The sequence below is a fragment of the Corapipo altera genome, unplaced genomic scaffold (assembly GCF_003945725.1).
Source record: "Corapipo altera isolate COAL_440 unplaced genomic scaffold, ASM394572v1 2, whole genome shotgun sequence".
In the NCBI taxonomy this organism is placed as follows: domain Eukaryota; kingdom Metazoa; phylum Chordata; class Aves; order Passeriformes; family Pipridae; genus Corapipo; species Corapipo altera.
Genome location: NW_020884890.1, coordinates 868,537 through 1,012,715, shown reverse-complemented (window position 1 = coordinate 1,012,715; position 144,179 = coordinate 868,537). Strand labels below are relative to the sequence as shown.

Here is a 144,179-nt window from a genome sequence, read left to right as displayed (position 1 = left end):
ACTCAGAATTTAGGAAATTCCAGAACAAAAGGCTTTTCTATCCTGTTAGTATTTATATGAAATATGTGATTTTATAAAATATAAATATAGAAAACACTATATAGTTTGCATTGATGCAAACCAAGATCAGATTTTTTTTCCAAAATCGTAATCTCAATGTGCATTATTTTGTTTCCTAACATGTAATCTTTTATTACTGTGCCTGCTTTACAAAATTTTCTTAAACCATTTTTTTAATTATTAACTCTCTATTATTTGCCTAATATAATTTTCCAATTGTTGAAAAAATCCTCAGTTTGATTGTTCCTTCTTTCTAGAATTGCCACTCATGGATAATGAACCTAATAACTTAAGCACTTTCTTACTTTATTTGGTATTTTCTTCATGTAAGTCTCATGAATTTTAATCAAATAAATTAAGATTTCCTACAAACATACTAGAAGAAAATTGTATAATACAAAGCAATACCAGACTAAAAAGCCAATCAATCATTTCTAATAATTTTTTAGTGTTGGGAAAGAAAAAAAACAAACCCCAAATCAGCACATGATGTTTTCAAGCAGAGCAGCTTTCAGTGAGTTTTTATCAACAGCAGCTGTCACAGATGGGTTATGTTAGTTAAGAAGATTCCAAAACAGGAAAAAAAGTGCCCATGCTTATATAAATGAGAAGAATATCAGCTTGATTATAAAACTTTTTCACCAAGAGAATATACAATGTTGGGCTCATCTGTGTTTGCTTATACACGAGTAAAGAAGTGTAGACCATAAAAGTATACTTCTGAGCACTTTTTCTCATCTAAAAAACTTCCATCGATTCACATGCTCAGTGATTAAATAGAACACCATATACCATTCTGCGTACCTTGAGGACTTTGTAGGAGTCTGGATGAGTGAAGTGCTAAGAAGACCTTGAAGCAAAGCACTGAATTCTTTAGTTAAAGGATAACACATTATTGCCAGATTCATTTCTGAACACTATAGATATTTTTACCTTAATGGATTACAAATTGATGTAGTTACTAATTTTTATAGGAATTTTTACAGAACTTCAATTTAACAAAACTCTTTTCCATAGAATTAGCATAGACAGTTACAAAACAAAAGGTAGTAATAATCTGAAAATTAATAGAACTTTGTATGACATCATCTCACATTTTCTGGTTTTAGTAATGTCAATAGAATTAAGTGGAGTGTACTCTGATTCTTGTAATCTGTGTTATAACACAACTCTTCGCGAAGTGAAAATGATGATGGTTATATTTGTCAAATTCACTGCATAGTCACATGGAAGAAAAAATTATCACCAGTACACTGATTTAAGAAATATTTCTCTAGCTAAATCTATAAGCATAATCTAATAATAAACTACCTGGTTTAGTCTTTGCTATCAAGATTATGTTCTTTATTCTGTCTATGTTGTGTAAAGCATATAGATGAAAAATGCAATCATGTTCTTGATCTTATGTACTGAGCACTCATACAATCATAGAATTGTTTGGGTTGGGAGGAACCTTAAAAATAATCTAGTAATAAACCCCATGGCAGATGGGCAGGGACACCTTCCACTAGACCAGGTTGCTCAAAGCCTCATCCAACCTGGCCATGAACACTTCCAGGGATGGGGCATCCACAGCTTCTCTGAGCAACGTTTCACTGTCTCACCACCGTTATTTTAAGAAACATAACTCCTTTAGGTTCCAAAATTTGTACTCTTGGCAGTCCAGCAGTGCACCTTCAGCAGGACAGTACCTAAATGGTTTCATCCTCTGGAAGAAGATAAGGATCCAAGTCACTCAAGGTTAAAGTGAGACCTTGGCTGCATACCCTAGGCAGTAGAATACTATGTGAATGGTGGTACTACTACTGTCATCCCTTATCTGAAGAACAGGCCAAACGTTTGCATCCAAAGGGCAAATGTAATGCTTTAGGCGATGACAGAAGCATCTGAATCCATCTTACAGAGCAGGTGAAGTATGTGTGAGGGTCAGAAGTCTGAACACTCTCTTTTAGATGTACCCCTCATAGTCATGTAGGCTGACGTTATCCACACCTTCCCAAGGAGGCTAACTTTCTCAATTGATTCTATAGAGAATGCAGAGTGTTGATTCTATAGAGAATGCAGAGTGTTATGAATTCCATTTTCTAAAACTGGCACCTGCAAGTCAGACGTAGTTAAGCCACATCAACAAACTCTTCTCAGAACGTGCCCAAACAAGAGAACATCATTACACTCTACTGGAGTTTGAATTGCACAGATGTAGAGGATCAACTGGAGAAAACCTCATCTCTGCATGCCCTTATACTGCTTTCCAAACTATTTTCTTCCCCGTACACCTGGCATTTTGATATCCTGAATATATTAGAAAGGTCTCTTTAACTACTTGCCTGACAGAAGCATTGGCTTGCTTTCAGCAAGGAGGTGTTGGAGGAATCTTAGGAGAGCAGTTGTTCACTGTAATATGTAGAATAGAATGTTCTCCATTATATTTCAACTACATTCAAAAAATCCCTGTAACTTTGAACTACACTCCTTAGGAGAACATATTTCCCTAAAACGTGTCTCTTGGTTCTTTCAGGACAACAAACTTGATAAGTTTTCCTGTTGCTGGCATCCTCCTTATTCAAATGGTCTAAGTAATTTAATTAATTCAGTTAAATTAATAAAGTTAAAATCATTCTGCAATTAGCTTGAAGTTTGCTGCCTGCATTTCAGATCAGCCAGTTCCTGTGTTCCTAAAAATGTATGTTATTCCTAACAGCATTGATCTAATAAACACCTACAGTCTGCCTAAAATCCTTCCCCCATGTTATTGAAAATCACAGACTAAGGAATCTGTTGGAGATCTATTCTAAGCTTGCCTGTAAGTGTTTTTGGATATCTGCTAAATATACAGTTTTCTAAATTTTTTTAAAGATAAGATGTGGGAAATTCTGTGTGGGAACTATCATATAACACATTGTAAAACTTTTAAAAGTTTAAAACGTTTCACTGTATCAAGATGCCAGAATGATAATAAAGGAATGTGTTAGTTTGTTTTTAATAAAGACAAAAGGAAAGGTCAACAATAAAGACAAAAGTAATGAAGAGTAAAGCTGCTTAAGGATTAAAAGGTGCAAAATTATCAATAATTATAAATAAATTATAAATAATTATAAATAAAATGATAATACTATTTAACTGTAATTGCATTCTCAGTCAGATTTTGTATATATTGTTCTTTATGTGCACAACAGCAACACATTTAATACTAAAAGTAATGTTATTTTGATAAAAACTATTTTGCAAATTTATAAGAATCATTTAACATTTAGAGATAATAAAAAGATAAATAACAACATAATCTGTCCTAAATGGCTCATAAAGCCAATATCTAAACAAAACAACTAAATTAATTTCAAACTGATTGTAAATTGAATTTGTTTGAATGTGAGGTCTTCACATAGCCAATGAACCAATAAAAGTGAAATGCTATTGAATGTACATCAAGCCATCATCAAAAGAACTTGCTACCACTCAAAGGGGAACACACTATCAATGAATTCTCATTAGGTGAGAATGATGTAAATGGCAACAAATCCAAATAGAAATGTTATTTATTGTTTTTAATCACTGTTAATCCAACACAGAGTAAAAATTCAAGATTGCTGCTTGTTAAAAACCTTCACAATGAAATAATAAGGAAGGCAACCCATCCTTCTGCCTAACAATTTCTTTCTTTTTTTCCTTCATTCTTATTTGTACTGCAGGAGGATCTTAGCCTAGCTTTTATTGAGCTACTTAGCCCTAACCACTATACTTTTTTCTTATTTTCCTTCAGCTGCAATTTAAAAAGGTATAGCAGCTACATTTCCAATCATATATTTGTAGAGGAAAAGCTAAGAAGAGCACATGAGAGAGGACCAGCCTTCTTGTTCTCACTTCCGTCAAGAAAATGCCATTGTTTAGTAGACCAGAGGAGGAAATTCAGGTTGTGTGTAATACTTTCACCCAATCACCTCTTCAAAAGCATTAACTTAGTCAGCAGAGTTGTAGTTATTCTGCCAAAACACTATGTATCTTTAGCATTCCCAGATAATCAGACATAGAATATATTCCTACAGGTATAATTGGATTCTGAAATAAGCACTTATCGTAGTATAAAATACACTTGGGCAGCACTTTCATTACAGCACTTAATCCAGCTGAAATCTGTATGAGTGCCTTAGAATTCCTCCAAAGAATATCATATTTGCAAAATAGATTTGACAGACGTACAATAGGCCACTAAGTATTTAACAGAGATAATACCTCCAAAACATAATTACTTCCCATATGAAATGTTTACAAAAAAAAGTGTAGACACTTCAATATAATAAGTCTGAAACCCTACACATTTTATTGAAGTGCCTAAGGGAGACCAATAATTTCACAAAAAATGCTGAATTTTCTTACAAGGTGGAGGTGGAATATCTGCACTCAGGACATGGCTTCCAAAATACCATTTTTTTTTAATGTGACTGTAAGACTTTTAAGAAACAGATTGGTAGGAGAAGTATTTTAGTGGGGTTTTAAAATGAAGTCCTAAGATTTATGAAAATTATTCTAATAATTTATTTTCAAAACCACTACACTTCATTACAAGACATAACAGAAACATTCTGAATAGGTTTACAATTGCCAAATTGGTATACAAATTAAGACAAATCTGGAGCTTTTGGAACTTTTGCTGTCTTTCTCTGATTTCAAAATTTTGCAAAGCTATACTTCAATAAACACTTATTTTCATTTAATTACTTCAGATGATGTTTCTGTCTTTGCTGAAGAGATTGCAAACTATAGAAAGCATATTTGGGTAAAAAAGGTGATAAAAAGACAGTCACCAGATAAGATCTTTCATTAAGTGTATATATTTAAATTCCCTTATGTTCAAAAAGAAACATTTAATAATATATGAAACAGATGTTTTCAGCATGGAAAACTGTGGACATTTTATGCAATTATCAAAATTACATGGGAGAGTGTCCTTTTTCTATTTATACAACATCAAAATGCTTCAGTGCTAGTGTCTGATCTGCATAACCACATATAGCTGTTCCTTAACTACGCAGTTTGTAAATCTGTTGGCTCCTGTTGCCTAATAACAGCTGCCAGATGATCAAAATGCAGTAATTTGCAATATTGTTACATATCTTTTCTTTAATAGCCATCAGCTGAATAGGCAGATCTCTATTCAGCTTGATGCCTCCCAGCCTGCAGTAAAGCTACAGTTTCTCTCCACCTCCTCTCTCTTCAATTCAGGCAACTACGCCCAACACAACCCAACCCAACCCAATGCAACCCAACCCAATCTCATCCAATCCAACCTAATCTAATCCAACCCAATCGAACCCATTCCATGGTAGAATTATTTACAAAAAAGAGAAAGAAAATCTCTTTCCCCGCAGACCTAATGGTGGCAAATGGAGTCAATGGGAGTTTTGCCAGTGACCTCAGTAGGAGCAACACTGTCTAAACTTCCTTTCTTCTAGCAGACCAATAAATTTCTTATTTGCACAGCCACAGACACATATTTGGACCACATATTTTTGCCTACAGTTAGACCAAGTTAACACTGGGAAAAGTTACATAGTCATAAATTTGAAAGCATTTTATAGGGATTTTAGGCATATAGTCTTCTGCAAATCAACAGAAATTATGCAGCTGAAACCTGACGTTTGCTCTGAAAGTGCTATTGAGGTACCATTTTCTTGTACATGGTGTGACTGTTAGTAGACACATGGAGTTTCATATCAGAATAGTGAATGAAAACTAGACATTGTTTATTTGTAATATATTCTACTGAACACCTGAAGTAATGAAATGGAATTTGTGGATGGATAGCATGTCCAAGGAAGTAAAAAAACATTACTGCTTATAATTCAACCTCTGACATCTATAATTAAGAGTGGCTGAGGCAGAAGTTTGACATGTTTCTGGTTTTATTGTCTCTTAACTGAGAAAATTTTGTTTAAGTAATAATTTCAGCTTTGGAGGAGGGAGAGCAAATATTCATGTTATGAGTATAATTAGAATATAGACCAATTTAGGCAAAGCTTGTTTCCAAACATCAGTCTACTCAGTATGGATGGAAAAGAGCATCACAGACTGAGATTCCAGATGGATGCAGTCTATTCTGACTGGAGAAATAGAAAAAGGCAACTGTGATGGACTTCTGGGATGATCATCTGCCCATTAGGGGTTGGACATCTATCTCTCTTTACACAGAGCTACCGAGCAGACATCATTCACGTTAAAACTCTCAGTCCATTACCAACAGTTGACCTTGTGACCTTACATTAAATGCTTCACATCCCATTACTTTCCTCCCAAGTCATCTATTTTCCCAATTTTTTACAATAATGCACTTCAGCTTTGTCACACATTTCTGACTCCAATTCTGGAAAATGTTTCCACTCAAGAAAACACTCCACTGTGTGCTTTACTTTGCTTATCTCCTGAAATCAAAATGAAGCATGCTGTTACCATTTGCTCTCCACAGACATAGACTGAAAACATGCTTATGGGCTTTTCTACCCTGGGCTCTGAATGATGGAAGTTATTTTTTCCAGTCTGTTTCAGACAGAAGAACTAATGTAATCATAAATGCATTGAAATTAAATCCTAATAAAGGGTCTTCAGAAGAATATTCTTGTTCCCACTTAAAAAAAAAAAGGTTTATTACACTTGTAAAAGATATTTGAAGCATTCCAGCTTTCTAAAGCATTGCAGTATATTTCTGCAATACTTTGCTACCCATTACTGAATTGATTTAATTATACTTTCTCTGTAGTAGAATTACAGTTACAGATGGTTTTTTGCTACTGATTGGAACGTCAGTAATAATTTAATTAGATATTATGACAGTTTCCATGGCTTATATGTTAACATAGTTAAAGTCTCTCTGTAAACTAATTTTGAGAACAAATGTTTCTGTTCAAAATCTTTTACAGTGGAAATGTTTCAAAGGTAGAAAAAGTTAATTACAAGGCTTTTTCCCCCCCTCCTAAATCCTCTGAAGGAGCAGGAACATTTTCCATGGAAATATGGTCAGTCACTGAAATGTCAGAGAGGTTCTAACTGAGTGGTATACAGAAAGTATATGAAATTTAAACTACCTAACAATCTAAGTTAAATGGTACTATTTATTTGTATAACTATAGTGACCCTCAGTGTGCAGAAGATATGCTTTTTACTGTGTGATTTTCATGTATGCAAGAACATTGAATGGCTGTATTATATTTAATTAAAAGCAATAGTGGGCCTACCCAGATGTTAAAAGGGCTTGATCTGAACAGTGTGTTGACATCAGATGAATAGGAGAGGCCACCTGCTAGCTCCACTTTTGGCTTTGTGGATGATTTGCATTCCTGTGGCCTGTTGCTCTGCATGATTGCTCTCAGCACTTCACAGCCCCATGAACTGTTTAATATCATGGATACCTTCCAGCCATGCAGGCTATCTCCTTTTGTAACATCAGTGCAAAAGAAAGAGTGACCACTTGCATGAATCTGATGGGTAGAGCATGATGTTTTCACTTAGCATATACCACATCAAAGAAGAGGAAATGCTTTTCTATAAACCAGATTAAGATAAAAATTAATCCATTCTTGCCTAAGAGTGTTAACAGACCTTTTTTTGTCTTTCTGAAAGATGCTCATCATTTTAATGTGAGTATAGTACAGTTCAGACTGTACTATACCTTGGTTTTTCACTTGAGCACAGAATGTTTCTAGTTTAAATATGTAAAAGTTAAACAATTTACAAAATATATGTACTGTTTGAACTCTGAGAAGGCCTTCAGTAGTATTATTGTATTAATGAACACAAAGGGAACTATTAGACTTCACGTGCTTCATCACTATTAGATAGTGCCAGTGCAGTCCTGATCGCTTTCACCTTTCTGAAAAACTACAAATATTTTAAAGTGAGAGGTAAGAAAAATGTAATTGAATTATACCATTTTCCAGCAGGTAATTCAGAAAGACAAAAAAAAATTCAGATCCATGTTTCCATATATTGTCCTCTCCTGAGATTACATTTGCCACATGGAACTCACTGAAAGTTCCCTGTAAGTTCCCAACTTGAAGGTTATTGAAGGAGTGGAAGAATGCTCTTATCTAAAACTAGCCACAGTTATTTTACAGATTCCCTTGTATTTGTGATCTGAATTTATTTTTGCAGTGATGAGTTGACTGCATCTCAGCAAACTCTCAGTGACATTTTCTTATAGTTTTATACTTCAGTACTAAATAATAAAATAATAACATGCTTGCTTTTCTGTTCAAAGTATCTTTTTTATCATGCAGTATGATTTAAAGTACAAGACAGAAAAATCAAATATTAATCCAAAACAGATTTATACACAGTATGTGTGATAATTCACTTCTAACATGTCATTACAAGATCTCTAAAATTTTGAAAATTTTAAATCAACTTTTTGCTATAATCGGACAATGAATGACCTTCCAGACAAATTATTTAGTTACTTAAGAACTGGGATAACTGAGGTTAAAGAGGAATTTTTATAGCTAAATGTATTTTTAGAAGGCTAAAGGATTTTTTGACTCCATACTCAACTAAATGCAGTATAGAAAATTCCTACAGATTTAATCTTATGATTTCAAAGGTGCTCACGTATCACAAATTTTACTTCTCAGCATATTCACAGATGACTCCATCCTAATGCTTAGAGAGAGCAGAGATTTAATTTTGAATTCCAGAGTATAAAGTGCACCTATCACTGATGAGAAATAGGGTTACAATTCCATCCTTTGGCTGAAAGAGTCTGAATCTAGCAGTGTTTCTACCTGCCAGGCTTCAGAGGTTTCATGGAACAGGAGCTGTCAGTTTCTTCTGATTAATTAATGTTTTTCACTGCCCAATTAAATATTTTCTATTCAGCTGCTGTGATTAAGAAAGTCAGTAACTCCCTGGCCTGCTGATTGGTATTACTCCTGGAAAAATTATAAGGATGGCTAGGGAACTTCTGCAGTCAAATAAAACTGCTCAACTATGACTCAGGCAGGATGTGGACCACTACCACTGGACTAAATAGAAGGTATTTGGTTGTTCCTGTTTTTTTGAAAGAAAAAAATTTTCCTTCAGTTTCCAAACTGTGAAACACCATGAGAGAGAAGTATCTCTTTAACCTGTAATTAGGCATCCAAAACTTTAAAAGCAATGAAGTTGAAGATAATCTCCCATTTATAGCATTTTAATTTGAGGTGCTCAGGGGTGTCCAAGACACCTGTGGCAGGTTTCACAGATGTCACAGGCCTGCAGGGGACTAATTCCCTAGGCTGGCAGCCAGGGGACAATGGCATCTTGAATGGCACCAGGCATGTTAAATTTAGGGAACCGAATCCCAATAAGGGTGTTCAAGGTTGAGTCATAGCAATTATCTAATCAGCACAGTCTAGAGAGTGATTTAATTATCTTTGTATTTGGAGCTGGGAATGGCTTTTCCAGCTCCATTGACTGCATTTGCTAAGTTTTTGCTGGCTGCCACTGGAGCTCATGCACCTAGCAAACATGGAGACAAGTGCATGTAGCCATATAAATTCAGGCGTCTTAATCATGCACTGAATCTTATAATTAATTGTGATATTTACCGCTACTTTCACTATAATCAGTAAAACTATTAGGATTTAGAGAACACATTGCTGCAAATGCAAATGTTGTAAATCACCTAACTCTAACCTGGTCATGGAGGCCAGGTATTGTACACCTGGACTTCCATAAAAACTGCAATTATTTACGCATGTCTTCTCCACAGCATGAGGGACGTGAAAAGAGAAGAGAACGTATTGATATTATTCCCCCAGTGAGCTAGGTAGCAGCACTGGGTTTAACCAACAGCTAATACAGTTCATGTCCACCATACTTCTGAAAGGGCCTTGCAGTCCTAAAAAAGCTGAAGGACTTGAGACTGGCAGCAAATTAAAGTTTAGTATGTACTGCAATTTGTATCTTTTAGAATCCTACATCACTTCCCCTTCATAACTGCGTGTTAACTGCCATTACATTCAAGTATATGAAGTAATAAATAGGTCCCAAGTGCCAAAGAAATGCTAAAAAATATCTGAGGCATTTCTTTTCCATGTGGGAACCATCTCTAGTGAACTATACTCCTGTAAAAGGAAAGTTATTACTGCTGTTCTGCAAGTGCTTTCCTTCATTACAAAGCTGCTATGGAAAATAACAAAGAGTTTACTCTTTTGCTGAGTGCTCTGTAAATGCTGTATGCCTTCTCCAGATACAGCTTTGCAGATGGAAATATTTGAGGTGAGGCTGAATGCTTTACTGAATTGTGATCTGCTATTCTACGAGTTTTCTTCTCAGCCTAATTCTTTCTGATTTGCACTACTCAGGTGCTGCAAAACAGCTGCCAGATTAGCTGATCTATGCAGATTTAAATTCTCCTACGTGCATGAATCCCCAAGTCACAGGGATGGAAAAGGTATGTCCTGACTGACTTCCAGCCATAAAAAAGAAGTGGGCTTTCCCTGAAGAGGTGATAGTCCAGAGCATTCCTGCACTCCACTGATTCCTGTATCTTTGGCTCTATGTACAGATTTGTGTAATTTTGAAGCAGAGCTAACTTCTACAACCATCAAAATAGTTTCTGCTGAACCTCAAGAACAGTTAAAGTGATGTACAGTCATCTTTGCCACCCATGCATGACAGAGGCTTATATTTAATCAGCACTTAGTAAGGAATTTAAGTAGAAAATAATAAGATTATATAAATTTCACTTTTAAAAGAAACTAGATTATCATCCCTTTGACCATATAATGGAGACAGCTTTATGATAATATCTCCAAATATGTTCAAACACAATAAGGAATTGATAGTGGATGTTTCTGTTGTTATAGCAAATGGAGTGGTAAGGCATGATGATAACTGCTGCAATGCATTGCTATTGTATATATAATGATGGAGTTGCTGGGCACCAGCTCTTCAGGGCTTATCTTTGTCTATTTTTAAGCAAACTGTTAACTGAGTGCAAATGTGTCTGATTCTGTGTTGTAGAGAACTTTTCTTTGTTGACAGTCCTTAGCCTCCTGATTGCTCTTTTGGTATTGGCCAGCTGTGGTCTTGACTGATGGAATACCTTAAAATATGAATTATGCTTTCTTCAAAGTATGTATTTTGCCTTCAATATAGTGAAGCAATCAAACTTAAACTTAGCTTACAGGAAGAGAACAACTTTGCTGTAATAAGTACTGGGAGGCCTCTGTTCAAGGAAAGAGAGGATGCTGAGGAATGTTAAAAGCAGACACTGTTATCACTCCCTTTGTGTACTGAGTTTACCTTCACCTATAGTTGCTTCAACTCCTCCCTCTCTAACCCTGAAAAAAGCCTTTCAGGAGTATAGTGACATAATTTAAGGAAGGTATAGCACTGAGGGAGGACAGGAAAGGGACTATCCCCATCTTCTCTTCACAGTATTTTTACAGAAGATGTATAGGCAACCCTCTGGATTCCATGAAGGTTTTAAAAGATTTGACTTCTACTAAAAAAACAAAAAAGATCTCTCCCTGCTACCTTAGTAGGGGATCAAACCCAGTTTCATTGATATTCTGACATGCGATGCATATCATGAATGGATTCATTTCGACAAAAGCCTCTTCATATCATTTTGCAATTCAAAATCTTAAAATTTCAGGACCTTCCTGCTTACAAAATAAAGAGCTGGCCCCAGCCTTGACAATACTCCCTCACTCCCTGAACCCACTCCTAGGCGGAAACTGAAACCCCGGTGAAGTCTGTCTTCTGTTCATCTGGAATGAGGCCACTGGGTCATTGAATTCAACAGAGCTACTTGAAAGTGCTCTATAGGTGCTTGTTCCATGCAAAGGGGACGACTACAACTTGTTACTTGTATTTTTTCTTTAGTGTGTTCTCTGAAGTATCTCACAACATTTCTTCTCTGTCCTTGAAAATAAACGCAATGATCATGTTTGTGCTTCATGTTCACTCCAGTCCTGTTCTTGCTTCTGAGCTCTTCTGAAATGCTAATCACCTATTTACCACTCTCTGACATGCTCTCTTATCTTCAATTCATGTCAATAGGAGAGAGTAAAACTTTCTGTGACTCTCTTGAGAAATAGTTGGTTTCCTTATTCTCTGACTTGTACTTCTTACCTGTTGAAGTCAGAATTCTAACTTAATCATTTTATCAGCTATTCCTTCTGCTGTCTTCCTTCAACAGAAAAAGTTGAAGGCCTCCTGCTCCCACACCCTCCTTACTAGTGCTTTGCAGACATACACTGGTGTTGGCAGAGTGCAACTCTCAACAGCAGGAAATTGATAGTTATAGGAAGAAGTTAGGTGCAGTTAACAACCTGAGCAGTGAAAGACAGGTGTTCTAAAAACAATTAGTAAATTACACTTTTGAATCAAAACATCACCAGATATTTGCCTTTTTATTTGCAGAGATCACATGGGTTGCTAAACTTCAAGTTGTATACGTCTCTCTTTACACAACACACATTTATGTGCATTTATGAGGCTCCATGTTGCACCTGGTAAGATGGTATCAACAGTAAAGCTAGGAAGGAGTAGCATTTTGTACTTTTTTCTGGTTTTCTGTAACTCTAGTTATGTCAGAAGTTCAAGACATAACTTAGGTAGCTCACTTGAAATAATGATAACAGGTTTGCTTCTGCTGTTGTTGGTGAGAATCAGTAGGAAATACAATAATGCCACAGAGGGTATAGCTTGAGTAGGACATACAAAAATTTCTTTTCCTGTCACCACAGGAAAAGGGCAAAGAAAGAAGGAAAAAAAGTGGTTAGAAATGCAGCATGCTATTCCTTTTCATTCCAGTATGAGCTCCAGAAAAATAAGACTCTGCTCTCAAAACTGTGCTCTCAATCTACAGAAAAGAATCTGAAGTACAAAAATGAGGATCATTGTCCCTTTTTCAGCCTCCTGTAATTTTTCAGCGAAACAAACATAGGAGAACACCCACCAAAAAAAGCAACTTGCACTGAGTCTAAAAAAAATGAATTTAAAATTCTATTGTCAGAAAGAAATGTTATTCCTAAACCTCTTTATTTTGCTTAATTACCCAGAAGAAATATGTTTCATTTTTTTCCCCCTCTGCTACTTATATGCACATTAGCAGGTATCCTGAATCTGGAGTATCTCTTCTTGAAGCATGACTGTAGTTATCTACAGTCCTGAAGCACTGCACTCTTCAGGGTTAATAAGTCAGAGCAAAGGTCAATGGAAGCTCAGCTCACGACTTTTTTTCTTTAGCACATAGTCTGGGGAAGTCCAAGCTGTGGTGTTTCAGTCTCATGAATGTCTTTTGGTTTTCATTTCAGCTTGTATTTAAAGCTGGATAACTGTTTTAAAGGGCACTTGAATTCAGTGTGCTTTGTAGCACACTGATCTGCATCTGTTTAAGAGGTGTTCCATGTGCTTTTGGCAGATGATGTTTCCAGCCATTCAGAAACGTTTAAAAAGGCCAGTTTTCTGAACTGCCTGCTGATGTATTATATGCTGTAATTCAAATTTGGGCTTTTGGAGTTATGGATAAATTCAATATTTTAGATGTACTTTGTTGTGAAAACAACAATAAAAAGAAAATACCCCTTCAAAATACAAATAAAGGAAAAATGTAAAAATATAGGTTTAATATTTTTATAGTTTATCTTTTAAAATTCTTGTGTCTTTTTGACACTACTGGGAGCCAACAAAACCAGTTCTCACTGTAGCAATATGGAAGTCATCAGGCCCAAAATCTATAATTCCAAAAGAACGAATCATTAATTCTGGGCAAATAAAAACACTGCGGATGATTCTCAGAATGAGAAGACCAGATCTTTATGATATTATATTATAGATTTCGACACTCCCCACTGCCTCATGGAAAATACAAAATAAAAAAGACTGACCAAACAGAAAAGTTGTTTCGCCTTGCTGCATTATGCAAAATCCATAGCTGAATAAGTAAGATGGTGTGATATATATGGATGCCCTTTCTTTCCTTTCTGGTTTGTTCATTAGAAAATCAAAACAGAAGCTGTTGTGACAGAACATGAGACAGAGCTTAAAATTCAGAGGGCCTGGAGCTGCTTATTTTTATATTAGCCTTAAACCACCTGTTAGACAACCAAAGTAGATGCACAGCCATTCTAGAAAGGCACAAGTCACAGTCTCACATGTCTGCCCATTCCATTCAATGCATGCATACTCTTTAATTTCATATTTATTAGCCTCACACAAATGTCTTATTAACTACAGTGCTTAAAGATACCAGGCATCCATGTCTGTGAACCTGAATCACCTCCCAACTAATTATGATGAAACCATCATCTTTGAATGCTTATAAAATCCAATGCTTCCTATGCATAAATTGCTACATTTATATAGATTTTTAAATTTACATTAAACAAGGTAGCTAATGCTTTTGTACTGTAACATAACCTTGTTATTTAGAATAAAATTGTAATAATCTGTTCAGACACTAGAGGTGTTGAGGGATCAATGGACTTGAGGCCTTTAAATTTCAATAGCTTCCATATAAGGTTGGCATATAGGATATATGCACTCAAGCACTGTTATTTTGGGTAATCAGATCTGATGACACAATAAAATGCCTTTCTTTTTGCCTTGCACAGCTCCTTTTTTAAAATATTATGTGTCTTAAGTTAAGAGTGCTCAGCACCTCACAAAACAGAGTCCTTAAGTCACACAGTCATAAAGTTGCATTTCATTATGCTAACATTACACATATACTTTTCAGACTTGCTTTCAACTTTATACTGTACACATGTTTTGGTGGCTTGCTATTTTCAGGTTTGTCGCTTTTGCTTTACAGTAAGAGGCCAGTTTACAACACTGCACAACTGCCTGCACCTTGGTAAAAAGAAATATATTGCAGACACGTGCTAAGCAAGCATCCCTGGTATCACTTTCCTGTTGTACTTTGTTTCTGATCTGCCACACCAGGGTTATCATAGCCTGAGCCTTTCTGGAGCTAAGCCTGCCAAATTTGCTGAGCTCTGTCAAACTTGTGTGGCAAGTCTCTGAAGGATTCATCCAAGACGAGGGAGGTTTCATCCATATGGAGGTTTTCTCCTATACAAAATAGGTCAAACTGAAAGCAGTTGTAATTTAGAGCATAACTCATACATCAAATAACAGAACCACAGTTTGCCTGTCATTTTTCATGAAGAAAATATGCATACCTGGTATTTTGCTGAGAAATACTTAAATAGACTTTAAATATAAAAAAGAATAGTTGCTTTAAAGGAAGACTGGTGCTTCATTTGAGAAAATATACTTTATCATTAAGATAAGTAGCCAAACTTGTATGGGTCTGCAAAATTCCAGAATGATTTAAAATAAATTTCAGTTGGAGAGCAAGGCCCATTTCAGACTGGTTTCCACACTCTGTAACTTGCAGATCAGGTTTTTAAAAGTTTATATCTTAGTGGGAAGTGCCCTTTATCTCCTTTCACAGCAGGTGAGTCTGTCAAAGGTGAGGAATGATGCTAAGAAGACTTCTTCCAGTCCACTTTATCTTTCAGTCTTGTTTTGCTTTATTAAATTTTTTTAACAGTTCATCAGGTTAGTCACCAAGCTTTATTCTTTATTGTTGGACTAATTTTAAAATGATACTATTTTGACTGTGGGAATAATGAGAAAAAGTCATTCGGAATCAGCTGCGGATACATTGCCCCTCCTTTACTCATACTCTCATGGGCCAGATTAGTCATGTGTTGGTTTAGAACATCCCTACAGGCAATGTCTTAGTGCTTAAGGTTCAGAAATATGAATAATAAAACTAGACCATAAGCTATTTAGCTTGCTAGAAATTAAATTTAACAGCTTCAGCTCATGAATCCAGCTGTAAAACTACATACAGGGCATTAAATTAACAGGAACACATGGAAATCTACAGGATCATATTCCAGAGGAAGCAAATTTTGTGTTTGTTTTACCAGATAATCTGGTAAAACTAGACAAAACATATTTCTTCTTTTTTTTTTTTCTAACATTAAACTTCTTATTCTATTAATTGGCTGAAGAAACTGGCTGCTGCAGAACAACATTAATTACTCTGACTTGTCCTCCTCTCATAAAAACACTGTATCTGTCAACTAGTCAACTTCCTTATCCCTGCAGCAAGAAACTGATGGACTAGGAAGGCTTAATGTGCCCAAGGGATTATCTATTTTTTTCTGAATATATTGATGAATGCTACTAAAAATATTGCATCTGATCAAAAACTTCTTGTGCATATCCATCACAGTCACAGAACTGCTTCTAGTGTTAGTTTTTGAGAATATACTCATATAAACAAAAATTAGTGACTAAAATCTTGCATCTCAAGAACAAACTCCACTCCAAAGGGAGTTTACACTTTCCAGAGACATTATTATTGTTATCAGTTCTATAGAGGAAGTAAACACTGCAGGAAGAGGCAGCAGCATAAAATCCCAGGGACAGAGTTTCACAGATAACATTGTAAGATATATTTGAGCCTTGTGTGGCAGAAGTTTCATGTAGGAAACTTCTGTGTTAAATGCTATAACTGCTCTTGAGACAGTGATAAGTAAGGAAGTAGGGGTGACAGTATAGTGGACTTCACAGAAAGGTGAGCTTTGCATCTATTATGAATATATCAGTAAAGACATATTAGAGTAGGGCAAGAGGAGAGCAAAAATGAACATCTTGCAACTTGTCTTCCTCCAGACCCTAGATGTAACACCTGTACAAAAGCCAATTACTTTGTCATTACACAGGATTTCAGGATTTCTTGCTGTATGAGGGAGGGGGAAAGTACTTTTTCTCCTTTGGGGCAAATCCTAATTCTGCTTCTGAGGCCAAGATGACTTCTTCTGCATTGCAATTGTATTTTGGCATCACAGGGCAGGACACTAGACTTCAAGGGTATGTCTCTGTACAGACCAGTGCACCAGTAATGGCTAGGAATGGGAACCAGGCCAATGACCGGCTGTTAGCCAGCTCTCTTCCTTCTGCAGAGTACTGAGTGACACCAGAAATAGGATGTTCTGTTTACTTAGCCTGCAGCCCCCCCCTAGAAAGATGAATCATTATCAAAGTCTTGGGTCATATCTTGTATGAAGTCAGTTGTCCCTTGTTGCCTGGATATCCTTTATATAATTACTGTTAGGCAGCCTTTTCCGGAGAAAGTTGATTTTCTCACAGCTACATATCCATCAACTTTATTGTCTTCTGACATCATCCCTCACTGCTGTTGCTAGGTGACATTACCTATTGTGAAATCAAAACTGAGCACGTGTTGTTCATGTTATTATGGCTGCTGTCTTTTCAGCTATTGTATATGGTCTTATCTTTTGTAGTGGTAGAGATGGAAGAGATTCATTATGGCATTATAAACGGGAGAAACTAAGCCTCTAAAATCATGACCTGATTCTTATCCATATTAAAAACATTGCTTTGTTTACATCAGATATATTAAGACACCTCTTTCTATTCATATTAAGATACTAAACACCAGCTGTAAGGTCTAGCTAGTAAGTAACCTGTCTCAGGATCTGGAATCCATAGGTTATTATAGAAAATCAGACAATGATGAATAATTTAAATCTGCTTGTAAGTAAAACTCTCTAATTCCATGCAATATCAACTAGGTAAATAATTATTATATTTTTAACCTTTCTTTTATAGCTATATTTTCATGCACATAGACAGTACTACTTTTTAGAATTCTGCTAAGCTCTTAGCATCCAAGATATTATATGCAAACAAAATAATCTCTACCTCGTTAAATTGCCTTAATATGCACTGTAACAAGAATATTTTTATGAGTCTGAAATGTTCTACCTGTCATGAGATGCATCCTTTGTTTTAAGTTATAAGGAAAAAATGTTACATACTCAATTTTAACCTTGGTTGAAAAGTCAGACTTTTCTGATTTGTCATGATGACATATGTTAGGAATCAAAGGAATCATTTGATTTCTTAATGGTACGGGAATATAATTTGAACTTTGTTTTTAAAAGCTGAATCACTGTTTGCAGATATTATTCCTAGGAAACACTTTTTCAATAATATCCACTTCACTTTTTCTCTCAGACTAGCTATACCATCTATTTAAGTAAGGTATATTATTTTTTTCATAGACATATCTTTCAAATACTTTTCTCTGTTTTTGTTTGAATTGCTTACATAATATCTAGAACAGGCCACTTATTTTAATTATGCCCAATTAATCCTGAATGTGCATCTCATTGATTATGGACTTCAATCACTCTTACTTTGATTTGTGCTTTGGAAAGCCCAAGTCATTGATGTTGTTTATAGACCTTTAACACCCACTGGCAGTAAAAATTTCATATTCCTTTAATTTCATATTCCTTTAATTCTTTAATTCATTCTTATATTCCATGTCTGTAGTGATTTGATATTCATTCCACATCTATAGTACCAGCTGCACAGTAATTCATGACAGTACATTCCAGATAAACGACATTTTGAATATAACACAATAATTACCACCCTTACAGACCATTCATATTTCTACAGAAGGATCCCAAATCTATCTTGGCAGACTACAGGATTAATGAGAATAAAGGTGGTGAATGATTCATCATGCAACACTTGTTAATTAGCTGATTGCTTCACATTTTCCAGCAGAAAAGACACTTCAACTGTTTTTTCCTTTTCCATACAACTGTTTTCTGGGTGGAGCCCTCATCAGTGTAAAATTTATCCCCTGTGATTAGAATTTTACTTCCAACTTCATAGATCCCTGCCTATTCCCCTGATCTGCTTTGTTCAGATATCTAACCATGTCAAACAAAGATTATTTCTTTATTTTCTTAACATGTTTTTAGCAATGCATTCACTTCTGCATAATTAATATGCTAATTCCTAAAATCATGTCAAAGATAAAGAAAGAACAGCAGGAGATTCTGCACCCTCCTACCATATTTTCCTAGTTGCTTCTGTCTTAAAGGAACAGGACTGGCTATATTGTCCATTTTTTGTGAATAAAAGGCTTTTTAAACTCAGGTTTTTTGTATGACTATCTTTCCTTTCCCCTATTTCTGTTCTCTTCTGTCAATTTGATAAACTGGGATAGGAACCATATTTTATTTTATGTCTTGATGCAGTCAAGCTCAAGGCAAACATGCAAGCATGGTTATATATGTTCATATGGTCATCATTAGCATCTTATATGCATTACCTGAATGATCTCTTGCTGGAAATCATTGTTTTAGTAGAAATAAAATAGTCCACAGGTACAACTGAATTCCTTTAGAACCTGCATTCTCTGAATTAGTATTCTATGAACTTTCTATCCATACTATAAAAACCATACGCATCAGATGTGTAATCTATGAAGCATAGCATCCTGTCCGTGATGGTAGCCAGCACCAGATGTTTTACATAAAGGTGCAAAATCCCCTTACAGTAGGCAGATGTTGGATTATTTCTCTATTAAGGAGGTCTCATCCTAAACCCTAATACTTAGAGATTGTCTGAAGCCCAGAAGCATGAAGTTTTATTTTTAGTCCAGAACTCCTCTTTAGTGTCTCACTAATCTTTACTCTTTGAAAGTGTTTGTTGTGGACCAGTGGCAGGAACAGAGTTATGTGGGCTCCAGATGTAGGTTCAGTATTGTTTCCTGTGCTGGATCAACATGTAAGAGCAAAATCTGCTCGGAGCAACTGGAATATTAAACTGCTTAGTTGTTAGCCCCTGGCAAGTATAAAAGAGCAAAACATAGCTAGAAAATCACATTTCTCAACATTTTAGAAATTAAACTGATATTCATTGGGACAACAGAGGGCATGTTCTTGACTCCTGGCTATACTGCTGCTAAACTCCAAATTCTTGCTACAAGACATGGAGATCCCTGTTCTTTTTGAAACAGTTGGACATATCTCTGTAACAGAAAAGTTTTGGTAAATTAAATATAGTGGTCACTGCTTCAGACACAAACGTACCACAAGTAAATATCACTGTGTTTACAATGGGAACATGAGTTCATTGTCTCACAAACATGTGTGATGACAACACTATGGCAAGCAACAGGAAATGGATGTTAATGAGGCTGAAGAGCCAAAGTCTCTCTGGGACCAATTGTGAAAGAAAGTTAAAGCTTCCCTTCCTGGCTGTCAAGCATTGGAGCAGTCTTACTGCCTCTGGCTACAATGCTGTCTTTCCTGTCTGTACTGGGCCTTCTGGTGTCCCATGGTGACCTGTTCCCCTTCCCTCATGTTCCTCAAATGGCCCACTGAAAAAGGAGTATAAAAACTCAAACTACCTCTTAGCTTTGTTAGCTCTCTCCTTGAGCTCAGAATAACAAATCTGATTTATAATAATTGAAGCATTGGGTCAAATTATGTTCCTTAACATGGTGCAAAACACCTCAAAAATTTTAACTGAAGTTCTCTATGTGCAGAAGAGAAATAAAAACTTTTTACAAATATAAATCCCAAACCCAATAGTCTTAAGTCCAAAAGTCTTCTTACCTGTTGACCTCAAGGAAAACTATAGATCTTTAAGAATCTTTCTGCACTAGGACCAGCAATATGCCAAGGTCAAAGGAAACTCAGAACTGTAACACTTGTGTATTACCATAGAACTTAATAAAATATTCTATACATTATTTTTGATTCCTTATTACTCAAATTCCTGGCTGTACAGTGATCCAGTGTCAACATTTGGTTTGGCATTTAGGATTGTCTCCTAGTAAATGGGAAGTGTGGGTTCAAAACTCTGAAGGCTTCTCAAACTCAGCCAGCAACTGTGGCTATTTGTCAGTGCTTGATGTTTCCTACTGGCCAAACTTCAGTGGCTACCTGTTCAACATGTGAACATGCTGCCCTGCCTAGAAGACACCTAAGTTTCCCTAATTGCAGTGGAAAAGCAAGTCTGTAGCTAAACTGCTCCAAACTACTCCCTGAAGGTGATGTGGACGCCTAATTCCTTACTCTTAAGGCACAAAAATGCAGCCTAAATCTCTCTAAAGGCTCATAAATGCTGCAATGCCTGATTTAAGTAGGAGGTTTGACTAATGTGGTCCATACTTATTTCAACCCTCTGCAATCTCATGCAGATAGACTCTTGTATCAGTTTGTTGTGGGTTAACCCTGGTATGCAGCTCATCCCCACACAGCCATTTGCTCACTCCCCCACAGTGGGATGGAGGAGAGAAACAAAAGGGTAAAAGTGAGAAAACTGTGTTTTTGACACTGATCAGCAATAGCTAAAGCATGGGTGTGTTATCAACTCCATTTACATTACAAATCCAAACCAGAGCATCACAAAAGCTACAATGAAAGCAGTTACTCCAACCCAGCTAAAACCAACACCCTGTTGTACTTGGACCACACTAATACATTTTAAAGCCATTATTTCCAAACAGAAATAGACAAAATTGTGAATTTTCTTAAGAAAATTGCTAATTTTTGTGTTGATACATAATTGTGGCACTTTGGGATATGTTCTAGTGATGGACTTAGCAGTGCTGGGTTAATGGCTGGACTCAATGATCCTAAAGGTCTTTTCCAACCTAAAAAATTCAATAATTCTATGAGCTGACACATAGACCTTAAAACCTCCAGACCTACCATGTGAAACAAATCCCTTCTCATTCTGGTATACAAACACCTGCTTTGGAGAAGAATTGTGTTTTAAACTGGGGAAAGAAATAACTAAGGCTAGCATGGAATGGTTGATAATGCAAATGGCATTCTTGTTATGAAAAAGAAGAACACTCTTCTCTTTCACAGAATATTGCTTAAGCAACACTGTGGGTCCCTAAATGTAACAACGTGATGTATTCGGCTTCACAATTTGACATTAGCCTTTTAATTTAAAGCTATTTCAGTTTTTTTCCCCCCTGATGAATTTTACAAATAAATTTTTGTTAAAGATGTTGTGGATTCAAGAATGTGCTAATTGTTCCAATTGCGACATGAAGTAGTGCACATTAATTTTTATGTGATTACATCTTGTAATAGTGATGAAGATGTTGAAAGAAGATGTAAAAAACCTGAGAGTTTTTCCAAGCATTTTATTTTATTGTGCTGTTACTACTATTATGCTGAAAGGGGAATCGCTGAATGTCAATACCATGCCAGTATTTCTTATGTCAGCCTTTCTTCTAGAGTTACAATATTCATTTGCTTGGTTCAGTCTTTACTGTTGAAGCCAAACCCCACAATTCTTTTCTTAACTTATGCATACTACCAAAGAGGATTTTACATCACAGGACTCAGCTGAAAACTGCAATCTGACTCTGAAGTTAAATACAAACAGAACTGGAGAAATAAATGATGCACACATTTACTCGGTGATCTCAGATTACTTTGTGTTATGGTGCATGTGATATTTGTTTTTATTCTACATTACACACTATTTCAATTTATTTTTCATTATTTAGTAGTATGCTGTCCAAAAGTTTTTGTTGTGTTGATAATTTAACAACTGCATTCAGTTACTATGGATATGCATTTTAATTACACATTATTTAGGCAAAATGACATGAATTAAATTGAAAAACATGAGACTGCCATATGAAACTACCTTGAGCAAACTACCTTGGCAAGCTCATCCTTTACGTGCAAACATAAACTTTGCTCTGTCTCTCAACAATAACTCTGCCTTTTTTACTGTTTATTTGCCAAATTAGGCAAGTTTATACTGCACCAGAAAACTTAATTGTTTTTTTTTTCCTAAGTTGAGTAATGTTGGTGACAGAAGAAATAGAAAAATTATAGTGTCAGACAGACCATTATATTAGAAATTAAGTTGTTACTATTGCTCTGCAACAATTTAATGCCAAGGCCATAGAAGTTGAGTACCCAAATAATTTTAAAAGGACAGTTACAAGGCAAACGCTTAAAAAAAAATTCCAACACTTATTCCCACAAAGTAAGTTTTGCACATTAACTTAGAAACTAGAAGAATAAAACAAAAAAGGAACAGATAAATTTAACTTTTGGATTCATATTGTCTACATGTATTTGTGCTTTATTCGATAATGCCTAACTGATTTTCACTTGCTGGAAAAGTTTGAAATAAAGAAATTGCATATGGTTCATAGAATATGGTTCATTTGATACTAAAATGGGTATTTAAAATAAATCAGAAGAACTGCTCCCTAGGAGAACAGAAAAGGTGCAGGTCTTCAACTCTTTTTTCCTGTTTGGAAAGCACTATTCCCAGAATGCAGTGCAGGTACACTTTCCAGGTGGTTATTTCGCCCTGTTTTGAATAAACTCTGATAAATGCTCTTTACTTGAAAAGAAATGGATATAGCATAAAAGCTGTTCCAGCATCTCTTTATTCAGTAAATATTTCCTAAGGGTAACTAATAGTTTCTCTTTATCCTACAGGATGTGAAGGGGTCACTTCTTGGAAAAGCAAGAAAACTGGCCTCACTGACAATCAATACTATTTTGTTCGCTCTTAACAACATAAAGGCAAGAAGGAAATCAGAGGTTACTGCATATTGCACCTTATAATCCATATAAGAAATCACATCAGTATTTATTGGCAGAGAAGACTGGGTGGAGATGGAGATAGTAACTGCATTTATGTGGAAAAAAGAGATGGAAATGAAGTCTGTGTAACAGTAGGCAAAATACTTGCTCTGAAAAGGAAATATTTTCTTAAATATTGTAATAGCACCTTGAAAATCCATTCAGGAATTGGCTCATAGTTTCTCCTGATACTGCTGAGTGGTAGGTCAGGTCACTGAGACAAAGAAATTACAGTCTAAATGATGGAGTCAGACAAAGGACACATTTGGTTCATCAGCATTTCTGTCAGTTACGGAAACACCTCAAATGGAAAATGTTATCCATAAATAAGGACTTTCTGCTGCAATTCTCTGTTGTCTTTGATATGCCTCATAACAGTTATATGGAGCTATGTAGTGCTGGTACTTTGGAGACCACCCAAAGACCCAAAGGGCTGCCGAGTACCATTCTTACCACTCTAAAAGTCATTGCCCTTTATGAATGTAAAATAGCATAGCAAATGATATGCCCCTTTCTTTTATGACTCTGTGTACGTATGTATAACTGTCGTGATTATGAAACCAGGTCTACACTCATAGGATTTCCTTCTTTTCCTATTGAATGCTGTCTAGTAGCATGAGAATAAAATGTTTCCATTTTTTTTGTTTATTTGTTTTACGTTGTGATGCAGTTGGCAAAAAAACCTGCCATCTGACTTAATAAGTGAAAGAACAGAAAAGAACATAGAATAGGATTCAACATCTGGCAAGATGTAACTTGGACTTTCTTCTTGATTGTGTCTGTTTCGAATGCCAGGTGTCCATCACCTGGGATATAGTCTTACTTTGGCAAAGTAAATCTATTACTAACTCTCTGAAGAATGCCGTCCCTGAATGATGCCACAGCTAATGGAACACTGATTTACTGCCACAACTGTAAAGGATATTTTTTAACATCGTGTTACACTTCCCATCAATTTAGATCAACCAGACCTACCATATGTGAGAAGTTATCTGCATTTTTCTCCAATAAAACTGAAATGATGAAAGCTTTGCTTTCCCTGAGGTATGATCCAGTATTGGTAGCCCCATTGTTTTTTCTTTAGCCCTCATCTTCTTTGTCAGGGCTGGAGCATATTATTCCTTCAGTCCTTGCCAGAATTCTATGGCTTATTTGTTGTTTGAGACTCACCATATGTGTCTTTGATCCCTGCCTAGTAGGCACCTTGGCTACTTGCCAGTTTGGCACTTATGATTATCAGCAGTATGAATAGCTCCCTTGCTTCTGATTCTGTCCTTCTTGCTGTCATCAAATCACTCTTTAAACAACTTTCTTATTTTCTTTTAGATGCTTATAAACGATCAACCTATTTTTACCATGCCTTTCTTGGCCAAGGTTTTGTGTCACACTGCAGGAAATCCAACAGCTTTATGTTTCTACTCCTAATGATCTGACTGCCAACTACCAGTGTAACTGTATGGGAACAATAAGGAGTACAGAAACATCTCTCGTGGTAGTATTTGAAGTTATTCTGTATATTACACAAATTTGCCTGTTCTTCCCATCTGGTTGGCTTGGTGGCATGACTTTTATGAGAGATTATTTATTTTAGCGAAAAGCATTCCTTTTAAGAAACGTTTTAAGACCTTTGACCAGAACACAGTGTGAGCCAATGACAATGATAAATTCAGAAGAATATCAGAATGATAAATAGTTTTAAGAGACAGATGGAAAGCCAAAAGCCAAAATGTGCAATTTCTACTCACTATCCTGATACACCACTAGACACATCTGAGTTCTTCCACGTGTTCTAGTAAACTGAAGTTGTTCCCAAATGCCATTGTTGAACTAAAGATATGTAGAATCAAAACAAGGAACAGCACAGGGCATGTCCAGACTACGAGAGGCCAGAAAGATCTGCCAGAAATGTCCATTATTCTTTACATGATTTTGCAAACCCTTCAATTAATAAATATACCGGTATTATCACCGAAAGTAGACAAGGTTAAACATCATATTGTACTGTATTTGCCTCCATGTCAACTCACAAAGTGGGGGGGAGTAATTTTGTAGCTCCTGCAAGCAAAAACAGTATCAGGATGACTGCGCATGCCTAACATACAATCTTGGAGGTACTTTCACACCCTACTAACCTATGTGACTTGTGTTTAACAATAACAATTCCTTTTAGCTCTAAAGTTTTTAACACATAGGGCTTTTTTCAAAAGATAAATTAACACAATTCTTCTTCTCCTGAGAAACATGCAAGTTTCAGATGATTGTGTTTTATTCATACATCTCTTGATTTTGAAACAACTCCTTGCATGGATTTAGGAGTAGTTGAAAAATTCAGTGCCAGATTGGCAAGGGTGAAGAACAAATGCTGATTGCAGGGAGAATGAGAGGTACAACACAAAAGAAACAGTGAGAAACTGTTGCATGAGAAAGTTTATTTGGAATTACTTTAGAATATATCTCTGTTATATTTTCCTTCTCCGCCCAACACCACCTGGATTTCAGATAAAGATGCTCATTTTCAGTATATTTGTTGGCACTCTGAGTCTTAAAGTGGATTTGTGTCAGAAAATATTCAGTGGGCATAGGGTGGAAGAGCCTACTGAAGCTTTAAGCCTTACAAAAATGGCATGCAATCTGGTAGTACGTTTTATTGTTATGTTCATAGCAACAGTGACAGACACAGAAGTGATACCATTAGAAGGGATTTAACAGGGAGAAGACAGCAGTTTGATGTCTAAGCTACCTGCAGAGAGCTACAATGCAGCTAATTTCAGAGATATTTGTAAGAAAGATGATTAAAGGCCATATGAAATCTCACTTTGGTACTTGAGTAACTTGTGAACAGGTAAGGTATGTAGGCAAGGAAGGTACACTTCATTCACATTCTCTAACTTCCGTGCAAATGCAGTTTTTATCCTTTTTCCAGCTCGTTATGAAATGTACAGAAAAGTGAAAAAGAAAAATAATTTTTTTAAATCTTAATAAAGTTGTTTTTCCTTTATATATACCACATCATTGGTAAACTGTCTCTCACTGGGAAACAAAAGAGAAAGGCTTGATTTTTTGGTCAGCTTTTCTACATTTTATCCCCAATTTTATGGGTAACAAGATCAAAGCAAGTACCCAGAGTCAGCATTTAATGGAAACTTAGTGGATTTTTGAACTGTGAAAATATAAGAATGTTGAATTCACAAGAAGAAGAAGAAGGAAGAAAAGATATTAACTGCATCATATTGCAGTCAGTAGAAAAACCCCCTGGCACAGACTTGAAATTGCAGAGATGACCACCAGCAATATTTAAAATTAAATTTTTAAATTGTATTTGAAATATTTTATTTCTGAGAAGCCATCATTACCCTTGAAAAACAAAAATTTCCCAGCCAATCAATCAGCATCCAGTTTTGGTTTACAGTGGCTACGGAAACATCATTTTTGGATGCACAGAACAGCACGCATGAAATGCAAAACAGCAAAAGAAAAATACGCAGCTTTGAGAGCATCACGCCTGTCTGTGAACGACTGAAACAGAGACTTGGCAGTAAACCTGATAATCTTTTGCAGAAAATTACTGAGAAAAAGGTTAGTCAATTTAAGAAAAAAATCCCTGATACCCCAGAAAAGAAATGATCCAGAAACAATTTTCAGTGCATTCGGTATTTCGCTTGAGGGGAGTTTGGAAAGTTGGCTGACACATTGAATGCTGAAGGAGTTGACAAAATATAACCTGCTGCTGCGGAGAGAGTTGTTGAAATCTGAACAGTATTCCATTTGCTATGCTCTTTAAGTTTCTGCTATCCAAGTGGAAAGCAGAAATGGAAGTGCACACATAGAGCCTCGCGTCACTCGGACGGCCGAGCGATCAGGGTCGTGTTCGGCCCCGGGATGGGGAACAGGGCACGCGGCTTGGTGTGGAAGCAGCCCCGTCCCTTCTCCTTGCTCCTCTCTTTCCCCTTTCTGCCTAAAGCCGTGCCAGCTCCGGCTGGGCTCCGTGTCCCGCGGGCGTGTCAGGGGACACGCGGGACAGGACGGCGGGCTGTCCTCGCGCTCGCGCCCGCCGCGTCCCGGGCCGCGTCTCTGCTCAGGGGTTTCTCCCGCGCGCCCTCCCCGCGATTGCAGGCTGCTGCGGCGCCGGCCAAGCCCGCCCTGAGCGCGGGCACCCAGTGCCGGGGGCTCGGGGAGGCGAGGACGGGCGGGCGGCGCTGTGAGGGGTTCAAGCGGCTGAGGCGGCGGCCGCCGCAGCCGCGCGGGAGGGGACGCGGCGGCGCCCGCGTTCCGCCAATCGCGGCGCCGCTCGCGCGCGGGCCGAGCGGCTGCGCCGGTCCTGCGGCGGGCGCGCTCGCCATGGGCACGGTGCCGTCGGCGCTGAAGCAGTGCCTGAGCCACCAGCACCTCCTCAGGGAGCCGCTCTGGATCGGGGAGCCGCCCGCGGCCGCGCACGCCGCGCAGGTACCGACGGGCGCGGGCAGGGGACGGGACAGTGGCAGCCTTGCGGGGAGCAGCCGCCGCCAGGGGGAGGACGGGGCTCGCCGGGCGCCGCCGCCCCGCCGCCGCCCTCTCGCCGCCCCTCAGGGCCGTCCCCCGCGCCTCTGCTGCCCGCTGCCAGCCGCCTGTTCCCCGCCCTCGCCCCGGTCCCGGCGTACCCGTAGGAGCTCCGGTATTGTCTCGTCGTCCCCTCTCCCCCAGGCCGGTGTTGCACCATCTTCCAGGCGGTGCTGACTCAAGTGGGCGTCGCTGGTGGCGCTGGGGCAGCAATGAGGCAGCGGTAAAGAAACCTACCCAGTAGCGTCCTCGCCACCTATGAGCATCCAGTGTGGGAAAACCATAAAATGGCAGGGTGACACACATTTTGGCGACGCCATGGCATTGCCTTTGCTCCCTGCAGCTTTTATTTTTCAAGCGATTGTGGCGGGCCCGTCTCCTGGCGGCTGAAGAGTTACTGCGGCCCTAGGGGTGCGGTGGCAGAGCCAAAAGCATCTCTGGAGCAGCTGCAACCTCTGCGGGGCCTGGGGTGCTCGGAATACCGGTGGGGTTGTGTTGGAGGGGCGAGTGAAGGGTTGCTCACCCTCCTGTCTGTCAGCCATGGGCAGGTGTGGAGAGGGGCTGGAGGTGGTGGGGAGTGGAAGAGGAAGGTCGGTGAAGAGGCACGTGGGCGAGCGGCCAGATGAACAGCATAGGCCGTGACTGTCCTAATCATGGCTTTGTAAGGAAAGAAATGAAGGAAGGGGAAGCTACCGGCATATCGTCTCTGAGCTGTCATTCATTATAGCTCTAACTCCAGTAATCAGTTGGTGCTTCAAATATTAAAAAGCATAAGCCAAACCTAGAACAAAATTGGTTTAAAAATCATGTCTTAAAAAAAAGAACTTTTTGTTGCACCTTTCTTCCGTTTTCAGGTATACTGGGGGTACATCCTCCATTTTTCATTGTCATCTGGAAGTGAAATTTAATTTTTAGATAGCAGTGTGTCTTCAGAGGTGGGGAGGTGATAAAAATGTTCTGAGTGCTATGAAAGCTAGCAACATACTAATTCTGCTTCAGATAATCTGAGCCTCATTGTTCAAAACTATATACATATATGGAATACCAAAAGCAATAGTGTTGTGAGTATAGAGCTTTGTATAGGTAAGCCCCATACAGCTTCCAGCTATCATATTTATCTGAGAATAGTATCCATCCAGCATTAAATTTTGGGGAAAAAAATCAAGATTTTTTTTTTTTTTTTGGTGAAGGTGGAAAAATGTTTTATTGTGGTAAAAAGAAACAGAATTAAAGGACTTTTATGTATTAAGGCATGAAGCAAAGCATTATAATTCGGTTCATTTGCCTTTGTTGCATTTTGGTGCATCATTTCCTTTAGAAAGATCTGAAAATTATAAAAAAATTCTTTGAAAATACCTTGATATGCCACTTGATTGTGTCAGTCTCTGCCCCCATCAGACAAAGCATTTGAATGGTTCAAGGGCTTTTGCAACAGAGAGGGTTTGCAGTCAAAGATAAGCAATAACATCTTCCCAGAAAATAGTAGAATAAAAAAAAAAAAGTTTTCTTCATTGGAATGGATGCCTGTAATTTTTGTTTCATTTTTTCAGTGCTTTTCTTTCATTTTCTTCCCCATCTTTCTTTCTCCAAGGATACAGAAAGATGTCTTCATCAGCAAACATCAGAATTTGATGTTTATCATCCCTGTGCACAATGATGTGAGTGTAAGCTGCACAGTGCACTGAGCCCATTGACGCTAATTAAATCCAGAGTGAGTCACTGTTAATGTTTTACATTTGCTTCTGCATTACCTTGCTGTGACTTTACATGAAGCTGTTCAAATTTCCATTTTTCTCACATGGATTCTTAAACAACCCACAAAGGTTTTCGTTTTGTGGGAGTGCATTGCATACCAATCCTGTTAAAAAAAAAAAAGTTCCTTGTTATGTGATCTAGAAACCATACTAACTCAAGTGGTGGTTGTAAAATAGGGAAGGGGTTTAGGTGCAAGAACAGTTTCCCAGAAATCATTTAATGCTTCCATGGGTGATGAAAATAAGGAGCTTATTTAAATGCTGAAATATTTTCAGGAGTTCCTCAGGATTTTTCTTTAAACACAGAGTAAAATGTAGGTGTTGCTACCAGGGCTCTTGTAAAAATAAAATCATTCAATTTTGTCTAAAAAAAATCCCAACTACATAAGAATTTGGTTATATACTGTGCTGATTAATTTGTAGAAGTCAAGGTTTAACCACTTGGAGCTGTACTGGAGGTGAAATAATAGGTCCTAGAGTGAGTAGTGAGATGTCTTAGTCTTTGTTTTCCCTTATTCTGTTTCGTTTAGCCAACCAAATGCTACAATTTTTGTAGCATTTTTAGAACCATACTTGACTTTAAAACATGAGGTTGCTTGAGTAGCAAAGTTATTGAAAAGGAGAGGTGAAAAGTAAAAGGTAATTGAGCTAATGGCTAGATAGACAGTAAATAAAATCTTCTACTACGTATTAGTAATATCTATTTCAGTCTTATTTAGACTAGCCTGTATTGCATAAAAAAAGTTATTGAACCCCTGACTAGTCCATGAGATACCACATTCCTGTGGCAGTGTGTTCATCATTCTCCAGTTTCCTAGTTTCTTAACTGTTTGCTTCAGAAATACTGTGGTATGCTTAATGCAGGGAATATAATTCAGCTTCATTTTGTCAGGATTGCTTCAGTTTTTATTAATAAATGTGATTAACTTAATATTAAAGGTCTAATTTATTTTTACTAAAGAAGAGCTATGATAATTGAGAATTTGTTAAAGAAATAGATTTATATTAGAACTGTAAAACGTGCTACAATCTACCTAGAAAGGAGGTGGGAGTAGATGTTGCACTATTCTGGAGATTTCTGCAGCAATCAAGGTTGTTACTGATGGTGACTCATAGGGTTTGACTGGAGTTTGTAATGTACTTTGTGTTCTGTTTTGTAAAATGCTCAGGCTGAGCAGCAGGGAAGGTGTTTATCTGCTGCTGGTGGTTGTCCTCTGGCTTAGCAGGAACCTTCTGACTGAAGAAAAGATGATCTGGGAACAATTGACATTGGTCTCATCCTGCAGACTTATTGTTGTATTTTCATGTTGGTTGAAATGGAATTTTGATGTATTAGGAATTTGCAAAGGACACAGCAGGGAAGAGCTGGATGGCTAAAGAAGTGATGTAAAAAACTGGGATGAAATTCAAGGGTATTGAATGATTAGGTGCTTTGAGACCAATAACCCAAACTAGAAACTTTGATTTTATGTGTTAGAAGAGATTGAAGAAGAACCTTGGAATATTCACAAATCATAGGATGACTGTGAGCTGCCAATACAGCTGTTAAAAAAAATCAAGTTAGGTCTGCAGATATGTTAGATCAAGTATTTCCAGTCAAACAGGGAACTGTTGGGTGCCATTGCACAAAACTGAATCTGTTCAGTTTTGGTTAGTCATGTTCAGGAAATTGAGTTCTAGCTGGGACAAGTGAGGTCTTGCACCGCTGAAATGGTCGTGAAAAGGGAGGTGAAGTGTAAAATGACTAGAGTTTGTTTAATAGCTAATATTAAGATCTTGAGGGTATGCAGGTAGGGTGGGAAGGAAAGGAATTAACTGCTTAAAATAAAAGAAGATGTTGCCACACACAAACAAATGCCTATATTTTACCTATGTATTAAAGCAGAAATTTGAAAGCTAATTGTCCATTGGTGACATTCTTTAGGAGCTTTCTATTCACAGTAATGAGGGTGAAAAACTTGTGTTATTTAGGTTTACTATAAGGATTATATGATGTGGTTTCCATAGTAGTAAAAATTATTTGATTCATAAGAGCTTTTAAAGATTATACAATAAGGAATAAAGGGCTAGATATGTCAGTGATGTAAAATACAGACAATTCCATGTCTAGTTTTTTAATTACATTGCATGACTTACAATACTTTGGAGAAAATAGATTAGTTAAGGTCAAAGAGTCAACTTTGGTGTGAATATTCATCTTCTACCACTTTAAATTGAGGAATCCTACTCTACAAGAAGGTAATGGCTAAATATAGCTAGTAATCAGCATCTTTCTCTTAGACCCTTGTGTTTTAAAGTGTACTAGGTAGGTGTACTAAGAGGTATAGTATATTAAGAGTATATTAGAAGTTATATGGTTTGGTTGGGGCTACCTACACCTACCACAAACAAAGCAAAATAAGTAAAAAATAAAGCTCTAGTCTCTTGCTCCTCTGGATGTGGCTGTGACTCTAGGAGGTGTAATCTGTCCAAATAATGCTAATGTGTGCTGTGTTATCTTGTAGGATTTCTGTCACAGATTTAGACTGTCATATAGGATGCGTTACCCAGAATCATTAACAATTCTTCAGGATATTACCATTGGAAAGCACTGTGTACATTATTGTCAGTTTTATAACTGGAGAGGAACACAAATGCTAGGTGCTAAATATATAAAATAATGAACATAAGCATGAGTCCTCTAATTTAGACAGCTAACTTCTGTTTCAGTGCCTAGATTGCCATGATTTATTTGCCACAGGCCTAAGTATCCAAATCGAAAACACACAGCCTGAGATTCCCTCATCTCCTCACTGCATGACACTCTTGGATCAAGAGATGCACACAAGTGTCTTATTTTTATGGTTTTAATTTGCTAGTTTAGATTTTTCAAGAGACTGTCATGTTTTAAACATATGCTAGAAACCTCTCAAATTTATTTTTAAGTAATCAAGAATAACAACAAACCCCACAGTCTATATGACAATTACATATATTTGTCTTAACCACTTGTATTTTGATGGTTGATTCTTGATTCAAATTACAGAATAAAAAATGTGTCCTGTAGTATTGTGCTACCTAAAAGGAGATGGTTGACCTGTTTTATTTGTGTCTTTTAGCTACACCTCAGAGCAACAGACTTGAGACATACTGTATTTCACGTTCTTTATATTTCCATGTAATGATATATTCCAGGAATAAATTAATGTTTGCAGACTGTCCTAAATAGCTGTTCAGGCTATTTTCTTTTTTTAATTTAATTTATATAGTTAAAAAGTACTATAAAAACTGCTTTCAACAATACTGTAAATTTATTCATTTATTACTGCAATTACAATATGCAAGAAACACATCATTATTTACATCTTTTTCTTTTAGATATTTTTGATTGCATATAAGTAGAAAGAATAAAGAAGCTAGGTGTCCTGGACATTATATTGCTAAAGTTTTGTTTCTTGACTTTTTAAAATGATGACATTATTTACAGATAATTAATGAAATCATTACAGAGAAATTATGTTAATTTCATGGGGCAAAGATCTTTTTTTTTTCTCTTTCCTTTACCTCCATACCTTATCTCATTTGGTGTTTTCATCCTGAACTTCCAAAGTGTTTAAATTTTGCATTGTCTTTTGTGTAAATGAAGACTAACTGATCACTAAGAGACTACGAAGTTCCTGATTTCCAGCCCTTCATATTCTTCTACATGTAGAGACCTTGCCAATACAGAACTCAGTAGATGGATCTTTATCTTAGTGAATACATCACAAGAATGTCCCAAGAAGGAGACTTTTGTTTTGTTCTGTTGCAGATTCCCAAGGAACATTTATTTTCGTAAGATGTAAAGCATACAAAATTATTATAAAAAATAAAATAAATAGAAGAATAAAGTAGAAAAGATTGTTATAATTTAGAATTAAACTATAAACTACTAAGTTTGTATCAGCATGCTGTATCTTTTCTTGTTGAATTTAGAGATGATGAATGTCATATGATACATGCTGATACGGAAGGTAATAAATAAAACACACTCCCACGGAATTTAACTGGAGTAGAGAGAGTTCAGTGCTGAGCTCTTTCCAGAATTTTCTTTGAAGTCAAGAGGAGTTTCCTCTTTAGAAGATTCAGTCAGTAGACTCATGCCAGTTTTTTTTAGTCAGGTATTTTATATGCTGCAGGATAAGAGCTCAAGAACATTGAAAAGTCCAAAGAGGCTGAGTACCTGGTTTGTTAGGGGTGCCAAACAGGATGTTAGAAGTTAAGAGACTGATAATAAAGTGTAAGTTTGACCTAAATGGAGTCACAGACTTTTACTTCTTTTGTGCCATTGGACTGTGAATAGTGGAAAGAGAACAGGAGCATTTTAGTTGATAGAGATTTATGCTATACTGGGATCATTAAGTGAGTTTAAAACTTTACAATAAAGCTGGAAATGTTGTAAAGGATTTTACAGATCTTGCTCTGCAAATTTGGGAATTAAAAAAATGCACAGGAAATTTCTACTAAGATCCAACATCTGTTTTTGGTAAGATCCCAATTTGACTTTTCCCACCTCCATCTCCTTCAAAGCCTACATATGGGCACAGTGATACTCATTTCCTTGAATGCCAGCTCATTTCGGACACACCATGTGTCAAATCATCATTTCAAAATTCTTACATCTTGAAATCATTCTTCTTCATTTTCTCATTGCTTTGGCTGAGAGTGAAGATAAGTGAATTTCCTAATATCAGCTAGATCCCAATTTAATGCCTACCGAAATAAATGGGAATATTATCTTCGTCTCAGGTTTTAATAAGGATTTTATTTACAATTTGTAGGTCTTCTGTTTTCTAGTTTCAGTAAGGAAATCTAATAAGTGCCTTATAGAACTACTGTAAGACTTACCAGTTGGTCAGACATAGAAGTTTTGGTAAAGAAAAATATTTACTGCTCCTAATTAATCAAATTTTGTACCTTTGAACTGTCTGATGTGGTGACAAATAGTAGTTACAATTGTCTCTATAGAGACTTGGATCACACTTTACTGGGTTTTTTTCACTTAGGTAGATTGCTGGGTACCTAGGATGAAATTACACTTACTTTCTCTACCTTTTAATCATAAGACTATTATTTGGTGCTTCTGAGGAAAAGGTAGCTCCAATTCTTGCAGCATCTGGGTTGAAAGAGTCACATGTTTATGGAAGTGTGTGTTTGAATTTCACTTTATATAAGAAACTGGTGCGGTGTAGGTACAGTGCAGAGCTAAAGCTGAGATGGGTTCTTGTCCCAAAGAACACCCCCTGTTCTTTCACAACATAAATATTTGAGGTGTTTAAACAAGGTGATTTCTCTGAAATGTTAGGAATTGAAGGTTATTGAGAACTTTTCATGTGTGAAGTGTGGAAGAAGTTATGTTTAAAGAAACAGAGGGGATCTTCAGAAAAGTAGTTATTTAGTATTTCAGGCTGTGTTGAATTCTCATGTATTGTTTATGTTTAGTTCTCTCATTCATTTAACAAAGGTGAAATACTTTATGTAGCATTCTTCTTTTCCCTCAGATGTATATTTAAAAAGATAGATGAAGTATGAAAGAGAAATGTGTATTAAAGATGGTGTGTGGTTTTGTGAACTTGCTGGGAAAAGTGTGCCACCTTATAAAGTATGCCAGTGCACGTGATAATGCAGACATGGACCTTGACATACAGTGAAATGAAGTACTTTGCAGTCAGTAAGACTCATCAATTAACTGAACCTCAGAAAATGCTAGAACAGAAAAATATTAAGAATGGGAATAAAAATCTGTCAGGCAAAAATTTGTAGGAAAGGTTCTCTCTGGCTATCTAATCCGTCCATCTTCTGTCACGTAGGAAAACTCATCAGGACGTTGAAACTCGGAGAAAAGTTGCTTTATTGGTTGATGTGAAATTCTTGAGATAAGAGCACGATCAAAATCAGACTTTCGTACTGTTCTAAATACCTGTAAAGCTTGTTCAGCATTTTTGTTTTTCAGCAAAAGGGAAGTATTTTATTATTGCTGTGTTAGTGTACACTTGTATAGCCCTTTTAGGGCAGAAATGTCAAAATGGTGTGCACACTTCAAAACTAAGCAGTGCAGTGGAGATGAAAGTTTTTCTCTATTTTGTAACATGTTGAAAGTGACATAAGTTGCAGTGAATAATAAAAATTGTATTAAATAAGAGATTACAAATCAGATACAGATTTTATTATTCAAAGGAACCAGAAAACTGATAAATGCATGACTTACATTTCAGAAAAGTACTTCCAGGGACAGTTTTAGGGTTGCCTTTCAAACTTAAAGTTGGAAGTAATCAGCTCATGGCTTTTCAGACTGTTACTGGGTTAGGCATAATAATCGATGGTGAGGATTTTGATCATCATTTGGGACAAGATTCAAATGTTGCAAAGAATGAAGGAGGTGCTGCAGGTCATAAGAAGGAAATTATACTTGCTGTCAGAATGTTGTTGTAGCTGATACTATTTTTAAATAATTCCCTTGTTAAATGGAGATTTATTTTATGGTTTGGTGTAAATGAATGAAAGTTCAATTGTTGTATTGCATTTGAATTTATTTGGATTAAATATTCTTACGAGAGTCACTCTCAGCAGTTCTTGTGACAAAAACCCAGATTTATTACATGCAAAAGCTGCTAAAAGGTGCAGTGGTAAAAAAAACTGTGCTGGGTAGACATTTCTTCTTTGTTTGAGTGTTTTTTTTGTCCACAGATGTTAGCTGTTTTGTATGGGAATAAAGGTGTTAGTTTATGAGTTTCTTGGAAAAAGAAGTTTAAAGGCTTTGAATGCATAGGATGTGTGTACTGAAGCGCCAGAGGACATTGGTGGAATGTTAGGTGAAACCCATAGGGAAATAATTCAACAGCAGCATCTGGAAAGGAACTGTATGTGGCTTTAGGGCTTACTTTTAATGCAAGTAGTTAAGATGAGATTAAATATAGGTGTTAGTATGTGAGAAATGGGGGAACAAGGTAAATGGTGAAGGTATATCATGTGGGACACTGGGATTAGGAAAAAGATTTAACAGAATCCACCGCTGATCACAGCTGAATTTTTAAAACCCTGGAAACATAGTTTGAATTGAACTATATGTTGGCTTCATATAAAGTAAAAGAGCTTACATGAAGATTTTATTGGGGAAATAGAAGACAGAAGATAGGCAAGTTCATTGGCCTTGCTGTGTCTCGCTTTTGTCTGAATGGGATGAGGAAGATGGAAAGTTAAGCTACTAAGCCAACTGGCTGTTGGCCATGCTGAGAGGAATCAAGTGATGATTGAGAATTTTCTCTTGTCTCCCTGCCATTTTTTGATATTTATGACTTGAATCCATTTCCCAAGCTCTGTTCTCTGGTACCATGTGAGTTGCCATTAAGGTAACTGAGATGGCTCATGGGGTTGGCAGATATCAAGTAGGATTTACGGGAGACTTGGGCCCTCTGGTGCAATAGCTGGAGGCCAAGTTGGATGCATCTGGGATGTACTGGGTGCCTGTAATTAGCCATCTGACTTGTGCCCTTAGCATTTGGCTGAGTTATTTGATATGCTGTTGGCTGTTGCTGACAGTGCTGAGAAGTGATTTGGTTCAGCTGGCCAAGCTTCATGCTGATGCCTTAAGATGCCCTGTAAAATCCTACTTTACCTCCAGCTCCAAAAAGGCACAGGTCCTGTGTCCTGCATGCTGTGTTTAGGGAACCTTAAGACATTTTTTTGTGAATATATAAATCAGCTGTACTGGGATACCTAGGACACCTGTAGACAGAAATATGTAGATACCTAAGTTCATGTGCTTTGAAGTCCAGTTGAGTCCTATCATTAAGAACATTTCAGGACATTTTGAGCTTATTGAGTGCTATGTCTGCATTGCCATTTATTCCATAAGTAGTAGTATGTATCGTCACAGTTTGGAACACTCCTTCAGTCAAGATTATGTGTCACAGTAAAACAAAAGTACAGCTAATGGTAGTATTATTACATATTTTTTACTTATTTTGTGCTTAGTTCACACTGGTCTTATTACCAATTTTAGAACAACACACATTTCTTTCTCCTCTGTTGTGCACTTTATCCAGAATATGGAGGCTTGAAAAAAATCTTCGTAAATGTGCAAAGGTTAGAAGTGAAAGCAATAAAAAATTATGAAATCTCATGATTCATTTTGCCATGACAACCCCTTAATTTTATCTTCTCAAATAGTCCAAGGTGATATGTTCTCAATTTGGTTTTGTCTTTGTCATAGTTCCTCCAGTACCAGTCCATTATCTTCTGCTTGTTCCACTCCACTATTTTCAGGTTTGCATGGTTAGAAATTGTTAAAATCTTATTACTGTTTAATGTAATAAATTGGAAATTTACCAGTTCAGCAGAAGCTGACATATCATTATTATATGAGTACTTTTTAATAAGCTCATAGAAAGTGCTAATTTATTCTAAATGCTTATTTTAAAAATAAGGTCTTATATCTATTTTTTAAAAATTTCATATAAGCAAAATTCTCAATGCCTTTAATTATTTTCAGTTAAATGGGCATAAAATTATAGTCTTTAAATATACTCATGTTTGACTAATTTCATTGTGAAAAGGGAACATTTTTATAACATCAAGAATGGTGTAGTATTCAAGATATAATTTCCTTACTATTATTGAGAAATTATTACGATAACACTTTTCAGGTGTTATTTTTCTGAAAGACTTCATAAATTTTAAATTCTCCTGAAGGATGAGTTGCCAACAGTGGTGAAATAAATAACCATTAAACTACTGTGATTTTTATCAGTGTCTTTTGGAAAGAGAGCTACGGAAAACATGATGGTGGGCCACCTGTACTTGAATTAATGATTTACTTGATCTTTTAGGCCCTGCTTTTGTACACAGGGGGTGATTTTGATTACAATAATAATTGAGAATTTTGATTTACTTCCAGCTTTTTACTTGAATTCTTAAAGATCTGTGCATAATTCACTTTTATTGACAATGAGACATATAAAGCAACTTACCTGATAGGGTGGATGGGCTGGATTGTCGGTATATATTCATTTTCCCCCCCATGGATATCCCAAAGTATTATAAAGGGCAAATTACTTTCACATGTTGGATTTGTAAGGATGATCATGCCTCTGCTTTTTCAATGTGTGTGAAAACACCACTGTTTCTCCCTTCTATAATTCTGTCGTTAGTCTTGCCTGTAAAACACCATACACGCTGTAATACTATTACCATAAATAATAGTAAAGGAAAATGTGGGAGGTTTTGGCTCCAGTGTCATCAGTATGCTGTTGATCTCCGTTCTCTGTATCTTTTTCATCCAGCCCAGGTGGCAGGGTATAATTGCTTTTCCAGGCTTTAACCAAGATAGGGATATGGATGAAAGTGAGTTGGCTGCAAACCAACTTGATTAATGGAGAAATGCTTCTTGTTAGCCAAGGGAAGCATTTAGGGAAATAGAAAAAGGTAATGTATACACCATGTCCTGAAAATACATTTTTAATTCTTGCTGAAGTGACTGGCTGTGTTGGCTTCTTGCTAAGAACAGAGGTCTCTAGTACCATTTATTATTAATGATTCCATTGTAACACAAGTCTAACTGTGGTTGTCTGTGCCTCTGCTACCACCTGACTCTAGTAATACATTCCTCATCATTTTGCAAGTTATCAAAAATTATCTGTGACTACAGTTCATGTGTCTGCTTTTAGATTGTGTGAACTGTTTGCTGTAACTGACCCATGTGATTCTGCCACGGCTCGCGGGTGAAAGGGAACAGGAAAGGGCACTGCAAAAAGGACTAGGACACAGCTGAGGGTGAGGAAGCAATGCCGAATTTATTATGAGAGACACAGACTTATATAGAGGTGGACTAGGGGTTGGGCTCAAGCGAGGGGAGGAGAAAAAGATTGGCAGGTCAGGGAAAGCAGGGATTGGATATCAGGGTCAGGAGAGGTGGCAACTTCGGGTATCTAGGGGAATGGACCAATAGCAACTACCTCTGCACTGCGGCAAACAATGACCAATCATAGGCAGAGGAATGGGAAAACAGGGGAGAGCAACAGGCTCTGGCGGGAAAATCATGAGGGGAGATGAAGACAATATGGAGAAGGAGATTTTTAAAACTATAACTAGGGGTACATATAACGTTGGAGCCACATAAACATAAACTGGGGACAACTGGTGATCAGAGGGGTGAACTGTCTATTCGGTATGAAGTCCTCTCCAAGATTCAGTGTCCATATTAACAATAGAAGTGAATCTCAGGGATTATATATTCTTCTCCATGCCTCATATCGTTCCCATTCGTCTCTATTTTCCGCAACATCTCCCCCTTCTTTGTTTTGTGTAGCAGCAACGATATTTGCGGTGACTGTGGATATGAGCGACTTACGGATGCAGACGATTATACATGGTAAGAAGGTACATAAGGAAACAAGAACAAAAAGGGTTAGAACACACATCATAAGAATTCTTTTCGTCCAACTGGGTAAAGAAGGAAACTTCAGCCAATCAAACAAACTATCAAACCCTTCACTTTTCTCTTGATGAATTTCTCTGACTAAACTCTTTAATTGGCTGATACTTTGGTGAATAGACTGAGAATGGTCAGAGAAATTCATGCAACACATTCCCTCAAACTCTTGGCACCCATGGCCGTGTGCCAAGAGGAGGAAATCGATCGCAGCACGGTTTTGAAGACTAACTTCTTTCAGTTTCTGGGTGTCTTCTAATAAACCCTCTATCGCCTGGGTAGTGGCATTAGCCTCCTTAGTCAGCCAACAACCAAGGTGAGTCAACAAGGACAGGGCATGGGCCGCTCCTATCCCAGGGATGAGAAAAGACGCCCAGAAATTCTTCATCCGTGACCAGATGTGGATGTCGGAGTCGCAATCCGCTGGGAAGGGTAGGGGAGGCGGCAGGGTTACAACTCCGGCACCCGCATGAGGTATAGCATAAATGACTGCAGGGTTGTTCTGAATTCGACTGGTCTGCGATCTGATAACTCTCAGTTCATTGGGATTCCGCTTTATCCGAAGGGACCTTTTAGTTTCGTTTTTTAAAAGAATAGATTGATCGCCCAAATGGAATTTCGCCGGGTTATACAGGGCCAGTTTTCCTACTGTGCAGGGACCCCCTTCGGGGTAGGCCCGAATTCCCGGCCAAGCCCGATCTCCGCACAGCAGGAAATATCCTTTTGGAAGACGCATGTTCCTAGGAACATGCTCCGTGGGAATGGTGGTAACGACTGACCCATTGCACCACGGCGAGGTGGTCCCTTGGTAAAGCGGTTTGTTAGCAGTGACATTGTGAGGGGTAAACAAAACAGGCTGGGTGTAACGGTGAAAAATAACACACGCAACAGTAGGGAGAGAACCTAAAAGATCAATTTCCTGATAGGGGACGTCTGCAAATGTAAGCGCGGATATGGTCTGGGCAAGGTTTGGGGAGTTCAGAGGAAGTGCGCCACGGTTTCGTGTCTGTGACACAAATGCATCCCACTCCCGGGGTGTTATAGGTACTCCCACCAGGCAGGTTTTAAATGGACTGCCCGCGCTGGACAAGGCCAAACACAAAGTATCTGTATTTGTGGCCTTGGCCAGCGTTACCCATAAGTTCTCGTCTGGTTGCTTCATCCACTCTCGCAGTGGGATCATGGCGATGAGAGGGATGATTCCGGTGGTGATAGTGCAGAAGATGAGATACGCTGGTCTCATGATCTTTTCAATTCTTCTTACGACTGATGGACTTTTATTCGCCGAGCCGGGACCCACTTTGGTCCTTCTGGACCTGAAATGCAAGCGTAGCCCTTCCCCCAGGTGATCAAGGGGAAAGGACCCGTCCATTTTTCTGTCAGAGGGTCTCGGTACATGATCTTTGCTTTTAATGATGTTACACTCGAGGAATCTGGATTTGATGCAAAGTGTCTCTGTGCTGGACTCCTGTTTATGCGAGTTTCTGCTTCCTCCATCATGTTCAAAAAATTTAAAACATACATTACTTTGTCCAGCCTTTCTTGGGGGGTTAGGCCAATACTCCCCCTTTTTTGTTTTATAAGCAGATTTTTAATGTTTTGGTGGGCACGTTCTACTATGCCCTGTCCCGTGGGATTGTGAGGGATCCCAGTGGTATGGTGCACTCCCCATTCTTCAAAGAACTTTTTCGTGTCTGCAGACACATAGGATGGTCCATTATCGGTCTTAATTTGCTTTGGTACTCCCATCCTAGCGAATGCAGCCAGAAAATGTCTTTTTACATCGCGGCTCTTTTCACCAGAATGCGCGGTGGCTACAACCATCTTTGAAAATGTGTCAATAGACACATGAACATATTTTAGTCTTCCAAATTCGGCCACGTGTGTGATATCTGATTGCCAGATTTCCAGCGCTGACAGACCTCTTGGGTTGGCCCCCTCTGGGGCAACCGGTGTGAAATTCTGGCAATCAGGGCACATTTTCAAAATCTCCTTGGCCTGAGAAATTTTTAGACCAAATTGTTTCTGCAGCGATCGTGCATTCTGATGAAAGAACTCGTGAGATAATTTCGCTTGTTGATATAAATTTGGGGTGACTACCATACCTGCCAAATGGTCGGCGAGTTGGTTTCCCTCCGCCACGGGACCTGGCAAAGCAGTGTGTGACCTGGTGTGGACAATGAAGAAGCTGAATTGTCTGGCCTGAATTAAAAACAATAATTTGGTTAGCAATTTAAACAAATCCTCATTGGACACTTCTTTTAAATACGAATTTTCAATTCTTCTGACCACACCAACTACATATGCCGAATCTGAAACGATGTTGATGGGCTCACCACTAAAAATTTGGAAGGCGCGTACAACTGCAGAAAGCTCCACTATTTGAGGAGAACCTTGCACTTTGTGAATATCATGTTTCCAATTATCGCCTTCTCGCCAAACTACGACTGCGTTTCCAGTTCTCCCCGAGCCATCGGTAAAGACAGTTCTTGCATTTTTGATTGGTAAATTTGATTGTACAACTTTTAATCTCAATGGAATTTGGATCAGCCTTTGAATAAATGGGCACGCCGGGAGATGCAGCCGAACTTCTCCTGGGTAACCTCCGATGGCAATCTGAAAATCAGTGGAGGTTTGCAGCAGTTGATCTAGATGTTCAGAAGTTAGTGGGAGGTAGATGGAATTTGGTTCTTCTCCACTAAGTTCTAAACACCTAGTGCGACCTTTAAAGATGACTTTGCCAATCATTTCTCCTATAGTGGTGATAGTTTTTCCGAATTGATGAGGGAGGAATATCCACTCCCATAAACAGAAGTCTTTATTATCTTGGGTAAATTGGCCTATCAAGGCCAATGGCTGTCTCTCTTCTCTTATTATGACAAGGGAGGATGGCAGTCCCTCCATCCTCCTATACGATTGTCTTTGTGAAATTTTTCTCTCGACAACGGACAAGGTTCTTTCTGCCTCTGGTGTTAAGGAACGGGGCGAGGACAAATCAGTGTCTCCCTTGAGCAGCTCGAATAAGGGGTGCAGATCACCGGTTGTGATCCCCAGCACAGGTCTTATCCAATTAATAGATCCCAGTAGCTTCTGGAGGTCGTTTAAAGTTTGGATTCGTTTATTGATTTCAATCAATTGTGGCTTAATAGTTCTCTCTGTGATTTTGAGTCCAAGATACCTCCAGGGTGCTTCCTTTTGGATCTTTTCAGGGGAGATTTCCAATCCTCTGTCTTTTAGGGCCCGAATTGTGGAATTTAAGGTTTTTTCTACTGCCAATTGTGTTTTTGCACAGATCAATACATCGTCCATATAAAGGAAAATGATTGACTGTGGAAATCTTTGTCTAATTGGTCTCAACACCTCTGCCACAAACATTTGGCAGAGGGTTGGGGAATTTTTCATCCCCTGTGGAAGCACTCGCCACTGGTACCTGCGGTGGGGCTCACAGGCGTTGATGGCTGGGACTGAAAAAGCGAATTTCACCGAATCAGCCGGATTCAAATAAATGTGGAAGAAGCAGTCCTTTATATCAATGACCACTAGGGGCCATTCAGCAGGGAGCATGGATGGAGATGGCATTCCCTGCTGGAGGGCTCCCATCGGTTCAAGGACTTCATTTACTTTTCGCAGGTCCTGGAGAAATCTCCAGGAGCCTGAGGATTTTTGTATGACAAACACCGGAGTGTTCCAGGGACTGGTGGAAGACTCCAGGTGTCCTCTTGCCAATTCTTGATCTACTAATTTGTTTAGAATTTGCAGCTTTTTGCTAGGTAGGGGCCACTGATCGACCCAGACTGGCGTCTCTGTTCTCCAGCTCAGTCTGGGGAGCTGCAGAACCTCAGTGACCCCTCCTAAAAATCCTGCTCATGGGCCAGGGAGCTCAAGGTAAGCTCCCACTGTTCCATGGCGTCCCTCCCCCAAAGAGTGATTGGTATATTTAAAATATATGGCTGGAGAGACGCTGGTCTGCCCTCCGGCCCATAGACTGTAAGTGTTCCTTGGCTCCTGACTGGATGTTGCGTTCCCCCCACCCCACTAACTTGCACATAAGCTGTCTGTGCAGGCCATCCGTGGGGCCAGTCTTTGGATGCTATGATGGTTACATCTGCTCCCGTGTCCAAGAGGCCTTCTACTTTTACCTGCTGTGGGTGTCTGGGCTGTGAATAATAGATCAAACATATTAGTAGAGGGCGAGAGGATTTAACAGTTGTGGTCCAAAGGACCTCTTTCTGCTCTTCTTTCCTCTGCTCCTCGTCAGGTGACAGCACACACAGCAGGTCTTCCATAGAGACCATCTTGGCTACTGGGAAGCGGTCCTCCAGCTGTACGGGGGGAAGATAAACCGTTAAACAGATGGCAATGTTAGTATTGGTAAGGCCAGTCAGGAGCGTGGGCACCACTACGATTCCCTTGTCCACTGCCGAGAGATGGGAAACCATTAAATATGTTCTGTCAGGGTTGACCGGGGCTGATGGGGTAACTTTGACCAACTGATCATATGAACTTAAATGAGTGGTGGGGTGGACAGCGAACAAAATTATCCACGGGAGTGGAATACATTGGTCTTTTGTTGGAACCTGATCGGGAAGCGGCCATTTAACTACGGGGTATTGTGGCGCGATGCCGTGCGCAGAGCAGAGCGCAAGTGAGGGGCCACTTTTGTCGTCGCGCCTCCCCAAGCGCTCTGCTCCCCGTTTCCCGACGGCTCTTCATCACACTGCCTCACATCTGGTAGGGATGAGAAGGTGACTTTTTTCCGTAACTTATGTGAACGATCTGGAGTGAGGGGTTCACCATGTATATTAGTGAGGGAACGGCAACTGGAAGTCCAGTGCCGTCCCTTCCCACACCTTCGGCATAGAGTTTTGGGAAGATGTGGTGTGGATGCTGAGAGGCGGGGGCAATGTTTTTTAAAGTGACCCTTTTCCCCACACTCAAAGCAATGATTTGGCCCGGTAAAGGCGGCAGCTAGTAGACGTGCTTTATGGGAGTTTGATCCTATATTCTTGCACGCCTCTATCATTTCAAGTAGAGTGGGATCTTTTAGAAGCTTAAGAGCTTTCTGGCAGTCCTCATTAGCTTTTTCAATGACCAATTTGTTAAATAAAATGTCTTGACATTCTTTTTGTGGGACTTGCCTGGCAATAGCCTCTTTGAGCCTGGTTATAAAATCTGTAAATTGTTCTTTTGGGCCTTGGTTAATCATAGTAAAGGAGGGGGTCGGTACATAAGCATCGGCCACCTTCTTTAAGGCTTCTAATGCCAATTCTTTGGAAGTTTCTAGCAATTTGGGGTCTAATCTTGCTTGATCCCCTCTACGGGCGTAATCTCCCTCACCATAAAGCATGTCTACCGCTTGCCGTGGGGGAATTCCCCTTCTCTCCATTTTATCGTTCACATACGTTACCACTCGTTTCCTCCACTCTGCCTCAAACACTGAGGCCTGTACCGTTGTTAACAAGCCTCCCATCACAGCCCTTATGTCAAACGGAATTAATGTGTAAGCTAAGAAAAAGGATTCAAGTAGCCCAAGGGTAAAGGGGGCGCCCAACCCGTACTCTACAATAGCTTTTTTAATATCCTTAAGCATTGGGTACGAGATTGGACGCCACTCTGGTGTTTTCCCCTCCTCATAATACACCGGAAAAGCTCTTAAAAACTCGGTGTCTTGAGCGTTTGCTGCCTCATCCCGGAAGGCTCTCCAGATATCGGGAGCAGTGGATGGTTCTTCCGGGGAGTACGGTGCCCAGTGACAATCAGAGTGGGGATATCGGCAGGCAGGGTAGGCCTCGGTGGCCTGGGCCTTATGGGCGCGGCCATCTTGGCGGATGTTGTCTGAGGCCTTTGCCCTTGCCCCGCCCACTGCACCCCGTAGCTTCCGGGAGGGGGATGATTCTGGGGAGGAGTCAGAAGTGGCGGGAGCAGGCGTAAAAGAGGGTGTTTCCGAGGAGAGGCCACGCGCGCGGGTGTATGGGGGCGGAGACGGTGCTGTGGGTGTGACTGCAGGGGCCCGCCTCCGTTTTTCGCGCTTTGAGTCTTCCCGCGCTACTCGGGGTCCCACCTCCTCGCCGCCATTTCCAAATCGCCGCGATTGTCTTCTTCGCGCCCTCCCGCCATCTTGGGATTCACTGTCTGACTCCCACCCACCATCTTGGTGAAACTTAACAATGTCTTTTTCTGGGGGAAAAGTGTCTTTATCCGGATTTTGTAAGTTCTGTTCTGCGCTCTGTCCATTTTCTTCTAGTATCTTGGAGGATTCAGCACCTTCGGTGTTATTGCTGACATTCTTGCTCATCATTTGGTGCTGGAGCACCATCAGAACAAGCCTCCAGGCTATTTGCGCCTCTTTAGCCAGCCGGTCACCCTTATCACTTTCTCGCCATAGCTGATATCCGATGGCTTGCCATTTGTCAAATGAAGTGTTATCATTAACTTGGTGGCCGTGGCAATCAAGCCACCTGGCGAGGGCTTTGGCCGATTTTTTGTCTAACGGGTGACCGTGCTCAATTATAAAATCTTTGAGGCGGCGATAGACAAATTTTTGGGAGGTGGAAAGTGTGAGTCCCATGATGGCGATCGGATCTCTCAGCACTCCCAGGTGTAATTCCTCCCTTTTCTGTTTTGTTGTGGGGGTGAGGTATTGGGTGAAGGAATTAGGGATGTCCCCTGCAGCTCACCTTTCCAGGCGCGCGGCCCGTGCGGCTTGCTAGAAGTCCACAGCCGTCTGCTATGCAGGGGAGAGCCGGCGGAGCGATCTTCCCTCCTGAAGCTCGCCTGAGCCCAAGTGCAGGCACAAGAGTTCTCTCAATATGAGAGCCCTCAACCGTGCCCCACGTTGGGCGCCACTTGCCACGGCTCGCGGGTGAAAGGGAACAGGAAAGGGCACTGCAAAAAGGACTAGGACACAGCTGAGGGTGAGGAAGCAATGCCGAATTTATTATGAGAGACACAGACTTATATAGAGGTGGACTAGGGGTTGGGCTCAAGCGAGGGGAGGAGAAAAAGATTGGCAGGTCAGGGAAAGCAGGGATTGGATATCAGGGTCAGGAGAGGTGGCAACTTCGGGTATCTAGGGGAATGGACCAATAGCAACTACCTCTGCACTGCGGCAAACAATGACCAATCATAGGCAGAGGAATGGGAAAACAGGGGAGAGCAACAGGCTCTGGCGGGAAAATCATGAGGGGAGATGAAGACAATATGGAGAAGGAGATTTTTAAAACTATAACTAGGGGTACATATAACGTTGGAGCCACATAAACATAAACTGGGGACAACTGGTGATCAGAGGGGTGAACTGTCTATTCGGTATGAAGTCCTCTCCAAGATTCAGTGTCCATATTAACAATAGAAGTGAATCTCAGGGATTATATATTCTTCTCCATGCCTCATATCGTTCCCATTCGTCTCTATTTTCCGCAACATCATTCCATGTACTCTGCATTTGTTGAAAATAGCAACAAATGTTTCTTAAAAGGTGTCAAGTTGTCAGTGATAATTCAGAAAATTCAGACTCATCCAGGAGACTATTATTTGACAGATTTGGTCTCTTGGTTTTGTTCTGTCAGGTTATGAATGATTTGATGTCAAATACAGACATGAATATTAAAGAAGGTGTTTGTTTTCAAAGATTGTGAACAGTCTTTAGACTTGATTTTACCTTTCTGAGTGTTGGTCCTGTAATGCTATTACTTTTTTTTTTGATAGCATCCAACATGATGTCAGAGAACTTAACATGGTTTGCAGTTACTCTTAGAATTAGCTGCTCCTTCTATTAGACACTCAGTCCCTAGTTCCTGAAATCTTCTTCTTTGAAGGGCTGGTAGAACAGCAGTTTTGGTAGCCTGCCATCTGCTTGTGGAATTTACTGATCCACTGGAGCTGGCATGTGGTAAATTTTAAGCCATGACCACCAGAAGTGTTCGTGTGACTCTCTGATGACATATAAGTTGTCCTTGGTAGCGTGGTTAGAATGTAGCATGGAATGTCATGATTTTGATGATCACAATTTAAAATGTGTAACTTATACAATTCAAGTGTTCACATTTCTTACCTTTGCTTTACTAAAGATAAAGGCTTCTGGGGATCTGTAACTGTCTTCACATTATAATCACTTTTATACGTATTTTCCAGTATACTTTCACTGGCTTTTTTTCAAATGAGTTATAAAAATAACAATAAAATATGTAAATTATTAATAAATCTTAAATGTTGATAACATATATGCTATTATTTGAAATAACACTAGTAATTGTATTTTATGTCAAAATTATATTATGTATGTTTCTTCATTAATGTTTATGTTTGAATAGGTGGTCTTAGTAGATTTTGCTCTTTATTGTTACGTTAAGTGGGAAATACTGCTTTTGTTGGTTTTCTATCCAGCATAGCCATTACTGTGTACCTGAGATAAAACCACCAGTTCAGTTCTGTGCTGTCATTTCACTGTATCTGTGCCTTGCACAGTTTTGGGGTTTGAAAGCTATAGATGAAAAGTTACAAATCAAGGATTTATTCAGGACTAAAGCTAAAGAATATGGGCTAAAAATTCATGGTTTTATATATTGCTACTGGGAAAAACACTTACCGATGGGTAGTAGTTCAGTGTAGCTCTTCAGTCTTGGAAGGAATACTGTTACATCCACTGTAAGCAAAAGGGTAAACTGCAAATAATAGAAAACAATATTAAGCAGGTGTTTCACCCAAATTACGTGCGAGTTGACCTCTTCCTCTAGTATAAAGGAAAAGATAGTGGGAAGTGAGGAATTCCTTCTCTTGTTCCCTCTGTTAGGCTTATTAACTCTGTAGGTCTTTTGGAAAATGGGTCATTTTGTGTTTGGTCTGAAGGGGATGTTCTTTCATACAGAAAGGAATTCCTTATTTGTTTTGCTATGTCTTGTTGTGTTTTGCTAAGACCAGGGAAGTGTTGTGAAATTGGTTGGCAGACTTAGTACCTCTGCAGTGATTGTCTGTGTAGTGGGTGATTAAGACAGAAGTGTCTACAGCATCTGAAGTTCCTGTGATATCACAGTTCCTGTGATAGCCACTGCAGACCTAGGACAGGACTGAGTTGCCTAAATGTAAGTGCCTAATGCCATTCGAAATACAAAGGATATATGACACATCCTTATGGGGTAGTCGTATCCTGGGCACTGTAAAGTGCACAGGAGACCTGTATCCTTCTGGAGTGGCATTCAGTCTGCCAGCAGTTAAACAAACCCAGCAGTCGAGATCCTCAGCCACTAGGTGTGAATCTTACAATGATGATCTGAATTACTCTTTGTCTCCATCAGCTGTATTAAATGAAGTTTCTTCAGCTGCAATGAGAATTTAGACATCTATCAAGCCTTCATACACCTGCATGGGGGGAACTGTTTAGGAGCTCAGTTCAGCTGACAAACAGATGTGTCTAGTGCCATTTAAGGTGCCCTGCAGCATGTAGACATCTTAGTAGATTTGAAATGAGACCTACAGTAAATGGGCGAAGTGGGACTTATGGCCTTTCTGAGCAGCACTTGGAGGCCAGAACTCTGAAGTCATCCAGAATGACTCCAGGTACATATGTTTAGACAGCAGGAATGAGCTGAGGTTTCTTAACCTTGAGCTGAAGTTCAACAAGGCCAAGTGCCGGGTCCTGCACTTTGGCCACAACAACCCCCTGCAGTGCTACAGGCCTGGGACAGAGTGGCTGGAGAGCAGCCAGGGGAGAGGGACCTGGGGGTGCTGATCGACAGGAGACTGAACATGAGCCAACAGTGTGCCCAGGTGGCCAAGAAGGCCAACGGCATCCTGGCCTGTATCAAGAACAGTGTGGCCAGCAGGAGCAGGGAAGTGATCCTTCCCCTGTACTCTGCATTGGTGAGGCCACACCTTGAGTATTGTGTTCAGCTCTGGGCCCCTCAGTTCAGGAGGGATATTGAGGTGCTGGAGCGGGTCCAGAGAAGAGCAACGAGGCTGGGGAAGGGACTGGAGCACAGGTCCTATGAGGAGAGGCTAAGGGAGCTGGGGTTGTTCAGTCTGGAGAAGAGAAGGCTTAGAGGCGACCTCATCACTCTCTCAACTACCTGAAGGGAGGTTATTGCCAGGTGGGGGTTGGTCTCTTCTCCCAGGCAACCAACAATAGGACAAGGGGACATGGGCTCAAGCTCTGCCAGGGGAGGTTTAGGTTAGATGTTAGGAAGAAATTCTTTACAGAGAGGGTTATCAGGCATTGGAACGGCCTACCCAGAGAGGTCTTGGATTCACCATCCCTGGAGGTTTTTAAAAAGAGATTGGATGTGGCCCTAAGTGCCATGATATAGTACTTGGAGTTGGATCAGGGGTTGGACTTGATGATCTTGGAGGTCTTTTCCAACCCAATCTATTCTATGATTCTATGATTCTATGAATACCACTCTTAAACCCTGTCTTCTGTAGCTTTGGAAGACCTAAGGGATTTTCAAAAGGAACAGTGATATATAGATGGTACTTTGCTTTTTATAATTTATAACTATGTCCATCAGTAATGTAGTTGAGTGTGACTTGAATGTTCTAGTTTTGTTTAAGAATATTATTCTTAACAACATTTTTTTTCCGCTTTTGGAGGATTCCTTATTAATGTCATTTGTTACCTTTTGAACTACAGGTTCATCAGAATGCTGCTCACTTGACAGAATTCTTTTTTTAAAAAATCTTAATTTCTATTTTCTAAATAAAAGAGGTTTCTCTTATTATTTATTATTACTATATTATATTATTATACTATTATATATTAGTACTTTATGACTTTTACCTTTACCATTAAAGTCCTCCTTGTAAACAGGACTAAATCAAACAACTGGCCACTCCAGCAGCATAAGCATTTATAGTTTAGTTGAATTCCCTTGTTTGTAAAATCATCTTTCTTTTGTTTTCATATGAATGACTTTCATTTTGAAGAGCCCTGCAACAATTTAAGAAGTGTGCTAGCAGATTAGAATTTAATAATTAATGAAAATTACAATGGAAATGTTAGGGCTGCTCCTTTAGTGTAGAAATCCCTACAGTGAATTCTCAGTCAGTTCAGATTATCTTCTGATATAGGTAAATCACTACTCTTTCATGAGCTTACACAAACTCTCTAATAAAAGTTGTAAGCACAAATTAAATTTTAAAAGGTAGACTGAAGTAATACCTACAGATTTAATCCCCAGTAAACGAGTCATAAATATACTTGATCAGATCCAGCAGAGGGCATCCCATGAAGATGATGAATGAGTTGGAGCATCTGCCATATGAAAAGACATTTGGGGAGCTGAGAGTGTTTAGACTGGAGAAAAGAAGGGTCAGGGCATCTTATCAATATGTACAAATACCTAGTAGGGTCAGTAAAGAAGACAAAGCCACTAACAGGACAAAGGCAATGGACACAGTCTGAAGTACAATAAATTCTGCTAAAAGATCAGAAAAGTCTTTTCTGTGAGGATGTCAACGCTGGAACAGGCTGCCCAGGAATCTCCATCCTTGGAGATGCTCACAGCTCAGCTGAACATGGTTCTGCACAACACCTGCTTCAGTTGACCCTGCTGTGAGCAGTGGTGCTTGAACTAGATGATCTTCAGAGGTCAACAGGTCTGACCTCAACAATTACTTGGTTTATTACGGATGAGTTAACTCTGCATTTAAACTAATTTTATTCTGTAATGATTTATTGCATTAATGATTAATTGCATTTAATAGTTGGCCCTTCCATGGACAATCTCCATTTGATTGAATTATTTTTTGAAGTAGGAAGTCCAAAACTAGACACAGTATTTATACTCTTTAAGTGCCAGGCTACTATTTTGTCTATGACCTCTCAGTTTATAGGTTAGGATCAGATTTGCCATTTCATTTTTTTTTTTTTCTTGAGAGCATGGTGTTATTTACTTATTTTCAGTTTGCTAATTTCTCAGTCCTTTTTTTGTAGAGCTGTTTAGCCAGGTACATTCTATCCTCAGTTTTACAAGAATCTTTTTGGGGGGGGAGCAAAAATTATTACAATGGAGAAATATGATAGGACTTGTAAAACACAACATGCAAAAATTCTTTTGATTAGTCAGTCAGCATCAGATATGGATAGTCATAAGCGTTTCTAATATATTGATTTTATTGAAATGCATCTAGTATGTCAATGGAATTTTGTATTTTGGAATTTGAAATTTGGTCCTGTTGTCTAAAGCACTCCAACTGCTTTGTTTGTGGTATGTCTGTGTTGCCATTCAACTCATGCATATACAGTGATATCCTAAGAAAAATCTACTTGATGAAAGATCCTCAAGTGTTGATGAGGGTTTTTCTAGTCATGGTCCCTTCCTGGCTACTGTTCTCCCAGTCATGTTAGCAGCATGCAACAGAAGTTCCAGGATGGATACTCAGCTTATCTTTACTGAGGAATATTCACCAGGTGTGCCCACTGTTTTCTGAATATCTGTATATAGTATTTATATCTCACAGGTGAATCTTCTCCATTTTCTCCCTAGTTAACTTAGGAATTAATAGATTTTATTTCTGCCTTCCAATAGTGTGAACTATATAAACAAGTCTCTGTAGTACCACTTCAATCATTATTTGGTTATGTACTAAGATTTTAATTTCTTCCTCTTTATTTCCTCTGTGTATTGTAAAGTTTAGAGACATCTATGTGTTCAGAAGATTGACCACTCTTTTCTTTGTTCTCCGTCCAGCAGTCATATTATTTATCTCATAACCTTCTCCTGGCTTTTGGGCATTTGTCTGTGTCATTGCAGATATACATATGGAGTTATGATGCCACCTCCCTGCTGATCCTTGTTTAAAACTGCTGCCCTAAGTAATTCTTCCTTGTGCAAGATGGACCTACCTTTGTTCAGTTGTCCTCTGTGCCAGACCACTACCTTGTGGAAAAGGGAAGCAGAGCTTCATCTTTGGTTAGAAAGACTGAAAATGCCTGAATCTCCAGATTCTTCTCCCTTACTTTTGGGACCTTTCAGTTACTTTTGAGCAGCTCTGGGTAATATTTACCAGTGCTATTTTTGTCCATGTGAATGAGCTTCATGGAATAAAAATCAGAAGGCTGAAGGAACCTCAGCACCTTTACTAGAAGTAGTGAAGCAGTGGCAGAGCTTAAAAAAGTGTGTTTATTTAATTTAATTACATTTATGGTTATTTTAACTAGATTATACTGTTCTAATTAAGAGTTACTAGGATTTTCTATAATAAACTTGAATTTGCAGCTATTTATAGTTAAAGGAGAATGTTTCCATACAGAAATTTGGCATTCGATGTCTCAAGCTGAATGGTTTGGTTTTGCTTTTCCTATTTTTAAAAAAAAAACTCTTTGGCTGCATTCTGTTTTGAGGGAGGCAATTTTTTTGTGGTTTTATATGCTTTTTGTTCTCCCTTGGCAAGGCTTGATACATGGAAAAACAAATTTTCCAGGCTCTTAGTCTTTTATGTCCACTATTTCCTTTTTGATACTTAAAACATGATACTTTGGTAGTCATTACTTTTTAACAGAGATACTGTATTATTCAATAAGCAGTAACCCCTAAGTATTTGCTGTAACTACTTTTTATATTTTATTACATAAAAATACTTCATATAGTTCAATTCAGTAAGTATTTTTCCTGAGACAAAATTATATACCTGACATGGTTAGTGTTTAATGTAAGTACATGTGTATTTCTGCAAAGTTCACCTTTTTTCGATTCTCTTAAAATATAAAAACTGTTTTTCATTTTTCTGTTTATTTCTATTTATATTTTCTATTTATTATCTGTAGGCCATTTAATGCCATACTTGAAGGTATTGAAGTTCTCTAAGTTTATCTTATTGTTGTTTCTGAAAATCCTTCCTCTTACCCGAGGGCATGGTGCACATTTGAAATGCCCCAGTTAGAGTCTGGGGAACTCAGTTCTTCAATTCACGAAACCCAAGTGCTGTTTAAGGTCTAATACCATCTGGATAGTAAAGAGAGAAGGGTGTAAACTCTGCCCAAGTTCTTAAAGACTTCAGTGTGTTCTGTGTGTTTGAAGCTTGACTAGCGAATGCAGATGGCGTTGAGCCTGGTGCAGCATGTGACTCGTGGCTCAGGTGATTTCTTCAGATGTGATTTAAGTGATGTGCAAATATTCTGCAAGTGTGACACTGTGATCAGAATACTTCCCAGAAAGTAGCTTCCTTTTTCTTGCCAACGGCATTACCAAGTACATATTTCTGTTTTGGAAGAATGTCCCAACAGCTAATTACCAAGTAGTCATTCATAGGACAGGTGAGATTCAGGTGAAGAGGTACTCCTTTACTCCTCTGATTCAACTCTGTGGCAGAGAACAGAAAAATGTTAGAGTAATTTTAGCAGAAGATGGTACATGTACTCTTATAGTCTCCAGTTTGTTTCTGAGTTTTACTCTAAGCTGTCAGTTCATTAGTTTAAAGAATGTATGGATTTGTCTATAGTGCTACCTTGAGTTTCCATTATGTGACCCTTGTGGGAGTCATCTCATATGTGGTTCTCAGTGTTGTGTTCAAGAACAGTGAATTCAAGTTGGGACTGACTAGTGGACGGGATGGCTATGGAGAAAATCAGGGGCTGAGAGGCCTGGACTATGGCTCAAAGAAATTGTATGTCTGTAATATCACAGATGGAAAATAAAACCCAGTACTTGAATGTCTTTCTGCAATGTCCCTTCCAAACTTCTGTCCCGTTGAAAATCCACGGGCTGCGGGTATCACTTGAACGGCTGCGTGAATGGCTACTGCACGTGCTGTAGCTGTGTGAACTGTTCTGTAAAGACAGGTACAGCTCTTTGATTTCAACAAAAGTGTTGCCACAGTAGGAAAAGAGTCAGATTTACAAGATTTGGCCTAGAAATTGAACATTTTTGCTGTCAAAGTTTTATGGACATTTTTCATGCTCTAAATTAAGCTTTGGTTCGGATAATCTGCTTTAGCTTCTTCTTCATTTTCCAGTCACAGGTTTACTCATAACACACTTGTGGCATTTGTCTTGCAACAAGAAGGATCTGATAATCGTGATATATCCCAGATTTATGCCCATAGTGCTGAGGCAGTGCCATATTTGTGAAAATAACTTAAGAGAAACAATATGCAGCAGATGTGAAGGTTTTACCTTCACATTTAAGTAGGTTTATACTGTCAGCGGGTGTGGGCTTAGCACGGCCTGACAGAGTTTCAACTTACCAGATGTTCCATGTGATCAAATAGATACTATACAGCTGGTTCCCATTCTTTTACTGGGCTCAGATAAATACACAGTAAATGCTCTGAAATATGTTTATAGTATTTTGGCGAGTCCTGCTGAAAACTACTCACAGGCACCAAGAATGCAGGGAGAAACCAAAGGTGCTCATAGGAATGCTCATTTTTCATTACTGTGAGGAGAAATTAGCGGCCGTTTTGTTGAAACAACCCTGATAATGCCAGCCAGAGAGGGATGAAATACGGATTTTTCTGTTGTTTGTGGATGGTGTGACTATTTATGGAGTGACTTTGGTTTGGGGGAGCTGCGACTCCCACGGGTATGAGCTGTCCCTGTGTGCTGACAGTGTCATCCTTCCAGGGGTGTTAAACTCCTGGGAGAGGTGGTGGGTGCAGTGGAGCAGCTACCCAGAGGTAGCTCATGTTAATCCCAGCTCATGCTTTCAGAAACACTGGAATGGAGAACTGGTCTGGCTTCTGTATTCAGTACAATATAGAAAACAGGGCATCTCCAGAGCTCCTGGCAAGGCTGCCTGTGTCCCTCCTGTCCACTCCTCTGAGCACAGGAAGAGTACCACAAGCTGACTATGGGATGTATTTTTAAAGACACACAGCTTTTGGGGGTCAATCCAACCAAGTGTTCTGAACTGTTTCAGGATTTAAAGACCCAGTTTACATTAACTGCCACACCTGTCAACTTGATTCAATAACAGAGCAGCTAAATATTAAAAAAAGAAGTTTCATTTCCCTTCATCTGCTTTTCTACTCTAATTTCTTCTTCCTCCCTCTCCAGTTCCCCATGCTCTCCTTAGCCCTTTGACCTTACTGCTGCCTTCCTTCCCTCCTGTCCCCATCAGCTTCCTGCCTTTCCAGAGCTACCCTTACACCTGGAAGATTCTTCTTATCTACCAGAGGCCTTCCTTGCTCTCCTTTAAATCCTTTTTTAAAAACTTCATCCTCAGAGGAGTAACTTTCATCTTTCATTAATAATCTCTTCAACATTTCTTGACTGCTATGTTCTTTTCAGATTTATAGCCTAGTCTTGCAAATATTTGCAGAGCTATTCAGTTAAACTGAGAACATTCAGTTAGAAGTTTGGAGGACTGGATTGTTCACTGTGAAGATTTTTGAAATGGGAATATTTTTCACTGTAAAACATAATGTTCATTTATGGTTCTATATACATTTTTATAGTAAACATTTGTGACCTCAAAGGAGCAGGGGAGCATTCACGCAGCTAACTTCTACTTTTGACTTTTATTCCCTAAATCAAGGTGTGGAAGATGTTCTCACAGATTTTTAGATGCCCTGAGCTAACTTCCTGTTGACAATACGACGTTATACCCAGAATCATATGAGAGGACAAGTACAAGCTGTATGTTTGATCTTGGTGACCTCCACTGTTTTGTGTTTCAGTATTGATTTTTATTTCAGGAACCTCAAGCATCTGGACTGCCTGAGTACATAAAGATTGTAGAAGTTGGGCCAAGGGATGGATTACAAAATGAAAAGGTAACTTTTCTCCTTTTTTTTTACATATTGATAACTGTTTTCTGTATAAGAATAAAAGTGTATTCCTATTTACTCAGCTTTTGAATCATACAGTTTCTTTCTATACTTGGCTAACTAGCCTTTCTGTTACTTAACTGCCATTTCTTTTTCTGGAATTTGTCTTGTCAGTGAATAGCATTCTGTCACGATGTACTTGGTAAATACCATGAAACACTAACTATCTTTGTAACATGTGTTTGTGCTCCAAGTGCTAATATAGAAGACTAAAATGGGTTTAATCATGCTTCCTGCTAAACTGACATGGGGAAAAAGTATTACTCTTCTCTGATAATATTATTTACCTGAAGGGTGGTAGGGAAGCAAGGAAGAAGATTGAAAGAGACTGTAGGGTACATGTATCAAAACAGTCATCTGTTTCCACAAACAGGAGGATAAGCTCACATATATAATTGTTACTGATATCAAACACGTTAGTAGTATTACGATAGTAATATTAAATATAAATATTATTTATTCATAATATTATTAATATAAACATGTTAATAGTATTAACAGAATAGAATTACTCTGCCTCAGCTGTGGAGCTTTTTCCTCACATTTTCCTCTGGTTGAATTGTTACTATTTCCTTTGCTACTTCTTTGCTAGATTAGTATTTGGTTAGTAACAAGTAACTTTTTTAAAGGCCAGACCTATAACCAGTCACACAGCAGTGTCTCTTTTGTGATGGACAGAAAATGGAGTAGGATTGTGTATACCGCCTAGTGCCTGCCTTATGCAGAAGTTTCCTACTGTCAGGAAACAGTAGAGTTATGATAAAATGTGTGAGTGGAGTTCGTTTAAAAAAAAAAAAAAGTATTGATTATGTACTGAGAACATTTCACTTACAAAAGTTTCTTATCATATGAAATATTTTACTAAAGTATTTCTCCATGTCTGTAGGTGATAGTCCCAACTGATATAAAAATTGAGTTAATCAACCGACTTTCCAAAACAGGCCTGCCTGTAGTAGAAGTGACCAGTTTTGTTTCATCCAAATGGGTGCCTCAGGTATGTAAAATCATCTCCATTCAGAACTATTTCAATTTAAAAGCCATTCCATTTATGTGACATTCAGTTGTAACTAGATATTTGGGATGATGACAAATCATTAATATAATTTAATGTTACTGCTTCTTTTCTACTCTTCTAAAACTAATAATCACTGATGTAAAAAAGGAAAGTAGCATACCTTATTTTCTTTTTCCCTAAATGAAATGTAGTTTTCCACATTTGGAAATATGTTTGGATGATCTAAGTTTGGGACTTTTTATATGGAATAGTAGTTAGGCATGCTACTTATTTTGCAGTTCTAGCACTCTATCAGCAGCCACATTGAGTTTTGATGAATCATAATAATTTGCTCATTATTTGTTCAAAATTGTTGTGTTTGGTACAACTTAGCAGAAACACTAGCCTTTCTGAAATCAGCAGCAAAACTGAACTGGCATTAGGAGTGCCAGTTTTTCATGTAAGATTTAACATTGCAAATTTGGGCTTAGTCCTGAAGTATACTGTGTAGGTCCTGTTTGTGCAAATTAGTTATTCCCTGCAAGGAAGGAAGTAAGTCTATATAAGTAAGGAAATACTTGTCTATATAATTTAAACTATTTTTCATGAAATTACACACTTGTTTGCACAGAAGCATTTGAATGCTTTATATTTAGTGAGGATCTCAAGTTATTTACAAATTAAAACATGAAACTAATTAATTTGAGAAAATACTTCAGTTTTTAACAATGTTTGTTGCACATCTGTCAAAATATATATAAAGTTTTATGTTTTAAACTGAGAGTACATCCAGGGCCTGGACTGTATTTTACAGCTTTTATCTGAGAAAAACATAGTATGGTCATCACTATTCATGAGTTAGCAAAGCAAACTGTACAGCACGCTGAGAGACACCTTTGATTTATTTCAGTGTTCTCGGGATCATGAGGGAATAGTCTAGAGGAAGGATAATAGGTAAGGGGAAGAGTGACAATGCAGAATTTCTTTGGCAGGAATGCAGGGACAATGATATTGTATCTGTTAAAAGTGACCAAGTTAAGATTTTCCAAATGTCATCAAAATTTGTCAGTAACTGCAACAAAGACTTATGTAGGTTTTTAAACATTAGAAGAGAAAGTCTAAAGCAAAGGTGTATTTCTTCGTTTCTTGTTTAATTATTTCCTTTTCCTGTGAGCCATTAGAAGTACCAAATTTAGCATGAGTTTGTCATGTCTAAACACTTTGTTTTAATGGCTTAATTTGTGCTTAAAATGTGTTTTTATTTAAAAAATAGGATTATATTGCATTGATAGAGAGTGCAGTCTTGACTTTGTCTTTTCTTTAGTCCTTTTTTTTTTTTTTCATGGGTCATGGGAATAGAATTCACGGTTATGTTTAGATCACTCATTCACTTCTTTTTTTAGTATTTTAAAGTTTTTTTATGGTTTCCAATCCGCTGTTGTTCTTGGCAGAGATTTTTTTACTGAAAAAAGCTACAAGAAAAAGTTCCACAGTAGCAAGGTGCCATGTAAAACAGGATCCCACACCTATAACCTAAACGGCCAAAAATTATAAATACCTACCTTTAGGAAGCTTATTTTAAAAGAAATTTGGAAAAGAAATATTTTATTACAATTTAAAATCTTGTAACGTGAAATATGTATAAAGATGGGATTTTACTTACAGGAAAAATAGTAATGGGACAAATTTAATACATATAATATTTTTTTGGATCTGGCAGGTTTATACTCGTTGAAAAAGTGTCATTTTGGTTTTCTAGTGTATTTTAAGTCAGGCTATAATTGTGAAATGTGGATTTAGTTCCAGTGTTTGCCATTTAATGAATCATTTGGTTTCAAACATTCTTCCTTGTCCTGAGAAATGTAGATACTAATTATATTAAATTAAGGAAAAGTTGTTAAAAATTGATGTGTTAAAAAAGGGTTTTTTTGTGCAGTTACCAGACTGATTTAGTTTAAGTAGAAGCAGATAGAAAAAGTTGCCTTGTGCTATCACTTGTTTCCTGATGAGAAGTTAGTTGTGTCTGGCTATTAGACACTTTTGCTATCCACTTCCTTATAGATACATTGGGCTTACATTTGAGGAGGCATACGTGCATTTTTCTGATATTTTCAATCCATTAATTTTAAGAGTAGGAAGCCAGTGACAGGAAGATTCCAGGTTGCCAGTAGTATTCTCAGTTAATAATGTGGTGTAATTTAATATCATGTATTTAAAATTGTGGTACTACATAGCTATCAATAAGGTATCTGCTGAAAGTAAGACTTAATGAAAGCTTTGTAGTTCATATATCTTTTCATATGGTACTTCTCAAATGACTTTTCACCAGTGCAGAAAGAATCAGAAATCCATTTTAATATTGTTTTCTCGAGAGATTTGCTTTTATGAGAGCTAATTTAAAAACTAAATGCTATTCATTTTTTAAAACTCAAAATCTTTAAGACATGAAATAAGAGGGATATGTTTTATTAGCTGTGTTGTTTTCAGGAATGCACACCATTGAAAAATATTCATTTTCCATCCACTTCTTTCAAGAAAATGTGCTTACCTAAATAACCTGTTTTGTATTACATCAATAAGTCTTTCATTCATCTTGATTAGTACATGTAGTATGTTTAATCTTGAGTGTGAATGAGAAAAATGTAAAAGTATCTTAAAAAGGCAGAGTTTCTTTTGTGAGGGGAGACTAAGGAAAACAAATCCTTGAATAAAGTAATGCTCTGACCTTTGCTATAGTAAAGAAGTATTTTCTTCTTTAGAAAGAAACTTCTAAATATATTAAAATGCTACACTATGCAGACAGTTGGATTTTGCTATATTTTTTTAGGGATAGACTTGTGTTTAGTCTTTTCAAATATGCTGATTACAATCTGAGTATTTGAAGTTCAGTTATGCTTAACATTGTGAAGTTGCATTTATCAGAGTGCTGAAGTTTTCAAGATCTGGATGTTGTTTAAATGTCAGTTATTCTGTTAATTCCATCTGTTGAGTCCAGTGAAGTAAGGTTAAAGTTGCTATAACAATTGATGAACAGCATGATCACAAGTCTGTCAATTTATGATGCAAATTATATTTTTACAGATACACACAAAAAGAGATCGTAGCTCCGATTCTATAATCATAGAGATCTGAAAAGATTGCAACTCAAATGCTCAAAAGTGAAGAAATTTAAAAAGGAGTACTTGTGCAACATCAGTTTAACCCCTATGTTGTTAGACTTTTTGTATACACTGTAAAAGTAATGAAGGCAAACCCACAGTCTAGGCCACTTTCTGTTTAGCTGTATAAAATCAGAAAATGACTGCTGATCAATACAAATTATTTATGTATTTTAGATGGCAGATCACAAAGAAGTAATGAGGGGCATTGAGCGGCATCCTGGAGTCCAGTATCCGGTTCTCACGCCTAATCTTCAAGGTTTTCATTCTGCTGTAAGTGCCTTCATAGATATTCAGTTCAGAACCACAAACTAGCTATTTAATCTTAGAAATAAGGTAATTGAAAAGTCTCAGTTTTCATTATGAAAAATGGGCAAATTTACAGAGTGATATTACGCTCTACGTATGTATATTTTGATGGAAGTGATGATCAGTCTTTTTAAGTTCCTTTAAATGATGCTTGTATATAAAAAGTAAGACAGTTCCTTCTTCTTTGACATGAAAAGTTTGCCCTAGAAAAGTTTTTGAAGAGTGTCTTCTTATTAGAAAGTACTGAAGAAGAATGAGGATGTGAAAATGCTTTATAGCAATTCTGCATTTCATTTTGGTAGGGTTTGAAAGTTTAAATTATTTCAGTTCATACAAAATAAGTACTCAAAATTATAGACTCGAAGTGTTTGGAAGTGTGAAAATACAGCAGTTCAGTCTTAAAACATAAACATTGATAGTCATATCTTTGCATTTTTTTGTTTTCTGAAAATTCTTAATACTTCTATGCTTCTGTCCTGATATAGGACAAACTGTATTTGGAAAGTGTACTGCTTAGTGGATTTTTGTGGTGTAGTCTATCATTCAGTTCCTATACTGCATATGAAATCTCTGTTAAAACAGAATCCTGTGCATAGTCAGCTTAGCTATCAATAGTCAGCTTATAGTGCCATGACTTTGTCTCAATGGTAGCTTGTATGAGTAGAATTAATTGTGCTATATATGTATACAGTATATCTTGATACTGTATTTGGTAATATAATGAAAGGAAAACAATTAAGAAATAGTTGTAGGTGATTCCTGCATTCTTTCTTGATGATATTTTCCCCCCTCTGTTTGAAAGAATATTTGTCCCCGTAAGAGTTGCTGAAGCTTAGACCTTATCCTGCAGAAGCAAAGACTAAAGGGGAAAATCTTCATCCCTTTTCATAGAACAAGAGTATTATTCTCACTGGAGAATGAGAATTAATTAACTCTTCTCCTAAGATTAAATATTTTCTTCTCCTATCATTTGTCTTTCAGCCTTCTAGTTTGCCTTATGTTAGTTGATTTACTCAGTACAAGCTCAGGCTAATTGCCCACATTTACACATTTTCTAGACTGGTGTTTGCTCTGAGACTTTCTCAGCAGGCTCTCACATACACATTTTCCATATTATCCATAGCAACCGTGACACCAAAACCAGTGGAGCCCTTGATCCTAGAGCTGGCTCTAACAAAGAAATCGCTATTAGTTATTGTTGCTGCTTCTGGGCACATGCCCACAGAGAACTTTCCCAAGAATGGAAATGGCTTCCTGGCATTCGGGAGGAACAGACATTGTGCAGGGGATGGATATTTCAGAGTTGATATATGATCTTTCCCTTTTCTGAAAAATAAATATAAGTATCAATAATTGTTATTTTTATAGTTGCTTCATGTAATTTCCTGCATCTTATTACCTTTATCATTGATCAGTTTAAAAACATGTTTGCCTAACTGCTGAGAAGAGGAAGGAAATAGCCATAGTGAATGAACTCAAAATTTGATTCAATCTGTCTGTATGTGATAGCTTAAAAAAATTTGAATTAAACTTATATTTTAGATATGGATAATATACTTAATGTACTTTAAAATTCTGGAGTGTTGTACAGAATTAAGTGCTTGATCTAATATTTTAATATAGTGTTATGATGCTGTTTTATTGAAATGTATTTTTTAGATTGCAGCAGGAGCTACAGAAGTCTCAGTATTTGGCGCAGCATCTGAATCTTTTAGCAAAATGAATATTAATTGTTCAATTGAAGAAAGCATAGAAAAGTTTGAAGAAGTTGCTAAATCTGCAAGGAATATGAATATTCCAGTGCGTGGGTAAATATAAAGATTCTAAAGTAATACAGAATTATTGGAGTTACTGTTACAGCGGGTTTGGTATCAGTAGAAAAGTATACTACCAAATTTTTACATTTTAGATGACTTGTAATAATAGTCTTTACTGTGATTTTTTTTTCAAGATTGAATATATTTAGTAATTTACGCATTTTAACTAGTAATGTTGACTACTTTTCTCTGGAAATTGAAAAGAAATTGTGTTTATAAGATACCTATTTTATTATACAAATTTATTTTTATCATCACAGATGACATAATAAAATTTATTTTATGTTGTTGAGAATTCATAACACTTGTCTGCACCTTAAAAAAATACCCTACATTTATTTTATTGTAGTATTTAGAATATATCACTTCATATGCTGTGGCATCAAGGTGTAAAAGTAAGAAAAAAATTATTCTCTATATAAGTTATTCTGAAAACCCTGGTATTGAAGTTTTTACAGTTTGCAGCACATAAAAGTCTAGAATTGTCCAGTATTTATTTTTTTCTCTGAAGTACTTTCTTTTAAACTTAAAATAATCCTGAATGGTACTTAATCTTGAACAGTATTTGTTTTTCATTTCCATTTTCTTTTGCATCACACAGAACTACTTACTTAAGATTATTTGCAAAGGTCCTTCTCAATGTGGAAGGGCGTACAAAGGTTCAAGGAGAAACTCAACAGTGAGATTCCTTGAGGATTACTAGTAATGCAAACTACATCATGCTCAAAAAATACCTGAATGTGAAAATAGATAGAGGTAGATATCTTAGAGAGTAAGTGCTTGTAAACCTGTCTGGGAATAAATACTGGGATCTCTCTTTGCTCCAGAAATGGTGATGGGGTAATGCTACTGCACACTTTTTTCACAACAGCATGGTTGGTTGGGCATTTGTCTTGAGAAAGGGAGATCCGACTTCTAGTTATACCTCACCCACAGAGAATCACAGAGTAACAGTATGGTTTAGGTTGAGAGAGGGACCTTTGGAGATCATCTCGTCCAACCCAGGAATTTGGGGGTTGACGAAAAGCTCTATGTGAGCCAGCAGTGTGCACTCACAGTCCTATCTGTACCCTGGTCTGCATTAAAAGAAGAGTGGCCAGAAGGTTGAGGGAGATGATTCTGCCTCTTTATTGCACTCTAGTGAGACCCAACCTGAAATATTGTGTACAGTTCTGGTGCCCTCAACATAAGAAGGACATGGAACTGTTGGAACAGTCCAGGGAGTGGCCACAGAGTTGATAAAGGGACTGGAGCAGCTCTCCTATGAAGACATGCTAAAAAACTTGGGGCTGCTCAGCCTAGGGAAGAGAAGGTTGCATGAAGACCTCATAGCAGCCTTCCAGTTTTGGAAGGGGGCCTGCAGGGGAGCCGGAGAGGGACTCTTTGTCAGGAACTGTAGCGACAGGACAAGGGGGAGAGGTTTCAAACTGAAAGAGAGTAGGTTTATATTCGATATTAGGATTAAATTCTTTACTGTGAGGGTGGTGAGGCACTGGAACAGTTGCCCAGTGAAGTTGTGGATGTCCCATCCTTGGCAGTGTTAAAGGCTGGGTTGGATGGGGCTTTGAGCAACCTGGTGTAGTGGAAGGTGTCCCTGTCCATGACAGTGGGGTTGGAACTAGATGATCTTTAAGGTCCTTTCCAAACCAAACCATTCTATGACTCTATGATTTTCACAAACACAGAGCCAACCAAGGATAGCTCATAAACGTGTGGGTTCTTTTCCTTAGCCTGGTTATGTTTCAGATGGAAAATCACTGAATAAAGAAGCAAGGATGTTCACTGTATTAAGAAACAATAACTTGTACTAGAGTTTAAATACTCTTCCTAGCTGCTAATCTGCCAGGTAGTAAGTTCGTCTGCCTGAGTAACTTCTTTTATAAGAGGTCTGTTGTTTAAAAGCTCTCTGCCATTACTGTTTGTCACATTTTTCCAAAACTAAAGTCTGAGCTGAGAACATAACTAGCAATTTGAGTTCTCCGGGAGGATTAAACCCAGGAATGTGTGGCTTTATTAATAAAATGAACCCACACAACCCGGTTGGTTGGAGTCCCAACAACCAAATCTGTTTTGGGCCCCCCATCCTTGCAAAAGCAGACATAAAATGTTTTTTAACATCCCGATTTTTTTCACTTGAATGCATGGTGGCTACAATCATTTTTGAAAATGTGTCAACAGACACATGTACATATTTTAATTTGCCAAATTCTGACACATGTGTTACATCTGATTGCCAAATCTCCAGCAGTTCCAATCCCCTGGGCTTTTTCTTTCGGATTTGAGTGGAGACACTGCTTGGCAATCAGGGCAAGTTTATAGAATTTCTTTTGATTGACTTGTTTTCAGATCAAACTGTTTCTGTAACAATCGCGCATTTTGGTGGAAAAATTTAGCTCGTTGGTATAAATTTGGTATTGCCACCATACTTACCAGTTGATCGGCAACTTGGTTTCCCTCCGCCGCAGGGCCTGGTAGAGCGGTGTGAGATCGGGTGTGTACAATATAGTATTTGAATCTCCTATTGTGGATTAAAAGCAACAGTTTGTTTAGTAGTTCGAATAGATGTTTGTTGGAAACTTCTTCTAGATAAGAATTTTCGGTTCTCTTTACGATGCCCACCACATAAGCCAAATCAGACACAATGTTTATTGCTTCACTTTGAAAGATTTTGAAAGTACGCACAGCTGCCGAAAGCTCTATGATTTGGGGTGAACCTTGCACCTTATGAACGTTTTGTTGCCAATGGTCATCTTCTAGCCAAACGATGACAGCATTTCCAGTTCTACCGGAGCCATCTGTAAAGAGCGTTTTTGCTTTGTCAATTGGAATTTCTGATTGCATAATTTTCAGTTTGAATGGGATTTCGGCCAATCTTTGAATAAATTGACATGCAGGGAGGTGAAACTTTACCTCTCCTGGATATTCACCAATGGCAATTTGAAAATTGACAGAGGTTCTCAGCAGTTGTTTGAGCTGTTCAGAGGTTAACGGAAGGTAAATATGGCTTGGTTCCCTTCTGTCAAGCTCTAAGCATCTCGTGCATCCTTTGAAAATCAGCTTGCCAGTCATTTCACCTATGGTTACAATGGTTTTTTGGAATTGATGGGGGAGGAATATCCACTCCCACAAGTAGAAGTCTTTGTTGTCTGTTGAAAATTGGCCTAAGATGGCCAGTGGCTGTCTTTCTTCTCTGATAATTACCAGGGAGGATGGCAGTCCCTCCATTCTCCAGTCTACTTGTCGTTTGGATATTTTTTCTTCAACTATACAAAGGGCTTCTTCTGCTTCTTTTGTTATGGACCTGGGAGAGGACAGATCTGCATCTCCTTTTAAAAGTTTGAACAGGGGGTGTAAGTCATTGGTTGTGATCCCCAGTACCGGATGTATCCAGTTGGTTGCTCCTAATAACTTCTGGAGGTCATTTACATTTCAGACTCTTTTGTCAATCGTAATTGTTTGTGGTCTGATAGTTTTTGAGTTAATTTGGAGTCCGAGGTACCTCCAGGGTGCCTCTTTCTGCACTTTCTCAGGGGATATCTCCAATCTGTGTGAATTCAGAGCTGAGACCGTTAAATTTAGAGTTTCTTCCACAGCCAATTCTGTTTCAGCACAAATCAAAACATTGTCCATATAATGGAAGATGATTGATTTCGCAAATTTCTGCCTAATTGGTAACAAGAGTTTAGTGACGAACATTTGGCAAAGTGTTGGTGAATTTTTCATTCCCCAAGGGAGCACTTTCCACTAGAACCGGTGGTGAGGTTCACAAGCATTGATTGCCAGGACAGAAAACACAAATTTTGCCGAATCAGCCAAGCTGAGAAAGATATGAAAAAACCAGTCCTTTATGTCCACAACAACCATGGGCCATTCAGCAGGTAACATAGATGGAGATGGCATACCTTGCTGAAGGGCTCCCATGGTTTCTAGGACCTCATTTACTTTGTTCAGGTCCTGGAGAAATCTCCAGGAACCTGAGGATTTTTGGAGGACAAACACGGAGTGTTTGGAAGGCTCCAGGTGTCCTTTAGCCAATTCTTGATCTACTAGTTCATTTAAAATTTGCAGCTTTGAAGCGGGTAGGGGCCACTGATCTACCCAGACCAGGACTTGTGTCTTCCACATGAGTCTGGGCAGCTGCATTTGCTTAGTGACCCCCCTCTAAAAAATTGTTTCCAAACTTAGGTGCCACTGTTCCATGGTGTCCTGCCACATAGACTTACTGGGATATTGAGTACAAACGGCCGAAGAGATGCAGGTCTGCCTTCTGGTCCATATATATCCATGACTTCCAAACTTCTGACTGGTTGTTGATAACCGCCCACCCCACTGACTCTCATATCAGTTGAGTGAGCCAGCCAGTTGGACAGCCAATCTCGGGAGGCAATAATTGTGACGTCCACTCCCGTATCTAACAATCCCACTATTTTGATTTTTTGTGAGTTTCATGCCCTGAAAAATAAATAAAACATGTTAGAAATGGCCTAGACGATTTTACGGTGGTCGTCCAGTTTACCTGTATTGAGCCATTGCTCCTGGCTTCTTCATCCTCAGACATGACACTGACTAAAGCATCAGTGGAAATCATTTTCGCGTCTGGAAAGTGATCTTCAAGCTGTATAGGTGGTAGGATGGCAGAAACACAAACAGCAATGTTATCATTAGTAAGTCCAGTCAATAGAGTAGGGGTTATGACTATTCCTTTCTCGATTGCCGCCAAGCGTGAGACAATTAAGTATATTTGGTCCGGGTGAACGCTGGAAGAAGGGCAGACCTTTGTAAGCTGCTGAGTGGATTTAAATTGAAGTGGAGGGGACGTAACTGTTAATATAATCCAATCTAAGGATGAGGGTCATCCCTCAGCTCTGCGAGGCAGATATTCTTTGGCTACTGGGAAAGTGGGTTGTGCAGGATGGAGCGCAGTTGAGGGGATCCTTGTGTTGTCACACCCCCTGGGCGCTCCGCTCCCCATTTCCCGAGTGCTTGCAGTGACACTGCTGAAGATCAGGTAGTGAGTTAAAAGTCACTTTTCACTTTAATTTAGGGGACTTTTTCAGGGGTAGGAGTTCGCCATTGATATTGGTAAACGACCAACATTGACTGGACCAATGGCAACCCTTCCCACACCTCCGGCAGGGTCTTTTTGGGGATTCAGGATTTGGTGTTAATTTAGGACAATGCTTTTTTATATGGCCTTTTTGGCTGCAACTGAAACGTGACTGTGGCCCGGTGAGGGCAGCAGCGAGTAAACGGGCTTTATGTGATCCCGACCCCACGTTCTTACACACTTCAATCATTTTGAGTAGGGTAGGATCTTATAACATCTTTAAGGCTTTTTGACAGTCCTCATTTGCCTTTTCATATACTAGTTTGTTAAATAAAATGTCCTGACTCTCCTGTTTTACTTGGCGAGTAATCGCCTCCTTCAATCGTGTAATAAAGTCTACAAATGTCTCTTTAGGGCCTTGATTAATAAGGGTAAAAGATGGCATTTGGACATAAGCATCCGCTACTTTTTTCAAGGCTTCAACTGCTAATTCTTTAGTGATATCTAAGTATCTTAAATCTATGCACGATTGATCATCTCTGCTGGTGTAGTTACCCTCGCCATACAGCATGTCCACCGCATTTTTCACTGGAATCCCTCATCTTTCCATTTTTTCATTTACGTATGTTGTAATCAGTTTTTTCCATTCTGTTTCAAAAACAGATGATTGTACTGTAGATAGTAAGCCATTAATTACTGCCCGAATGTTATATGGTATTAAACGATAGGCTAAGAAAAATGATTCAAGGAGTCCCACAGTAAAAGGAGCTCCAAGGCTGTATTGAATAATTGCTTTTTTGATGTCTTTTAGCATGGGATAACATATGGGCCTCCATTCTGGGGCACAGCCTTCTTCTAGATGTATGGGAAAGGCTTTTAGGAAATCCACATCATTGGCTTGAGCCGCTTCATCCTTAAAGGCTTTCCAAATGTTTGGTTGCTTTGTTTGACTGTCCAGTATGTATTGTCTATCTAGGGTTTGGATGTTATAGATGTCAGAGGCCTGGGTGGTATAGGCCTCATGGGCACTGCCATGTTGCTGGATGTTATGTCCGGAACTAGGCCTGGCCCTGCCCCTCTCTTCCCTTCTACCCTGGAAGGGAGATGACTCTGGGGAAGAGGCGGAGCTGGTGGGAGAGGGCGTGCGCGGGAGTGTATCTGTGGGAGGGTTGGTGATGTAAGCAGGTGGGGGTGGAGGCAGTCTGGGGGGTGGAACCGAAGGTGGAGCCGACGGGATGCACCTACGCTTTTCTCGCGCCGATGTTTCCCGCGCTGTCCTTTCCTGCCTTCAACCTTCACACGCTTCACTTCCCCTCACATGTGACTGTCCTCCCACATCACTGATGCCATTTTGTGTAGACTGATGAAATGCCTCGCCCTCTTCATCCCTCCCACCATTTTGGGGTTTTCAGGACTTGTCCTTTTCCGAGGGTTTTGGCTTGCTGAGCAACTGTTTGGACTTACGTTTTTTATGTTTCGAAGTATTTTCATAGAGACTCTCATTCGAGTTCATCATCTGGTGCTGTAGCACCATCAGAACAAGTCTCCAGGCGATTAAAGCTTCTTTTGCATTTCTGTCACCCCTTTCATTAGCTCGCCAAGCATCATAGCCAGTTTTTTGCCACTCATCTATTGATGTGTCATTGGAGATTATATGTCCTTTATGATCCAGCCATTTGGCCAGTACTTTCACTGATTTTTTTATCTAGTGGGTGACCATGCTCAATGGTGAAATCTTTGAGCTTTCTATACACGAATTTCTGAGAGGCTGACAGCGAAAGTCCCATTCTGTTGTTATATCGACTTTAGATGAGCTGTCGTTGCTGTAGCAGTTCCTCTCTTAAGGGGATTGGAGATAGGGATGGCAGTAGGGATGTCCCCGGCTGCTCACCTGCCTGGTGCGAAGACCTGTGCTGACCCGATGGTCCGCAGTCTGCCGTTCAGCCAAGGAGGACTGGTGGGGTGATCACCTCTCCAGGTGTCACCTGAGCCCCGGTGAGCACAAGGGAGTTCCTTCAGTATGAAGGACCTTCTACCTTGCCCCACGACCTGGGCGCCATATGCCACGGTCTGGTGAGTGAGGGAGTAGGACCGCAACACTGCACAAAGGAGTCTGACAAGGTAGAAGGTTGGGGTGCAATGGCCCTTTATTAAGGTAGAGCAGGGACTTATATAGGGTTTGGATCAGAAAGGCTCAGTAACAGGGGAGGAGTATGAGATTGGCATCTCAGGGTACAGCAGGATAGATGAACACAGGAGGAGGAACTTGGGAGGAGCTGAGCGTCAGGAGCCAATGGGGACAAACAACCTTTGGCGGGAAAACAACCCTGGGCAAGCCCGGGCCAGTCCGGGGCCATACAAACTAATGGGATTAATACAGCCAAGTGGGGAAAATACATCAAACATACAAGCAAGTCCATAAAATGGAGTTTCTTCAGGTGCAGTAAATGTCTCTCCATGCCTTGAAGTGCTCCCACTCATATTCAGGCTCCTCAGCACAAGTGTAAGGCAAATTTCATACAGTACATGCAGAACAATTTTATTGAGTCTGTCACGCAAGGTACAGTGTGTTACTGAACACTTTCAACTGTGAACTGCTTAGTATCACATAGACTGCAAAGTGATCAAAGTTGTGAATGAAAATTATGTAAAGTGCACTCCAGCTATAACTTTCTTCCTTAGGCTTACATGTCTAAGAAAAGTGAATCATTCAGAAGTAAGAAGCCATTGACAGAATCATTAAATTTATGGGATTATACCCAAGTAAAGAACCTAAATAGAGAAGATAAGTATGTTGAAGAGAAGCTACATTTATGTGAATGTTACATGTATCTTCATCACATGATATTAGCTTGAGAATTACTTTATCCAGTGAAAATTAGAGATTTAGGCATCAGGAGATAAGGTGATGGACTAATGCTATACTTCAACAAAACAAAAAGTTTAGGAGAGAACTGCTGGTATTTTTCCAGGGGAATCTATTATAACTCAATAATAAAGTAGACAATCTGCTAAAAACCTGCTGAGAATCTAAATTGCAGAATGTGGAGCCTTATTTCGTAACAAAAAACTCTAACTGAGATAATTCTGAGTATACATTGAACATGAATTTCAGTATATGAGAATATTGAAAAGAATGTTTTGAACAAGCTAATAAGTTAGAAGATAAAAGAGAACTGGTTAACACCATACATTTGGACTTTGAGTACTCTTTTAAAAAATTCCTCCCAGGGAGATTTTGAGGAGGCAAAATAATAATTAATGAGGAATAAAATATGGCTATGGATCAGAGTCTAGACTGATATGTTTTCAAGAGAATAATTACCAAGTATTGATTCTTGTTCCTGCCTGTTCTTACTCATTCAGATGCACTCCTCATGGGTTGCAGAGTTACAGGAATTCCCGGGACACATTGAGACAGAATGATTGCTCAGGAATAATAATGAAAAGGGATTGCTTAGTGTCCATCTACTTCACTACTTTCTTTTAAACTCCGCTGTACTGTCTTTTGTTGAGTAGAATTCTGATGAAAAAAATAGCAGAAGATTGAATATAGAAATACAGAATTCAGAAGAACTTTTTTTTTTTTTAATAGTAGATCTCTTAGCAGTTGAACAGAGTTCTAGAAGGTGGACTTTTTTAATTAGTTAAAAAATGAAAAAATACACATAAAGAAGAAGCATCAATTTTGAATGGCAAATCCAGGAAGTGAGTAAATCTGTTTACAACATTTCAACTGCTTGTAAGGAGAGAGATTATGGAGCAGACTGTCATTTCCAACTTAATTCTAGAAAACTAAACCATGATCTTCTCTGGTAGTAACAGCCAACAAAAGCTTGCACTACTCTAGGGATTTCATTAGTACTTGAGAGAAAGTAGTTCATTACCTCCCAAAAATTGCAGTACATGTAGAAGACTTCTGAAGTTTTACATTGTATTTAATGAGATAAAACACTGGGCTTATTTTCCTCAATGAAAAAAGGTGTGAAAAGATAATCAGAAAATAAAAACTTAAAATGAGATTTCACAGAAATATTCGGTGCAACCAAGGTGACTTTTTCTGGAAATAAAACAATCAAAACCAAATTAACTAATAAGGTCTATGATCTATAATCCCATATTTAGCTGTTGCTAAAGAAGCTGCTTTTAGTGACAGATAAAATAAATGGGATTTTGGTATCCCATTCCATGCAAAATTCTCTAAATGCTGAGACAGTCAAGGCTTTGTGGCAAGTTGTTCTTGGCATTCAGTATTTTGAATAGGTGCTCATGGTTTGACTGGTTGTTATTTAATTGCAAGAAGGTTAGTTTCAGGTTTTATTTTGTTGTGTGGCTTCTATTCACTGTAAGTAGTTATATATTGTTTACAACTATTGATGTAACATGAGGCAGATCTGAGCATGACCACACAAGCCTGAGCTTGTTATCCTAAATCTTCCTGTAGTACCTATAGGGCATTAGGCAGCCTTCAGGCTGTGGTTCACTGTATGTGCTTTTTAAAGTACTTGCCTTAGGATAAGATGAAACACTCTCTGGATGATCTATCCTTTTGACTAAAGGAGCTTAGGTCCTATCCAATGCTGGTCATTCTATAGATGGCATAGGCTGTAGGTAATTATCTTTGCTATCAGCAGTAAGAACCGATGAATCCCAGCCTGTGCATAGGCTGAGGATTAGGACCTTTTAATTTGTGTTAATTACAACAGATAGAAGAAATAGGCTTTGTGCTGCAAGGTAACAGAGAATGAAGCTGTGGACTTTAAGGACAAAGATTTGTACTCTATGGACTTTGGTTTTAATCACCCTTTTAGAGACTGGCTAATTTAAAGAACCATGGCCAAAACCTGTAGCCTTTCCTCAAGCAAACTCCCAGGACTACACGTTTTGACTTCTAATATAAATTTTGTAGACTAAATATTTTTATATAATTACTTAAGTAATAAAAATATTAATATGCATAAATTGTATTTGTATTCATTTCAATACAGAGATTGTTTCCTTTCTAAAACACTATTATTGTTTAAAGCATTATTTATTTGCAGGAAATGGATAATTTAGTGCCTTGCCCTAACCCCTTATTTGTGCAGTTGAAAAATACTTCCAAAAATAATTTTAAGAGGTTCAAATTTTATTTCCTATTTTTACTGGCATTTTAAAATTTATGCAGTGAGCATAAATCATTTGCAATCCTTGAATCTTTTGAAAAATGCACTGAAGCAGTTGAAACTAAACTTTAGGCTTTTGCATGTCTTACTGTTACTACAGCTGCACTAACATTGACTCGATCATCATCCAGAAAATTTATGCTGTCAGCTGTCACATTTAAAAACTGTAGCACAGTCCACAGTTTTCGAAATGTTTACTAAATTAGTTCAAATGTTTATGAAGAGTTGAAATGTTGCATATGGTCTTAGAAGTTAAACTATTTATTAGCATCATGAGGAGGTTTTATTTTTATTTTTTTGTACATGCATAAAAACTTTACTTTAACATCGTGGACAGATTCTGTGAAGACACTGAGCCAAATCAGTTGTGAACTGTGTGGTCACCAAATTACTGCTATGCATGTCTTGCATGTGAAGTAACACAAAATAGTGTTGGTTTTAAATTTGCATCTTTTAATGCATAATTCAGATACTATTAAAAATATCACAAGTTACTGTGGTTAAAAATTAAGTCAAATAGCCAGGATTGATAAACATTGGTGGCAAATGGTAATTGCAAGTAGTCACTTGGTTTGTCTTTTACGTTAAATATGTCATTATTGTACATACGAAGAAAATGTCAAGTAAATTCTGATTATACTAGATTCTTCCAAGTTAATTTATTCCAAAATTTAAAAAGACACAGGAATTAATTGAAATTGGTACAATAGAACAGTAAGGAAGTAAGGACTTGCATTTCCTCCTTTTCAACGAATGGTACCTCACAACCTATTTTGTGTCCCGTGACAATGAAATAAAATCAAACTATCTCCCTCTGAAACATTTAGTTCTGTATAGAACTGTCTTAGTTCTAATAAAAATGAACAGGGGATATAAGCCTTAAAGGTTGTAATTTTTTTCCCCTACTAAAAGAACACTTCTCCGTGATTAGCAACTAAAAGCTGTAATTATGTCCCAGACCTGAAAATTTTTCATGTGAATAGCTCTTCTAAGGCCATTTGGGCAAATGTTTAGAGACTCAGTGTGAAAACAGATGCAAATGATTGCTGTAAAATAACTCTAGAAGCATTTCCTTACAAAGCTGCTGCTTCGTGAAAGCCTGTGTAATCAGACATTAATTCTGAACTGGTGTATGTAATTCCTTTGTTTATGCCCTATGTCTTTAGGAATGGTGAAGTTCACAGTACATAAAAACATTTTGAAATTTATCAATATTTGACTTTCATCTGTGTTTGTATAGAATTCAAATACTGGTTGATATACTTGAAATATAGCAATATGTTTTTCTGTGACAAATAGATGCCAAACAAACTATTGTGTGCAATATTAGTATTTTTATCTTTTATATTATGCTATAATAAAGCTTACAGGTTACAATATATGTAATTCCTTGGTGATTTATTTGCAAAAAAAATGTGGAAGAACACATTTCTATTTTAATATACTTTATAACAAGCGATTTCAGAAACTAATAATGACGTCTGTTTTGTTTATAAAGAAACGTTAATTGTCTAAAACTTCTGATTATCAAGACCATCTGATCTTTATAATTCGGTTCAACAATGTTATGTTTTCTTTTGTTACAGTTCATCCTAAACAACTTAAGATATTTATATGGCCTTACAATACTGTATTTTTAATACGTAATTAGAAGTACCATAACATAAACTCCAACAATTCAGTTTCGCAAAAATCAATACAATTCAAAGCAGTGTGTGTTTTATGAATACAGACACTTGAACTTGTGTTTGCTGGTATTCTGGAATACTTAAGGCTAGAATACACGTGTTTTTTCACATTGCTTTAAAATGCCCATTTTTAAGACTACACTGTGTAGTTTAGCACAGTCACAGTTATATTGATAATAGGATGATTTATGCCCATTATCCTTTCACTAGATAGTAAAACCAATTAAACACCTTCGTGTCGCTATAAGTGAGCCTATATTTGAGGTTATGGGAACAACAAAATGTAGATGAACATTTAATAGACTTGGAAGCAACACATTTTAGTATGTGAATGGTAAACAAACCTATAGGGTTACACATTATTAAGCCAGCTGTTCACAGTCCCTTGGAGAAGTTTATGAGGGCAGAGATTGCTGGGATGTGGGGAGTTGGTACGTTTCTCTGTACTGGGAAGAGCTTAAGAAAAGGTTGTTGGAGCCATTGTACTAACTCTATCATACTGGATGATTGCACTATGTAAGGGGGGGGAGGTTTAGGAATAACGCTATGTCAACTTTTACCTGTTGTTTTTGTACCTGCAGAGAGAAAATATTATAACTGGGCCAGAAAAGCCAAAAAAAAGAAAAAAGGAGGGATACGTTTCTTGCCTGTTTCTTCTTAAAGGGAATAAGTCAGACTTGAAATGTTAGTATGAAATTATGAGGTTACAATACAATATCTTTGCTAGTATGTTATGTATTACTCCATGGATAACTTGAGGTAGTTATTAAAAAATCAAATGGTAAAGTGGCCCTTCATTATTGCAGCTGTTTGTTTATGGTTTTTAGAGAAGTAGTTATTTTCTAGAACATAGTTCACAGTTTAACAGTGTTTTCTAGGCATTCTAAAAATAGTAATAAATATTTTTTACTATAGTATTCACTGTGAATAGCATATATATTACTTGTAACTGGGTACTAAATACATGGAGTGGTTCTTTCTTTTTTTTTTTTTTTTCTTTTTAAAGTCAAATGTGGGAAAAAAATCCCGGCCTTATTTACACATTTTGGGCTTGGCTTGGAGATTCTGTTTCTAGTTGCTCTCTTCTCTTTCTTGTAAGGATTGCCTGTTTTCAACTAATGGCTTGCTTTGCACAGAGACAGAATATATCAACTGCGGTATTATGAATTCACCAAATGAGATGCATATACATTTTAGCACAAACATCCAATAAAAATAAATACATCTGCAGTGAACATGGTAAATTATATGCAAACTTACACTATAATAATAAACAGGAAACAGCAGCATCTGAGTCTGCAACTGGCTTCTCAGGAGGCTCCATGCTTCCAGCTGTGGTAGCAGCTGTGGATCTGGCTCTGGAACTCTTGCTGAAACAAGCTGACAAAGGGCTGATTACAACATGGAGTTCAGTTTCTGCTTGGATTCATTTTCCTTTTAACACCCTTTAGTTAAGAAAAGTTTGCTCATTTACCCTGATTGAGGTTTTATATTCTTCTCTTCATAGGCGTTGGGCTGGTGTGGTGATTATCACTATTCCTAGTGACCTTGACTGTGGGGACCTTATACTGTCTATACCATTTCTAGAACATTGCAATTTGGTTTCGCCTTACTGGAAGAAATTGAAAACTCTCTTCCTCTTCCTTCTCTCTCTTCATCCCCAGAGGCTGTTCAGCATTTTTGTGCAAAATATTATGCAGTAAAGTTGTCTATTTTTTTATTTTTATATGCATAGAAAACAATTCAGTAGAAGACCAAATGATCCTCACCTGCAGTGAAATCTGTAGAACAGGCAAGAGACTGGGTAAACTCTGCCGGGTGAAACAAGTAGAAAACTTCTTTTTATCACTTTTTATTAAAGGGAGAAATTCTGATTTCACAAAACCTGAGTGAGCAAAACATCATATACCCATGTGTTTCTAAAGCAGCTGTATAGATATGTTCGCTTGCAGGTCCTTCTTTCCACCGCTGGTTTAATGGGCTCTTTTCTTGATGGCATGCTGAAGATGTTAGTTAAGCTACATCTGGCCTTGATTCAGCAGAGATTTAAGCACATACTTAGAATTAAACACTTCCATTGCAGAATCTGCTTTGTGAACTCCCAGTTTGCGTCTGCTCTCATACTGTGGAGTGTCTCTGGTGAATATCCTGAGATTAGGATAGTCTTTTTCATTACACTGTATTTTTTTCTTTCAGTCCTGTTATCTTTTTAGAAAACAGCTGTATTTTCCAACTTAGTTGACTTCCCAAATTAAATCCCAGTTGCTTCTGCAACTTATTGCTCAAATTCTTCTTTTTTCCTCTGCTGCTTTTCTTCATGTAGGATCTTGCTTCTTCTGCTAAGAAAAATAGATACAGTATCCTTTTCTTTCTGTCATTCTCTTCTCTCTCCCCTCCTCTGATCCTTTCTTCTCTACTGTCAGAGCAGCAGAAGTTTCTTGTCTACTTTCCCTGTACCCCTTCCACTTGCCCCAGTGACCCCATGTTCTGTTCTTCCTCTTATTTCTTCCCTCCCTTATTCTCTTTCTTAACTTCTCACTGTCCTCTGGCTCTTTTCCACTTGCAGTATAAGCATTTGCCTCTTAAAACTTGCACCTTTGACCCTACTTGGTTCTTCATATCGTATCTCATCGCCTATCTCTTCTTTATTCCTAAACTCATTGAAGGCGCTGTTTATAATTACTGTCTGGGGACCCTCTTCTGTGATTCCCTCCTATAACTCCTACACTTTGGCTTCTGTTCCTTGCTTGCAACTGCAACAGCTCTCACCAAACTCCCTGATGACAAGATCTCAGAAACAGTAGTCTTTCCTCATTCTTCTTGACTTGTCAGTAGTGTTTGCTGCAGTTGACCAGACTATTCTTTAAATTTTTATTGTCTGTTTCTCTCCATGGCTCTGTTTTGGTAATTTTCTTCTTTCTAAGCAGTTCTTCAGCATGTTCTTCAAAGTTGTCTCCCATTTTGGAAGCGTGTGGGTGGAGGTCCTGGGGCTGTACTTTGGTTGTATTCTCTTGTGGTTTTGATGCCTTATGGGTTATTTCATACTGAAAAAAAAATTGTAGCAGCCAAATATATCTGTAGATAACAGATCTACCTCCCTTGTGAAACTTATTTCCTCACACTCTTGCTTATTAATTTGGAACCACACAAATGCAATTACAAAGCATCCCACTCAGCGCTGCCTTCACTGTAGATGTCTTGGCAAATACTCAGACCAGACATATGATTATCTTCCCTCTTTCACACAAACATGTATTTTCTCTTTTGGTAGGCTAGGCTCTCTGTATCCCTAGTTTTACTCAGCCCTTGCCTGCATATGCTCCAGCTCATATGAACTTTTCTACAAATGGCTGAAATTTTATCTCTTATTTCCAGTAAGAATACGGCAAGATCTTGTCAAAAGGAATTTATATTTTATAATGTCCTCTATTAAAAATGCTTATCCTGATATATGTCTGGAGCGCATTCCTCATTTTGAGCATTTCATTTTCTTTGTCATTGCCATCAACTGAGTCCCTTTTCTATTGCTTCTGTCTGTTCTCAGTGGAATCTCAGTGCTTTTGTTTGTTTGTTTTTTATTGACAGTGCCAAAAAATTTAATGTTATCACCATGTTTCTACTTTTTATTCCAATTCATTAAATGAAAATGTTAGATAAAATTCTGCCAAGATCATTCTTGATGATCTCTACTGAAGAATTGTTGTTTCACTGTCCACAGGACTTTGTTGTCTCTCTGATAGGAAGTTCTTTTCTTGTCAAATTCTTTCAGTGATCCTTATTTTCTCCAGTTTAATATTGAATATTAGATGCCCAGATATATCTATCATATTTTCCTTGTTTAAAATGTAAGTCTAGTCACAATGGTGTAAGTATGCGGAGAGTTCATAATCTCAAACAGATTTGTGTATTGTAGTAGGCAGATTTCTCAGGTCACCACATACTTTCATACCCCAGCAGGCCCAGCTGAATTATGTGAGCTCAGGCAATCTGCTCGCTGGTGTGAACCACAGGGAGTATTCCCTTGTTCTCTAGATACCTTTTGGTCTGCTTTTGCTTTTGTTTGCCCTCCTCCATTCCAGATGTCATTCATGCCACATTATCACTACCAAATGCATGTCTTCTTGATCTGACGTATGTAGCCATTAGAAACCTGTAAAGATATATGTAAATAAAGGGAACATGTGCACATATGTACTGTATGTTTTGCATTTACTTAGTATTTAGGGCTGTTCTTGATCACTTCATAAAAAAGTGATAATAATTTGAAATTATTTCAGTAAGTGTATGTATTTGCTAGCTCTAGGCACTGTAGTATTATGTAAAAAGCAGTCCTTTGATCTGAAATTTTTCATGCTTAGTTTAATTTGAAAAACTTTGTATGCATAAAAAAATAATAAGGAAATTATCCAGAATTGCTTTTGAGTTATGTGTCACTGAAAATTGGGACAGTGTTTAACTGTTTACAGTAGCTACTTTTTTGACTTAAATGTAGATAAGAAAATTCATAATTTTGAAATTTAAACAGTGGCATCTATAATTGGGGCTGATATCTAATGAATTCTGTGGCCAAGTTTCAAAAAAGCTGGTTTTCATAATGACATACTGATAATTGAAATCATGCCTAGTAGGTATCTGGACTAAAATTATGAGCAAGATGTAATGGACCCAACCATTTCATGGAAACAAAATTAATTTCCATTTCTTTGTCAGGGCTAATCAAGTTCTGTTTAGATTCAAGGTTTGTTTCACTCTTGCTGCTATTTCTGGTGTGCCAAGATCATACTTTCATATAAGGGATGTAATATGTTCTATGCATTAAAATATGGACTTTTTTTCACAATTTGTTTTTGCCTGTTACTGATCCTGATTTCACATTCTATCAACCACTTCCTCCTTCAACTGCAAAGAAACAATACATCCTTCACCCTGCAAACCTTGACTACATACAAACTGGCATCTGTTCAATCCCTTTTCATTATACAGTGTATAATTTTACATTATATCCTTCAGTGTTGAGCAAAAGGGAATGACAGGAGATCGATGAAGGCTCTTGTTCTTCTATAAAGCAATTAAGCAACCTCCCACTGGGACTCTGCCTGCCTCTGAATCTGTTGTAAATCTTTTTAGAGTCTCACTTTTGATTTTGACTGGCTGTTTCTGGTTAGTTTAATTGTATTCCTAATAAATTTAAGATAAATAATTAGAAGTTTAATTATAATTTCATGGCTCTTAATTGTCATTAAAAAGGGGAAATTTAAACCAAATCTTTTGCTAAAAGAGCATTAGGGCTGAACAATGGAAGTTTGGTTGTGGCTTTCAATTTCTGTGCTTTATGGAGCCAATAGCTGCTGAGGGACATGGTTTGGCTTCTCAGTTTCTTCTTATCCCAAGGCCTACCTATACTGCAGTTTGCAATGGAGCTATGATTCTTCTGGGGCAATGGGACAGAGATGCCAATACAGAGATAGAGGGTGGAAACTACCTCATCCACCACAGTTCTGATGACTTATGAGATGGTGGGGTTGTTAAAAGTTGTTTGCGTCCATGTATTGCTTTCTCTGATCCGAGTAGCTAGTACAAGGAAGAAAGTGGTATCTTCCTCTGAATACCTTCTGTGGGCTAGGCAAGGCAAAGTTTGAGCTGGCTCTTGCAACTTCATAAGGAAATACCAAGAAAAATGAAGTCTCCTGCAGCATCATCAACTTGGCTTCATTGCCAGTCCTTTACACCCTGTGACATACATTGGGTGTAAATAAAGCTATAAATTCTCCAATCTGTGATTTAAAAGGAAAATTAACAAACCTGCTATTTTCTTCTGATGTAATTTTAACTTTTCATTCAAATCTTTGTTCTGCATTGACTGTCTTAAAAATTATATTTAACCCCTTTTTAAATGTCACACGGATGAATACATGCATTTGGTAGATGTATACATATAAAACAGAAGTGTCATTGTGTGTTCTTTCTATTATAGGTATGTGTCGTGTGCGCTGGGATGCCCATATGAAGGAAACATCACACCAGCTAAAGTGGCAGAAGTAAGAGTAAACTTCTGGCTTGTCTTTTTAATGAATCAAAAATACATTTTAAAATGTCTATAAGTCATGTTCTCTACTTAATCATAAAAAGATCTTAGATGGATAAAAATTAAGGAAAACAAGGACAAAATATATCTAATGCTAAAACTGGGTGCATAACCTCACTCAACCATGTGCAGCCAAATGTGAGAAAAATAGTGTATTTTGGTTGTTATCAGTCATGAAAAAAAAAATATGTTCTATTTCCTCTGCAAAGTAAGTAGGAAATGCTTAAGGAAATAGAATCTAGCACATATGTCAGTAGACCGTGTTGTCCAAGGTGGTTCCCAGCACAACCTCTTTCTTTTAAATCATTTTATACTGGAATAACCATACTGTGCTGTCAGCTGGTAGAGACTCTGCTACAATGTGCTTCTGGTGAGTGTCATGTGATTGATACATGAGCCAAAACTCAGCCCCAATATGATTTCTTAAATTGCTCTACTGCCATGATGGAGTAAGTTCCACCCACTCTTCCTGCCCCCCTTCCCCCATTAGGATAAAGGATAAGGAAAAAGATGTCTTAATGCAGCCTTTTTTTCCCAGTAGGAAGTGAAACACAAGTGTAAAATTTTATAGGAAGGCAAAGAAGGTATGAAAGCGGAAATGGACGTTAAAAAAGAAAGCAGAGAGAGAATTCAAGAGGCTGAAGGCAGAACACACTGGCCTTCCACCTAGGGATAGACTTGTCTTCTCTGTTACACTTAATCACTTATTTTTGTTGATCTAGCAGAATATCCAAACAATTATCTTTTACTTTGTAGCCCTAGCAGCTAGTCCATATTTGTCTGATATATTATGTTCTGCATCATGGGTGGTTTTCAGGTCCTCTTCTCCTGTATCTTCTTCTAGTATATATTCCAGAAGCAACTTGGGATAATACTTCTCCCACAGCAGCCACACATACTTTTGAAAAAAAGTAGCTAATTTGAAAGGTAATCAGTATTTCTAAATTAATTTGTTCTAATAGGTGAAGGTTAGTTAGCTTTAGTTAGAGCAGTGATGACATTGCTTATCATGTTCCTCAACAGGCTTCTTTCATCAACAGGCTTGGTTTTTAACTACCTTGCACAGAAGAGCTCCTTTGATCAATGCTTGGTGTCAGGGCAGTTTTCCCAAGGGGAGTAGCACAAGACTCATGCATGGTAAAACTGCTCAGTGGTGCAGAACACAATGCCATTCAATCAACAAAGCTGCAAGCTCATAATCACATCCTAATTACACTGACAAAACAGTGTGTTCTCCCACATTCTCCTCCCAAAAATCCAGGTTGAAAACTTACAAAGACATAACTAATGGGCTGCCTCCTGATATGGTAAAGTAGAAAATTCAGCTTGAAAAACTCCCATTCAGCTTCCAAGCATGCACCTTCTTGAAAATAAGTATAGATCTCTTTGTAAGAGTCACTTTAAGGTTAAATCCTGACATCAGTGGTGATGATGAACTTGTTAGCAGAGTTTCATCCTCTCTTCTTTCATCTTTCAGAACTTTGTTTTCAGAAGGCTGAAAGACCTAAGGACTCAACATGGAAAAGAAGTGAATGCAATATGATTTCTAGCAGTTTATATAGTCTCAGTTATTACTGAAATGCTCATCTAGAAAAACTTAGAATTAGAAAGAACAGGAGAAAAAAAAGCCATCTGCTTCCTTTACCCTGATCTTAAAGAAAAGCTGAGGTTTGGGGAGTAACTGGATGTAATCTACCCCTAACTGCAGATGATTGTGTTCTTTCTTACAATGGTATTCTAGTTAAAATGCCTACCATGTGTTGATGATATAAAAATATGCCATGTGATAGAATCCCTTTTGCAATCTGGTGATTGTCCCCTTCTTAAAATGTATATTGAATTTGTGTTGATATGAACCAGTGAGTCTGACTTTAAAGCACAGTTTTACTACATTTGCAGTAGTCATAGCACTTCCAAGCCTTAAGCAGGGCAATTCAGACAATGTGAAGTTCTTTTTCAGCTGTTCTTTGAATTAAGTGAACAGCAATATTAATCCAGCACTTCCAAGACTGCTGGTGCAGCACTTTGTCAGCTTCCTCAGACATATTCACAGCAATCCCACTGATGCAGTCCTTGAATTGCTTTAACAGCACAGTGCAGTGCAACTGAAGATGTCTTGGAAAAGAGTTGTATTTTTTCATTTCTAAAAATCTAGACTGGGATTCTGTTCCAGTGGAGTGGTCTTTCGGGGTCATTAATACACAATGGGGAATCCTAAAGGGGACAAACATTTTCAGCAGCTGAAAGTAAGGTGAAATGTTTCCAAATAAATTCAACAAAAATAAGATGGAAAGATCCTGAATTCAATTTCCAAAGCAATATTGTCAGTGAAAACATGATTTTGTGCTTCCGAATATATGTTTCTCTTCATACAAAAATTATGAAGCCAGGCCTCGGTTCTTTTACTCGAGCAAAAAACTCCTCAAAGAAATATTTAGGGTTCTACTTACATAAGTAAGATCTATTTGTATACGATTTTGTTTGGTATTAAGAAAATTTTTAAAACTTAAGGACTAGAATGTTAATTAAGTTGCAGTTTTGCTTTGTTAGTATATTTTAGTGTTTGATTTCATGAAAAGTAAACAAAATTAATATAGCGAAATAATATTGACTGCAACATGTTAAAACTTCAGTTTCCATTGATTTTTTAAGCGCCAAGAGAAAGCAAAATCAGGCTTCTTGTTAATTATTTATTGTCTTAGTTTGACCATGTGCTTGCTTCATGTAATAAGCAAACAAAATGGCAGGTCTTTACCCTAACAGCTTATAAGCTGAAAAGTACACGAAGAAAACTCAACAGCTGGGGAGTCTCCAGAGAGAGAAAAATGTTGGGAAAGGGCTTGACAGAAAATTTGTAGTGTTATAATTTTCTTACTTGGATTCTGTGGGAGAGTCAAAAGCAAATTTTTGATGGATTTGGCTTGGTTGGTTATTCCACCATAGAAGCAGAACTATAAATTTAAAATAAGAGGATCTATGAGATCTTCTCGGATGACAATTTTCAAGAATAATAGAGGGTGTGTGATAGATAGATCCACCTCAGTGGGTCAAAACCTGAAGCATGTACAGAAGTATGTATTTTTAAATGTATATTCTTGACACTATGTTATATTCTTTTATCTTGACCTCTTCATGTTTTTCTATTTCTAATCAGGTATCTAAGCGCCTGTACAGTATGGGTTGTTATGAAATCTCTCTGGGAGACACAATTGGTGTAGGGACTCCTGGAAGTATGAAAAAAATGTTGGAAGCTGTTATGAAAGAAATTCCTCTGAGCGCTCTTGCTGTTCACTGTCATGACACGTATGGCCAGGCATTAGCCAATATCCTCACAGCCATACAGGTAACTCAGTTTCTCTTTTTATATATACAATAGTAATAGTCTTAGTTTAATTCAAATGTGCAATTTTAAAAAATGCTGCTCTTAAAAAGGTCATTAGAAGAGGAAAAGGCACTCACCAAACTTTCAGAAAGTATTGCTCTCACATCAGCTTGTCAGTAGGTATTACTCTGGTTGCTTTTACCAGAAAATGTCAATCCTTGTCTATTTATTACCTTCAATTTCATACAAAATCACTAAGAAACAGTGGAAACTACATTCCATTGATACTAGATGAAAGAGGGACATAAAATACATTTTTTCTGCTATTTCAGATTCCACTTTTCTTAGAAACAGCTGTATGTTTGTGTTCCACTAAACTAAAATTTCTATTTCACAAAGGTGTCTAAATAAAAAATGGAATAATGCACAATTACATCTCGATTTCAGATTATTGGTAATTATGTACACAGAATTGTCTAGATAATTTTACTGCTGTTGACATGCCTTCATTATTCTTTTTTTTTAATCAGTTATATCTTCCAAGTAAGATTAGCAACAACTTTTATTTAATCAGCTTTCATATCTGTGGCTAAATAATCAGAAATAGTTAATTTTCATAAGAGATTTTTTTTCTTATGTTGATATATTTTTCAGAATAGGACATAATGCAAGAAAGAGACTACAGGTTCTAATGTAGTTTTTGTAAAGATATAATCTTGAAATGTGCTCATGTATTCGTAAGGAGACCAGTTTTTACTAAATGTTACAGAATCAAAAGCTGTTTACAAATTGTAGGCCATTATTGTTCTGTTCTATACTTAATGGCGTCTTCTGCTTCCTTGTAATTCAGGCAACCATTTTGAAGGTGAAACTTTTCTTTGTCCTTAGTTATTTTGGCAGAGCTCATATTATGTTGTTTAGATATAACAGCAGTTGCGTTACCAGTATTAGTGATATAAGCCACAAGAAGGAACAAAGCAAGTTTCAATATGGGAATCCACAGGTATTTGATTAGATAGTGAAGGACAAAATCTTGTAAAAAAGGTTCTAACTTTTACTCACAGCACTCACCCTTACTCACTTTTACTGTTGCAATTGTGTGTGTATGTACCGTGGGATAAATAAATTGCTAATTTCACATTTAGCTTCAGTTGCAGATGCAATAGCTAAAAGCATGAAAACCCCTGAGCATGGGAGGAGTTGGCCATAAAAGTACTTGAAGCATTGTTTTTCAAATCCTTCCTTAGCATAATTGCTGTCATGGTGCCTACTAAACACTGAACAATGGCTGCTTTTTTAACCCCAGTATTTGTTGTGATTCTTGTCTCAAGTTTACCTCTTGCTTCTGTCTTTTTATTTACTGCTGAAATCAACTTTGTAAGACTTAAAGGGAAAAAAGCTCTTAGGTACCTAATACGCAGTTTAGGATAATTAACATGTAAATTCAAAAAGCAAAAGACCTAAAAGGAAACCCCTGTGCAACTTTCTCAGATTTCTGGGAAGCCAGGGGTGCCTGAGACCCAGAAGAAAACTTCTCTCTGTGCTCAAGTTCTCCTACAGTGCATGCCTAAAGGTGCAGTGGTTTTGGCTGAGCTGAACTTGTCACAGATTTTGCCAAAAGTCCTTGATGAAGCAGGCATTACACAGTCTCTCTGACTGGCTTTGTGTAAGCTGCTCCTTGGCTCATTCTAAAGGTAGATCCCCAGGCTCTTGGATCCTCCAATGTGGTCTGCACCTCACAACATCCTCTCTTGTCTCAGGTCAAAACAAAGCAGCTACTCAGTGAATTATAGTTAAGCAATACTCCTTCTAAAACAGGACCTTTTACAGGTCAGCCATGCTGTGAAGTGCCAAAGCCAGTGGATCAGAGTGCCCAGGTCACTTCTGGCCCTTGCTGTCAGGCTTTCCTGTACTTTCTTCAAAAGATACAGGAATAGGAAAGCACTGGAGTAAAAACCCTTGTTTTCAACTCAGCTGCTGTTTCATAGCCCAAACTCTCCACAGACACAATTCCTTACCCTTCCCCCTTTATGGGTCTGTGTGACCGACACAATATTTCATCAAGACTGAAATGTATTTGGAGGGTTATACAAATAATAGGCTACAGTGATTGTTCGAAAACAAGTTTAAAGAACATTCAGCAAACAAATTACACTCTTCCTAAGACATTGCAAAATACAACCTCAAGCTGAGTACTATTGTATTGTATATTGTATTTCCTAAGAATTAATGAATGACAGCTGGAAAGCCACAAATCACTCTGCACTAATTCAGGCATTGCTTCGATGGGAGATCTCCTAGGAGTGGAAAGAGGTGCTGGTGATTCAGTAAGTGATTTTTTATAAAGATCACATTGTTCCATGCAGGATTATACTACCCAGAATATTTTCTTCTGGTTGGGGCTGATCCAAAGTCATCTAGAACTGACAGGCTGTATCTGTATAAGAAATTAGCAGGGCAGTAGTCTTGCAATTTTAGTATTCAGTTTTATGTGTGTTGTTTTAGCAAAAGGATAAGTAGTGAAAGATGGGAGAGAGATTAGCCATCTTTTAAAGAGTAAGTAATTTTTTGCGTTGCTAAAGTGAGTAATACAAATAGAAAGCATTGCCTAGAAAAATGAAGTTAACTTTCTTTTATGAAGAGAATCTGTGTAAAAATGTGAGGAACATGAAGTGATGCTTGAAAACAAACCAGTAAACATTTAAAGTAGAAACATGACTGGCTCTTAGTTAAATGGTTTAATATAAAAATACCAGAGTATAAATTGACCAAAGAGATAAATTCAGAAGATGGGAAGTGATGTGGAGATCTAGTTAGAGATTATGGTATTCTGAGTAAAATTACATATGTGGGTTAGCTAATGTGACAAAGTGTAGCTAAAAGAAGTAGTAAAACATTTATAGGAAATTATTACAGACCTCCAAGGAAGGGTAAAAAGATGGCTCAGGAAACTTCTGCAGAGGCCCTGGTAAGGTAGACCATTGATCTAAGACGATTCGAGTTTCCTTGACAGTTGACTCTTGTTGTGTGTACAGAATGGGTAAGAAAGGGAAAGTTTTTAATGGAAGTGTTACAGAAATCTTTTCCTTTAAAGCTTGTGTAGTTGACAGAAATAGGTTTGTCTTTCTTCATAGCACATATCCGAACATGAGAAAGAATACACTAAGAGGCAAAGAGGAGTTTTGGCTGGCTGTGATACCTCAATAAATGAAACAATCTCATGGTAGTCCCATAGAACTTTATCAAATTCAAATCACTATCATAATTCATTAATATGAACTGATCCCTACACTACTGGGATCAAATACGAACTTAAAGAAAACAAGACAAGGACCAAGGATTTTTACCACATTGTGTAATCATTTCCACCTTATTGGACACAGTGAAATGAATGAGATTGATTACATGCCAAATGAAACCACTCTTTATTAGTTCTTTTTCCAGAAAACAAGAATTTTGAAATAAAATCCCCAATTTAGTACCAGAAAGAATTTAGCAAGCCTCTAATTAAACTTTCAAGGTTCAGACTGCAAAATCAAAATTTGAGAGTACAAGTGCAAATAGCTTTTATGAAGATTTAAAATTTATTTTTGAAATTGAAATTTAAAAACAGAATAGATTTTAAGCTTTGTATAGAATGTAATTTTGAGATTAAAAAAACTAAGTTACATGAGTGGGCAAGTGATCAAAATACATACATGGCCAGTCAAATTATCTGAGCCCTGTAACCCTCCACTTCTTTTCACCTGCACAGCCTGGCACTCTGAGGTCATTATGTAGTACAATGTGTAGGTGGGAAAGACTTGCTATATGAAGCATGCACATTTTTTAGGATATTGAAAAAATGTTAATATTTTTGCATTCTTATTTTGAGGAGAGCATAGAAATGGAAAGGTTTCAGCAAACCTGACAAGTTTGCTTTTCTCTGCTGTTTACAAATATATGCCAGGAAGCTGCAGAAGACTTTGAAGAGATCTCCAGAAACTAATTTCAGAGGTCAGATTGGGAAATATTAGAAAACACAGCTTGACTGAGAATAGCTGTACAGAATTCAGGAAGGGCTGGTCATGCTTCAGTATTTTGCTGGAATTCTTTGAGGCAGTCACTGCCAAGGAAGACAAAGGATATACAGTGGCCATCATATGCTTTGATTTTTCAGAAAACAATTTATAGTGTCCCATACTGGAAGTTAATATTAAGGCGTGGAGGCATATAATAAGTGGAAAGTTGGCTAAATGGCAGGAAACAAATAGAATTATGAAACGGAATTTTTTCAAGCTGGAAAGCACCATCAGTATGGTTGTGGATCCTAGGCCTGTGGTTGTGGATCAGTGGGCCTGTGGGTCCTAGGTTTTCCTGATTAAATGAGTAATTTGCAATACCATGATGCTCATGTTAAGGGCAATTGTTCTAAAGTGTAGAAATTAGGGTTTTCAAATTTTACATTTGTGAAAAATTGTGAAAAACAGGATATCTGGCAGAATTTGTAAGTGGAAATCTGTGTAATATTCTAAAACATGCAAAAGAAAAAGTTTGGGATCAAACATAAGAGTACAGGAATACATATAATTTTAAGTAAAGCAAGAGACTATTACAACATGCCTGTCCTTTAAAATAAGGGTCTTCCTATAGCTTTCTGCCTTTGGGTTTCTGTAGGAACTAATTTATCCTAGGTATTTTCTGGGTTTGAAGTGTAAACAGTGCTTTTGAATTATTTGTCAGCAAACTAAAAGAGCTGCTGGCAGTAACACAAAATTCTTTAGACAATGTCAGTTTGCTTTTTTGTTTCTGTTTCCTTTTATTCCCCCTTCCCATGAAAATGTCATAGCACTCAGCTAAAGGTAGTAATTAAAAAAGCAGACATGAAGGAGTACGTGATATTAGGAAAGAAAGTGAGTAGAATTGTTTAATATTGAAAGCTAACATGACAGGTGAATAAGACTCTATTTGAAAGCAGATAAGTTAGGAGGACAATGGCAGGTCAATTGTGAAAATTTACCAGGCTGCAAGGTAGACATTTTCTTCCTGGGAAGAAAACTTAAAAGACAGTGTCTGCTTTGGTAAAGTAGCAACACACTTGCATTTTATCAAATAATATTGTAACTGTGAGCAGTCAGCTAGTTACTTTTGTAAGTGAAAAAACATACTGCACAAATGAATAAATCAGACCTACATATGGGAAGAAAATAAAAACATAGGTGTTCATGCTAAAAATCTGACCAATGCTTTCCAGTATTTTCTCTTTTTTTTTGGTCTTTTTATAGGTACTGGTTTTACTGGTAATATCAGCAAAATAATACAACAAGCAAATGAACAGGCAGCACCACTCCTGCTTCTTTTCTCAGATCAGTACAAAAGATTTAGCAGCCCAATTTTTACTCTTTCCTCAGATCAGTACAGAAGAAGTAGTAACTGTATTTTTATTACTTTCTGCTGCTTTTTGCAGAATGTGCATAGTATGCAATTCCTGAGGAACTGAAAATTTTTGACCTCTATCCCTATGTTTCAGAAAAACTTGATAGCCTGATAGTTCACAAATTAATCATTGCTATTACTACAACTGCTACACTATTATATTAGGGGGAAAAAATTAAATGGTAGACTTAGTTCAAGATTCTTATTTTTTGAACATTTTAGGATAGGAAGGGCAATATATTTGTTATTGGATACTGAAATAGCAGTGAGAGTGAGCAAAAATTTGTTTACATGCATGTACTGATAGGTAGCCTATATGTATGGGTTTGTGGAATGAAACTTCATATATTATAAAGGATTAACAAATAATAAAAATCTACATTGTTCTAGCTGTCTCTAATATAATGATTGAATTTCAGAAGCTTTCAACCCTAGTTACTGAACCAAAAACCTGAAGTCTAAACCTCTTTCAGGGTACTAATCAGACAAAGAGATCCTTCATCAGGTATAGATTATTCTCATCTTCAAATTACCTCACTAGAGCTGACTTGGAACAGTAGACAAACTTCCCTTTGGCTTACAGTCAAACCTCAGCTGTCTTTTGAAACATATTTAAACATTGATTTCCACATGCAAATCTACACATCTTTCTTTATATCTCATTGAATTCATACGTATTTATCACTCTAGGTCTAAATGCAATATAAATAGAGAAATCATTGCAACAACTATAGAAATAAAATCTGAAGTGGTTTTAAAACCAAAGTTGCTTTTAAAAACCAAAGATCATTTCTGTACAAATAGTATTGAAGCTGTAGATTTATAAAAAAATAATTTGGCCCAGATATTGTTTACTCTTTTTCTGTACTTGTGTCCTTCTTGCATGCTTCTGCTTTTTTGTTGGAATGTTGTTTTATTGAAGCTTTCCTAATCACACCTTATGTGCTTTAACTTCCGAGTTCCCCATCCTGTAAGTGGTGTTCATTTGCACGTTTGATTCTTCAGTGTCAGTGGTACATTTCAAGTCAAGCTTCATGGAAAATGGATCATTTTCTGATTGATTAAATCTAGCACCATTAAGACCATACTGATTTGGTTGATCAGGACCTAAAATACATTCCAGTATTGCTTTCATTACTGTGCATCTTTTTCCTCTTTTGAATGCATTTCTTTCCATGCAAAAAACCCCCAGATTCGGAGAATTTACTCTAAATTATTTTCTTATCTTCATCAGATTCTGTTCTACTGCATCTTTAGTTGTCTAGTTGTCATATCAGGAACTATAGTTTGTAAAAGGTAAAGGAATAAGTATTAGTAGAATATGAGAAGACAATTCTGTCTTATTTCACCTTTTTCCAGATAATAAGAGGCTTGAAAATTAGTGCTTGTAAACAAGGCTCACACAAAATGGCATTGAATATAATTTAGATACAAAATCAACAGATTATAGGTGCTTTTTAGGGTAATACTGCATACAGACTTAGTGTCTCTGCTTCATTCTCTTTTGTAAGGCCTTTTTGCCATTCTTTGCCTCTGTCAGTTCTAAAGCAGAGTAAATATTGTGCTGGCAACTAACTCACTGGCAAGAAGAGAGAATGATGTGAACAGATACTGTGCTCCTGCATTCACTTAATCCTAATGTTTTCCTAGGCACTTATGTTAATTTTTTTTCTCTTTCACTATTTTCCTAGTCATTGTTTGATAGTTGTAGGTGCACATGGCCAGAGCAATAGTCTTTTTACAGACCTCCTTTTATCATCCCAACTGTGTCTTGTTTAACTTGACTATTTAAATGGCTAAGAGTCAGCATCATCCAGTTCTGAAGTGGACTGGGCAGTAATCCAGCTCTTTCTGTTAGAGACAGACATTAATTTTTTTTGGACTAGAAACAAATCACTTCCAAATGCTGGAAATGTAAGAAGGCTTTTCAAAAAAAGGGTTTCAGGTGTTTATAGAACAAATTAGTATAAAATAGTTTTCAAAATGCTAAGCCAAATTTAAAATAAATATTTAGTACTTTTAGAAGCTGTGAAAATATAGCACTGGAAAACTAAAGTCACTGATTTGTAGCATGCATTAAAAAAATGGTAAGGGCACACCAGTGTCAAATTCCCCATGCATATTTCTATTGTGCCTCAACTGGATTGCATGTATAAAAAAGGTAGTTGGTTTTTTTTTTTACATGATCGATAGTGACTGGCTGTAGGTTTAATGAGATGACTGCCTGTAGCAATCAGAAATTGAACTGATAACTGTTATTTTACAACAGTTGTTGATTCAATTCTTAAAAATAAAAATCTAGATTATCAAGATGACTGGAAAATGAAGAATTTTCACTGGTCTGAAGATTGTTTCTTCTGCCTTACGCAGCATCACCTAAGCAATCTCTCATTCACAGAAAGAGAAGCTAGTTCTCCACAGCTGTTACCTGCCCCTTTTAGTTTTATGGTGTCTTCCTTGTCTCTCCCACATCTTTCAACTTTCACAACAAATCAAATGGGATTTCCACAATTAAGTATCCTGTACAACTGGCTCATCTCAGACCTGCTCCATACTTGCAGGCCCACCCCATTCTCTCTTCTCAGCACCCCTCCCACAGCATGCATTTCTTCCTGAATTTCTGTCTCATCAGCTGTCACAGTAATTTTAGACATGAGGCTGTATGTCTGAATAGGATTTGCACTCCTGCAGTTGCTGTATCACTCCCTTACAGCGTTGCCAGGCTTAGTATCTCCTGGCCTCTCTGGCACTATGGCCAGTTGCTATGAAAAGATTGCATCCAGAAAATCAAATTCTTACCCTCCAAAAAAATGTCAGGACTTCCAAACTGCCAACTGTGGATGATGGTGCTAGTTCCTAGACTGTGCCAGAAATTGCTTGGTGGAGCACTGCCTGGCCCAGGCCAAAGCTGTGCCAGGGATTGTCGCAAGAGTTACACCAAGGGGACAATTGAATTCCAGTCCTGATGTCATTTAGTTCCTTAGTCATATATATATATATATAGCCACAAAAGAGCACAACTTCCTGTGCATTAACATCACAAAAGAGAGACTTTTGCTGTCCTTCCTAGTGGCATTTGTAGTGAGGATGTCCCTGGAGGTGAGATTTCAGAAGCTGTGGTCAGTTCTGAATGTGCTACTGGTGTCCCTGGGGATTTGAGCTTACATGCTGCACACTAAAAAGGTATATGGAGCAGTGACAGAAATAACATACAATATTTCAACATAATTTTGAAATTAATTGTCAAAGAAAAATTTCAAAATCTGGTGAGGATACAATTAAGTACCTTAAAAACGGGTTTTTATTCAGAATTTAATTCCTTGTTCAACATACACAGTATTTTGAAAATAAATTATTTCTATAAGAGTTGCTTGACTTGTTTTTTTAGAAATTGTCCCTGTAGTCATATTGCACTTTAATCAGGATGTGACTCTGTATACATCAGCTAGAAGAAGATAAATGGCTTTTAGACATGTTTATTTTTCTCCTTGATGGGAATGACTCCCTCTCCCTTTTTACCCTAAAGTAGTTTTTCTTCAAGTTTAATAACAAGTGTAAAATAAGGACAGAACTACTACAGTGGTTCCCACTTAAAATTATCGTTTCTTTTCATGACCTTTCATTATGTGTGTGTCTATTCTAGTTTTTGTATGAAAAAGAGGATATCGCATGGAACCTGAATTTCAGACCTCAGCAAGGGTCAGAGGAGTTTGCCATGGCAGGAACAGACTTGGGAGATCACAAATCTCAGGGTCTCCAGTAGGGAAGTGCAGTGTTTACAGGATGAGGCTTCCTTCCTTTCTGGACAGCTCTACAGACAGCTGTGCTGAGGGGGTGGAACTAAACCTCTGGCCATTCTTGCATATTTACAGCTCCTGGAAGGAATTTTGTTACCATCTAGCAAACAATGAAGGAGTAAGAATTACTTCCTATTGCTGAGATACATCAGGTGGCTTTAAACAAGCTCTTAGGATGTTTCCTACAGTAAATTAAACAGCAAAAAATCTGGAGATACTATGACCAGATAGACTGAAGTTCTGAACTCACTCCAAATGAGTGTGTTGGGTGTATCTTTGTAGCTGTATGAGAACATTTGCATAAGTGGAATAAGTTAAAGATGACTCTTCAGCTAAGATGGAAACCAACACTGATGTAGTACTGAAAGTATGACAATCATTTTTTCTTTCTGTGTTGTGCAGAAGCAACAGTGAACCAGTCTCCTGAGTCAAATGATGTAATTTATCTTTTTTTTTTCCTTTTGAAATATTGCACTACAGATTGAAACAGCCAGGCATTCGGAAATAAAAACATTTTATAATTTTAAAACATAAGTGAATGATAGTTTCATATACTCCAGAATTTTGCCAGCTTGCGTGTTTGCTTGTTTATTTAATTTTTTGCTTTGCTGCTTATTTCGAGTGCTATATGGTAACAGATTGCCAGAGACAAATGATGTGATTTGCTTAACAAAGTCCTTTCAAATGCATAAACACTTAGAGAAAGAGAGATGTTTTTCCCTCATCAATGTTCATAACAGTTAAATTTTGCTTGCACTGAGAGTTGCAACAATAGGTAAGAATTTTTAATTTGAAGTAGTATCTTTTCCTCTAAAGAATAAAACAAGTGAACAAAATAATAGTAGATTTAGCAAGGCAATATAATGTGCATACATAGCAAAAGATAAGGTACTAAGTTGAATGCCTTTTTAAACAAAAGTGTTCTGGCTTTACTATTGGCAGATACATTGGGCAAGCAATTGCAAATGTTTTTTCTTAAAAAGGAACTTCAGTTAGAATAAGGGAAAAATATTTACAAGACAGTTTACATTCTGTGCTCCCCACCTTAATGCTTCCACTTAATTAGTCAATATATTGGAAGGGAGAATTCTTAAGGAGGTAGTGTAACGTGATAAGGTATTGTAATATGATGAGCATTACAAAACTGATCCAGTTACAATGGAACAGTAGAAGATGAGAAATTGTCACACTTTTTTAAAAAGTTTCTTGCATTGTAATGAACACTGTGATGAAAATTTTATTTGAAATAAAGATTCACTCTGCCTAGGGTGTCCAAAAAGATACCCTATTTCATTGCATCTTCTTTGCTCATGTTACTGTAATTATTAACTTTGGAATCCCATCCTGGAATTTTACTTAAGACTTTATATTTTTACACAAATGTAAAGTTCTACTTCCTTGAAATTATACAGATGAATGACTAAAACATATATTCCGTAGCTCTTAAGGGGAGGTTGTTCCTTGGTTCTGAATCTTTGCTGTAGATGCTAAATTTTCCAACAAGACCTTAGTGGTCCCATTTGTTAAATACATTTGTCTGAGTCTTGAATCAAATAAGGATGTGCATAGCCATTTGCAAGTTCACGGGCTATTTAGTGAGAATGAATTTTAAGCAAAAAAGTACCAATAGAAGTAATACACTTTTTTTTCTTGTTAAAAAAAAGATGTAAAGGGAATAATCAAATTGCAAGCAAACAGAAATACCTGGTACTTTATTACATCATCATGTTTACTGCAATATCGCCATGATTTTTCCTTAATTCTTTGGGTAAGCTACTCTTTAGTTCCTCTAGAGAATGAGGTGTACAGGAATGAATACATTTCGGTTTGGTTTGGGGTTTTGTTACAATGCTATTTGATGGTGGTGTATTTTTTTCCCTTGCAGTGATTTTCTAAACACAAACACCAGTGAAGAAAAAAAAATAAGCAGTATAGCTGCTGTAAATATTTTGTGAAATGTCCATCTGAAGCCCCTCAGTCTCTGGTAATTAGAGGCCATACTGTGGAGATTGGCAGGGTAAATTACCAGTTAATGTTTACACAACAAAACATATGCCCAGTACAATATCCTACACTGATGTTACTGAAACCAGAGTCCGGAAATGTACAGTGGAAACAAAATGTGGTACATTTCTTGTGCCAACATAAACAGCAATTACAGCACAGTGTGAGAGAAGTCATAAGAAATACTACTGCATATCAGTAGTTCAACAAAGTCAGCACTTTTGTGTAATTGCAGGGGAAAAGGGCTGAAAAACATTACAGATCTCAGCAAGAAATGGCCCTTTATACTTTTAAACTGATCCTTGATAAAACAATGCCGGGGTCATGAGAAGGCTACTCTGCCAATTTTGCTTCACTGTGGGATCCATTGACATCTGGCTGAGCTGCGGAAGCTGGAAAACTTCTTTAATATTCTCTTGACAGTAAAGTGGACATGTGGAAAACATTCTAATCTGTTAATCTTTGGTGCTCCTGAAGAAAAAGGACATTTGGCTTTATACTTTGTGATGATAAATATTGTCTCCAGGTCTAGCTGTAAATAAGTTAAAAGCATTTGAATGGAGGATGCAGTTCTTATTTTCCATATATGGGAGAAGATGGATGTGCACCTGTGTAATCCAGATGATGTAATCAATGCCAGGAGGTGTTTTCTAAGGGTAGTTTACCATATGTCCTGGAATTCCACTTTTCTTTATACTGAGTATGTTTTGTCAATGAATGTTGGGTAACAGAATCTCTGAACCTCCTTATATCCTACATACTAAAGTAGAATAAAGTGTTGTTTCACTCAGGGGATTCTGCAAATAGAATTAAGAGAGATTTGAAATAGTAGTTATGTCTGAATAAAAAGTGCAGGCTTTATTTAACAAAATTAACTGTACAAATTATTTTTGGTCAACCTTAAATCTAATATGGAGTGATAATGAATGTAGAAGCTAACCAGGACAGAAAAACAAGACTGAAAGAATTTGTAGTTTCTTCCGAAGGCATATGTACCAATAAAAGTGGTACGTAAAATATATCAACTAGGTTATGTGTTCCCTGGATGGAGAAAAAAAGAGCCTTTTCAAATACTGTGATGGTTGGGTCAGATTTGCCATTTTCATTGATAGATTCATGTGTTCCACATTTGTCACGTGCACTTCAAATACTAGACCAGTGTCCTTCCCTGCTTCTCCATAGTAGCACTTTTCAGTGTTGTAGCTCTCTCTGCAGCCTAAATTCCAAAAAATTATTTTTACCTGTTCCATACTTCATTCAACCCATTCTCAGCTGATGTCCCATAATTCAGCCAATAAGGTAATTCAGCCATTTATTTTAGTGGGTACGTGTCTACTTAGCTTATCTTCTGTGAGCCTTCAATGGTAGTGAGTGGATTTTTTTTCTTTTCTTTCTTCACTGGACCTTCATTGTCAGCAGTTCCAAACATGCTTTTTCCAGTCCCAGCAAAATTTCCCCTGCCCAAAGCTACCCTCAGTAACTTTACCATCAAGTTAAGTAATCATTTTGTCTTCTCTGTCCATTCAAAGCCCTTTGTTTATATTTTGATTTTGTTTTTATTCATTTACACTGGTATGTAGCATGTGAGAAAAACCTGGTTGTCAACTGGCTACATGTAGGGCAGAGGCAACCTGGCACAGTTTTTGCTCCTCTGGACTAGACGGTTCTCTCTCAGCCTACCCCAAAACTGCCCTTTGCCTTTTCTCTCTAGTTCTCCCTTTCCCTCCAGATCCCAAGATATTATCTTCTCTGCACTGTATATTTAATTGGTCTTCTGACTGTGTCCAAACTTATATCTATAGAACAAATATTTCACGTTTATAGATTGGGTTATTTCACGACATAGCAAGTAGGCAAACTGTTAAATCCTCAGAGGTTTGCTTGAGAGCAGCAATTTCTGCTGAAGAGCATCCGGGGCAGTAACTACTTCAAATCATCATCAGCATCTGGCAATGCCCTGGGTTGCCTGGGGAGGGAAGGAAGGGAGACTGGAAAGTTGCTCAGTGTTCTGATGATCATTGCATCTTCATGGGTTTCAACAAGACCTTGGCGTGTGCCTCCTGCTCCCCCTGCAGCCTTGGGATCCTTAGCAAAGCAGAGCTCGAGCTGTACGCAGCCCTGCATCAGCAAACCTCAGTGTTTTGTAAATAAAAGATTGTACTTATTCCTAAAAGGAGCAGAATAAACCTCCATAGGCAATACAAATAGTGGTTTGTGAACATCCGCCTCACAGTATTTGTCGTGTTATGGCACAGGATTTTTATTAGCTTTCCAAAATCTCAAAACCAGTCTCGTGTTGAATTGGATTGATTCCCCCTAAACATCCATGAATGTTCTTCGAAGAACTGGGTCCTCAACACAAATGTCACCGCTTTAGCCCACCAGTGAGAGGATTTTTGTGCAGGTGACTCACTGTCAGTCAAAACCACAGATTTTCAAACTCAGTTTCAGAGAAAACGCTTTGCAGTTTTTTACTGAGGTTGAAGGAAAGAGCATGGTCAGCTGCTGGTCTCTTGACCCTTGGGCATTTTAACCCCCAGACTGACTAGGTCCTGACAGTGAGGTGGAACTTCCCTAAGCTTGTAACTAAGTCCAGACTGCGTGATCTCTTAAGATCAGTATCCCTCTTGTGCCAAATCTGAGTGCAAAACTACAAGAGCATCTCCAAGAAATTCATGTTAAAGTTATTGGATATTAGCATAACAAAATATTTTTTCTTCCCCAGAACTTGGAAGTAGCCAAGCCCATTTTTCACTAAAACTTTCAAAACAATCCAACCCGAGGCAGAGACAAGGTTTAGAAAACATAAGTTCCAGCAGTTAAAGGCTGACAAAGTAATAAACAACTGAAAGTAGGGCCTTATGATGGAAAGTGTTAGGGAACTTTAGATGTCATTGCTAGCTTTGCTTATAATAAATGTGTCAGTAGCAATGTGAAAAGATGTGTGCAATAAGTTAAAGGAATGCTGTATTGATCTATTTTGTGTGGCACGTCTGCCCACAAATTGCTTGCATCTCAATATATTTTGGGAGAAAAGAATTCTTCCCTCTGAATGTATTCATTTTCAAACGAAATTAACTGGCAAATTAGATATTTTAATGTAACAGTGACACCCTGTGGTCAGTAGTAATAGCGTTAACTCTGAAAAGCGTGTTTTGTGATGCGTTAATTTAGCAAAAGTGGAGAGAAAAAGAAGTAGGAAGGAAACGCAAATAACTTTCAAGGCTTTCCACAGAGAGATGTTACCCCATTTTATTGCCTTATATGTAGAAATTTATGCTTCTACTTGCTCAAATACCAAAATAATATTTATTTACATACATTTGTTTTATTGAAAAACAGAGGAATGGCAAGCTTTGATTTTTAGACAACTTGATAATGTAAATCAAGAAAGGGCCTTTGTGGTCACTGAACCTTATGAAGCATTGCTGGCATAGTTATTTATATTTCTATGGTTACCTCTATCTCTACAGGATAAGGTGTTTTCCCTGATGGCATGCCAAGTGGTGGTGGGTAGCAGACTGATGCCAGAGAGACACAGTGATAGGACAGAACCATTCCAAGCCAAGAGTGTCAGTTAGGCACTGACCGGGCTTCAGGATTAAACAGCATCGGTCTTGTGCTGCCTTTTGTGTGGACAACCTTTGACCTGACGTATGTGGGTCCTCCTTTTACTTCTTCCTCCCTCTCTTCTCCCTTCCTTGAACAAATGCTGAACTAATACAGTGATTCTTTGCCGTACCTACATGCACCTATCTTTACGGTATTGGTACACAAGCCCCTAGACTTTGTCACACAACAAATTTTTGCCTGTTTAATGCATACCTAGGATCCTTGATATTATGATTTCAAAATCTCATAGTTTAGAAGAAGCCTAATTTATGAGAGACGTGGTTTATAGCTTCTGATTTATACCTTATACATTCCTGGGGTTACTGATGCTGACTTTGCCATTTTTAAGAGAGGGATAAAGTTAAACTTCTGCCAGACAAAGTCAGGTTTAAAGATCAGTAAGGAAGGAGACTGACTGTCCCAACAAGAAGTTATGGGGAGGCAGTAAAGCAAACTGAGAAACATAAAGCATTTATTATTCACTGGCAATAATGGTTTCCTGTTAAAATTGGCTGTTTGACAAAGGTGATAAATTTAATTCCCTGCTCTCTCATTGGGGAATTGGGAAGTTAGCATGGGACAGGAGCAAGAAGTCCTCTACCTTCTCTAGAGAGTAAGCTAAAGCTAGCCAAAGCTAAAGTTTGGAAGGTGTTCAGGAACCACTGTCAGGAATTTAGTGATTATCGAAAGGCTGCAAAGTGTCAAAAAAGATTGGAGCACTATAGTTGTCCTGGAAGCCAAGCTATTGTTCACTCTCACACATGTCCATACATAAGTAGCTGGGTGAGTGCTCATCTAGGACATATCCTATGGAATAGCTGCAGTGCAACTTCTCATGAATGTCAGCACAATTTAGTGCCTGTCAGGAAGTGACAATGAGACTGTAAGCTTTTTAAAGATCTCCTATTGACAGTGAATACTTTGCAAGCTCAGATTGCTTAAACAGCTTGAAACTTGTTATCTCCTGTAAAAGCCTGACAAATACTGGAGATGTAATTAAGGAAAAGACCTTGTTTTACATATTTAGTCAATTTTTAGATTTTTTTTTTTAGAGTCCCTTATGCTTTTAATGGCTGCAGAAGCAAAGAAGCTTCATAGCTGCTCAGACTTGCAGAGAATTTATTTATTAGGTGCTATTTCAGACTGTGCTTGGACAGGCTCAACTGTAATATCAACCTCCAAATTAGTTAGTAGCACTGCTGAAGGATGTTTTCCAACATCTGTTTTTAGCACTGTTAGAATGGAGCTTGGACTATGGATTATTTAAGGTCTTTTTTGAATGGGGCCACACTGAAGATGAACTGCAGTGATTCTGCACATGAATCAGCAAACACATTACATTTGTACAACACACAAGAGCAGACAGATACAGCTGACCCTGCTGCTGAAATAGTTGTATGTTGCAGTGGACATCTTATCAGAAGCATTGTGAAGAGAACTTTAAAGACATTATCCTAAAAGCAGAGACACCTGTTCATTGCATATTAAGAGCATTGATTTGAAGAACTGCCAGATCTGGAGGTCAGTCAGAGCTGCTGTATTATATACACCATATCAAGACCTTGTCTACAACTGGCCTAATGTTCAAATAGCAAATCCATCCTGATGGAGATGCAATTTTAGTGACTTCATGTTTATACACTGCTTCTGGGAATTAATGGTTTAAGGGTCCTGTACTGGGATGAAAGCCACCACACCAAGGACGTTACCAGTGTAAAGCTGTAACTAGACTTTCTCCTTTTTCTGCTCAGCCATAATAGTCAATGTTTAAAAGACAGACCAATTATCACTGCCAGTCATGTGGAAGTTACCATTCCCACTACTTAGCCAGCAGAAGGCATTAGGATTTTTATGCTCTTGCATCTACATTAGCCTAAATTGACTGAGCTTACTCTAGCTTCCAGGGAAGGTCATTTGAATCAAACGCAGACAAGGCTGCCTGAGAATACAAAGATGTGGTTAGACAAAGATATGTGTTCCATGTTACCATCAAGTTGCTGTAGTATCCTGTACTCCCCCACGTATTCACAATCACTTTAAACAAATGATTGTAAGCAACCTGTTCCCCAGTGTTACAAGACTTGCACTGCAAATGCAGAATTACAGTGGCATCACAAGTGTTTGTACAAGGATATCAAGAAATTTTTATATATATTTATTCAATGCTTTCAGAAAACGTGCCCTTCTAATGCTGGCAGGATATTGTTTCTTGGTTTTGCTTACTGGAGCAGGACTGACTGGAGCAGGCTACTGATAGTAATACACACTGCAGAGGGAGAGGTTCTCCCCAGCTTTGACCTGGCAAACTTTTTTTGGCTGTTTTTCAATAAGTACAATTTACTTGATATTTTTTCCGATTTTTGCACAAGGACAAGCATTTAATGAGATAATTCACTGGGATTCGAACGTGACTCTTTATATGCTACTGAAGCTGTTTCTGAGTCTGCTCATCTTCCTTGGGAGTTTAACAGCTGTGATGTACCTTATAACATTATTTGCCTATAGCTTTTATCACCATGTAAAAGTTATTGAAAATAAGTACATCAAGAAGAATGCTCTAGAAGTTACGACATAACCTTACGGTTTGGGGAAAACTCCATGAAAAAAAATTCCTTCACAGAATCACAGAATATGCTGAGTTGGAAGGGACCCACAAGGATCATCAACTCCAGCTCTTGGCCCTGCACAGCACCATCCTCAAGAGTCTTGAGAATATCGTCCAAATGCTTCTTGAACTCTGTCAGGTTTGGTGCTGTGACCACTTCCCTGGGGAGCCTGTTCCGGTGCCCAACACCTTTTTCTAATATCCAACCTAAACCTCCTCTGACAGAACTTCAGGCCATTCCCTCGGGTCCTGTCATGAGTCACCACAGGGAAGACCTTCTACCTTCTTATCTCTGGAACAGCAATTTCTAATTGAAGTCTTAAAATTAAACTGAAAGAGCAGGCATGGTAGTGGAATGCATGCTTGTATCAACCTGCACATCCATGTCAGACACCCTTTTCTGCAGAACCTCACCATACCCTAAATCTTTCCACTAAGAGGCCTTCTGTGTGTCTCTGCAGGGGACACTTGGAAGCCTGAAAATTGCCACTGTGGAGCTTGTAGCAATGACTTCCAGCATAAATGCATGAATCTTAGCAGCTAATGCAAAAAGAGAGAGAATTTCCAATTGAAAACTATCATAAATGCTTATCCTTTGTGTATTAGACACAGATGTGTCATATAACACATTTTCTGACTGGTACAAACAAAGCGTGTAACAAGTGACTGAAATGTGAAATGTACTTTGGTGATTCACTCCATAAGCCACAGATTAGTGTACTTTAAAGGACAATATCCCTCCTTAGAGACTCTCATTGTGTGAGCAGTATTAAACCATATCGTCTTGCCTGTCACAGTTACACACCTCAACTCCTTTGAGGTCCTTATTACAGGCTTTGAGCAGCTACCTAGCTCAAGATAATATTCCCTGTCCAAGAAAAGGACCTGGAACAGCACTTCATTGGATTACTTTTTATTATTGCCCTCCAGAAACGTTGGAACTTTAAAGAGCCTGTAAGGCCAATGATAAAACTACGGAAAGCGTTGTTAAAAGTAGAAGCAAGTACAACAAAACATTAGGGAAGTTTATTTTGGAACTAAAAAAAAAACCCAAAAGAACTGATAGGTATATTTGGATAGGGGTCTTAGCAACTGCAAAATGCAGGACATATTGTTTGCCTACCTTGCCAGCTAGTTGTGTGCATGGCTGTGAAGGAGAAGCTCAGGGCTCTGGACTAGCTTGCAGGGGTAGGTAGGTCCCTCAGAAGGGAAATCAGCTCTCTCTTCAGCCAGGCCTCAAAGCAGATCTTACTGACTTGCAAATGCAAGTAACAGGCATGGTTTAACATATGAATTTCTCTGGACCCAAAGTCAAAGTGGAACTCATCCTGAATTTGAGCTGTTATTGCACTCTGATTCAGTCTGCCTGACTTCTCCTTCTACAGTTTTGGTGTATGTCTGCCTAAATTAGCCCTATGGGGAGAACCCTCGAGTGTACTTAAGATAGAAAGAAGCTGGTGTCTTTGAAGAGCTGATGACTGTTCTGCCTAATACCCTTATCTGCTTCTGATTATCTCTAGAGCCTGAATGCCTCCAGAGGCATCTGATCGTCTTCAAGGGGAAGACTGAAAAGCTTTGTCTGACAAGGGAGACCCAGTGTCCTGGATCACACACCTAACATGTTGTAACAGAAAAAGATCTCTTCCCAATTTCAGCTTTATTTTAAAATCTAATTACAGAATGAAGAGGGTGCAAGCGCTCACTCAAATCAGTGGAAATTACAGGCTCAGGTTTTTTTCCCTCCCATATCTGTCTTCCAGGGAAGGCTTTATCCCATAGGAAATGTAGTATTATCTGCTAGGCAGAGTTTGTAACTGGTTTACTATTTTTTATCATGAATATGCTGAGAGGATCAGAAGAGAGAAGGTACTTGGGTGCAGCAGTAAGAAAATAAAAATCAGAGAATTATGAATTTATGACTGCTGAGTGTTTTTTCAAGTCTTAATTTAAGACTAGTTAAAATGAGAAAGGTTAACACCATGCACCAAGTATTCCCTTAAAAATATTCAAAGTAAAGCTCAGAACCTATATCTAAGGAGAACTTCCATTGATTGTATTTGGTTCAATGAAAGCCTTTACAAGAATAGATGCAGGCTACTTAGAAACATGTTGAAAGATAAAGAGAGAAAAAGCATAAACCTCTGTTTGACTCTAAAGCAGCAATTATCTTATCTGTCAAAATCATATGTAATGGACTGTTAGTTCTTTGTTCCATATCCTGTGTTTGAAGAGTCTTACCTTATAAAGATGTCAGGATTAATTGTTCCATTATAAGGAACTTCCTCCAAGGAACACATCCATTTGTGGAGAAGTACATATTTTTTACATGTAACTAATCCATATAGCCTGCCATTTATCAATAAATATAATTAATACTCTGTGCTGATGTTTTGGTTTTGTGTTGTTATTTTTCAGATGGGAGTTTCTGTAGTGGATTCATCTGTTTCAGGACTTGGTGGTTGTCCCTATGCAAAAGGTGCTACTGGAAATGTAGCCACAGAGGATGTGATATACATGCTTAATGGTCTGGGAATCAATACAGTAAGATATTTTTACTTTCTACTTTAGACTTTAAGGAAAACAAAAATACTTTTCTAGAAAACATACAATACATACCTGCCAATTACTTGTGCTGTACAATAAAATACTGTGAGCCAACTGTAAATTTTGCAAACTCAGTGCTCTGACATAGCTTGACCCATAACACGAATGATGTCTTCATTAGCAATTTAGGGTAGAATTGCTTTGCATATTTAACATAATTTGAATAATCTCTCTCTCCCTACCTGGAGCTATGGTAGCAGAGTAGAGCTTAGTGCAGCTGCTTTGAGCTATTGCTCTGCCTCAGTAGCCACAAAACATTCATACTGTAGACATTGCTCCAGAAGGCTTATCAGCTCTACAGTGGAAAGACTGAGTGGACATCAGCTTTTGTCACAGTTTTGGATTTGGTTCATAGTGCTTATTAATTTGTTGTAAATTTTTCTGGCTTCAAAGTTGAAAAAAAAAAAAAGTAGTGTTTGGAGTCCAAGCAGAGGGCATTGTTATTTCTCAGGTATCCACTTAATATATTTCAAAACTGTAGAAAACCTGTTACTGCTTAGCAGGCTTCACAGTAATTTTTATTTCCAGCTCTGTTCTTGGAGTAGAGGGTAGAGCAGCTTATCTGCACTGAGCTGCACTTTAATGAACCTTATCAGTGAGCATCCACACCTCAAGAGCACACTTTTAGTATCTCCAGCATGGTCAGCAAGTTAATTATTCTGTTTTTGTGGGAACCATTTAATACTACCTTCTCCAATGAATGTGTGCTCTTTGTTATTCCTGTTGGACACTGTTGTTCTGGAAATGTGACACAATATGTTTGTGCTAACTCAAGCATTACAGTGACTTTAATTGATACACAACTCTGAGAGTCAAGTTCAAAGGAGAACACAAAAAGAGCTGCCAAAACTGCAAAGTGTGTGGTTTGCATTTAAACTACTGCAGAAAGAAACTGAAATGTCTGATGTCTGAAATATGAAGATTTGAGTTTACTGAGGAGCTTACCAGTTGTTTGTAGGCTGCAGTTCAGTGTGGTATACATGCTGATAGAGTTCCTTGACATAAAAGGATTATAAAACTTGTTTCAGAATTGTACGTTCCCTGAGCACTGTTAAAGCATATCCAGTGCCTTACAGAGTTCACTGTAAGAGTTTATCTGCTTTCATTTGCTTTTTAGGGAATTCTGAGTAGATGTCAGACACCTGTTTAGAAAAGGTTTAATCACAAGTGTCCATTTTACAAGTGGACTCTATTTTGAATTGTTTGTATACACATTAGGATAGCTTTTCTTCATGAAGATGATGTTTATTCTTTTGAAACAACACAGGTCCTTGAAATAAGTAGGACAAATCTTGCATTTCACTTTACATTGCTGTGTACCTTAGACTTAGGGTTTCAGTAGTCTTCCCTTGGGCTAAACACCCATTGGCCTTTCCAACTGACTCGTAGGGGAATGAAGCAATTAAATAAAAAGTTTGATTATATGAAATATACCTTGTTCCAGGCTTCTTGATAAGATTGATTAATCTGTTAATGGTCTGGTGTCCAAGCAGGAATCTAGCTTGTCCTAAAGGTTGATACCAAATCCCATGGAGAGAATCTCACCATGAAACACTTAGCTGCCCTTTTGTTTTGTTGTCTTTGTTGGTGGTTTTGTTAAATTTTGGATTATGCAAAAGAAAAATACAAAGCTTTGCTTCTTGAATCCTTTCTGGCCCATTAAATAAAGTGTGTTTTACCGGATGAGAGACTTGGAGCCTCAAAGTTATTACTTTAATATATGAGCTTTGGTCTTTGTACTGTTAGTTGGTTTTGGTACCATTGCCAGTTCTGTAAAATCATTATTGCACAAATCTATTAATATGTTCCTTTTTGTGTAATGGCACAAAATGAAATTTTAATTGCTAATGCTGTCCATTTGCAAGGAGTACTTTCTCATGTTCATCTCAGCTATGCACTAAAGCTTTCAGTTTGTTGACTGAAGTCACTCGAAGTGTCAAGCAAAGGATGGATAGTATTTAACCATACATTATTGAGTTCAGATTGACCAGATACATCAAAATAATAACTGATTCTTCTTCTATACTGTTCTTCAGAACATGTAATCAAGAAGTGACCCATGAAATTAATCTTTGGCAGGCTGAATGTTCTGAAGTTCATGGGAATTACAGGATTTTGCCTTCTGTCTGACTTAAGGCACTTGTCCAAGTACATAGATACTACTGAAGGCACTTTTCTTTCTGTTTTCTGGTTTCATGCCTTGGTGTCAAGGAGTAATTGTGGATATATGGAGTGGTTACTACATAGTATATTCTGAGTATCTATCTGAAGACATGCTATTTTGGCTCAACACCCTTACAAACACCTGTCACTACTCTTGTCCCATCCTCATGTGTGAGTCATGCTCATCAATGCCAAGTATAGTGCCCTCGTGGTAATCCTCTTTGGTTCACACCACTTGCATAAGAAAGCAAAAAAAGAAGAGATGCATGTACTCCATTTAATGAATGTGAACTGTGAACGTATGTTTCTTATCAACACATAGCACATTAGGCAGTGTTACAGTGATGAAAACATGAATATTGGATAGTTTGGGGAGTTTATTTTGACATCTGCTGTAATCTAACTACCATATATATCCATGGTGGTATGTTGCTCATTTCTGCCTTGTTAAAAAGCACAGATGCATTAAATTTTTTTTATATTACGTTATGTGCAATAGGGCTTTACAAACTAAACCTAAGTAAGGACCAAATGTTTTACATGGTGCTGATTGGAAACTCTGAAGCATTTTTTTCAAATTAAAAATGTTTTTGATTACATTTCTGTTAAGTAATTTCTATTCTCATTAACATTTTTAGCGAATTCCAAGAATGAAAAAGGCCAAGTTTACTGAAGAACATGGAAATAAGTGCTAGAACCAATTACAGGATTAAGTATTTAAATCAGGTCTTGGTCTGAACTTTAGTACATTGATCCGAAAGTGAAAATGTATTTCTGCTCCAATACCCCTTGTACTCTTTAATGTTGAGTGACACCCTTCTCCCAGTTTTGTGTGACTGCTCAGTGTATTGGTAGTTCAAAGTCCCCTTTTGCATCCCTTCTACAGGAACTTTACTGGCTCCTAAATTCCAACCTTTGGAGCAAGTATTTTTACCACTTATATGATCTAACTCTAAAACTTTTACTACACCCAAGTAATCCAGGAGACTGATAATGAAGTATTTTTGCCTCTTTAATCAGTAATCTGATTTCATTTTCACAGTTAAGCAGTACTGATATGTACCTTATGTTAGTTAAAAAGCGGTTGCTCAAGGCACATGTTTTTTAGCATGGGCAGATCAAGCAGCTGCAAATTTTTGCTCAGGTGTGATAGCAATGTAAACTGTAATTTTGGATTAATTCTCCTTCAAGAAGGAGATTATGTTTACTCAGGAGAATACAGGAACCTGTTTCTCCCTGAACACAGTTGCCGATACAAGTGTGTTTCCTCCATTTTCCTGAGCTGCAGATGGGATACTTAAATACATCAAGTTCCTTAGCACTGGGTGATAAAGAAGTACAGCACATATGTAGACACTACGTTTTTCTTCCAACTTCTTCTAATTGTAATTCCAGTTTTTTATTCCAGATTCTTTTGAGTTTGAAAAATATTACTACAGCATTTGGTCCACTGCTGTTAAGAGAAGAAATCACTCTCAAAGTGGTAGAACCTTCCAAAAAGCTGTAACTATTCTGTAAATTACTGTAACTATTCTGTAGATCACTCTAATTCTGATGATCAGTGTTACTGACCTACAATGTGAATCAGGCGCATTGTTTGCAAAAATTAGACCCTGGAGCAAAAAAACTTAGAGTCTAAGCATTTTAATCATGTACATTTATTATCCTTAACATTTTTCACCTCTTTTTTAGGGAGTAAATCTTTATGCAGTGATGGAAGCTGGAAATTTCATCTGCACAGCTTTGAACAAGAAAACAAACTCAAAGGTTGCACAAGCTTCCTTCAATACTGGGACTGTCAATTAAATGGATTTTTTTTTTGCAGCTTGATCACATTTTTCATCTACCTTGACGAAGGACATTTATATCAGGAAAGCAAACATAAGAAAACCACTTCAGCAAAGAAGCAAAATAGAATATATAATTTTTTTATTATGGGAAGAATTATTGTACTGTACTGTCTTGTTAAGAATTGCCTGATTTGTAAGTAAGAAATAAATTACTGTAGTAGAGAACCACATGCTTGGTTCTTCTACAGAGGAGGAAAAAATGAATTTTTAGTTCTTTTCAGGAAAACTGGATAGAAACAGTGAATACATAGTTAATTTTTAATCAAGATGACTTTCAGAACAGTACAAATATTTGCAGTAGTTTATGAGATCCCAAGCTGTGTGTGGCCATTCTACTGTGTTTTATTTATCTGAATCTTTACTTTTCATTTGTCAAGTTACTTGTGTTATGAACATGGAGACAAATCTGAATTCACCATAAGAATTTTTTAGCAACAGAACTTTTTTTAATTTTGTTTTGTTTAACATCTGTGAAATTATAGATGACTTTAGTTTGTTCCAAGACATTGTGGTGAGTGGCAGTCTGCCAGATCCTTCAAATATAATGCAAATTTCCTTATTTGTTATGTATGTTAAATTTGTTGTAGTTGCCTTTTCTCGTCAAATTATTAAAACCTAATTATATGAAGCAAACAAAAATTGTCAAGGTCTTCAACATCATTCAGGTTCATAGTAGTAGAAGGGGTGAAATTTCATCCAAGGTCTCATCAAACAATTCGATTTTTCACTCTATAGGCTATGAATTGATATTCTCCCTCATCAGTCATGAGCCTTTTAGGATAACAGAATTCTGCTGCACTAGCTTACACAACAGGAACCACTTATAATTTTTTTCTGTGCTCTACTGATAGTGATACTTTGTGAGCATCTTGATTTGCTTGACCTACCCTGGATGCGTGTTTGGATCACCACAAAAAAAGCTCTGTCCTCTTTTTCCCATGTTTCAGCTGAGGCTTTGTTATTTAGCAGACACTATGGCTCATATATCAAAACATGAACTTAAATAAAACCAGGTTTTGAACCATTCACAGATTTTAAAATTCTGTAATGGATTAAATCCAATGAAAGTGAGGAATCTGCAGCAGTATTTAGGCTGTACTTAGACTAATAATTAGTAGTTAAGCCTAAACTTGGTGCCAGAATTGACATCCTAAATACTCCCTAATTTCAGTGCCATTTACCCCTGAAGGTGACTAACCACACTGTAATACCTTCCCATTTAACAATAAATTTTCCTTTTAGTTTTCTCTGTGGAGGCATAGAATTGGCTCATTTTGAGCTTAAGTATGCAGTTCTCATGTAGGGCCTGATGAATTTTCTTCCACCCAAGACCCTGTGAGCAGGTTTAATCCACATAAACAAGATTTAGTTTCTCCAAGAATGCAAATGAAGTCAGCCCTTGGAAAAAAATAAAAAGCAGCTGTGATGCAAACCACCTTTTAAATATTAGCCTGAATGTCAGAGTAGGCAAACTATGTGAGACTAAGCTTGCTGCTCAGCCTGGGCAGATTCAAGTACACATTTAATCAATGGATCTAACCACCCCTCTATATACATAACTGAAAAAGAACACACTTTCAAGTAGATCTGCATGAAGTTGTGCCATTGAGTAGGATGGAATTAAAAATTCCTAAGACCAGAAAGATCACGAGGAAAAACATCTCTGCAACAGATTGCAGAGTTCTTTTCCTTGACGGTGGGTGGTGAGGGCTTCAGTTGTCAGCCAAGTTAGGAACTGAACACATACTGTCCTTTTTTTTTTTGTTAAATATACTAACCACAGCACATTAGATAAAAATAAGTGGGTTTACTACTAACACAATTTTTGTGTTCAATAAAATACATATGTAGAACATAAGACTATAGAATAAAAGGACTAGCTCTGCTCAGTTCTGTGGGAATTCTAGAAGTCTATGTTCCTAACTACCATGAAGCCTTGCTAGCTTTAGCTGTAGGAGATCCTTACACTGTGGAGGAGTTTTCCAGTATGTCTCTGTGCACAGCACATCATATCATAGCCTTTTGGGCTCTCCAGTTTGCAATTCTAAGGCTCTTAACTCTCCCTATGCAGTGAAACAGGGTACCTATTAAATGATGGGGATGAACAAGCTAAAATGTCTCAGTTCGTTATTGGATCTGTTTTACAAACTACTTGGAAGCTGGTCTGTTATTCTATAATGATGTGAGCACTGGAAAAGATGAGCAGTCATATCTGGAGCCTGTTTTATACCCACACGTTTAGCTTCAACCTCATAGTGAGTTATAGTAATCTGGGGTGGAGGTCACAGACAAATAGATTGTTTGTCAGGATTGTTACAAGACAGAAAGAAACACACAGAATAAAAAGAACCACAATAAAACAACCAAACAAAAACCAACTTAGTGTTTATGTGCCAAAAACGCCACATGGGATGAATTTAGGTCTGTGGGTCCAGGTGAGCAATCCCTGTAAAATCTTTGTTTACTTGTAGCGTGACTGAGAGTCCTGAAACATCTCATGTTCTCACTACTGAAATTTTTTAGGCATGTGAAGTGCTTCTGCTCTGCTTTCCTGGGTTTGCATCATTTTTACTGAGCAGAACATTTTGACACCTAATCTTTAGCTTCACAGAATAGGCATATGTTTCTCTTAAGATCAATAGCTATGCTACACTCCTTCAAAAACATGTCAAGCCATGGGATGATGTTCTCCAGTGCTTCTGACTTCCTAATCTTTATGCTTATATTCAGAGTGACCCATCAGTAGTGATGTCTGTTCTTTTAGTCCCTACCAGTGTCCTCCACTGAGTACACTGTTGTCACTTCACCCTGAAGTAACCCTCTGGCTGTGGAAGGTTTGCATCATGGTTTCCATGAGCAGGTGTTCTTATCACTGTGTCATTATAAAAATTACATATATATTTTTATTTGTGGAAAGGTATCAAGAAAAATCAACAGAGTTCTGAATACCATGATCACACTGTTGAGATGTGGGGACATGCTGTTTCTCTGTACTGCTGTTAATGGTGAAAAGGCTCTGAGAGCATGTGGGAGGGAAGAACTAGTTACTGACTGCCCTCACCAAGTCTTATTGGAGACAAATGAGATGTACCAAAGCCTCTATGCTTTGGAGACTTTCTTCTGTAGCACACTGTATCAAAGTCACTGGAGAGATCTCACAGAACAACATGGAGATCATCTTCATGTGCCAAGGCCATGGAGTACGTAAACTGGAGTTCCCAGGGCAGTCTCTGGCCTGTGCTCTGGTCTGAACCTCTGGAGGTTCAACAGCTAACCAGTGTCATATTGCTGGAATTTTCTTTAATACTTTCACAGTAGTTTTTCTTTATCCCATGTTGTTGGCAATAGCTAGAAAAGCAAATACTGTCTTCTTTGGCTAGTCAAGATATTACATTGTTCTAAAGGCATGGCTGGTGTGCTTTTCTGGAGGACAAGTTGATCAGTTCCATTACTGTGGGCATAATCATTCTTCGGTGCCTTTCAGAAGACAGCAGTGACATGGATCCATACATGGATAGTGCTCTTGTCTTCCAGCAGCACTTGGTTTGTAGTTTAAACTTTTATGTATTAGGGCAATTTGGCTCTGGACCAGCACTTTAATGTTTCATTTTCATGTATAACCAGAGTTTATGGAAAGAAGAACTAAATATTCTGGTCTTGAGAATAAGTCCAGAGAGGCTTTGGCTAATTTTCCTCTCTTAATAGCGTCATTTGAGTTCATAAAACTTTTATTATTGTATTAAGGAGTCACAAAATTAAGACTGCAAGTCTGTGAGGTAAAATTCTTACGTTTGGTATCAGTGCTGTTGAAATGAAATAATACTTGTCCAAAAAGTTAGGGTGAATGTATGAGACCTGGCTATTTTTTCACAGAGTTATTTTAAGGGGTAGAAATATTGTTTAGTTACTGCGATACCTGAAAAACAGTATTCTCTGCCACTGAATTCTTCTATGATTTCTGACACTGCCTTAAGTTCTCTTTGTTGATTGTGAAGTATCTAGAAAAGTGACTAAACAGATACATAAGTCTGGAGAAGTAAATGAAAGATACTTATTTTCAGTCTTGACTTGCTGATCAATGCTTTTCTTTTGTTATATTTTTGAAGATTACTTTTCTCTACAGTCCTGCTGTAATGCAGTGACATTCACTGCTGCAATAACACAGCAGGCAGAAGGAATGCAGCCAAAGTCAACTTAGTCCTTTGAAACTGATGTCAAAGAGATGATATTTTGTTAAGGAATTGTCATGTATCCTCTTGGTTAAATGCATTTGTGATTTTGGAATATGTGGTGTTAGCTGAGATAAAATCTGTCTCAGTGTTTATTAAAACTGATATACTCATGTATTACGCCAGATTCAGCAGCTCTGACTAACCAGCTCATATATACAGCATTAGCAAATATAAGCTGTCACTGACATGTATGCCTGTGTTGACTTTGTTATCTAGTAATCAATTTTGAGTGCTTTTTCTTAGGATTACCTTTTTATCTGGCATTCCTGTGGGCTTTTATAACAGACAAATCTCTTTTAAGTTACTAGGGAAACATTTCTTTCCTGCATTAACTAAACAGTAAAAGCTACAGCCGGGAGTAGGAGTTGAAAAAAATTCCATGAGGCATTATCTAACTTCACATATTCCAAAGCAGAGTAGAAATCTGTGCCCTCTAAGTGATGTCTGATGAAGACTCCCTACACACTTCATGGGAGACTGAATGACTTCAGTATATGGTCTGAAACATCAACATGTTGATCAGGGAGATTTCTTGGCAAAGTCAGCAGCAAAATTCTCTACCCCGTGCTACTATTGAAGTGCCTCAGCATAAGCTGCAGTTAATTATTTTCACTAGTTTGAATGCAATGGTTTGTATTTTCCCTGGTGGAAAGACACCCACAGTAATTTTTAAGAGAACTGAATGGTGTTCTATGTTTTATGGCACCATTCTGGGGACGGTGTTGATACTACTTCCATCCATCTTCTGTGTTACTAGCTTGAGCTGACATCTAACTCAGAGTACCTGGATGCGATTGCCACAACAGCCTGAAAAGGTCAAGCTCACGTCTGTCTGTCCAAGCAGCTCATTCTCTCACCACACAAACAGGTGAGAATGGCCAAGGAAAAATCTTCATTTTGAAGAATTCAAGACTCACTGTGGCAAGACAGGAAAAGTGGAGACTTGGACTTTACAGCCTTGTAGCTTTAATGCTGCATAAAAAAAGAGCTATTCCTGTGTACTTGTCTCAAAAACTCTACACAATTAATTCGGAACAATCTTCAGATAAAATACATAAACAATCTCAAAGAAAATACAAACCCAGTATTCCCCCTTTCAAATGACAGTGCTGTAAGGCAAAAATTTATGCTCTCTTCCTCTAGCCCTATCAGTCTTCATGTCTTCACTTTGCAAAGTCCTAGCACCAACAGAAAGGGGATAAATGCCACATCCTTACCCAAAATGACCCTATGTCCTGGGAATTCCAAGTCATCAATGAGACTTAATTTTCCTCATTTGGGAAGATGTCATATTTCAGGGGAAATATTTTTAATGATGAAGCTCTTACAAAAATACTGCTTTTTCTTCCATCATGATTGGATTCAAAGATCTTAAAGGTCTTTTCCAAACTAAACAATTCTATGATTCTATGATCACAAAACTGTTCATGAAGCAGAGTTTAATCATGATCACCTGAATACAGATCATCCCAGCAGAAATTCCTTTATTTAATAACTATCACCTAGATACAATTCACAGAATGCAGTATCACTACGAAATATGGATCACAATAATACTTTTTGCATGCATAATGGAGGAAATGTACTTTTTCCATTAAGCATGTAATTCATCTCTAATGAAGAGAGCCTGTAAAATCACAGAAGCAACACGACAGCCACTAAATATCTTGCTGTCTTTCAGAGTAATTCACATACTTACCCTCAGTTTGAAATATGTTCTATATATTTGTTTGTGAGTATGAGTATGTCTAAGCACATATATGAGTTGGAATTCTAGTGTCTAAATATAAGATAATTAGAAAACAAAAAGTTTCTAAGAACGAGATTTTTTTGTTGTTGACTAAAGTTTAGTTAAATCTGTATTTAAATGGCTCTCTTCAAATTTTGTGACATGGAGGCTTCAGCATTGCATCACTGTTTTTTGAAGTCAGACTGAAAACCAGCACAAGGTTCATGTCATAAGTACATTTCCTACATAAAGAAATGTTTTTATCCAACACGGATGGGAACATATTCTCAACAGTATTTTCAGTTTTCTCCTTCACAGTTTTAGGATGAAGAATATGAATATACCACTTTAAAATACCTATATGTTGGGAGGTGAGCTGAGTACTGCAAATTGCTGGACTGCCAAAGGAGATCTTTTTAATTAACGAAATAACTGCATTTTTCTGTATTTTTGTTCAAATGCTGATTTAGTAATGACAAAACATTTGACTGCAAAACAAGAACAAGTTTTTTTGGTTTATGCAGATGATAAAGACAGGGAAAATGCATATTTTAATAGTTGTTAAAAATTTCTAAACCTTTCCCCAACAGAACTGCACACTTAAGATTTTGCTCTCACACTAATCATTTCACAAGCTACCAAAGTAAGAAGCAAAAGACACATTAAAGAGTAGAGATCCCTGCTTTTCTGCTCACATAAATTTCTAGCCCTAGATCAGTCATCTGTCATACTCAAAACTGGAGCTGAGTTACATTTAGTTAGTGATAATTCAAACAAAATTAAAATTAATCACATTCAAAATAAAATTAATCAATCAGATGCTATTATAACAAGACAATACATGTGCTACTCATTGATAACAGTGGAATAAGAAATGCCAGTGCATTATCCCGTGCTCACCAGAACCAGATTGTTACCAAGATTTGACAAAGACCACTCACTGGTAACAAATAGAAGCTTAAATCTAGCCAAACAACTCAGCTACAGAGAGAAGTCCAGAGCCCATAGCCAGAAAGTGGGATCCAGAATGGTGTGTTAGGGACCATGACTCCCAGTACAGTGCAAGGGGAGAATAAGGCACTTCGGGTCTTTCCTAGAGGCAACAAATAGGAAACACAGATAATGAGATGGGTCATAGCTTCTCTCTTGAGAAGCAGGCACTTCAGCCCCAAGCAAGTGGCTCTCTCCACTGGGCATTCAGACCACAAAATGCTTTCTAAACTTACTGTATTAAACATGGCAAACCCCACTCATTTCTTTTAGAAGCATATTGGAGGAGAAATTAAAACCAGTTCCAGCAACAACATTCTGGGGTCAAAGCAGTAGTCTAGATAGTCATTTTAGATCTGAAAGGGGTTGTAATCCTGATCTTCTCCTAGCCCCCAAGTGCTCCACCATCGAATTACAGGCAGCCTACCTGTGACTGCTGCCTTACAAATACCACATCAGGTACCTGGTACCTGGGAGCCTAGTGTACAAACCTATCACATACGTGCTCTTTATCAGCTCTCTAAAATGTTTTTGACTTGATTTTTTTTTTCTTTCTTCGAGATGAGTTGAGATCAGAAGGGCAGGCTTCAAAGACTGCCACTGTTGATGCAGCATTTATACCACTACCATGTGCATCTAAAAATACAGGAAATGTGTAGCTCGGGACAGATCTGTGAATCTATGCAAATAAGAGAGAGCACACTTCTACCTTTTTTTTTCTTTTGACTTGTGAAAGGTTTTATATGAGCTAATAAATATAAAAATATTTTGTATTCCTAACTACAAAATTCCATAATTTATAGTAGTTTTTCTAATATATATTTTATTATCGCATCTGTACAGGCTGGCTTTCAAGAATAGCCTTAAAAAGCATAAGCAACAGAGTAGTTCATCTGTGACTTTTATAATGGGCCATAAATGTTTCAGAAGAATGGTCTGGCAAGAGACTTCTTGACTCATATTTTGTTCTGCAGGCTCTGAAAACAAAGAATGTGCATGTATTCAACAATAAACTGTACAGCTTTTGGTTTGAACTTTGGCTTAATTGAAATCAGTGGCAAAATTCCCCTCTTTTTATGATGAACACTGTGGTAAAAAATAATTTGCTTCATTGTTATTAATGCACTGTTCTTTCTTCCATCCTCTGTATTCTTTAAATCTGAGTTTTATTTATATGCTGATACTCCTGTAACTGCAAACCTAAAGAGGAAGTCTCTGTTCCCATATATTCTTGATTTGCCTTCTGCATTTTTCTACATGATTCCTCTTTGATCTGCCTCTGAATTTAATAATGAAATTTGACTCAATATCCCTTCCACTATATGTAGCTCCTGCTACATCATGTTCTGTTACCTATCATCTGACAGTGTAATTCTTGAAATCTGGCCATTTAATTTGGTCCAAGAAAATGTATCATTTAAGAAAAGGTCATATTCATTTAACTAAGTGAATGCACATTTTTGTTTTCTTACCAAGCATTGGTGTGTGGGCAGTTTCTCATATGGGGCAGGGGGTAGGAGGGGAGGATGGTGGGGATGATGGGTGTTGTTCGCAGAATCCTATCAGCAAAAATGGCATTTGGCAAGAATATTAACTACAATAGCAGCATTCATGGTTTGGTTTCTAAATGTTATAATCCTGAATATTCTCATTTCCTTTTTGCATTACTACTGCCTGCTATGGGGCTAGGAAGGTAGCCTCACAGAATTTCTGAATTCAGATTTCACCTTCCCCTACCATGGGACAGGAAATGAAACCTCCCAAAGCCTGGGATCTCTGCATGAATGGAGGGCATTGTAGATACGCATCGTATTTCACTCTTCCCTGCTGACACCCACAATGTCAGTTCTTTCCATCGCTGGGACTGTTTTTAAAGACAAACGCAGTGTCTACCTCTTAACCAAGTCAAAACATTTTATTTTCTGCTTTTCCAATTTCCTAGAACCCGTGATTAATATCCCTATCAAATTACCTGATGTTGAGGAGAGTCAACAGGACTATTCCTAATATGAGAGCTATGCAGGAGGAGTAGGCAATAATGTAGACTGTTTCACCTAAAAGTAAAAAACAGAAAACAGACATGAAGTGTTTACTTTCCCAGTAATAAGAATCAGATTTGAGATCTGAACTGGAATGCGTACATATGTAAGCTAAAATAGCTATCAATTTTGACATAAGTAATTAAAAGGAGGGAAAACACCTAAAATGGTATGTCAGTGGTAGGAATAACTCTGGCAGTTGGTACAAAATTTTCAGACTTCTTTTAGTAAATACCAGCTCCAATAGCACTTCACAGGTGTAGCACTACCTTTTACTCTGCTCCAGGGGAACAGCTTGTTACTCTGATTTGTGTTTTAGAGTATTCTCCCTATTCATTTTAAAATGTTAATTTTTTTTCTGTGTATGAGAGCAGACCTGGCTCCTACTTGCCTTCTAGCCTTCTTTTCCTTTTTCACATATTACAATAATTACAGTGTGCAGCAATACTTGATCTAGAATTAAATTAATGTAAAATGGGATTTAGATTTAAACTGTGTTTCTGGGCCCCATTCCCATGCAGTTTCCTCTTTCTCTTAGGCTTCTCACCAAAAAGTCACTTAGGTGGCTTATGTGCTAAAAATTCCAGCTGTTGAAAAACTGGGAGCTGTTTCAACTTTTGTTTTCCAAATGAGGAGAAACTTATTTTTCTTGAAGGAATGAATCCATCAGTTTTGATCAACTATTCTGAAGGAAATATTTCAGTTGAGAGTGTAATGCAAGCCCTGGACATGGTATGGAAATGTGTGGAGGTTAGATGACTTGACAAGAGGGCATAAATGCAGAGCCGCAAACATAAACCACGAGACCTTTCTGTGACTTTCCTGTTGCACTGATTCTGTCATGTTTATACAATCGAATAAGTTTTATTTACATAGAAACTCAAATGCAGAGAGCCTTAGCTGCTCCACCTTACATAGCTGGTGAAACATTCACTGAAGAAGAAATGGATTCCTGGCCTCATCACTGGGCCACTTATCTGGGCTGCGAGAAGGCCAAATTCTGGTCTCTGAATAAGTTATGAGTTATTATATGTCTTGTGTGTTGTTTGTGCATATGCACACACAAACCCTAAATGAGGCATTTCTGTATACACTACATAAATGCAGCAGATGTAGCATACAGTGTAATACAAACACAGGCTGTTTGGATGCTGGAGCAGCTCCAGTAAGAGAGTGAATATTTATTCTACAGCAGGGCAAGCAAGGAGTTGAACAGGGGGTTGGATTTGCCTGGCTTTTATGGTACGATGGTGCTCACTTTTTCTAAAAAAAAACTATCCCAAATTCAAGTTTTCCAATAAAACAAAAATTAAAGCAATGACTGAACCATCACAAGTTGCAAAGAACGAACATACCATTTAATCCAGCAACCTACTGAAAGATATTTAACATGGTGAATTTTTGAAGAAAGAGGTGTGAGGTCCATCTTTCTCTCAGAGCAGGATTGCTAAAAACATGTATTAAAAACCAGATCAGCAGTTGGCCCACCTCTCAAGTTACAGCATTTCTTTAAGATAATGAGTTTTTGCAAAAGAGTAATTTGTAGGCATTTTTTTCAGTTTCTGAATCTTAATTTTACACACAGTCATTTTTAAAACCTTTTTACAAGTGCAGGAGCAGTTGTAAGAATAACAGTTTCCTGCTTTTTTAAAGTGGAAGTGAATTTCACACACATTTTAGGCAAAAAGAAGTTTTTAAAGTACATCACTTACCACAATGCTAGGAACATCATTGCACCTTACAAGTTTTTAGGAATAACAGCCATGGGTAGTTAAAAATGGGCTAATAAATTTTCACTGAAACATTGTGATATTTTTCTTAAAAATTTGTAAGAGGTGTTTAATTTTGATTAAAAAAGCACTCTTAAATGATCAAATGAAATAAAATTTTTCTATTTTTTCGTCAAAATCTTAAAAAATGCTGTGGTTCTGGTGAATTGCTGGTAAAAGAGATGTTGATAAAGTTCTGTTGGGAACAAAAGAAGGATGTTAGTGATGAGATCATGCTAGAAACCATGTATTTTCTCAGAGCTGCAGAGAAGGAAGGAAATTTGTGAGGCCAGTAGAAGGCAAAACTTTGTGGCTGAAAAGCTAATTCTGCATTTTATATATTCTTTGTGGTTAAACTACTGGTATGTATAGAGACACAAGTGGATAGCTGGTGTTTCCATGGGCCTGTGAGGTGCTGGGGTCACTGCTCTGTACCATGGAGGTGGCCTGTAGTCATGAGAAACTCTTGGGCCTTCTCACCTCATGGCAGGTCTATAGCAGGGCCCCCGTGTCTGCATGATGTCCTCAGGGACACGACGACTGGGGCTGTAGGTACCAGTGAAGCACTAGCTGGAGCTGCCTACACAGGCACACGGACATTTCCAGTCATGAGCCTTGGTAGAGGGTAACTGTGGGTCAACAGCTGCAACAATTAGTGGGATTACACTCTATTGTAAATCTACCTGCTTCTGTATACACAGTGCATATTCATGGAACCATCATGCCAGCTTGTGCTCAGACGTTTCTTGGCTACCCACAGCTTGTCGCAGGCATTTTTCTACATTTAAAAAACAGTCAGATGGACAATGTTTCATACCTTACAAATTAAAGTCACTGGAGCTGAACTAATCTCAGTTCCCACAGCAGCTGGTATAATTATAGATAAACCCTGCCAATTACTTGTTTATCTAGATACTCAGCACAGCACAACTCCTCAGCAGAAAATATATAACACTACAATTTATGACAAAATGAGATTAATTTCAACAGTCTTGGGTCAAGCCCAATTTTATTGTATCTCACAAAAACAGGATAAACGTTCTGTATTTCTTGCTTTCTCTTCCATAAAAAAACCCCTAACTTAGCTCCAAAGCTCTGTGCTGATGAATGTCAATGCTTATCTTCACACACTTTAATTTTTCAAATTAAAGTGTGGGAAGCAATCTTTTAAATTATGTGGATCTGTAAAATTGTGGAGATAATTTGCATGGGATAAAGTCAAAACCAGGCTGAAAATGCATAATTAGATATGCAATATCTTTGAAGTTTGGAGAAATTTTGATTTATCAGGTTTTTTTCCAAAAATGGAATGATTTTTGGACATTGTTTCCAAAATGACATAAAATTCTGGCCCCACCTAAGCTTACAGCAAAAGTCTCCTTAACTTTTATATGGTCATGACTCTGACCATATCACATCTTGTTAACACAGTTTTATCAGCCCACAGATGACTCTGCTGGCCTGTTCTCCCCTGAGAGTGGGAATGTGTTTAGATCCAGTCAAGATTTTTACAGAATCCTGGTATAATTTTTTTACACCAAAAGCTGGAATAATATTTTTCCAACTACTGCAGTTCTATTTATTTGCAAATATATTTGGATATATGTATATATGTTCAGACTTATTGTTTATTATGAAAGACTCCTTTTATTAAAGCAGTCTTACCCAATGAGATGATTCACAATGCTGCTGAGGAGAACAGAGAAATCTGTTTTTTTGAACAGTAAGTTATTTTTTGAAGAAAAAAATTAAGAAAAAGCTGAAGAAATATTGAGTTTCTTCTGAGCATGGTCATCTGTAGATGGTCATTCATTTCAACTGGTGAAAGAGTTTCTTGTATCTTTCAGTGACAAACTAAGTAAAGGCTTCTTCTGATATTTTACTGTAGTGACATCAGCAGATTGCATCTCCTGCTTTCCAAGCAGAAAATAGCCAAGAAGCAAATAACTTCAAAAGCCTTCACACACACAAAAGGCCATATTTGACAATTTAACTGTTTTGCCTCTGCACCCTGAGATTCTTCTTGGGATTTGATTTTATTAAAGATAAATATTTTGTGAAGATGATAACTCCCTTTGCAGCTTGAGTAATGCACATTTACTAGCAAATTTACTAGGATACTGGGTTAGATTTTTGGCTGTGGGATTTATGAAACAATTTGCAATGTGGTTTTTATCATCAGGTAGATATCCTGAATCAAATTGTTCTCCTTGCCTGGCTTCCTATGAGACTTTTATGGCCTAGAGAGTTCCCATCTAGTACATGACAGCTCCAATAGAAGGAATATTTTATTGCATAGTTTAGGCTGGTCAGCGTTCTTTTTATTTTTCTAAGGCCATCCAAAGTTCTGTTAAGACTTCAAGGAAAGGTTTTTGGAAAGTATTCAGACTTCAGTGGGAACACAATTAACTGGGTGCAGGCTGCTTTTTTTGCAAATATTTATCTGAATCCCTGAGGGAAATGTATAATATATTTTACCCACTGAAAGGGTCTGTAGTTAGAACTAGGCACAGGGGTGAAATATCTTGCATTTTGCATTTTCTTACTTAAAGCAGGATTTCTTGTATTATAACTTGCATTATTTAACCACTAGAGTCTCTTTCCAGCAAGAGATTCAGGCTCCCTCTGTACTTGGCAAAAAGAAGTCAATGCTTCCAGAAAATGCAGTCCGAAAATATTGGATTAATCTTCTTTTGAGGGTCCCTGACTTTCTTCTCTGGCTACACAGAGCACTTGGATGACATGCATAATTCTTAAGTAGTTTTAATGCCAACACTACGGCCAAATGCTTAATTATTCATTATTATTATATACAGGTCTCAGGAATCCCATTCCCTTAGTCTATTATTATACTTCCCAGGTTGCCCACTTCAGCAATAGTTGAAGAATGGAGAGGATAGAAGTCCCTTCATTTTGTACTTCATTTTGTACATCCAGAGACTGAATTATTTTTTTCCCACTGTTTAAAGTGTTCTGTATGACCCATTCTGGAAACTAATTTTTAGTAATGTCTGGAGTATTGTAATCTGTCCTCCACAAGGTAGAACAGGTCATTCTCATTAGAGCTGATATTTGTGCATTAAGCTCTTTAGTGTTCTCACTCTGTAACTGGGTCCCTCAAAAGAAAATATAAAATAATATTATTTCAACAATGAGAAAATTTATATATTAATTCAGTATGCTTTAACTTTATGTTGCTTAATTGCTTACTGTAAATGCATTGAAATAAAAGCAGATACAGCTCTTCAGCCCATGGGATATAGTGATCCACAATTGTGTGTCCTTCTTCAGTATGAGAAGGTAAAGTCTGATGAAGCATAACACAAGCCCCTTTTCAGACCACTTACTGTAGGTTCCTAATTTTGTTGTTGTAACTACTACAAAAAGTCAAGAGAGATAAAAGTAGTTATGACATCAAAGCTAATAATTTGTATTACACATTATGACTACTGCTCTCTAATGACTGTACAGAGAGTCAGGCTCTGGAAGGTTTAATAGCTTAATTTTCCCCAATTATAATATAGTGATCATGAGACATCTATTTCAAAACCACTTATCAGAGAAATTGGTTCAGTCTCATTAACTTTATTTTGTGGTTATATAAGCTAAGCCAAACAAGTAGGGAGCTACCCAGGTTGAACAGGACAGGAAGAGGTCGAGCTCACTTGCCTGAACCCACCCAAGGGACCCAACCTTTAGTCTTTTCTATCATACATGAGGGATATTTCAAGAGTACTTCTATGGAAATTATGGAGTGACTTGCCCAAACTCACCACTAATTGCAGAAGAATGGAGCTGTGCTCCAGAAGGCTTCTTCCCTGGCATTTCTGTATTTACCCAGCCAAAACCATTCTTCTGAATGGAAATTTGACCTGAATATTGGAAAGAAATTACCCATTCAAAATATTGCTTAAAAAAATAATTTAGGTGACTATTGCAGTTTGATATTTTGATAACCACCACAGAATTTGTAAAGGGAGTTTTAAAAAATACTGTTTACTGATACTCGATGAACAAGTTGAATGAGTGCATAACAGTTTTTCCTTTCCCATCTCAGTTAAACCTCCCATGTAGTTTTTCTTATGGAGGACAAGCACACTTTGAAAATATTCTCTGCCACAAAACAGCTTAAGTTCTCTTTTCACATAAACTATTTTAAAAAGAGGCCCACCAGAAGAACTGGGCCCATCAAACCAATATAAAAGTGATGAGAAATAGGTTGTACTTAGAAGTAATTTCCAAACCGCACAGTTTATTCTCCGAGTTGACAGACATCAATAAATTTTTTCACAAAGGCCTATTCTCGTAGTGGGCATGATTTCATGAATGTATCTGAAAATATGCATCTTTTGTTGAAATGAAAAACAGAGGGTTTACCTAAGTAGAACAATTTACAGAGCAGGAGGCTAAACCATACAAGACTGTGCATGGTCACTCACATGAACTCTAAACTGAGAAATTTTTATTCCCTTTAGGAATGAAAACAATATAAGAAAGGCTCACATTTTCAGCCTGGAACATTGTCCAAATAAAAACAGATAAACCTACCTGCAATTTATTTTTTTTCTGTGAGATCCAAAGGTACAACCCAGAGTTAAAATATTTTGGAAGCTTCAATTTTAGCTTTCTCTCACTGAGATTTTTGCCTATTCCTATTGTGACACCAATCCTACATTGGCACTGATCCACACTGCGCTTCTGCCTCATATAGCAGCCAGTCACAATTCTTGCCTTTTACTGAGTCTGCAGCAAATGCAATCCTGTAAGCACAGCCCCGAGAGCATCTGCTCATAGCAAAGGCAGTGCCATACAAGATTAGGAAGATGAGATGGTGTGAACACCACTTGTGGGTCTGTTCACACCAGTTCTAGAGGTAAAGATCCCTTTTCCTAGCCCTGGGTATTTGCCTATTCAGAAAGACTTCAGTATTAAAAATCACTGCCAGTATAAGAGTGAAAGTCATCCCAAAGTTCACGCTCACCAGATGAATGAGTTAGCAGACGGGGATGGGTGGACTCTGCAACAGAGCAGTCACTCCATGTCTCCGAGCTGCCTTGCAGATAATGGTATTAAAATTGTGCCTTATAATAAAACCCATATTCATCACCATAATCAGTTTAGCTGCATTACAACTAGACATCTAGATAAAAAAAGCAGCGAGATTAACAATAACCTGCAAGTGTAGAGTAGGTACTGATCCTTTACTCAGCCCAAGGTCCTGTTTCCCTAAACGAGTTTTGTTTAACTACCAGGAAATTGTTACACCACATGAGCATGTAAGCTTCTGTTCTTCAATCTCAATTAGGTTAGGGAAGTTTCGATCACAAAATAACCTCAAACCATTTTATCCTGAGGCTGCTTCAGGGAATGGCAAAGCTCATGAGGAATTATTTAATTATTCCGACATGAGGATCATATTTTTTGTTTTGTAGGTAAAGAAATAACTAATACAACAATGTCTTCACTCATTTGGACCATTAAATTCAGCTGTAAAGCAAACAAACAAGCAACATTCAAAAGCAAAATCACTGCTAGTAGTCTCAAATCTAAGTGTGTCCCCTGCTTTTTCAGGGGAGTTGTTATATGTTTTTTAATATTTTCTCAGAGTCTGAGTTTGAGTAATGATTAACTAAATTAAGGGCAGTGTTTCAGCAACTTTATCATAATTTCTGGAGAGACTTTGAGTGACAAGAAAGAAAATTACACTCTTATCAGTGGTAACATTTTGGTCACTAGAATTAAAAAAGCAGCTAATTCCTTCAATGAAATGAATGCACACAATTAATATGTTTTCAAAAGGCAGTCCATCAGATAGAACTATGAAAAAGCCATTGCTTTTCATTGTAATATTTAGATAGAGTTACCTCTCCCAAGCTAGTTTGAGAATATATATAATTACATGTAGAAGATGACTGGCATAGGGTATGATGCACTAACAGGTAATAAAGAGGATTTATATAGCAAAGTAGCTAGTGTAATAGATCAGAGATTTGAGAGGAGGATATTCTGATCTTTGATCTGGTCAATGGACCAGACAATCTGGAGTGTAGCTGGAGCATTGCAGAGGTAACAGATGAACCCTCAGGTTCAGTTTTAGGCTGCAGGAATCCAGGAAAACCACCCTGTGATGTAGAACCACACCATGATGTGACCCATGACACTATGAGAGGGGACAAACAGGAGCTTTGCTTGAAAGGCACACTCCTGATTCAGACTAAAACATTAATATTTGTTCCCAATGCCATTTATTGCATTAGCAATTCTCTCTTAACTAAAGACTTGGCAAGGACCTTTATATTTAACAAAAATAAGTAGCTGATTTATTTAGCACATAAAAGGTGATACTGGTTCTGAGAAAGTGCATACATTTCACCTGAGTTAAGGCCAGTGTTTTTAGAGCAGACCAAATCCTAAAGCCTCCATTCCTATATAAAGTCCTATTAAATAATTGAAGTATTTTCTGTGGAATGAAGTCTATTGCTAAATAAGCGTAAGGTAGACTAATATTTAGACTCCAAGAAGAAAAGAAAGAAAACCAACATCCTGCCTCATATTATTTGTAAAAAACTGTACCAAAGTACAACATTAAGCCAACGACAGGAAGGCTTTGGACTTTTTTTTAAAAAAAGCTGCAGCTATAAATCTTGCTGAAATCTGTGGTATCAAAGATATAGTAAAGATCTGGTGAAAGCCACCATCTTAATACTCTTTAAAAATAATTATTCTTAGAGGTTTTACGTGTTACTCACGTAACTCACTGAAGCAGGATTTGCTGTGAAGCATGTGATGGAAGAGCTTGCACAAAGACTGCTCCATGGGAGGCAGATTCTGGCAGGTACACTCCACGTGCAGCATTGTGCCCCAGTTGCTAATGTAGGCTGCTTTGCAATCAGCATTTGCAGAACAGGGCATGTCATCCTTGATTAAAGTTTCAAGACAAGCTTCATCCTCGTAGCATTTTTTTGTCACGTGTCTCCAACACTTTGACCGAAAAGATGTGTATTTTTTCCTGGTGGAAAAAAAAAAAAAAAGAAGAAAAGAAGTATACAATGACACTGTAAAAACTGTGATTTCAAGAAAAGACATTTAAGGATCACCATTAAAATAGAGTGTATTTCCAAGTTACCACTTAAGCCTTCAAAAATTGCAATATTCAGTGATAGCTAGCCTAATTTCTGCTCTGATTTTGAGAAAAAGCAACTGCTCTTCTAATCAGCACCTGTGGAAATTTCCCCAGCAAAACACAGTGTGAATTCCAACAGTCTCTGATACTCAGAAAAAATGCCGATAGAGGAATCAGACCAGTCATCACAAGAAAACCATACTAGGTGCTGTTCTAGTGGATCAGTTTGTTGGGCAGTGTGAAGGAAGGATGAACACTCAACTTATTTTACATTAAATAATCTACATTCTTTGTCAACCCCTTGTCCCCCTGAATGCTAACAAAATACAAAATGTCCAAGGCTCAGGAAAGTGTACAGTAATTCAACTGAACTTAAAGATTAATTGATAGCAGAGATAAATTACAAGAAGAAATAACTTGTTTCCCAGATCAATAATCTTCAGTTTATTTGCTCTTAGGATGGAATAAAATTGGCCTTTAATGCATTGCATATGACAATAGAAAACATCTATTATTAATTAATTAAGAAATCTGTGTATATTAATTAGAAACAAATTAGCACTTACATTAAATGTTAGGGGATGATAAAGGTAAATTCTTGGATATTGTACATTAAGATATTATTTTTCCTTAATCATAAAATTAGGTTTTTAATTTGGTGTTGATATTGTGTAATGGCTATAAGGAAGTCACATGGAAAAGCATGAACTGTTACAATACTGGCTAGGAAATTTCTGTAACTATTTTCATTACACAAGCAAAGTTTTCAAAGCAGATGCCACCTCTGTTCTAAGGAATTATTTTTATTCATCTCCTGATTTATAGATATGCCTAGCCATAATTAATAGACTAATTGCTCTTTATGTGCACTTATTGTCAGTGCCAGGGAACATTATGGGGACTTCAGAAATTTTCAATTACGATATTACATTACAGGTACAGACACATATTTGTAGCCCCATTCTTTTGACATAAAAAGAGGTAATTCCCACTGACGTCAACCTAAATAATCTGTACAAAACCAAAATCATCTTTTGGCCTCCTGGTATGCTGACTGAAGGTTAACTTAAGCACAGCTTTGAGCTAAAATTCAGGTCTAATTCACAAGAGAACTGGTAACTAAACTGAAAATCAAAGTGGGCCAATTGACCATCCACAAATGGTGGCAATTAAGTAGAACTACAAATATGGGCTAATCCTGTTGGATGTTTTTTAAACATAAAATAAAATCTTGAAAGGGCATTATTCTTCCTAAGTTTGGTGGTCTGTGCACGTTTCAGGCCAACTTTTTGCAAGAATCGGTATGCTGGAGACAAAGGGAGTAAGACAAAAGTTTTCTGAAGAGGCCAAGTTGGTTGTACCCCTTTGTTGGGTACAAAGGGGTCAGACTCTGTGCTTGAAAAGGCAATTAACCAAACAAACTTCATCTAGTCTGCTGCACCACTTGGGTAAACTGCTAGAGAGCAAAGGTGCAGATGGGCAGGTGTTATCTGAAGAAAGTGGTAATGAAAATATGCAACAGTATTGTTTGTCCAGCAGAAATGGTGTTACATGTCATGACACTGGAGGAAGAAAAACCCACACTAGATTCCACATCTTTCTGAAAATTAATCTTTTCAGTTAACTTGTGAAATTACTTCTGGAATTACCACAGTTGATGCAAACATCTGTGAAGATGTCAAACACAGCAGATTCAGTGCAGAAAATAATTTTGTTATAGATGAGATATATGTATGGCCAGTCTTTGCGAACGAAGATTTGGGAAAGGTCTTTACCCTTCGAGCCTGTGCAGTGGATTTTTTAGGTGAGACACAGTGTGTGCTGAACTGAGCCCACCCTTTAATCCTAAGGTTCATCTGCCGGGGCCGAGCAAGCTTTGGACAGTGGCAGTGAGGTCCTCAGGACGTAGGTTTGTTTAGAGTGACCTTCTCTTAGATGGATGGCCTTACAGGGCTGACGAGCTCCATCTGCCCAGGGGAGAGTTTCCCTGATCGGGAATTGAACCCGGGCCGCAGCGGTGAGAGTGCTGCATCCTAACCACTAGACATATAGCATATATATATAAAAATGATTTGACCAAATCATTATTCAAAAGCACCTTACTATGCAAAATACTTCTACTACTAACCTGCACAATTCATTCTCTTCACACATATGGATTACATTCAGGCACGATGGGGCTTGAACTGCAGTAACTGCACAGGGCTTGCCATGGAGAAGTTCTTTGGCTCTGTGGCAGGATTCATCATGCTGGATACAATCACAAAATATCATCATTTGAGCAACTTCGAAAGGCATGTTTTGATAGAAGGACCTTAGGGCTGCTTGGCATTCTTCCATGTTGCACTTCTTATTTACTGAGCAAACTTTAAGGTACAGGGACAACTGTTTGTTACATACTTCATCTTCAACGCACTCCCTGTTCACATCCAAACAGGTTCTATTTGTTGTGTACACTAAAAAGAATAACAGTTTTAAAATGAAATCACAAGAAAATTTTTCTCAAGTGATGACCGGTAGTCACCCTGTCTGCAACATTCCCAGTAAAAACAAGTCTGACTCCCAAAAATTCTGATCCAGCTCTTCAGCAATGCTTCTTTTAAGCCTATTGTGTAATCTTCATACTTCTCTCTTCCACTGCTTGGCCCTCATAAGCAACCCTCCTGAAACTGCTGAGATCTCCATCGTTATGCTAGGCTACGTAATAAGTAATGAAGAAGAGAATATAAATGGCATTTTTGTGCTTTCAAAGTTAGTTTAGATATTTCTAGACTGCACTGTAACCCTTCCAAAAATATCAAAAAAATTCTGCCCCTAAAATGTTTATGGGATAAGATTTTCCTCTGTAAATTTAACAGGATCATGATTATTACCTGGCATTTTTGAGTTCTTATCTACTCAGTGTCTTAACTAAAAATATGTTGAATCTGTTGACTCCTTGCTCACTCATTTGAATGAAAAGTATTAGTTTCAATCTCGAGGTACATTGTACACTATCTGAAAACAGAACTAAAATGATTTATAAGGATTCATAAGTAAATTCAGACTTACCTTGTTTCGAGAGAGCAGATAAACCCCATTGTAATTTGGTTTCCATACTAATATTGTCTAGAAAAAAAAGACACAGATACAGGCATAAGTGATAAATAATGTCTCAGCTTAGCTTTTTAACTTTAAAGTATTGGCTGTCTTGCTTGCATAGTGCCAGTAGTAAAAATGAACAAGAATAAAACAAATTAGTTTCACTGAGTAGAACTCATTAACAAATTCTAAACCCTCTACTACATATATTCATAAGTTCTGGGATCAAAGTGCAGTTTATTAAAGGTTGCTGATAACATTCTTTACATAATTATAGAACCTGTGAACTCAAGAAGAGTTTTTTAGAGTTTCTCACTGCATTATAAAGTCAGATTTCTTGTGAATAAATAAAAGCCAAAGGCCTTAAATGTGTTCATCAGTGGACTAGTTTTCAAGTTGAACCAGCTGCTTGTCATGACCTGAAGTCAAGGCAAGCTGACAATTTTTGCTATTAGAAAATTATTGTTAATGATCTTATACTGTTTCTAGTCATAAAGAAAAGCTAAAATGGACTGATTTGGATCAGGTTGTATCAAATTAACATACTGAAGGACAGGAGTATTTGCATCCAGGCTATCATTTTTCTATCATATAGTGAGTTCATTTATAAACAGGCCTTTTAAAATGAACTCATTTTCAATGTTAAAGTGCAAATGATTAAGAAAACCTTTCTTACTGACTGTGGACTCTACTGTTATGTAGTTCCAGACTGCTGGAATAACACTAACCTGTGTCAGTGACCAGATTCTTCTCATCATCAACATCAGCATTATAGTCATCATCATCACTGTTGTCATCATGTCCACTGGGTGCTGAAGCTTGGCTCTCTTGAGAGTATTGTAAACAACGGTTGTTAAATATTCCCTTCCATATTTTAATGCATCTCATCTGAAGTGGCTCTGAGCACTTGCACTGTCCCAGCACTGTTTTCATCAGTTCTTTCCATGCTGACAAACACTCCTGGTTGACCATTGGAAACCTGCACTTTGCTGCATCTGCCTGGCATGCTCTCTGGAAGCTCCTGTACAGGGCAAAGCAGGAAGGGTCCTCTCGACAGTGTTGTTTTGCAATACGGCAATCGTTCTCCAATTCTTCTGAGTGCCTTTTGTCTTTGGGGTTTCTGTGCTGCCTAAAACTCAGTTCAGTGTCTGATCTTGAGAAAGACTCCAAATATTCTGTACAAATAGGTACGAACAGAGATATAAATCAAATGGAAGATGGAGTATCATCACAGGTCAGCACAAAACACAGGAAAAGGATAATTGTCTTAATGCAATACAATGAATGAAACAGCTCTAGTTTCATTCTGAGCTGTAAGTAAACACAGAATAATTTCAGAGTCTTGCAGACTAATGAATCTTTCTCATGCTTACTGTGTGTTGTTATCTGTATAGTACAGTCCCCTTTAACAATTCAGCTGCAAAAAAGTAGTAAAAGAAATCTTCACTAAAATTACTGCATATAAAGGGATACATTTCACATAATTTTAACCACCTACAGATTGGACATATCATGGATTATCATCTTAATCCAATGCATAATTTGTAAAGAGAAAATCACAATGCCAGCAGATGGTTCATTCATTACCTGAAATAGCAATTTAAGTTAGACAGGGAGAATTACTCATGAAAGTACCTACCAACACCATATGCTATCCTTTGTAGGTAAACTCAACGCTAGTGTAACCCCATATGAACTTTTTTTCTATGCTAGTGAGAAATGTCATCTCAATCAGCAAAAAAATATAAAATTACTTCATTTTGCTAGAAGCAAAAGCAACTGCTCCAATGACATCAATGTCAGTTTTTAGATATGCATCCTTCTTGTTTGGGGAAAGGAGTAACAGATCAGGATATTATTTCCCCTGCAATAAAGCCATATATTCTACTACTATTTGATGTATGCTGTTTGATGCCAGCAGGGAGTAATGGATCAGTGCCATGAATCAACTTTCCAGACTCTCATTCACTGGCTGATTTTAGCTCTCTTGTGTTAGCTTTGCTAATCATTATGCCAGGAGACACTGGGTCACAAACTGCAATTTCTTCGTCCACTGAGTAATTCTCAATTACAGACAGGCTTTCTGAAGGGATAAGAGTTCTCAGAATAATAAAATGAACTGAGAGGAGCTGGACCCATTGATTACAACAGAAATTTTAAAAGATGCATTTTATATATTATGTACAGCTTTATGAAGGTGGTGACTATGTTTCCTATATCCATTAACCTCTCCCAGATGTAGTAAAGGTGCTCCTGCCACACAGCGTGACACAACTGCACCACTGTGCATCCCCATTTCCTCACACCTTCATAAGGTGGCTGGATCTGTCTCTCTATAACCTAAATCCAATGGTGCTCAAACCTCCTTAGGCAATGAGTAGCCCTCAACACACATTGTGTTTTCACTCTTGCTTTCCAGTGGATAGAGCAAGAGCCTTAGAAACTATCTGAATTTATCATATACATTTAATTGGTTTTGTTTATTTTAAAGCAGATATGGCATTTCTTTCATATGGAGTGTGAATATCATAGAAAAGACAAACCTCATTTGGCAGAGGAATTCTCAGATTTGAGAAATATGTAAAGAAATTTGAATCCAGTTAAAATGGGGGTTACAAAATTACTCAGTTTGGTCTTCATAATTAAAACTTTGTGTGTGCTGCTACAGATACTGTCAGTAGTGCAGACACAGTTTTTAAATTCTGAGTATTCATCAGGTTGGACCTGGATGATTCTATTACATCCAAGAGTGTCTTCTGCCTTGCACTTATTACCCAGAACTCACCACTAAAATTATAACGTTGTTAATGTTTACGAGCGCTTAAGTGATATGTTTACATAAAACAATTCAATTGAAGCACAAAAATAATATGCTTTGCCAACAGAAGATGGCTTGCACTTAATTTTGTTTGAAAACCTGTCATAACTTACAAATTTTAAATAATATTCAGAGTAATATAATAAAGTTGCAAGCACAATATTCCCTTCTTTTATTTCATCTGATCCATTGCCAGAATATCTGTTCTCATTTACAAGGTACATAAAACCTTTAATGCATACCTTTTATTCTAAGCAGATGAGGGACAGAGACCAAACTGAAAAGGTGCAAAGGAGTGGAGGGGCACATCCTGAACTGAGGCCCTGAGAGACTGATCTTGGTCCTGTGCAGAAATGAGGTGCCTGGTATAGGGATAGGAATTCACAGTGTAGGCTAAGGCACTGCCATGTAACAGAGTGTGAGGGAGAGGACACAGATGGCAGACCTAGTCCTGTGATAATGGTGATGCTAACCCCAGGCTGAGGAGATGTCAGCACTAAGTCAGATTCTCTAACTCATGTCAGGATAGCATGAGCCTGCAAGTGCCATTTGGATATACCCTTGGACAGCTACTCTACTGAACCACTTCATTGTCTGAGAATGATAACAAATTTAAATTAGTCCAAGAATACTCTGATTTTTAGGGTTTTTTTAATAATAAAGGAGAAGTTAACATAAAAAATATGCAGAAACTCTAGCTTACCAGCCCAGTTTTAAGCCCATTGCTTGTGTGTGCACTTGGACTCAATGACAAAGACACTCACACAGGCTGTCAGGTCATATTTTCCTTGTATGTGTAACAAAGAGTATATACTAGTTTGTGTACAAAGGTAAATCAATCAACTCTCCACTTTATAAGCTAAAATTTTTTCAAAGTATTTTATTATTTATTATTAAGAAAGTTACACATTACTTAAGAATGTTACATAAGAAGCAGTTTAATACCATTTAAGAAAGTTTTATTTTGTTAAAGCCATGATCTACCTTGTCAAAAGAGGTAAGCAGGTACCCAAACCAGCACATTTGCTCTCTTCACCTCATAGATAGTGTCTCGCAATATGTCAGACAAGGAGTATGTGGCTCATTAGATCCAACCAGATCCCAGGGCTGCACGAGGATCAGTTTTAATCTACCGAGCACTTTGGCTATTTTCTCTGCCCTGCGAACGCTGCTGTCTGGCTTCCTGCCTTGCTGCTTCCCCGCTAGCCTGGAGCAGCAGAGACTGTGCACTCCAGTAAAACTGAAAAGTGAGAAGCTATGTGTCACTACCACCATGGGCAAGATTTAACGTGATTAGAGTTTTAACATCATTTATATGTTGCTGTCACAAATAGCAGTGGAAAGCAATCTAGGCAAAGTTCTGGAAGAGGAAACTGCATTTTGCCTGCGCCTGAAGGAACGAGAATCAGCTATTCCAGAACGCACATCCACATCCTGCCACCCCTTTTTCAGACTGTGTCTGCACTGCCCTTTCTTCAGTTGCTGTTGCTAAGGAGGCTTTGGGGGCGTATCAAAAAATGCACTGCTACAGGGGAATGTCACAGGCCAGCAAGAGCTGCAGTTCCCAGCCTCTGTTCCCACTTCACCCCTTGTATTAGCAAAGGAGGTGGTGACAGTGCCTGGGCTTGCCTGTATCTCTCCAGCCACATCTTCAACTTGCCTCCTGCATTTTCAGAAGTAGAGCATGACCTCGACCCTTAGACCTCACACTTTCAGTAGCCAAGGAGATCAGAAGATCTACTGAAGGTCATGGATATAAAATACACCGTGACCAAGAAACTAGGGTGGAAATAATATGGAGACATGGGAACTATGGAGGCTCAGAAGGTGGGCAGATATTCTCGTCTATGTTTTATGGAGTAAGGGATAATAGAAGAATTTCAGGAGAACAAATTTCATGGGTAGAAAAAGAACAACAAAGATCAGGAGGGGCTCGGGTAAAAATTAGCTTATTGACAAAATTTATGACTTTCTTCTTCAAGATCCCGAGCACACTTCAAGAGTGGAGGTGAATAAAGGTAGAAGAATAAAACCCACAAAACCCAGTATATCTTATACAGCACCCCAGTCTCACTTAGCTCACCTGTGTTCATGACACTAACATGTCATGGTCAGAAGTCAGACACAGGGCTGTGTTCAGAATGGCCCCATGTGCTGTGAGCTGAGTCACGGCAGCTGACAACCAGGGGTGAGGGGAAGGTTGTGGGGCTATGAACATACAAACGGCACAGATAGAATCAGGAAGCACATCAGATTTATGGGGTTCCCTTGCCTGACTTCTTGAAAATTCTGTAGAAATAACCTATTATCAGTATTGGTCTGTGTGTACACTGTATTGATTCAGCTGTGATGAACAGCAGAAAAGATTTTATTGCTGGTTTTCAATTATTGTTGTTTTACCAGTGATTAGTTCTAGGTAATATATTTTATCTTACACATATGCTTCCAAGGCATTTCCAAAAAAAATGCCCACTTAACCTAATATTTGGCAACCATTACCCATAATTAGATTTATTTATAAGTGCATAATTCATGTACACGGGATCACGAATAGAAGCATGACAGAGTAGAAGCTGACACTTCCAGAGTGATAATCTCTGTTCTTGAATAGTCAGCTCTTCAGTTGTCTCAGTAGGAACTGCAGTTGAAGACTGCAGAGAAAAGTCCTTGGTTTTCCCCTCTAGCACTGGTGAGACCACAGTCTAGACCTCCAGAGATCCCTTCCAACCTCAATATTCCGTTATTGTAAGAAAACTGAACTCATCCAAATCTAATTCAAAATGAGATTCCTTAAAATTTAAGTGGTCTGAGGTTTTTTCTTTGAACACAGATGTTTTCAGTTCAGAAAAATTAAGAAAATTTATACTCCTCATTAAATCAGAGCTCAGAAATATTTATTTTTTTCAGTGAAATAACAGAAGAAAAAAAGAACCCTAAACCAACAAACAAACCAAAAAAACCCAAAAGGTAGAAGAAGGATAGGACTCAGAGGACTACAAACTGAGACTCTGGAAGTGCTGTTGTAGTAGTAGGGAAACAGCAATCGAAAGTTTGATAGGAAAAGGAGTGACTTAGGCAGTCACCTGGAGAGTGTTCCCAGACCTGCTCTGAAGAGCAAAAGATAGAGGTCTTGATAATCACGCAATTAACTTTGAGGTTACAGTCTGAGGGACTGAGTTACTGAACTCGTACCACAGAGCAGGAGTAATTAGGTTTTGCATAAAGAAACCAACAAAACAAATATTTGCCCCATTGGCTATTACCTTCAAGTAACACATTTGTGCTCAGAACTGAAGGGCCTTTTCCATTCCTACAGTTCATCCATGAACCTGAAAGTACTGCATATTCCAATACTACCTTTTTTTTTTTTCCAAACAGCCACCATATCTTTTGAAACTGTTTCACTTCACATAAAATATTTAAGAACTCAATAGAACCTGGGCTGAAACTAATTTTCTTTGGGGACTGTTGTAACTGTTATCATGTATTTTTCATTTAGTCCATCTATTCTTAAAGTATTCAGATACTTTTACTTTTATCTGCAAAGCAGATAAGTATCTGGAAAAAGACACACTAAGAAGGACCTCTCAGAGAATTTTCTGTTTTAATTATTTTAAATATTGCCTTGGGACATTTGGGCCATCAAATCTATGCAACAAATCAGACAGACAGAGGCATTCAGGCAGATTACACTACAGGTGAATGTTTCAGCAATGGCTTATTGCCCACGAAGCCAAGCAAATTCTGCTACCTGGCTTCCGTCACAAACCAAATGTGGGATCAGGTCGTGACATCAAGACAGACAGAGGGGCATTCCCACTGTCAACTCTGCTGCTGCTGAGGCTCAGAACAGATTACGGCATCACGACATTGCTGGTTCTGTTCAAATAATGTCATTATAAGCAGAAGGGAGGTTTCCATGGAGATACAGATGCCTCTACATCCTGCCCACGACAGGTGAATTCAGTCAGAAAAGAGTCCCTGGTCTTTATCATTTGCTAGTGCTGATGTAGCAATGTAGCAGCAAATCAAGGCCCTTGACATTTATCAGTCAAAAAAGGTGTCATTACTAGCTTGGTCTAATGACATTATCAGACTATAGTACAACAGCACCTGGAAGATGAACACTTAAAATTTAACAGCAAGGTCTTGGACGGATTTAAAGGAAGAGAGAGGTGGTAAATGATAGCCAAGAATTGTTCAAGAAGATAACAGGCCTTTGGAGAAAGGAACAGTTTCATCTGAACAACCACAGAGATTAGGATGAGTTTCAGGTCAAACTTATAATACCTGGTCTTTCCCTACTTAAAACATAGTTTATTTGGAAATAAAGCATCAGATATTGGAAGTGCAATAAACAGAGAAAGAAACTGATTTTCTGCCCTCATTTATGTGAGAATCTGTTTAACAATTCAAGGAGGCTTAACCGTGTCATAACCTGCACTTTATCATACTATCATACTACCCTGCAATTGAATTACTGTGACACGTAGGTACTATTCATTGAAGAATTACAGTGTGCTTCCCTAAAACACAACTTTCTTTGAGGCTTTCTTTATGGGATTATTTTCTTATTCTAGTGCAATATTTAAGAATATAAGTAACTACTATATTGTTTTGGGTATTGTGTGAGATTATAGAATCACAGAACAGTTTAGGTTGGAAAGGACCTTAAAGATTATCTCATTCCATCCGTACCATGGGCAGGGATACCTGCCACTAGGTCAGGTTACTCAAAGCCCCATTCACCCTGGCCTTGAACACCTCCAGGGAGGGGGCAGATCAACTCTTCTAAATTATGTAAAACAAAGTTGGAACTTTTTTCCAGCTGCACACTGGCTTTGTTTAACTGGATCCCATAAGAGCATAAGTTCTGCTGAATTCAGACTTCTTGACTTGGTTCAGACTCTGACTTTGTTCATAGTACAGAAATTTCATTTATCACCTTACTGAAAGGACAATATGACTGTTAGTAAAAATAGCATTAGCCATTGTCAAGGATTTCAGAAGTTGTCTGTCTGTTGTCATAATTTTCTCTTTGAAATCTCATTGATACATTCAGTTACCACAGCAATACTGTGATAAACTATGAATATGTATGATACAACAACTCAAAATAAAGATGCGTACACCATAAAGAATTACCTGAAATATTGCATGCATCTTCAACAACATTCCAGACACTCTCACATCCATTTGCAGCATTTATACACTGCTCCCTCAAATGCAGACAGTCAGCAGTCTGGACAGTAGATATACATGGGAAATACATGAACAAAACTGTGAAAACAGAATACAGTGTTATATAGTTAATACAGCAGATATTGTACTGACCTTTTTCCTTTACACCTTTTCCCTTTTTACAGATTACAAAAATAGAATTTACTGTAGTTTATCTATAGATTCAAGTTTTCTGTCAAGTTACTTTTTAACAGAAGAAATCTTTTCCTCAGTTTTGCAACTCGAAAATTAAATTTAAATTTTTGAAGTTGCAGTGTGGCATATTTTGCATTGTTTTACCCCAGTATTATAACATCAACCATAGCTATATATGACATCAGTGCACAGACATATTAAAATTACGGCAGTTCTAAGATACATAATAAATTACACAAAGAAAAACAGTATAAAATTCAGAGGAAACAGCATTTTCTTTGCATGAAATCTCACCAAGCTAGATTATACTGGAATTCCTGTGAATAAACTATGTGAAAGATTTGACAGGTATACAATTGTTAGACAAAAAATGCAATTTTATTTTATTATAGAGTATTCTTCACTCTCTTTGTTTTTACTTCACAGATTCATTATTTCTTGAAAACACCAACTCCCAGTTTATGTCTTTATCTGCTTCCCTGGGGGCACTGAGCCTGTTAATTGCATAAAAAAGTTCTGAAACTGAGGACTGATATGGAGGTTTCAAGGTAAAAAATTTTAAAGCATCACCACCTGTGACTTATCAGTAGAAAATTAAGTTGCCCTGCTAAGAAAAGAAAAAAAAAAAATCACCTGGGGTTTCATCAACATTCCCATGGTAACAGAACTTCTAAATTGTAACCACATGCCTTTATTTTCTATAAAACTAAGCTTCAGACACTGATTTCAGGCTTTATCAAACTAGCTGCTGAACACCTGATGCGAGTGTTTTCCTCAGTTGTTGAAGGACACAGCATCTTCCAGACCAAGTGTCCTTTTTCCCCCCCCCCCCCCATGTTTAGGTAAATTCATATGGAATTTGAGTAGTTTCCAGCAGTGTTTAATCCCTTAAACATCATGTGCAAGAGGCATGAAATATTCCTTCAAGACTTGTCCAGACCCTACTGGGAGAAATTAAATTTTTCCAATGATACATTTTAGAGTAAGAAATTACATATAAAATATTCATCTAAATAATCTTAAAGAGCCAGTACTGTTTAGAAGTGATGACATCCCTTCTGGAAATGATATTTACCAGTGATATAATAGTGCTGCTGTAGGGAACACTTTCTGGATGCATGTTGATAAATATAAAGCAACATTTAATACTTTATAATTGACAGGTACAACAGCATCTAGTGTCCCTACGAGCCAAAGAGGCCATATACGCTTATTATAGCCGGTGCTAATCCTTCCTCAGTTGTGCATATTCCTGCCAGTTCTCAGATCTATGCAAGACTGGTGATGATTTCAGTGACTTCCAGCCTGAAATACTCTTTTAGGCTGTGTCTGTATGTGAACCTTGAAAACTGATTGATAGAAACAGCTCCTGCCTCTTGACATTGAGGAATGGGCAGCTGGCCCATCCATAGGAACAATTTCGGCTGATTAAGACAACATTTTAGTTCTGCAACTGTCTCCAAAAGGTCTAACTGTGAAATTACTCACTATTTATTCAGATGACAGAAGAAAAAATGTTGTCAAATACTTAATGGGTGAAAATGACTCTCTATATAAGACAATACAAAATTACAAATGCAGGAACTTATGAAGAAAAGGTACTTTGCTGGATTATCATTTGCTATTTTGTAGGTACTGATGTAACAGAAGATTTATGCATCTGATTAGGATTTGCAGCACAAAGACTCTGTGCTGTCTCCCTCCTGTTCCAACAGCTTTCGAGGAGCAGCGGCTGAAAATGGATACTCAAACTAGGACTGACTGAGCAGCCAACTAGCAGCACCTGCTCCTTTATAAGGATTATTTCAGACTATTGCTTATTTCAAACCCACCTGGAAACTGTGCCCCCAAAAACAAGGATATGCTTTTGCAAAATAAAGAGCTGAGTAGCATAATTGATGATTGAAGGCAATTCAGTCTAAGAAAGGGCTTCGCTAGGTCTAATGATATATTATGGATGTGTCATTTGTTTCCTTAGCAGTACGGAGGGGTACACTGCCAGAGGTACACATGAAACACTGTCCTATATGATTTTAGAATCCAGTGCACTATAGCTTATACAATTGCTTAAATTTACAGTTATTACTTTAGTCATTCACTTTAGTTATTTACTCTAGTGTTTGGAATACTGACTGTTTCCTGCTTAAAAGAGTTCAGGGCATCTTCGTAGCTAAAACTTTTATAGGGACCCATTTTGACAAGAAGACACATATATTTAACTTTCTACAGATGTCTGTATTTTTATGCAAGTGACTATTGATTCATTGTATAGGTGTAAAATTCCATGTTCTGTAGAATCTGGTGTCTAAAGTGAAAAGGGGAGAAAAAAAAGAACATTTTAGCACCTGCATTTTGCAGATTGGGAACTGAGGAATTACATTTCCCAGTTCTGAGACTGCAGAATTATTCTCTGCCAGGTAATAATGAAAAATATCAAACAAAGCTGTGGTTTCTATCCAATGGCAAGACCAGCAAGATAGCTAGCTCCAAAGGAGAATGGCAAACTACAGCTGAATATACTTTGAATATAGTTGAAAAGCAATAAAGGACAATTTTACTCTAACAAGAGCTCGGGAAGAACTACATACAAAATATTTTTGACAATGGAATACAAGTTTACAATAGTGGGGTTTTGAGAAGAGGAAGAATAAATAAATAAATAAATAAACAACAACAACAAAAACCTCACCAGAAATAAAAATATACTTGTCTCATTTTATTCTCTTCTACCAAATCCTTCTGTGCCAGCTTTGTCGATTTTCCCTGTTTTTCCACTCACACCCAAAGGAAGTGTCAGCAGCGCTCCATGTAGCACCGCCAGCACCCAGCACTCTCCAGTCAGCAAACAAGTGGCTGTTTACTCAGACAAGGTGTCCCATCCGTGGGGCTCCTCACCGGTTCGGCTCCTCACCGCCGCCCTGCCGTGCCTTACCTCACCCCTGCTGCAGAGGCGCTCCCCGGGGCCGGGCTGCCAGACCCTGTCCAAGCCGGTGCGAATCCCGACAGGTCTCTGGGAGGCTCCCCAGGAGCAGGAGAGGGGATGGAGCCGAAAGGGGAACCCACAGAGAGGAGCTATGGGGAGGCTCGGGTCCCGGCGGGGCTGGGGTCCCCTCCCGCCCCCCGCACTTACCGAGGCCGAGGAGCGCGGCCATGGCCGGCCGGGCCGTGCAGCCCCGCAGGTCGCGCCGGCGGCAGGTGCGGGAGCGGCGCCGCCCCTTGAGCCCCGCGCCGGGCACAGCGCCCCGCCCGCCCCGCCACAGCCGCGCCTCGCACTCCGCCCGCCGCCGCCGGGCCGGGGGACTGTGGTATTTTCCACGGGATGTGGCACTCCGTCCGCGTTCAGTTCTCACTTGATTTCCAGAGAAACTAACAGAGCGAGTCTGGCTGCTGCCTGTAAGCTCTTTAGAAAATGCCTGTTGCTGTGTCCGATCATCTGCTGCAAGAACTTTTCAACACGTTTTAGAAGTGAATTTGTTTGTTTTCGTCTCAGGTGTGGAATAGGACCGTGATCTGTTAAGGAGAAGGAAGACCTGTGGAACATGTTAAGACTCAGACCAGGGGAACAACTAACCAGTTGTTAGTCTAGATCCAGACTGGATTCTGAGTCTGGATCTAGACTGGATTGTGAGTCTAACTTCAGGAGTTTCACTAAAATACATCAAAAACAGTTTGCCATACAATAGTCAGTAGCTGACTTAGTACTTAATAAAAAATAAATCAACCATAATGCATGCAATCATACACCTGCTGGCTTCAGTGTGTGCTCTTTGCTTTTGCCCTGAGAGGAGGAGGAAACAACAGATCTCTATTGATTTCTCCATGCTACTCATGAATCTTATTTTCACTACAGAACACTTTTAACTGGATTTGGTCCTTGAATGCTTAAAACAAAAAGCCATAATGGAACTTTCAGGTTATCTGTCAAAGAGATATAGTGGTTGAAATCCTGTGCCTATTGACAAACCCAAGTCCAGATTTTGCTTATTTTTTGTTTAGCTCAGGAAAATTCAGTGTTGCATATAATCTTATTTCTAACACGATTTTTTAGCTTATTTATTTTATTGCATTATTTATTTAAACTCCTAATGACAAAATTGCTAAATATTTGTTTGTTTTAAAATCATATTCAATACATCTTACCTCACCCAGTATATCCAACAGCCACAGAAAAACCTGTAGAAGTAGAAGGAACGGTCTGAGAGATGAATATAATTTTAGCTTTGAGACAAATTTTCAATTTGAGAGCTACCTTGGCCTTCAACCATAATAACATGCAGCAGTATGTTATCATACAGTGAGGGCTGAGTTAAGCTAATATTTAGTGTACTTTCCGTGCTATAAAGCACTTGCCAGGTTAATACCATGGATTTTTAATATAAACAATTTTGATAATATCAGAGAACAAGATGGTACCCTCTATGCAGTCCAGATGAAGAGGGAAAAAAAGCCTTTTTGGTGGTGGAGAGAAGGAGATATTATCTTGCACTCATTGTGACTGCAGGACACAAGCTTGTCACTACATTGACAACAGGAAAATAGGAAACAGGTCAAGATATCAGACCTCCAAGGCTGTGAAATATGTTGAGAGTCAAAGTACAAAAATGACCGTGGCACAACAATTTATATCTGCAGAAACAAATATGTTGTGATTTAAACTCCATGTTCACTGCTGCTGTGGCCGAGCAGAAACAATGGCATGAGAACTCCATTTCTGTGCTTCTAACCTGCCAGTGGAAATATTAGAATATCAAAACAGCTAGAGGCAATAAAACCCAATTAAGATTCAGCTTTCAGATAATTTTCAGTATTTTTACACTGGATAAGAAATGCTCATTCTTCACCTTTTTTCTTCTGATGGATAAGAAGTCCAGAATTTCCTTTAAGATGCTTTAATTTGTTTCACATGCAAAGGGCATTACATTCCATATTGCTCTTAAAATCTTACCCTCTCTTCTCACTGCCGTTTCTATCTCCATTAATAACTACTGCTTACTATTGGGTTTATTTCTCCCCGTGATTATTTTAATTAAAAAAGAAATACATCTGATTAATATTTTAAATGTATCCAAATATTTAGATCTTTCTGGAGTAAAAGGCCCTAAAACTGGCAAAGAACCCCCTACCACTACTATACACAAGAAGTCAACAGATTTTCAAATGCCTATGGAGTCTTTGCAATGAAATGGTGCCTGAAAACATATCAGAGCTAAAGAAGAAAAAGTCCAGGTAGTTCTCAAATTTTGTAAAACTAAAGAAATAACAACATGAATATTTGCATGAAAAATACTTATTTCATAGAATCCAGAAATTTTTGAATGAAAAGTCTTTTCATTAAAATAACCAAATCTTTCTCTTGATAACCATATTTAACCAATTTTTAGCTTGATAACCGTGGAAGTTCCCAGTCCTTAGTTAACACTCTACAGCTATCCTTAGAATTTCAAATCTTAGATAAGTTCTGTTTGTATAATTTGTATCTGAAAGATATGCTATTTACTCAACAAAAACTGTCCAGAGGAACACCCAGAATCATTTGTTAATGTCTCATTTTTTATTTATTTTCTCCACATAAAAACTACTGTTAAGTTAAAGTTATGGCTAAAAGAAATTCCTAAAAATGTTGGAATATTTTAATTTTGGAGATCTAAGTGAAAACAAGAAAAGAGAAAAAAGAGAACAAAAGAGACATTTTCTGTTACAAAAGAGAAAATTAAGGCCAGAACTTCCATTTCTAAGATGGCACAGAAGACCTGCAAGAGCCTAAAACTGCCTCAGAACCAACTTAACTAAGACAATTTATCCCACTGTCATTAAGGTAGCAACAAAAAGAAGACAGGTTGTGTTGGCAGGTGGTGTTCACCCCCCCGTTAGAAAGATGCTAATTAGGACTTTTCTATGAGTATCACTAACATTGTTGTTTTAGTTCCTTATGTCCTGGCCCAGGTGAGAAATACTGTACCCTTTCCCTTCCTGTTAATCTCACAGGGATCTGAGCAACACACCTGACAAGGCATAAGAATTTTGCTGGTCTTTTATGTGTGACCTGTGACCTTTTGTGTTTGAAAAGTATACCTACTCCCTTTCTATGCTGTCCAAGTTTTCTTGGATAACCAGGTACTTTCTGCATTCTTTCTTCAAGGAAAAGCTAAAAATACGTTTTCTGAACTTAAAGTGTAGCCTTCCAAAATTTGGGCTTAACTGACATTTTATAGCTCAAATAAATGATTGATGATAATAATTTTGCATCTAGATTACTAGTTTTAATTATTTTTTTTAAATTTTTACTTACTTATATGAAAACGGAAGAAAAACTTAGAGGACTTTTCAAATTCAATTTTCCTATTTCTGTAATGTTTTAATTCAA

At 37.8% G+C, this 144,179-nt stretch overlaps 2 protein-coding genes across 8 annotated transcripts; one reads left to right on the top strand and one right to left on the bottom strand.

The window, feature by feature from the left end:
* Window positions 1-27,802: 27,802 nt before the first annotated feature.
* On the top strand, window positions 27,803-113,081 carry HMGCLL1 (3-hydroxymethyl-3-methylglutaryl-CoA lyase like 1). 4 transcript variants are annotated; one of them, XM_027644972.1, is made up of 9 exons: window positions 27,803-27,968; window positions 56,892-56,969; window positions 57,910-58,017; window positions 61,353-61,448; window positions 63,144-63,292; window positions 81,176-81,239; window positions 84,441-84,629; window positions 104,457-104,582; window positions 108,634-113,081. In XM_027644972.1, exons 1-9 carry the CDS (start codon window positions 27,864-27,866, stop codon window positions 108,658-108,660), a joined length of 942 nt encoding a protein of 313 aa, XP_027500773.1. In that variant the 5' UTR covers window positions 27,803-27,863; the 3' UTR covers window positions 108,661-113,081. The 4 variants fall into 4 exon arrangements, with proteins under 4 accessions (XP_027500773.1, XP_027500772.1, XP_027500774.1 ...); XM_027644971.1 differs by having other exon boundaries at window positions 108,501-113,081; XM_027644973.1 differs by lacking the exon at window positions 108,634-113,081 and adding an exon at window positions 86,439-86,485 and having other exon boundaries at window positions 104,457-104,579.
* Window positions 113,082-113,088: 7 nt separating this feature from the next.
* On the bottom strand, window positions 113,089-140,996 carry GFRAL (GDNF family receptor alpha like). 4 transcript variants are annotated; one of them, XM_027644968.1, is made up of 9 exons: window positions 140,946-140,996; window positions 137,585-137,719; window positions 130,350-130,796; window positions 129,592-129,648; window positions 128,669-128,996; window positions 126,167-126,426; window positions 123,191-123,289; window positions 117,582-117,663; window positions 113,089-115,712 (listed from the first exon to the last, which is right to left on the bottom strand). In XM_027644968.1, exons 1-9 carry the CDS (start codon window positions 140,965-140,967, stop codon window positions 115,655-115,657), a joined length of 1,488 nt encoding a protein of 495 aa, XP_027500769.1. In that variant the 5' UTR covers window positions 140,968-140,996; the 3' UTR covers window positions 113,089-115,654. The 4 variants fall into 4 exon arrangements, with proteins under 4 accessions (XP_027500769.1, XP_027500770.1, XP_027500767.1 ...); XM_027644969.1 differs by lacking the exon at window positions 113,089-115,712 and adding an exon at window positions 116,152-116,245; XM_027644966.1 differs by lacking the exon at window positions 113,089-115,712 and adding an exon at window positions 116,460-116,586.
* Between the last annotated feature and the right edge of the window lie 3,183 nt (window positions 140,997-144,179).

What these genes read in the sequence shown, in the direction of transcription:
- HMGCLL1 (XM_027644971.1), top strand. Translation starts at nt 27,864, where the DNA reads ATGGGCACGGTGCCGTCGGCGCTGAAGCAGTGCCTGAGCCACCAGCAC. An exon ending in CATCCAAATGGGTGCCTCAG is followed by an intron (nt 58,018 to 61,352) that starts GTATGTAAAATC and finishes TATGTATTTTAG; the next exon opens with ATGGCAGATCACAAAGAAGT. An exon ending in CACCAGCTAAAGTGGCAGAA is followed by an intron (nt 81,240 to 84,440) that starts GTAAGAGTAAAC and finishes ATTTCTAATCAG; the next exon opens with GTATCTAAGCGCCTGTACAG.
- GFRAL (XM_027644966.1), bottom strand. Translation starts at nt 140,967, where the DNA reads ATGGCCGCGCTCCTCGGCCTCG. An exon ending in GAATCTGGTCACTGACACAG is followed by an intron (nt 129,649 to 130,349) that starts GTTAGTGTTATT and finishes TTTTTTTTCTAG; the next exon opens with ACAATATTAGTATGGAAACC. An exon ending in ATCTGCTCTCTCGAAACAAG is followed by an intron (nt 128,997 to 129,591) that starts GTAAGTCTGAAT and finishes TATTCTTTTTAG; the next exon opens with TGTACACAACAAATAGAACC.